At 43.7% G+C, this 129,615-nt stretch overlaps 1 pseudogene; it reads left to right on the top strand.

Moving 5' to 3' along the window:
- The first annotated feature begins 24,072 nt into the window (after window positions 1–24,072).
- On the top strand, window positions 24,073–93,312 carry LOC144506057 (uncharacterized; annotated as a pseudogene).
- The last annotated feature ends 36,303 nt before the right edge of the window (window positions 93,313–129,615 follow it).

The raw sequence follows: 129,615 nt of genomic DNA, 5'->3' as shown, positions 1-129,615 counted from the left end.
GCATGGAATTGGAAATAAATTCTTCCATCCACCAGTCGTTTGTGTTATCGACCCCACCCTAATTTCTGGGATCAGCTTATTTAATTATACTGAGGCAGGTTTCTCCTGCTTTAGTACTGCCTCTGTAGTAGTGAGAGAAACAGGAAGAATTACTAAATTGGCTATGCTAAATTCTCTCTGTGTACTCGAACAGGTGCCGGAGTGTGGTGACGAGGGGATTTTCACAGTACCTTCATTGCAGTGTTAATGTAAGCCTACATGTGACTCATAAAAATAAATAATAATGAATAAAAAGAATTGTATCTCTGTCCAAATTCAAGTTCTGCAGCAGTTTAAAGGGTTAGGTATTGAAGATGGTTGCTCCATTTGGAAAGAAGAATAAGTTCCTCAGAGGGCAGAAAATCCCCCCGCAGTGAGTTATCCCTCATTGATACTGACCACTCAATTAGTAACACATAAACAGCGAGGTCACTAGCAGATCTCTCTATGTTCAAGTTAGCTGCTGTGTTGCTACAGGACAGCAGTGACTACACATCAAATGCACTTGATTGGCTGTAAAGCATTTTGGAAACCTGTGGTCATGAAAGGTGCTATTTAAATGCAAGTCTTTTATTTTCAACTTTCGAATTCTTTGGCTTTGCAACACATAGTAAGAGTTTTAACAACACCAGGTTAAAGTCCAACAGATATATTTGGCAGCAAATGCCATTAGCTTTCGGAGCGCTGCTCCTTCGTCAGATGGAGTGGATATCTGCAGTGGAGTGGCAGATATCCACTCCATCTGACGAAGGGGTAGTGCTCCGAAAGCTAATGGCATTTGCTACCAAATAAACCTGTTGGACTTTAACCTGTTGTTGTTAAAACTCTTACTGTGTTTACCCCAGTCCAATGCCGGCATCTCCACATCATGACTTTGCAACTCATAGGTGTTGACCTCACCCTACAAGCCTGCAGTTAAGTGTGATAGTAACTTGTTCACCTTTGCCTGCTGATATCACAGCACACGCAGCCACAAACATGATTTTAACAGAGTGCAGAATGTCTATGACAAGTTTTTACTCTGAGATGACATTGACAAAGATTAATTGGGCTTTTTGGATGGAAGATATTGGTGAAAAGGTTACGTTGTGCTTCAGGAACTGATTGATGATCTTCAAGGGAAGCTGTCCCCAATGAGGCTGCTTCCAATCTGACAGGCATATCAATTACATTTTACCTTGGGGCTTTATTCTCAGTTGCAGCCATGTAGAGGCAAGTGAGGCTGACGGCATGGGAGTGTAGAGGGGAGTGGGTGTGAGGGGTGCTTGGGAGATGCGGGTGTGGGGGGCACTGAATGTTCAGAATAGTCAGCACTGCAAATTTTTTTATAGATGTTGCTAAATTGCAAGAAATGACAAAGCAGGAAAAATAAGAGAAAAAATAATGAAACTGAGTACATTATTACACGATCTAGCAAACGGAAATCAAGGAGAGCGTGATCTTATCAGCTCGCAGCGCCGGTCAATCAGCATAGCGAGCTGGGAAGATTGCACGTGAGGGGAAAAATCCAATTTGCACTAAGCATGAATCAGTTTGCTATCCTTCCAGCCCTGTTTTGCTGGCAAGAACGACTTCACACCCTGAAAGGACATGTAGCCTATTAACATAATTTAAAAGCACTTGCCTGGTTTGGCATGCTGCTTCTGCCCTCCTGGATGCTTTCATCCCCCCCGGCGATAATCACTACTGTTTTGCAGTAGTGGGCACCAGGCGCCATGCCCACGCCAGGGATGGCTGGGGCATAGCCAGGCAGTGCCAGCCTGGCAGTGCCCATTTGGAACCCTGGTAGTGGGCACCATACAAATGCCAGAGGCAGTGCCAAGGGGTAGGGCCTGACTGGGGTTGGGGTTATGAATAGGAGGGGGTGTTATGCATGCGAATGATTATGCAGGGGGGAGCTCTGCAACAGGGGTGGTCGGCAGGGGAGAATGTGCAGGAAAGGCACTATACAAGGGGCGATGTTTATACAGTAAGGGGGCTCTGGAAGGGTGGGTACATGCAGGGGATAATATGCAGTAGAGGGTCATGTGGGGGAGTTGTGCAGGGGGTGTCATGCAGGGGAAGGTTATGGAAGGAGGGGTAATGTAGGGGAGGCTATGCAAGGGGAGGTCATGTGAGGGGGGGCACCACAGAGAGGGTCATGATGGGGGGTATGTTGGGGTTCCTCCAGGGGACTCATCAGGAGGGCCCAAATGCGACAATGCTGGCGACCTATGTTCGTGTGGGGAGGTGACAAAGCCACCGATGAATGGGAGGTATTGAGAGGAAGTCTCCAGGTTCACTGGGAGATCGGGGCACCCTGCAAAATGGCGATCGAGCGCTTTGCAGCCAGCTTCCCCGACATACTTAAGCTCCACCTTGGCCCCTACCGATGCTGAACTCCCAGCTGTCAGACAGTGTGGGAAGATTGCAGTACTGAACACCCCCCCAAAAAAACAATGTGGAACACTCCCGTTTACACACTTTTTTGATACTTCAGAATTTTGGGGGGAAAACTCTGCCCCAATTCTGCATTGCCAAAATTATCCAGTACAACTGTGTACCTGTTTTATAAAAGTTGGTGATATAAAATTGTAAATATTGCTTAATAGAAGGCACTTTGTTAAAGTTTTTCATCTTGCACTCAACAGGGTAATCACAAGAGTACCAATGTCAGGGGTAAAAAACATCTTTATACTGTATGAGAAGAGAGTGCTGGTTGGTTGGCAGGTAGTCTCTGGTTGTTAGAGACATTGCCATGGAGAATGCACCAGCTGACTATTAAATTTATTAGCATAATTATTATCACACAAAAATTATGCTGATAGCCAATTTAAAATAATCAGTCGGGCTCGCAGTGCAGCACTTTTGCATGTACTGGAAGCTACATATATTAAAACACACAGCCCTGTTCTTTGAAGACAGAAAAAACATGTACACAAATTGCACCTATTTCAGTTGAACAAAATAATTGACAGCCATTCACTGGTTCACTCCATAGGGCAATGCCTTGACCAGAGTCAAGCTGTCTGGCTTAAATTTCAAACAATGCTTGACAGTTAATTATCAGTCACCATCAACTGGTACAATCTCCGTGGCAACGCCTCTACCAATCAAAGTCTCCTTGCCAACCAATCAGCATCATCTTCACAGTATGAAAATGTTGTTTCCCCCAACATTGACATTCCTGCGATGGTCCTGATGAGTGCAAGACAAAAAGTGTCAACAAAATGTCTTTTTTTAACAATACTCAAGTTCTGTATTACAAAATGAAAATTGTGATGTGATGACACTTCATCATTACTCCCTTATTTAGCCGTTGTCAGCACTGCTTCCTCTACAGAAAAAAATAACAGAAGAGTCATTTGGACTTGAAACATTAACATTATTTGTCTCTCCCTATGGATGCTGCCAGGCCTGGACGTGGAGAGGATGTTTCCACTAGTATGAAAAACTAGAACCAGAGGGCACAACCTCAGGCTAAAGGGACGATCCTTTAAAACAGAGATGAGGAGGAATTTCTTCAGCCAGAGAGTGGTGAATCTGTGGAACTCTTTGCTGCAGAAGGCTGCGGAGGCCAGGTCACAGAGACAGATAGGTTCTTGATTAATAAGGAGTTCAGGGGTTATGGGGAAAAGGCAGGAGAATGGGGGTGAGAAAAATATTAGCCATGATTGAATGGCGAGCAGATTCAATGGCCTAATCCTGCTCCTATGTCTTATGATCTTTTCCATCAGTTTCTGTTTTTTTTTCAGATTTCCAGCAATCACAGTATTTTGCTTTTACTTACTCTACCTGCCAGTGTCTTTGGGCAGAAATTGGTGAGGGCACAGCAGTGTATGTCAGTCTGTGACCCTGCCTACCAGAATTCCACTGATCTTTGGGTTAGCAGAGGTGCAGTATCTTATCTTGGCCTTTAAGCTTAATTTGTGCTAACTCCTTCTTCCCCGTATTGTCCTTCTCATAACCATGCTTGCAATAATGAACGACACTCCAATGATTTTTGGTCTGCTGTATATTGATTGGAAAGATTACTTTGTGGAGCTGCTGAGAGAGATAACCTAATGATAAATTTACCCCTTCGCTACCAAGTTAAGGAACAATTTTTTGGCAAAATCTGTCGACCAATCTATCATTTTAAATTTTCTGTGAGTTTATCTGCTGTTTGGTTATACTCCACATTCGTTAAACTGCAGCTCATCCAAATCTCTGCTGATTGTGTCCTACCCCGCACTAATTGTCAATGGCTTTTCTCCCCCAACTTCATCTACATTTCTCATCTTCATGTTTAAATCCCTTATCAGCATCATCTCTGTTATATCACCTTGCCCCAAAGCCCACCCTCAACTCCCTATTTCTCTGACTCTAGCTTCCCACCCTTCACCTCATCATTGACAGCCATAGTCATGGCCGGGCATTTACATTGCTGGGGTGGTCACACACCCAGCCTGGAAGCATGTGAAATCACATAAGAAAGCATCGGGCATGCATCCTGATGTCATCGCACACTCGTGCAATATTTCGATTGGCGGGCACACACAAGTTTTGGTAGCACCCGTCGACAATCAAGCTGGCAGGTTAGCCCATTACAGGGTGAATTGAACACAATTTTACATGGACCATCTGCTTTTCCTGTTGGCAGATAGGCTGAATGGCCAGACGATCTTTACACTTTAGATGCAACCGGGATCCTGATGAACAATCAGGCTGAAATAAAATTAACAAATATGTCTGGAGACAGAGATTGCGCTACCTAGACACTCATGGCATAGTTCTTATTTTAATTGGTCAGCAACTCCCCTCGACCGCTCCATAGAGGTTGTCCCCTGAGGGAGCACATTGGAAACACCAGCCTGCACTTTCACTACTTTTGTTGCCCGTTCTTCCCAGCAGCCTTAGCCTTTCACGGAGCACATTCCATGCTGGATGTCTGTTAATTGGCCAGCCAGCATGAAATCGTGGTTTGGGGCAACAGTGGCCAAGAACAGGCAGCCTGGGAATACTGAGCGTGCGTGCCCAATGAGCAAAAAATTCAGACCCCCATGTCTTTGGACTGCACACTCTGAATTGTACTTTCTCTGCTCACCTTCTCACTCTCATCCTTAAAGACCCTGCTTAAAATTCACCTTTTTGTTCAAGTTTTCGCCACCTGTGTGAATAGCTCTTTCATTGCATCTTAATCCATATGTTTCTTTCTGCATCTGTAAAGTCTCCTAGAATAGTTGTCTGGCAGTATATACATGCAAATCATTGTGGGTGATGCTGATGCAGAAAGTTTTTTGTGATCTCTTAAATAGCAAATATCTCGACTATTTTCACACAATGAATTGCACTACCTTTATGCCAAAGCAGGTGAATTGGGGATGGGGGTGGTGCAATGTCTGGCCCACCCAGTTGCCAGTCAGCTACTCAGGAAATTATGTCTTATAAATATTTTGTGCTATTTTTCCATTGTGCATTTCAGTCTAAATACCCTTTTCACAGTGAGCTAAGTGACAATTGCTGCCAAACAACATCTCTGATGCTGAAAATGAACTTTTACAAGTGTGGGGTCTTATTCCCTCAAAGTTTAATTGTTCCAAAAGAGATGACAAAATGTAAATTAAATTCTTTATTACTTTTTCGACTGATTCTTCCCTCTTTCTTAATCCAACATTTCTTTCCCTTCCTTTATTTTGCTTTCTGAAACAGATTCTTCAGCTTGACTGGGCAATAAGATGTTGCTTACCGCAGCCATGCAGGACCCAGTTTCTCTATCAAGGATACTCACTGTTTCACTCTCCCCGTTGCAGGAGTATGCCCCAGAAAAGCTCTTGGAAGTTAAATGGCAAGCAAAGGTCTAATGAATGGCAGATGCTGTTCATTCACTTACTGTAGTAAACTCTGGTGTATTATTGGTCAGTAATAATTAGAATGCATACTAAATTTAAGTTTCCATTTGCCATCAAAGCATATGTCACACATGCATAAAAAATACAGATTGCACTTACACACCAGTACTAAGAACCTAGAACTTTCTGCTCCAGTTACCACTATGTCCCTCATGGATAGTAACTAAGATAAACTATTCATGAGAAATTCACTGCTGTATTCAGTTTCTGTGTGGAATTCAACCTAAATATGCCAACAAGAAAGCAGTTCACAGTAATGACTATTATTTAAAGGGATAGTAAGTCTCAGAAAAGGAATACATTCGTGGGATTAAATGGATATCCAAAGTATTGTGGGAAGCCACTGTTTCATTTTACTATTATTTTACTATTTTATAACATTTGTATTAACATTTTCACACAAGATAAACCCTACTGAAGCTTCAAGTTTCATATAGGATAAATCCTGCTGAAACTTCAAGTTTCACTTATGCTGGGATCATGTTATAATGTGACATGTGCTACTCTGCTTGTCACATACTCACAGTGTGTGATTTAGCTAACCTTGGCAGAAGACCACTAACCCGTGCACAATGCATGATCAGAAGTTAAAACTAATTAGTGTTGGCCACCCTTTGCAGATATGTTTAATTAACCAATGAATGTAAACGGGCGTTCTCTGGAGTAATGAATTATAATTCTGTGTAAGAACAATAGAAAGGAGAAAGACTGGTGACATCTTGTGAGAAAGAGAGAGGGAGAGGGAGAGATGTAAGTGATACTGAAAAGCTGGTGTACAACTTGTAAGAGAGATAAAGAATGAACTCTTAATAAACTTGTACATTTGTACCCTAGACCTATGAGGTGTCAGTGAATTCTTGAAACTAACAGTATTTTCATATTTTATAATGGAAAAAATCTAAAGAGCTGTTATGAGCTTCCTGGTTATCTTTCAGGCCAGTCAGAAGTCACATCCCTTGTTGTTTTATATGGGACCTCTTCAGAATAGTCCTCCCTCATGACATTGTGAAGTGGTCTAGTAAGGAGAAAGATATGAACTTGTCTTTTCAAACTTTTAATTGAAATTTGGTAGACCAGGTTTGGTTAAGTCTATGTATTTTCAGCATAAAATGGCGCAGGACTTTGAATAAAAAGTTATCCCTCCTAGATTTCCCTTCTGTTTGAACTGTACTTTAATACAGTGTCTTGGATTAGAAAGAATTTTCCTCACAGCAGCTGGGTGTTAACTGCATGAAAAACAGAAACTTTTATTAAGGCTTGGAAATAACAGAAACACTACAGAAGACATATAATATTGACTGAGTCAATCAAATTTGAACAATATTGGCTAAATTCTTTGTAAATTCATCAGGACTAATATATTTATGTGGTTTTATCTGAGTGAAATATAAAGCTTGCTGTGCAACTGGTACAATCTGTTGAAGTCCATGGTAGTCATACTGTGCCTGCCACTAATTAAACTGCCAACAGCACCCCACATAGGAGATCATAGGATGTACAGATCATGTAAACCCCATTGATATTTGCCTCCTGTTGATTGATGAGGGATTGGCAATGTCTGTTGCCAAAGCAACAAATCATCCGCCCCGTGCTAGAATTAGCTCATACTGTGATAAGCTTTGACAAATATATGAACATCTGAGATTTGGGTATGTGTCTGGCACATATAAATCCTTGAATGAACAATGGCACAAATGGCAGGGTTTTTGAAGTTAATCATATATTCCTTCCTTTTTATAAGTAATTAGAACCTGAATTTCCCCTTGACTGTTCTGATTATCTACTTTTTTACCTTCCTGTTATTGGTTCAAACCTTCTCTAGAGAATTAACGGGAATTTGCAATATGGAGGATCATGGCCATTTTGGTAGCTGTAAACAGCGTTAATAACCCCACCACCTTACCTCAATGTCCGCACATCACTATACTTACATAACAAACCAAGTTGGCAGTCAAATCCCAGTCCTCTACTAGTATTTTCTAGTGACTGGACTCCAGGATGTTTACAAGAGCAACCTTGATGACTCTCCATCAGTTTTCCTTCTCTTTCTTTGGGTAAAAGTGTATAGATTCCACTCTGTGTCACTTCATCCTAAGAACCAGCAGCACTTGGGGAATCATGAGTGCAAAACCAGTTTATAGGGGTGACTTCCAGCCACGATCGCTGTCAGAGAGAATGGCGACGTGGGCAGAAACTCCAGAGAGAATTGGGAAATTTTAGGATTATATTCACTGGAGTTTAGAAGAGTGAGGAGGGAACTCATAGAAACTTTTACAATTCTGACAGGGTTAAACAGGGTAGATTCAGAAAGAATGTTGCCAATGGTGAGGGAATCCAGAACTAGGGGTCGTAGTTTGAGGATAAGGGGTAAACGTTTTAGAACTGAGATGGGGAGAAATTTCTTCACCCAGAGGGTGGTGAATATGTGGAATTCACTATCACAGAATGTAGTGGAGACCAAAATGTTGTCTAATTTCAAGAAGAAATCAGATATAGCTCGAGGGGCTAAAGGGATCAAAGAATATGGGGTGGGGGGAGGGGGCGGGGGGGAGGAGGGAGGGGGGGCGGGGAGGAGGGAATCAGGATATTGAATTTGATAATCAGCCATGATCAAAATGAATGGTGGAGCAGGCTCGAAGGGCCGAATGGCCTACTCGTGCTTCTAGTTTCTAAATGCTTCCTGATTTTCTCTGCCCCTCACCGGTAACATCATAGGGTTCCCACCCACAAAGGATGGGAACCTCATTGAAATGGATTTCAATTAATTTAAATATTATTAATGGGCCCTCCCATCATATGACCCACTCGCTAAATATTCATACCTTGCTGACATGATGTTAGGTTGGCAAGGTACATGACTGTTTCTCATCTTGCCAAACCTGTTAAGGGTGTCACTCTGGGGCGCAAAGATAATTACAACCACCAGGGGAAGAGGGACATGCCTGGGAAATGCCCCAGTACTGCCCCCGGCACAAGTTGGTGTTGCCAGGTTGGCACTGCCAGGAAGTCCTACCTTAAGCCAATTGTCGGTTGTTACAGCGTAAAATGGCAGTGGGACTCTTGGGGTTGTTGGGAATATGTCCCCTGCTGACTTTTCTGATGGTGGGGGTGAGTCTCTGCCATCCAAAAACTTCAGGCCATGATTTACCCAATGAAATATTGATATAATTTATGGAATGCCTGTCATTGATCTCATCACATTAAGAGACACTATCTTCATATCTGGCAAACCTACTGTTCAGAAATAAATGATATAATGACTGAATTCATATTAAAATGGGCTGTGTGTGTCTAGCACATATAAATCCATGAATGAAGGTTGCAAAATGCCATTGTGATAGAAATGAGCTACAGCCCCTCTTGGTTTCTCAGGTGCAATTTTGATCTGCAGAACTTTGTTGTGCCATCAGCTGTTTCCAGTGCAGGCCTGTATGTTATGAAACATACCCACCCGGACATTCCCTACTTGCACCAGAAGCAAGTGAAGTAGCTCTATACTGAAGTCTGGCATCCTGTAGGCTGATGCAATGTTGTACTTCCCAGTTTGGATCACACTGTTCCATTTATTACTCTGAAAAACTGCCTGAGCGATTTGCATTATTTAAACCTCTCGACAGTCAACTCAAGAACTTTTGAAGATCTTCTGCTCTTGTGAATTGTCTGGAAGTACAGTGGAGTGCTGTTGGAGAGGTCGTGTCAAATTCCTGGACTGGGCAGGGAGTGTTGCTGCATCCTCACTGTGATGACAGAGGATTTGATGACCTGCCCACAAAATGGCTGCAAAAGGTACGGGTGCAGCAGTGACTTTGGTCTGCAGGGTGACAGTGAGATGGTGCCAAGGCTGAGGGTCCTGTGTAGCACCCATTCCAGGTTCCCATCTGAGTATCCTAGGCAGGATTCATCTACAACCTCACTCATCAGCATGCTGACAAACAAACCATCCCTTAGCGCTGGCATAGCTGCAGCCCATGTATGCTCAATGACTCAATACATGCTGATCCCAACTCTGTATTAGCCTCCAAGGTATGTGTAATGTCAGTGACTGAGCTGGTGGTTGTGTGTGTTTGCGATGAAGGGTAGGATTTGAATTTAGGGACAGAACCTTGACATCAGGTCAGATAGGAATCAGAACCCTGCGCTCTTGGGGAAGAGTCATTGGATTCTGACTCTGTATTAGCTCAGTAGTTTTAAGTTCATTTATTAGTGTCATAAGTAAGCTTACTGTGAAAATCCCCTAGTCGCCACATGCCAGTGCCTGTTTGGGTACACTGAGAGAGAACTTAGCATGGCCAATGCACCTAACCAGCATGTCTTTCTGACTGTGGGAGGAAACCGGAGCACCTGGAGGAAACCCACACAGACACAGGGAGAATGTGCAGGCTCCACACCGACTAACCCAAGCCGGGAATCGAACCCGGGTCCCTGGCGCTGTGAGGCAGCAGTGCTAACCACTGTGCCACTGCGGCCAGAGGGCAGGATTGATGTGAAATTAAGAATGGTGAACAGGCTCTGAGGGTTAATTGGAGTCCCTAGGGCTTGGAAGGAGCATGCTGCAGTTCATGAAAGCGTAAGAGGGAGAGCACCATCATTTTAAGAGGGTCTCTCTCATATTAAACTGTTAAATTTAAAAATGTTTTCAGCAGCATGTCCAATATTGTGTAGTCAGACTGATGGGAAGGGCTTTAAACCTTGCCTGGTGTGCAATGTCCCTGGTCTGCTGTGATAAAGTCACCTTACAGGCAGATGGATTTCTGCCGCAGGCTAACCGGAAAAACCCAGTCGGTCCATGACAATAGACGGTTAATTAATTGACTGCCAGCCATTTGTTGGGTGGGTGATCCTACCGATTCCAATCTCACCGCTGGGAAAGTGGTCCAGGGTAGGGTGGAGCCAGCAAAATGGCACATCAGCCAGTGGCACAAATCTTTCTGCCTGCCTGCATCTGCGCTCACTGCCATTGAGGCCAAACAGTCCTGCCCAAATGATGGTGCCTCTTCAGTGTTTTGTTGCTGCTCTCTCTCTAGCTCCTTAGGTTGCTGTGATTGGCAGGTGGCAGTTTTTGGGTGCCTCAAAGCAAAAACTCTGAAAGGGCAGGTTGGTGTGAGCCAAGGAAGATGAAGGCAGGAAGCATGTGATCCATAGTCACACTATCTGCTTGTTTATCGTGCCAGATAGCAGCAGATGAGTAAGCTGGTAGATGAGAAAGACTTGGATAATGCTCCCAGGTTCTTGTGGTCAGATGCTGGAGATTGACTTCCCAAGGCACTTGCTTCCATTTCCTTTTGAGAATTGTTCTTGAGGGCATACTGGTCAACACGTACAAAGCTCTGACATTCATCCTTCTGCCCACCTCCACCACCAATGCCTCCGGTGTTGCATCCATTAATCTGGAATACACTCTCTGTCCTGGTGTCCCATTTTCCATGTTTTGAACTGCAGCAATGTGACACCCTTTCATGGGAGACAGCTTGCCTTGAAGAACAGAAGGTTGACTGTACCACATATGTGTAGCTCCCAGCTGATACAGAGGCAGTTGGTAGCATGCAGCAGCAGCACAGATAACAGACACTCAGCCCTATGCTACATTCAACCCAACAAATCTCAATGGTGTTCACCTGAAACAGAATCAGAGCAGGCAAGTCGTAAATGATGACTCCCCAAGCATGAACTAGATAAGTCAATTTTTAGACCCTTATTAAAAATATTATGTTTTCCAAACACATTTTTGCAGAGATGATGTTCCTTTAACAAACTATCATAGTAAATAAAACGTGTATAAATTGTGTTCATGCATAAGTACCCTCATAGAATTACACTCCAATTTTGCACATTAAGAAGATTATACCATCAGCCATTTCATGTGTAAGCTATAATTACCACTTAAGTCCCCTCCTTTCAAAGTTCATATGGCTCCTGGTCTGAGTTGGCAGATTACTAATTATCCATACAATCATTGGCCAGTCAAGCATGCATGAACCTTAAGAATGTCAATGCATGTAGAAATCAAAGGAAGGTTCAGGAAAGAAGAATGGCTTCCGACAACGTCCCTGCTGCCATCTCCTTTGTCTTCCACTTCACTGCAGCTGTGATAGTGTTGCACATGATGCACCCGGAACAGGTGTTTGGTATATGCTTCAAGATCCAGTGGCGAATTTCAAAGATTAAATTCAGCTATCTGACGTTGTAGTTGCTAATCTCATTATGTATTTCAAAATCACAAAATTATTCGGAGAAACAGATTTATGCACCAGCTGCTGAAATGCCAGACTTGTTAACTATTGCTGAGTTTCTTCCCATTCAGGGGATCTTGGTAATAAATTTGCAGACATGGCTGGGTGACTTTCACACATTCCATCACCCTCCTTATCCCTGGCGATACATGGGTCCTATAGCTACTAACACAGCGCATTGTTTCCAAACTCATACTAATCAGAAAACTGCTTTCACTCATCATGAGCTGGTTCCATAGCTTGTCCGGGACATTGCAGTACGCAGGTAGTGTACATAATAGCGTGGCTTCTGGAGGAGCAAGGCAATTTGCCAGCAGCTGTCTGATTTACACATTTAATTGAACATTTGTGTATTCCAGAACTTGTTGTTCAATTTACTCCATTATAACGGCGACAGTGATAGTTTCACTGGCATTTCAATCGCAAACTCCAGCCATGGTCTGGAATTTATCAACTTGAGTATTTGTGTTTAGGAGGAGTAGCACTGAATTTACAAAGGCAATATGACCATGGTAATAAATTGCATGGAAAGAACCATCAGGGTTGTGTGCATTTTAGCTAGGTCCAATTTTTTTATTCCATTGCCACTTTTAAGTACCTTGGCTTACAGTGCTTTACTGATGGATGCATGAAATGTAGTGATCTAAAGAAAAAAATGATATAAAATTGCTTCAATCATTGTATAGTAGCACTCATTCAGGAATTGTGAATATGGTGTCACAATAAAGAACTAATTTTACCTTATTGCAAATGTCCGTGTGCAATTTGTTAGGTAATAAAATTGGACAAGAGAAAGCCCAACATGTTATACCATTACCTCGCTGTTAGATGTGGCATTAAAATACATGCAAGGCCATTAATTTGTGCTACCTGCAGATAACTCAGCAGATAATTTTAAGACTTGATAACAGCCAGATATGGCCAACAGTATCTTTCAGTCCAACTGATGGTGCATCCCCTGCTGTGGGTTTCCCAGCGGTGCGGTTGCAGTCAATGGGAAATTCCATTGACAAGCGGTGGGACTGGAGGATGTCACCACCGGCGAACAGCGAGTTTCCTCCTACGACGAGAAACACACTGCCAGGAGGCCAGAGAATCCCACTCAATCTCTCTGGCACTGCAAGTTAACTTTTAAAAGTGTGGAGACTCGGGGCGGAATTTTCTCATCCTGCCCACCACGGGAATCGTAGGGGGTGGGGGGCGGACCATGCAAAGGTCTGTTGATCACGGGCAGGATTTTCTGGTTGTGGGGCAAGTGCGGTCGGAAAATCCCACCCTCGGTCTTTCTGATTTTAATTACTATTGGAGATTTAAAACTAATCCCATCTTTCTTTCATGATCTTTATTTTATTTTCTGAACATGATTTTGTATTGCAAGAAATATTAAAATTTACACTTCCTGGTATTGACTTTGCATCCCTCTGTAAAGATTCTTCAATCTGATTATAGTTGCTTACCCTATTCATACAGGCCCAGATCGATTAATGTAAGGTGCGATGCAAAATCCAACTAACATCTGTCAATAGATCTAAACCTGTCCCTTTGACAAAGGGTCATCTGGACTCGAATAGTCAGCTATTTTCTCTCCTTACAGATGCTGCCAGACCTGCTGAGACTTTCCAACATTTTCTCTTTTGGTTTCAGATTCCAGCATCTGCAGTAATTTGCTTTTAAACCTGTTCCTGTCTACATTAACGGGGACAAAGTAGAAATGGTCAAGAACTTCAAGTTTTTAGGTGTCCAGATCACCAACAACCTGTCCTGGTCCCCCCATGCTGACAGTATAGGTAAGAAAGCCCACCAGCACCTCTACTTTCTCAGAAGATTAAGGAAATTTGGCACGTCAGCTGCGACTCTCACCAATATACCCTCTTACAGATATACTGTAGAAAGCATTCTTTCTGGTTGTATCACAGCTTGATATGGTTCCTGCTTTGCCCAGCACCACAAGAAACTACAAAATGTCGTGAATATAGCCTAATCCATCACGCAAACCAGCCTCTCATCCATTGACTCTGTCTACATTTCCTGCTGCCTCGGAAAAGCAGCCAGCATAATTAAGGACCTCACGCATCCTGACATTCTCTCATCCACCTTCTTCTGTCGGGAAAAAGATACAAAAGTCTGAGGTCACGTACCAACCGACTCAAGAACAGCTTCTTCCCTGCTGCTATCAGACTTTTGAATGGACTTACCTTGCATTAAGTTGATCCTTCTCTACACCCTAGCTATGACTGTAACACTACATTCTGCAGTCTCTCGTTTCCTTCTCTATGAATGATATGCTTTGTCTAAATAGCGCGCGAGAAACAATACTTTTCACTATAATAATACATGTGACAAGAGTAAATCAAATCAAATCAAATCAAATTAAACAATGAAATGTCAGCACCCTTCACTCAATTTCTGATCACAAAATCTGGGTCAATATGTTCAAGCTATGTTTAAACTTGTGTGAAAAATACAGAAACTTTGAATTGACCTTCAGCTGTTTAAATAAGAAAATGTTTTAAAATCCCCAGCTCCAATAATTTGAGTCCAACCAACTCAATTCCCTCTCGGCAGATGATACTGCAACATTTTAAATTATTAAAAATCTAGCTTTTAGCACACATTCTTGATGTTACATCTTTCATCGATGTTACCCTTGAATGTGTGGCCTCAGAGGTATTACACTTCCAAAGTGAAAACATCCAAAGGACAAATAAATTATGATTGGTTTAAATGACTGTTACGTTCTCAGGCAACCATCCAATGCTAACAAAACTACAAGTAGTAAATAATACCAAATGTGAAATAAACATCCATAGTTACCAAAATTACAGGCCTGAGTTTTATGGTGTAGTCACAAGTGAACAATACTCCTGACACAAGGTAAAGTACATTGTCATGACACTGGAATGAGGTCCCAACATAGAAACATAGAAAATAGGAGCAGGAGGAGGCTATTCGGCCAGTCAAGCCTGCTCCACCATTCATTATCATGGCTGATCATCCAATTCAATAGCTTGATCCCGCCTCCCCTCCTCCCCCCCCGCCCCCCCCTCCATATCCTTTGATCCCCTTTGCCTCAAGAACTATATCTAACTGCCTCTTGAAAACAGGTAATGCTTTGGCTTCAACCAATTTTGTGGTAGAAAATTCCATAGACTGACCACTCTCTGGGTGAAGAAATTTCTCCTCATCTCCGTCCTAAATGGTCTAACTTGTATCCTCAGACTGTGACCCCTGGTTCTAGACACCCCCACCATCGGAAACATCCTATTTGCATCTTGACACCTTATCACAATATTTTGAATAGCAGGTGTCCCAAAGGTTGGCAGTTTGCCTGGCATCAATTAAAGAGGTAATTGAAGTAATTAAAAAAGCAATGCACTGTAATTGTAAACAGTCTGTGCTATTTTACAGTTGGTGCATGGGCTCCATGGGCAGGCGGGGACGTCAAAATGAGGACTTTCTCAATCCAGACTGGGACTTTTTCTTTCATTCATGGGATGGAGATGTTGGTGGCTAGGCCAATATTTATTGCTGATCACTAATTGCCATTGAGAAGATGATGGTGAGCTGCCTTCTTGAACCTCTGCAGTCCGTGTGGTGTAGGTACATCCACACTGCAGTTAGTGAGGGCATTCCAGGATTTCGATCCAGTGACAGTGAAGGAACAGCAATATATTTCCAAGTCAGGATGGTGAATGATTTGGAAGGGAAATTCCAGGTGTTGGTGTTCCCATGAATCTGCCACCGTTGTCCTTCTGGATGGTAGTGGTAGTGGGTTTGGAAGGTGCAGTCTAATGAGCCTTGGTGAGTTCCTGCAGTGCATCTTGTACATGGTAGACACTGCTGCCACCATGCGTCAGTGGTGAATGGAGTGAATGTTTGTGGAAGGGGTGCCAATCAAGCAGACTGTTTTGTCCTGGATGGTATCAAGATTCTTCAGTGTTGTTGGAGTTGCATTCATCCAGACAAGTGGAGAGTATTCCATCACACTCCCAATTTGTGCCTTGAAAATGGTGTACAGGCTTCGGGGAGTCAGGAGGTGACAGGATCCCTAGCCTCTGACCTGCAGTTGTAGCCACAGTATTTATGTAGCTAGCCCAGTTCAGTTTCCAGTCAATAGTAACTCTCCAGATATTGCTAATGGGGGATTCAGTGATGGTAATGCGATTGAATGTCAAGGGGTGACAGTCAGTGTTCTGATGACCGCGGTCAATAGATCTACCCATGCGTTTTGCCTTATTGAGCAAGCGGAGGCTCACCCAACAGGAAGCAGATAGCAAGGGTTTTTAAGCTTGTAACTTTACCCAGAGAGGCATTGTAGGTCCCGAGGTGAAGACTAACTAACTGTAAACAGCAAGAGCGGACTCTTCTTTTGATTCACAATAAAGGATGTTGGTGACAGGAGACTAGTTTGGCTGAATTACTACACTTAGATTCTCTCTTATTGGAGATAGTTATTGTCTGCCACTTGTGCAGTGTGAATGTTACTTGCCACTATTGTCCAGGTCTTGCTGCATTTGGAAGTGGACTGCTTCAGTGTCTGAGGAGTTATGAATGTTGCTGAACAATGTGCAATCATCAGTGAACATCCCACTTCTGACCTAATGGTGGAGGGAGAATCATTGATGAAGCAGCCAAGGACAGGTTAGATCTCAGGATAGTGTCCGAGGAATGCCTGCACTGATGTTCTGGAATTGAGATGATAGTCCTCCTACAGCCACAACCGTCTTCCTTTGTGCTAGGCATGACTCAAACCAACAGCGAGTTTCTCCCGATGCCCACTGATCCCAGTTTTGCTAGGGGCTCCTCGATGCCATACTCAGTCAAATGCTGCCTTGATGTCAAGGGCAGTCACTCTCACCTCCTCTCTGGAATTCAGCTCTTTTGTCCATATTTGAGCTGAGTGATCCTGGTGGAACCCAAACTGAGTGTCAGTGAGCTGGTTATTGCTAAGCAAGTGCCACTTGACAGCACTGTTGATGACCCCTTCCATCATTTTACTTATGATCGAGAGTAGACTAATGGGTTCGTAATTGGCCAGGTCGGATTTGTTCTGTTTTTTGGTGTACAGGATGTACCTGGGCAATTTTGCACATTGTTGAGTCGATGCCAGTGTTGTAGCTGTACTGCTGCAGCTTGGCTAGGGACACAGCACAAGTCTTCAGTACTATTACCAGAATATTGTCAGAGCCTACATCCTTATCTGTATTCAGTGCCTTCAGCCATTTCTTGACATCACATGGAGAGAATCGAATTGGCTGATGACGGTTATCTCTGATGAAGGCTGAGATGGATCATCGACTCGGCATTTCTGGCTGAAGATTGTAGTAGATGTTTCAGCCTTAAATTTTGTTCTAATGTGCTGAGCTCCCTGATATTGCAAATAAGGATATTCCTGAAGCCTCCTCTTCCAGTGAGTTATTTAGTTGTCCACCATCATTCATGGCTTCATGTGGTAAGGTTGCAGAGCTTTGATCTGATCCATTGGTTGTAGAATCGTTTCACACTACCACTTGTTGCTTATGTTGTTTAGCACACAAGTAGGCCTGTGTTGTAGTTTCACCAGATTGATGCCTCATCTTTTGGTATGCCTGGCACTGCTCCTGGCATGTCCTCCTACACTCTTCATTGAACCAGGGTTGATCTTTTAGCTTGGTGATAATGGTAGAGTGACGGATATGCCGGGCCATGAGGTTACAGATAATAGTTGAGAATAATTCTGCTGCTGCTCATGGTTCGTAGTCCCAATGGTTACTCAGTCTTGATTTGCTAGATCTGTTCGAAATCTATCCCATTTAGCATGGTGGCAGTGACACACAACACAATGGAGGATATCCTCAATGTGAAGACAGGAATTTGTCTCCATGAGGACTGTGGTCATTCCTATCAATACTATCATGAAGGTTGGTGAGGATGAGGTCAAGCATGCTTTTCCTTCTTGTTGGTTCCCTCACCACCTGCCACAGACACAGTCTACCAGCTATGTCCTTTAGGACCCGACCAGCTCAGTCTGTGATGTAGTTTCACCAGGTTGACACCTCATTTTTAGTATGCCTGGTGCTGCTACTGACATACCAACACCATCACCGAGGCTACAGAAGGAGCAAAGAATGTGGAGGTAGGGGTTAACACAGACAGTTTAAGATTTTACTTTCTGATTTGTTTTCTGAACCATTTTGTTCAATATTTTGCGAGGTAAGATGGCTTCTGCTTTCCAGTGTCACTCACAGACTGGTCCTAACACCTTAACAAATCCAATTGCTTTACTATGAGGATTGTTCTCTTCCTCATGTGAGCAGGTGAGGGAACTGCTGGCCAGAGAGAGCATCAACATGTTTGCACACAAGAGCAAGTAGCATACTCTGAATGTTGAAGGCCAGTGAGGGTTGCAAAGGAGATGGGGTCAGTGGAGGTGCCATTACCCTGCCAGCAGAATCTACCCAGTAAGATCCAACTAGCTGGATATGATGGAGGTGCAGTGCAGAAGAAGGATCTGTCTGAGGTAACTATCCGAGGCAGAAACATCCATCTGTGAAATGGTAGACCCTGAGCTCATATCCAGCTGTGTTAGGGGTTGGGGTGGGGAGGTGGGGGTTAGTGTCCGGTGGGGGGGGGGGGGGGGGGGGGGTGCATAGTGCCCTGTGCCAATGGCACTCAAAATGACTGTTGCCCTATATTTTTATTTACCATGTTAATTCTAGGCTCCTGTAGGGGATCTCTGCAATGTATCACAGTCCCACAGTCTCCTGCACATCACTGCATAAAACTTGTCATGAGAGTGAGTACCTTTACCAATTTTAAAACAGATGATGATAGCCGGGTCGAATCTCCAAGAGGATTTAAAGCTATTGCAGACTTCCCAAAGATTTGGGGTGCCAGTGTCTGCACCCATGTGTCAATCAAAGCACCTGCGGCAGAGTCAGGGGCCTTTGTGAATCGTAAAGGCTTTCACTCGCTCAGCATCCAGCTGGTGTGAAATCATCAGCAGTTAATTCTCCAGGTTTGAGCAAGGTGTCCTGGGGGTTATATTCTTCAGCACTCCCAGCTTCCAAGGCTGGTTGGTGAGGGACATAGGATGTTTTCTGAAAAGGTGACTAATGATACCTATCAGATACACTCAAACTCCTGCTGAAGAGAAGTACAACATAAGCCATGCCTCCATGAGGGTCATGATCGAGAGGGTGATTGGACTGCTCAAGATAGGTCTGGGGGATCACTTCAACATGCATCAATCATGCATGTCTCATTGCTGTTGCGTGCTGTGCTCTGCATAATTGGGCTTATTCTCGGCACGATCAGATGGAGGTGGAAGACTGGGATGGACAGCCACAGGTGTGTGATGTCTCGTCAAATACAGACTCTGAACAGCCATAGGACCATGGTGAGCTTGACGTCCGTGGTAGGGAAGTTGTTGGAGAGGATTCTTAGAGACAGGATGTATGTGCATTTAGAACGGAATAAACTCATTAGTGACAGACAGCATGGTTTTGTAAGAGGGAGGTCGTGCCTTACAAATTTGGTGGAATTTTTTGAGGAAGTGACAAAAACGGTTGACGAAGGAAGGGCCGTGGATGTCGTCTATATGGATTTCAGTAAGGATTTGACTGTACTGGGACCTCTGCTATTTGTGATATATATAAATGATTTGGAAGAAGGTGTAACTGGTGTAATCAGCAAGTTTGCGGATGACACGAAGATGGCTGGACTTGCGGATAGCGACGAGCATTGTCGGGCAATACAGCAGGATATGGATAGGCTGGAAAATTGGGCGGAGAGGTGGCAGATGGAATTTAATGCAGATAAATGCGAAGTGATGCATTTTGGAAGAAATAATATAGGGAGGAGTTATACAATAAATGGCAGAGTCATCAAGAGTATAGAAACACAGAGGGACCTAGGTGTGCAAGTCCACGAATCCTTGAAGGTGGCAACACAGGTGGAGGTGGTGGTGAAGAAGGCATATGGTATGCTTGCCTTTATAGGACGGGGTATAGAGTATAAAAGCTGGAGTCTGATGATGCAGCTGTATAGAATGCTGGTTAGGCCACATTTGGAGTACTGCGTCCAGTTCTGGTCGCCACACTACCAGAAGGACGTGGAGGCGTTAGAGAGAGTGCAGAGAAGGTTTACCAGGATGTTGCCTGGTATGGAGGGTCTTAGCTATGAGGAGAGATTGGGTAAACTGGGGTTGTTCTCCCTGGAAAGACGGAGAATGAGGGGAGATCTAATAGAGGTGTACAAGATTATGAAGGGGATAGATAGGGTGAACGGTGGGAAACTTTTTTCTAGATCAGAAGTGACAATCACGAGGGGTCATGGGCTCAAGGTGAGAGGGGCGAAGTATAACTCAGATATTAGAGGGATTTTTTTTACACAGAGGGTGGTGGGGGCCTGGAATGCGCTGCCAAGTAGGGTGGTGGAGGCAGACACGCTGACATCGTTTAAGACTTACCTGGATAGTCACATGAGCAGCCTGGAGGGATACAAATGATTGGTCTAGTTGGACCAAGGAGCGGCACAGGCTTGGAGGGCCGAAGGGCCTGTTTCCTGTGCTGTACTGTTCTTTGTTCTTTGTGAGGAGCCAGGAAGGCAGCAGTTTTGGGCAATCCAGGAGATCAGGAAAGCTCTCAATCAGAGGTGCTTCCAACAGGAAGCCCAAGTCCTCAGGCCACGTCATTAAAAAGCTATAGTAACATCATTGCTAGGAGCACCGGTAGCCCTTCTGACACCCTATCTGTTTCTCCACCTCATCTAAAAAATAACAGTCATGCTCAACTACCTTTTAGGGTCAAGTTGCAGGACTCTAAACTTCATGCCACTCATAGCACAAGAACAACATGTAATATGAAATATCGATTTAATACAGCGATGTGGAACAACAAAACACAAAGTAGACAACTAAATTTTTCACCTGTGGTTGCTCCTCTGTGTTTACTGTGATTTCTTAAACTGCTTACAAGTGTTTCATTGTAGTACTCCCCCTTTGCTCACAGCTGCATTGGAGGCAGGCTACTGGCTCAGCTGTCTGGTTAGTCTAGATGACCTTGGCAGTTTCCCTCTTGTTACTGGAGGCTGTGAGGGCCTTGATTGGGTGGGAGAGTCCTGTACAGTGACAGCACACTTCGTAGTCATTACAGAATCCTGAGATAGTACTGTAGGAGGCAGGGAAGCGAAGCATGGACCAGGGAACTCTCTGGAAGCTCCAGCAGATTGCCCATTGGACATCCAGCATCTGCCGCCTCATGGACAACTCCAGAGGCTCATCATCTCTGGGACTCAACATCTTCCCGGTCTGCAATGAGCGTGGACCTAAAAGCAGGTTTTGTGCCTGGTGGAACCGGCTTGCAATTGTCCCGATCCCTTTCTGCTGGCACAAACTGGAAAACCGGATGGCGCCCATGAAGATTGACAGGACATCAATCTCATTAATGAGTTCGGCATGCAATCGATCGCTGCTCCTGAATTGTTGCCATCTCTTCAACAGGACATCACACGGGCGTGAATCACTATTGGTTCCTTGAAGTGCGGTTCAGGCGCCACAGTTGTGAGGACGAGCGAGGAAGTGAGTGCCGCATAGCACTAACCTCCAGGGTGCAAAATGGCGAGTCAGCGGCTACCATGGTGTAGGGCGGGGGGCCTTCAAGGTGCAGGGGCTTGGGGGACCCGGGGTGGGCCGGAGGTCACCGCTGGGTTGGAGCTCTTGTTGTGAGTATTCTTTCTCCTGATGAAAGGCCCCCTAGTGATTTCAGATGAGGTCTAGCTCAAATTCCACTAATGTCACACTGGTTACCCTGCCTTCTGTCTTTTATTATTGTCACATGTATTGAAATACAGTGAAAAGTATTGTTTCTTGCACGCTATACAGACAAAGCATACCATTCATAGAGTACATAATGGAGAAGGAAAGGAGAGGGTGCAGAATGCAGAGTTTATAACAGTTACAGTGTACTTTTAAAAGCATAGAATGAGAAAAAATATGTAGAATTAGAGGGTACGCTAGATACAGCTCGCATGAAGTTGCTCTGGCGCCATCTTGAATGCTCTGTTTGAAAGACTCTGTAGATTACTGCAGACGTTCCATCCCAGGCCCCACTAAGAGTTACAAACACCAAATCTGGCTGCTGTAACAATCAAGGGAACTTGGCAGGTATTAACGTAAACCTTCACATTGCATGAATTCTGCAGTGTTCCCTACAACAGGCACCCGTCACATGAAACTCAGGAGGGTGCTTCTCCACCGTCTGTCTGAACTGCACGCCATGTCTGGAAGCGAGTTTGTACTATTTGTCCAGGTGGGTGCATGCAGATTTATGCTGCAGGGTTCCTCAATGAGGACCTGCTCACAGCCACCCTTATGTTTTCTGTGAGCCCCAGAGCGCTGAGCCCAATCTGCCTCACGCTGCTGCCAATAGCCTGTGGTATCAGTGGTCTGTATCTGGAGGTGCGGGTGGCCATCCAGAGGGGCAGCTTTGTGCTTCACACCACCAACCACGCAACTGCACTGGTCGAGTGCAGAAGGCATCGTGCTGCATCATGTGAAGGAAGGGTAAAGGCATCTGGGACGCCATTGGTGACCATGCGGGGGCATGGGTAGTGATGCAATGATGTGGGAATTGAGGCGGCACATGGCACCGGGGATGGTATAGGATTGTCATCTTCCAGAATCATGAGAACACAGGGTTCTGGGAGGGATTGAGGTGCCCTGTTGGATAACTTTACGAACTGTCTCTCCCTCTCTCCAGAGGAACCATGAATGTTGGGATTGAGCCAGCTGAGCTGACAGTTATCCTCATTGTTGCTTTGGTGGCTGACAGATGTTGTCTCCTGCGGCAAGGCTAACACAAGCTGCACCAAAAAAACAGGGGGCCGCTGATCAGGGTCAGGACCCAGCTGCCCATTGGCCCAAGGAGGGGGATAGAAGATGGCGGAGAAAGACTGTACAGGACTCACATATCGAGCTGCCGGACATTGTGTACTGCAAAGACAGTGCGACACCTGTGCCACATCCTCATGGACCTGCCACCTTGTGGGGGAGGAGGATACCTGCTCCCAGTGCCGGTGAAGTTACGGCAGCCCTGAACTTCTACGTCATTCCAGGGCTTGAGGGTGGGGATTTGTGTGGCATCTCCCGGCCATCAGCCTGCAAGTGCATCCAGGAGGTCACGGATATTCTGTATGCCCAGGCATTCCACTGCATCCATTTTGACTTGGGCCAGGCCCAATAAGATGCTGGGCTGCAGGCTTTGTCACCATCACTGGTATTCCTCAGGTGCAGGGGTCTATAGGTGGCATGCATGTTGCTTTGTGAACCCTGTGGCATCAGGGAGTGCCCTTCATCAACCGCAAGGGGTCCACATTGTGTGCGAGCACCTCTTCAATGTCCTGCAGGTGTGTGCACGCTACCTGGGAGTGTGCATGACAGCTATATCCTGGGGCACTTGGATATCCCTGGGGTCTTTGAGGACCAGTCCAGGCTGCCGGGATGGCATGTGGGTAACATGCCAACAACGGGCTACCTGCTGAGGTCATGGCTGCTGACATCAATGTGGAGGCCTGAGACCAAGATGGAGAACCGTCACAATGAGGCCCACACTGTCATTCGATCCGTCGGAGCTCCATGAAACCATTATTGATTGTCAGAAAAATCCATCTGGTTCATTAATGTCCTTTAGGGAAGGAAATCTGCCGTCCTTCCCTGGTCTGGCCTACATGTGACTCCAGAGCCACAGCAATGTTGTTGACTCTCAACTGCCCTCTAAACAAGGGCAATTAGGGATGGGCAATAAATGCTGGCCAGCCAGCAATGCCCATGTCCCACGAATGAATAAAATAAAAATTGACCATGCCTTGGACCCTGCCACCCATGGATACCAATTCTCGCCCCAGACATTTCACTGCGGTCGCCACCCTTGTAGTGTTGGCCTGGATGCCATGCAATGCCAGCACCACCTCCTGCGCCTGAAAGCCGTGGGACTCCTCCAAGCGGCCTTGTAGTTGCCAGAATGTTGCGGACACCCCCTCTTGCAGTCCCCAGCTCTGCCTTTACATCTCCAGGAACTTTGGGAGAACGTTTGCTAGTGACTCGGCATCTGGCTGTGGGCCAGCTGTTTCCTGGGATCCAGCCTGCCGATCCCTTGCATGTTCCCACCTCCACCTGCTATGCATCAGCAGCTGCATGGTGGTCACCGGAAAGTGATCCTGAAGCCTGTCTGGTAATTCCATCCAGCGAGGTGTGCATCTCTGTGCTGGTGGATGGTGCGGGTGATGCCAGGTCGGTGGGGGGGGGGCATTGACCCCTGAGGGCCTGGCCTCATCAGGCGTTGCTCCTGCAAGACAAAACACATGGTTCAGTGCAAGGGACGGTCAAGTGTCTGGGCAACTTGGAACTTACCGGAGGCAGATCATATGGATGAATGTTCTGTGGATCCTCACTTCTGTGGCCCAGGCTGGCCTCATAGGCACTCCACTGAGAGTTCCATCACGTGCTCCTCATAGGTGGTAAGGAGATGCATCGGGAATTGTCCCACTATCTTCTCTTGCTCTCTTCTATTATGAGCTGTCTTCTCCTCTGGGGACAAAAGGGAATGATTGACAGCCTTATGGCTGGCAGCCGGGGCCAGGGTGTGGGGGTGACAGGTGGCAAATGTCAGCACTGTGCCTTGGCAGGTAGGGGTTGTGATGGGGGTGTCAGAGGGATTTGAGGACTATGCTGGGATGTTCAGTGCTGGAAGGCCACGGGGTGTGAGGAAGTGGATTGATGTGAACATACTGGGTGTGACAGACGGGACTGCTGACAGAATGTGACAGATTTACACTCACCCTTATGCTCGAATGAGGTCATTCATTTTCTTCCTTTTTAATTTTAACCCCAAGTAAGTAAATAATTAGCCATAGCCCACAAAAGAGCTCTCACTCTTCAAATGGGAGAGACAATAGGTTATATCTGGCTCAAAGGGCACTGCTGTATAAATGTGGGGCAAGGCAAGGACACAGACCTCCAAAGACTATCACATTCTGTATGGACCCTGCACTTCTTATACTTTCTTTAGGCCTTCTACAATATTGAGCTTTTGGCATCGAGAATCAGCTTTGATTTCTTTTTCCTTATCCTATTCTTTATACTATATTAGGTTGGCACGGTGGTACAGTGGTTAGCACTGCTGCCTCGCAGCACCGGAGACCGAGGATCAACTCCCACTTGGATCATTGTCTGTGCGGAGTCTGCACATTCTTTCCATGTCTGCGTGGGTTTCCTCCGAGCACTCCGGTTTCCTCCCACAATCCAAAAGACATGCTGGTTAGGTGCATTGGCCATGCTAAAATTCTCCCTCAGTGTACCCAAACAAGTGCCAGAGTGTGGCAACTAGGGGATTTTCACAGTAACTGCATTGCAGTGTTAATGTAAGTCTACTTACGACAATAAATAAATAAACACACTCTTTGATATCCATTAGGTTTTGGAGTTGTGGTGTTTGTGGGAGAGATGGGGTGGCGGTGGAGGGGAAGTGTGCTCGGAGGGAACTTTCTGGGAACATACCTGTTAAGAACCCTTTCTATTTCCCAGTGAATGCTGTTGTCATTGATTTACCTTTAACTAACTGTTTCTAGTGCACTTTTGCCAAATCACACCTCAGCAAAGTAACATTGGCCTTTCCCAATTTAAAACTTTAACTCCTGCTCTGTCATTGTCTTTTTTCATAACTTTGTTAAACTTAACTGAATTATTATAATCACTGACAACAAAATGTTCCCCCAATGACATCGCTTCCATCTGGTCACACCAGATACGCCTCCAGCTAGCGGAAAGCTGGTGGATGAGTGTAACAGAGGAAGGAAACTCGGACATAGTGGAAGTGAATGTATAACGCACTTGTGCTGGAGTTTGTTTGCTCTTTTTCACCAAGTATTTGTTTCATATTCGAATTACACATGTCTCTGGGTGCAAATGCACAAGAAGTTTTACCCCTTAGTCTTCAACTCTGTATTATATCGATGTTGTCACGAATAAGGAAATAATGACACATTCAAAATAGATATGAATGGAACTGACATTTCAATTTGTTTCCCACATTCTTAACAATTTTTTTTTAGAAACATGCAGTGACCTGTCAGAGAATAAGGCATGTAGGGCTTTGCAGCACATAAAAATTAGCTTGGTGCTAATTTGGACATCTTAAATCAAAAGCATGTTTTTTTCTAGACTCTCAGTTTGAAACCGTAGGATGACTAATCATCACATGTATTTTGTTATTGTGGGCTAAGGGAGAGAGGACCAATTTGAGACATGAAGCCATCAGTACCATTATCTCTAATTCCTTTCAAGACGCATCTAGTCATGCATGCAAGGGACACCTTGATCCTTGTTAAAGTACCAAATATAATGATGATTTATTGTTTTTGAGTATTAAGCTTTGTTAGGTTACAGTTCAGTATTAAGTCTGCTACACTGCAGTTTTATACCACTCTTATTAGGAGTGGTAAAGAGAATGGCCCCGGAATTCATGATCAGCGGCAAGGCAAAAGTTCTCACGATTAATCTTGCATAAAAGATAAAGTTACCCAATGTATTCCTTTGGGTGAGAATTTCAGCGGTGATTTGGAAGCAGCTTTAGGGTTGACATAAGGCCAGTTAAGTCCTGGATTGTAGTGTAACCCCACTGGCAGAAGCAGAAGACACTCCACAACTAAAAAGTGGTTGAGTGCTGCTTACTGATCTTGTAGACTTCTAAAACCATTTAAGTAGCCGCTGGAAAAATGTGAAAGCTTCGAAATAACTTAACAAACTCATGAAAACTTTAAAGAGACTTGCACAAAAACAGAAAATGCTGGAAAATCTCAGTGGGTCTGACCGTATCTGTGAGGAGAGAATAGAACCAACATTTCAAGAGCTCTGACAAGGCTCATCTAGACTCAAAACGTTGGCTCTATTCTCTCCCCATAGATGCTGTCAGACCTGCTGAGATTTTCCAGCATTTTCTGTTTTTGTTTCAGATTCCAGCATCTGCAGTATTTTGCTTTTAAAAAAACTGAGTCCATTTAAAATAAATGGGAAAGAACATTGAACCGTGTTCAAAAATTGAGCTAAGTAAAATTAGTAGTTTTTTAAAAAGGACGCAGACTAATTAAATGTCCCTGAAAATCATTTATTTTTATTCATTCGTGGGATATGAGTGTCGCTGGCTGGCCAGCATTTATTGTCCATCCCCAGCTACTCTTGTGCAGAGGGCAGTTGAGAGTCAACTACATTTACTCACAGAAAAGAAGATAACAGAGCAAAAAGCAGAAAAGAGAAAGAGGTGTTATAACGCAATCCTCCATGAGGTGGGTGCGAAGGATTAGTAACTCATTGTTGACAATAAGTGCATGGTATCTGGAAAGTTTAGCATGTGTGCATGGCAGTTTGACTGCTAACAGCAACGTTCCAAAGACTGTGGAACAATGTCACAAGAAACTGAATGATCATAGAATCATAGAATCTACAGTGCAAAAGAAGGCCATTCGGCCCATCGAGTTTGCACTGACCACAATCCCACCAAGGCCCTATCCCCATAACCCCATGCATTTACCTTTGCTAGTCCCCCTGATTTATGTGATCTGCCAGGGTTCGTACAGTTGAGGAAGTTTCAATTTGGATTTCTTAAAAATGCCACTGAAGCAAAAATATTGTTTGTGAGTGAAATGTTCAGAGTTAAGTGAAATCAAGTGGTTGTAAAATTCAGTTGCCATTGGAGACAGAGCTCACTAAGTGGTTGCAAAAATCTATCTGTACTCCATAGAACTGAGATGTGAAATTGCTTTCGGAGAATCATATCCTATCCCCAAATCACCCAACAAGTCTTACCCAAACCAACAAGGAAGCACAAAGTAATATTTATTTTTGCATGCCTCTTTGCAGCAAGGTGGCCCATGATGCCCTGGAGTTTTTGTTGACGGGGCTGGTATGGCCTTTGTAAAACAAACTTAATAAGTATGAAGCGAAGGCCCGAAAGCTGTTCAGTTTTCACTAATACTTCAGTGTACAGTGTCCAATCAGACACTGGGATGAGAAAAGGTGTCACCAACTAAATTTTTAAATCATGCGGTATGCCAAATTAACACTCTTCCTTATTGCACTTTGTTTCTTACCGCTGTCTTTGGACACACTGGCTGTACGTGGTGGAGAGTCAACAGCAGCAGAGGGGCATGGAAAAAGAAAGAGAGATATTAATTGAGCTTGCATGAAGAATGGGATTAGCATCCAGATGAGCAGTAAAGTATCCACCCTGAGCAGGAGGGCAGGGGATTTGATGTTGTCATCTCTGTCCTCACATATTGCACCATTTTAACATGACAGAAGTTTGAAAATTAACAAGTTTAACTCAAATTGTATTAAAATGTTTGACTAAGCACATAAAACAATGTCTAGCTCAAAGGTTTGCGATGCGTATTTGCTCAAAATACTTTGTCACTTATTTCACTCCCTCCTTGATTGCTCTTCTGCCTGTTTTCCTGGGGAAAGGAGGGGGATTTTGCCACTTTCATAAATGTCCATCCTGCAGACATGATTGTGCCACAAAAGGACAAAATGGAGAATCCCAATGTGGATGCAGGAGGCCATATGGCAGCTGATGGCTGAGACATCTGGACATTAAGATAACAAAATCTGTGCCGGGGCAATGTCAGGGGCGGACACTAGTGGGAGGCTCATGGCAGGGGAGGTAGTGGGTGGAGGGGGGGGGGGGGCGCGGGGGGAGCAGAGCATTTGAGAGCATGCACTGAAGGAGGAAAGAAATGCTGGTACTAACCTGAAGGGAGGGAGACAGTGACGCCGGAGGGGATAGGAGATTGATATGGGGGGAGGTGAGAAGGCGATGTCAGCAATGACCAGTCAGGGGTGTGGTGGGGGGGGGGAGCGGGGGGAGATGTCGGCAACAGTGGGAAGTGGGAGAGAGATGGAGTAATGATTGGGGTGGGGGGGGGAGGGGGGGGAGGGAGATTCTGTCAATGACTGTGGGAGGTTGGGGGGAGCGGGATGGTGGGGGGGGGGGGGGGGGGGGGCGCCAGGGGGGTGTCTTCTGATACCCACACAGCAATCTCCAGACAATGATAGAGAGATATATTTTCTGGCAGATCCCAATATCCAATCTCCAGAGAGAGAAAGAGCTACTTCTCTCTAAAGACACCAAGTAGCAACTGAGCTTGTTTTCTTCCTGTGAGCTTAGCCCCACCCAATCACATGACTTTTTCTATCAACCAACCTAATCCAGGCCCACTCTGAAAAACCCCAGGGGAAAACACAAAAATAACAACACTGCATTACACTAAAAAAAACTCCAAATTAAAACAAATATTCCAGCAATTAGGACCAATTATGCTTTTGCAGCATCAGCATGTAGGCTGCCGGTTATAGACAACGTAAGAGTTTTAACAACACCAGGTTAAAGTCCAACAAGTTTATTTGGTAGCAAATGCCATTAGCTTTCGGAGCGCTGCTCCTTCATCAGATGGAGTGGATATCTGCTCTCAAACAGGGCACAGAGACACAAAATCAAGTTACAGAATACTGATTAGAATGCGAATCTCTACAACCAACCAGGTCTTAAAGATACAGACAATGTGAGTGGAGGGAGCATTAAGCACAGGTTAAAGAGATGCGTATTGTCTCCAGACAGAACAGCCAGTGAGATTCTGCAAGTCCAGGAGGCAAGCTGTGGGGGTTACTGATAGTGTGACATAAAGCAATGAGAGATTTTTTGCAAAAGCCACTGCAAGGGTGGGATTTTCCAGCCCTTTCCACTGGCAGGATCTTCCAATGCCACCAAAAGTGACCCCCCCACCGTGGGTTCCTCAGAGGCAGGGTGTATGAGGCCGGTTTAGGCCATCCTCATGTGTGCGGAACTTGGCTATCAGTTTCTGCTCAGTGACTCTGCGCTGTCATGTGTCGTGAAGGTCGCTTTGGAGAGCAGCACTTATACATGGCACTAATTGCAAAAAAAGTCCTGCACAAGAAAAATGACACAAATGCATTTCTTAAAGGTACAGTATGGTCACAGTGTAATGTGCATGAGTGAGAACTCTCCTCGATTTTTAGAATTCTTTTCATCTCCCCATATTTCCCAAGACCTGGCTCTCGTGCTAGTGTATACTGGGTGAGGTGTGAGTGGTGTGGGAAATATGAGATGACATGTGGATATGAGAAGATATAGGGGCTGAGTTCAGAGTGAAAGGTGAAGACAAGAGAACCTAACAGCCTTTTACAAAACTGGGTGGTAAAACCAAGACAGGCCTTCTAACCAGCCCGTCTCAGTATGTGCCAGCCTCCAAACTATCTACAGAGGTGACAGCAACCCTGACTTGATTACATGCCCCCCACCACCACTCATAGAATCCCTACAGTGCAAAAGGAGGCCATTCCACCCAACGAGCCTGCACTGACAACAATCCCACCTAGGTCCTATCCCTGTAACCCCCATATATTTACCCCTCTATTCCCTCTTACCTACACATCCTGGGGCAATTTAGAATGGCCAATGCATCTCACCCGCACATCTTTGGACCGTGGGAGGAAACCGGAGCACCCAGAGGAAACCCACGCAAACACGGGGTGAACGTGCTAACTCCACACAGACAGTGACCCAAGCTGGGAATCAAACCCAGGTCCCTGGAGCTGTGAGGCAGCAGTACTCACCACTGTGCCAGTCAACCTCCCCCCACTGCCCAAAATCAAGCAAAAATCATGTTTGCAACATTATTTCCACAGAGACAAGAAATTGGACTTGCAGGGGTTGTTTCCAGGGAGATGGGTCTGTTGAGTCAGGAAATGTCCTAACTCAAGCTTTCCATTTCATGGCAAAAGTTCAACCGTTCATCTCCACCTGATTGAGAAATGTTTTGAACTCTTATTCATTAAAGTTATGAGACCTGTTCTGCTGATATGCCATGCGCACTGTCATCTTCTTTTCTGTATGAGGTTAATAAGTAAATAAGTGCTTTTCAACAGAACTGCTTTACTAAGCTCCTCTTTTTAAAGACTCAATCTCCATTTATTTATTTTTAATTTTTAAATGCTTTTAAAGGATTATAAATTATAACAAAAGATATTAAAGTTTTAAAAAATTGTAAGATCTTTTAAAATTCTACAAAATTCTTTTTAAGTTCTATGAATGTTTCAGAAGTGTTTGAAGTATTTTAAAATCATTATAAAACACACTCTGCCAGTCAGCTGAAGACTGAGCTTAAGTGGAGTGTTTTCACCTCACGACATCGTCAGGGAACATAGGTTTGCCTGGAATGAGCTACTCTGAAGGGATTCGCTGTTCCTTCCATTGGCAGCCAGAAGTTATAAAATCTCACGACCGCCAATGGATTATGTGAGTGCAAATCTTTCAGCAAGGTTAGTGGGGAATTACATTGCTTTGCAGTTGACCATAAATTCAAGGTCATATTAACACTCAGACTTTGCAGTTTGGCATCACAAACAACCATGACATTCAATAAATGAAACCCCTTCTTCTTAATGAATATAACAAGACTACAATCCAGTGTCTTCAATGGGATACGTATTCCAGTAATGACACTTTGGGGCAAACAGCAATCTTGTACACTGCGATTAGATCCCCCTACCTCAGCTGTTTTGGAGACATGTCAAACTCCAAGAAGTCAGAAGCCCTGTGAAAATGGTATCTGTGACCTGGTAAATTCAGGCCCTCGTACAATTCTGTGGTGCTACACGTCACCAGTGTCTGACTGAAATGACGCACCCACCTGTATTAAAATTCAGTGCTTTGGTTATCTTCATTGCCTCTGACGAGGCTGTGCTGGATCTAATACATGGTTTGAGGTCTTCCCATACCATATTGCAGAAGTGGCCGATTAACTCCTTTCTAAAACTGAGTGGAATTTTCATCTGAAGACTTCTGCGAGGGTGATTGAGTTGATGCACTGGACCTGTCAAAGGAAGGATTCCTAATTAAAGGGACCCTAGTATGGGTTACAATGGCCTATTTCTGTTCATATGTCTAATGGTCTTAATAGAGCATGGATTTTCAAAGCTGCAGCAACCACAGGAATAAAGAAAGTGATGCTGGGTTTCTGACCTGAGGTGAACCTAAGGGATTTAAATCCCTCCACGCACCTAAATCCACCTCCACTTTCCTGTCAAAGTTCTCCACATAGTCATGTAGTTCCTTAACTCTCAAAAGACAACCTCTCTTTGTACACTCTCTAGGATGAGTGAAAGTACTTCCTGATCAACCCACAGACATGGTTTACCCCTCTATTGGGCTGTTATTATGCAAAAAACCTATATGAAACTAGGGCCATGAGTGGAAAATGAATGTTTCTCCCTCACAGACTTAATGTTTAGGATGTTGCAGTACTATTAAAACATAGTTTATATAATTTGCTGTCATTTATACAATGCTCTGTGCATGAAAACAGAATTTTAACATGTCATCTAATTTAATCATCTATAAAGTCACATAAACCTTACTTAAAAGTCGTAAACATTTTTTTAAGTCTGATCAATCTTGTTAAAAAGTCAACTACATGAATATGTTTAAAAAGTCAGATAAAGCTTATTAGAAAGTCATGTGTATTAAAACATCTGAAAATCAAATATATTTTGCTAAAATGTCATGTATGTTTAAATGCTTTTTTAAAAATAAGAGCAATCTTGATTTTAAAAGTTAACATTAACAAATTTAAAATGTCGAATAAATCTTGTTAAAAAGTCATATACATTAAAACAGTTAAAAGGCCAGATAAATCGTGCTAAAAAGCACTATTCCTTTAAATTCATTTAAAAGTCATATCAATTTTGTTAACAAGCCATTTACATTAATATTTAAAAAGCCAGATAAATCTTCTTAAATCCAATTGAACATTTAAAATCTCTGATGATAAACTGTGTTAAAAAGTTATAAGCAATTACCATTCAAAAGTAGATGCCATTATTTGTTTATTTACACTGAAACACAAACAAATTACAACCCCAAAATTTGTAAAATTGTACTTCTGGATCTCAATCAGGCAGTATGGTGATTTATCATCCACTATCCAACCATCTTCAGGCAATGACCATCTCCAACAAGAGTGGATCTAACCATTGCCCAAAGCTGAATCCCCCTGTATCAACATCCTGGGGTTACCACTGACCAGAAACTGAACTGGACCAGCCACATAAATACTGTGGTTACCAGAAAGCTAGGAATCGTACAGCAAGTAATTCACCTCATGACTCCCAAAGCCTATCCACCATCTACAAGGCACAAGTCAGGAGTGGATGGAATACCCTCCACTTGCCTGGATGAATGCAGCTCCCACAACATTCAAGAAGCTTGACATCTTCCAGGACAAAGCAGCCCACAAACATTCAGTCCCTCCACCACCGACAAACAGAGGCGCTGTGCACTATCTACAAGATGCACTCACTAAGATTCCTCAGGCATCACCTTCCAAACACTCAACCACTACTATCAAGAATGACAAGAGCAGCAGACACCTTGGAACACCACCACCTGGAGGACCCCCTCCAAGTCACTCACTATCCTGACCTGGAAATATATCACTGTTCCTTCACTGTATCTGGGTTAAAATCCTGGAACTCCTTCCCTAACAGCACTGCGGGTGTCCCTACACATCAGGGATTGCAGCAGTTTGAGAAAGTTGCTCACCACCACCCTATCAAGGGCAACTAGGGATGGGCAATAAATGCTCGCCTAACCAGCGATGCCTAAATTCCATGAATAATAAAAGCTAGAAAATCAGGTATGCTCAGTTAGGGGCATTCCGACACTTGGACTCTGCCCTGGTGTTGCTGCAGTTTCCTGATTTCAGGTCCTTGCCAAACTGCTCACAAAACAAGTGCAGACAAGCACATCAGACCATTAATGTGCTGTGCATCTTGTAAAGGCTAAGGAGCTTTGTGAATTTCATACCTTTCAGCTAATTAGTTTACAATATTCAGATGTGGTCTGATTGAGAGAATAAATATATCTGCTTCTCTGTTTAAAATATCAGGGAAAAGTCTCAGATAAGTCAGATGGTTCTAGAGGAAACTTCCAAACATTGAGGCTAAGCACAGTTCAGACTTCAGCAGCATATTTCTGACAGTAGTAATACTAGGACAAAGGTAATGAAGAACGGAAAGCTACATCAAAGTACATTTTAACATAAGTTTCCATATATCTACCCTTTGAAAATTATTTTTTATATATCCGCTGGCTAATGGTGGCTCATGTTCAGCAGAATATGATAATATAGGTACCTCTCCCTGGACATCACAGGTCAGAAAGTGACACGTGAGACCAACAGATGCAGCTGATTGGTGAGTGTGCCCTGGTGTGTATTTCCAAACCATATTAAATTGAAATTCGTTGTTTAGGCAAGGGTAGGGAATTATTTCTTTTTTTTTTCATTATAAAGTTTGTAAATTTAAAGGGTTTATTCATGGCAGGAGAGCTCAAAGCTGTGGTTTGCTCTTCTTGCTCCATGTGGGAGGCTGGGCACATTTCCAGTGCCTGGGGCCGGCAGATGTGCAGGAAGTGTGTCCAGCTCCAGCTCCTGGAAGCTCGGGTTTCAGAGCTAGAACAGCAGCTGGGGACATTGTGGAGCATCCGCGAGTCTGAGGACATTGCGGTTAGCACATTTAGGGAGGTGGTCACACCACAGCTGAAGGGACTTGAGGGAAGGAAGGGAATGGGTGACCACTGGGCAGTAGGCAGATAGTTCAGAAGTCCCCTGAGATGTCGCTTGCTAATCGGTATTCCATTTTCAAGGCTGATGAGGTTGTTGGTTCCTCCAGGGAGTGCAGGCAGAGCCAAGCTTCTGGCACCACAAGCAGCCTGTCTGTACAGGAAGGGGGGAAGAGAGGCAGGGCAATAGTAATAGGGGATTCTATAGTCAGGGTACAGATAGGCGCTACTGTGGCCGTCAATGTGACTCCAGGATGGTATATTGCCTCCCTGGTGCTAGGGTCCGGGATGTCACTGAACAGCTGCAGGGCATTCTGAAGAGGGAGGGGGATAAGGCAGAGGTCATGGTATATGTTGGTGCCAATGGCATAGATAGAAAGAGGGATGAGGTCTTGCATCAAGAATTCAGGGAGTTAGGCAGTAGACTAAAAAGCAAAACCTCTTGGATTTGTAATCTCAGGATTACTCCCAGTGTCACGTGTTAGCGAGCACAGAAATAGGAGGATAGTGCAGATGAATGCATGGCTTAAGAGTTGGTGCAAGATGGAGGGTTTTAGATCCTGGATCACTGATACCATTTCTGGGGAAGGTGGGACCTGTACAAGTGGGAGATTCTACATCTGAACCAGAATGGGACTAACATTCTTGTCGGACGTTTTGATAGTGCTGTTGGGAGGAGTTTAAACTAATTTGGTAGGGAGAGGGGACACAGACTGTTCGCAGAATAAGGGCCCAGAATCACATAGCAAAATAGACAAGTCAGAGGGAATGCAGCTGTATTAGATTTCAAGGGAGTAAGGCCAGGCTGGATGGCCTCTATTTCAATGCCAGGAGTATTGCAGGTTAAACGGATGGGTTGAGGGCAATGATTGACACGTGGAAGTGTGATATAGTAGCCGTCACAAAGACATGGTTGAAAGGAGGACAGGATTGGCAACTCAACATTCCGGAGTTTAGGGTCTTCAGGCAAGACGGGGAGGAGGTAAAAGAAGAGGAGGCATGGCATTATTAGTTAAGGACTCAGTTACTGCACTAAGGAGAGATGATATCTTGCAGGGGGCATCAAATTAAGCTTTGTGGGTAAAGCTTAGGAATAAAAAAAGGGGCAGCCACATTGTTAGGTGTTTATTACAGACCCCCAGATAGTCAGAGGGATATTGAGGAGCAAATATGTGCTCAGTTTGTGAAGGTGCGTAAAAACAATAAAATAGGGTTATTGTATTCGGTGATTTCAACTTTCCCAACATTAACTGGGATATACATAGTGTTAAGGGCTTAGATGGAGTAGATTTCTTGAAATGTGTACAGGAAAACTTTTAAAATCAATATGTGGGAGGGTCAAACAAGGGAGGGAGCTGTGCTGGATCTGATTCTGAGGAATGAATGATGTGGAGATGCCGGCGTTGGACTGGGGTAAACACAGTAATTCCCACTCACAAACAGAATTCCCACTCGCCTGAAGAAGGGGCTTGGAGCTCCGAAAGCTTGTGTGGCTTTTGCTACCAAATAAACCTGTTGGACTTTAACCTGGTGTTGTTAAACATCTTTCTGAGGAATGCAGCCAGACAAGTGGTTGAGGTGGTGGGGGGAGCATTTTAGTGATAGTGATCACAACATGGTACAATTTAAGCTTGTTATGGACAAGGAAATAGACAAGCTGCAAAAAAAAAGTTTTGGGTTGGGGGAGAGCGGATTTTAGTAAAATAGGGCAGGATCTGGCCAAGGTAGACTGGGAATAGCTACTAATGGCAAAATCTACAAAAGAGCAGTGGAGGGCATTCAAAAAGGAAATGGGGAGGATGTAAGCCCAGCATGCTCCCTCTAGGATGATAGGTAGGAATAAAAAGCCCAGAGAACCATGGGTGGGCAGAGATATTCAGGATACAATGAGAAGGAAAAGAAAAGCTTTTAAAAAGTACAAGGGGACCAAATCAGTGGAGGCATTAGTGAGGTATAGAAAGTGGGCGGCACGGTAGCACAGTGGTTAGCACTGCTGCTTCACAGCTCCAGGGTCCCGGGTTCGATTCCCGGCTCGGGTCACTGTCTGTGTGGAGTTTGCACATTCTCCTCGTGTCTGCGTGGGTTTACTCCGGGTGCTCCGGTTTCCTCCCACAGTCCAAAGATGTGCGGGTTAGGTTGATTGGCCAGGTTAAAAATTGCCCCTTAGAGTCCTGGGATGCGTAGGTTAGAGGGATTAGCGGGTAAATATGTGGGGGTAGGGCCTGGGTGGGATTGTGGTCGGTGCAGACTCGATGGGCCGAATGGCCTCCTTCTGCACTGTAGGGTTTCTATGATTTCGAAGTGCAGGTTGGGGCTTAAGGAAGCAATTAGAAATGCAAAGAGGGGATATGAGAAAGCTCTGGCTGATAAAAGTAGGGAAAATCCCAAGATATTCTATAAGTATATCAACGGGAAGAGGATAACCAGGGAAAGAGTAGGTGCCGTTAGGGACCAAGGGGCAATCTATGGGTGAAGCCAGAGGACATTGGGAGAGTGTTGAATTAATACTTCATATCTGTCTTCACAAAAGAGAATGATATCGATGGTATGGAATTCAGGGAGAGAGACTGTGAGGTTCTTGAGCAAATTGACATTGGGAAGGACAAGGTATTGGAAGTGTTGGCAGTCTTAAAAGTGGATAAATCTCCAGGCCCAGATGAATTGTGCCCCCTGTGGGAGGCAGGGGAGAGATTACAGGGGCTCTGACCCAAATTTTCAATTCCTCTCTGGCCACGGGAGAGATGCCAGATGACTTGAGAATAGTTAATGTGGTTCCATTAAGAAGGGTTGTAGAGATATACCAAGGAATGTGAGGGTAGGATTATTAAGTGAGTCTCACGTCAGTGGTAGGGAAACTATTAGAGAAACTTCTGAATAAGAATATCTATCTCCATTTGATCAGGGATAGTCAGCATGACTTAATCTTGGGGGGGTCATGCTTCAAAAATTTGATTGAATTTTTTGAGGAGGTGACTAGGTATGTAGATGAGGATTTGCAGTCCATGTAGTTTATATGGATTTCAGCAAAGCCTTTGACAAGATCCCACATGGGAGACTTGTAAAGAAGGTAAATTCACATGGGATAGAGGCTAATTTGATAAAGTGGATTCAAAACTGGCTCAGTTGTGGAAGACAAAGGGTGATGACAGAAGGCTGCTTTAGTGACTGGACGCCAATGTCCAGTGGGGTACCACAGGGATCTGTGTTGGGTCCCCTATTATTCATCATTTATATAAACAACATTGATGACTATGTGGGGGTAGGATTATTAAGTTTGTGGATTGGCTGGGTGGTTAACAGTGAAACTGAGTGCGTTGAGCCACAAGAAGATATAGATGGAATGGTCAAATGGGCAGTTAAGTGGCAGATGGAATTTAACCCTGAAAAGTGTGAGGTGAAACACTTTGGAAGGAGTAATTTGACAAGAAAGTACTCAATGAATGGTAGGACACTAGAAAGTTCTGTGGAACAAAGGGACCTTGGCGTGTTTGTCCACAGATCTCTGAAAGCGGGAGGGCATGTTAGTAGGGTTGTGAAAAAGGCATATGGGGCACTTGCCTTTATCAAGCGAGGCATAGATTACAAAAGTAGGGAAGTCATATTGGAGTTGTATGGAGCTTTGATGAGACCACAGCTAGAGTACTGTGTGCAATTCTGGTTGCCACATTATCAGAAGGATGTGATTGCACTGGAGGGGGTGCAGAGGAGATTCACCAGAATGCTGCCTGGGATGGAACATTTAAGTTATGAAGAGGGGTTGTGTAGGCTTGGGTTATTTTCGTTGGAGCAGAGAAGACTGAGGGGTGACCTGATCGAGGTGTATAAGATTATGAGAGACTTGGACAGAGTTCTTTGAGGAGGTAACAAGGAAGTTAAATAAAGGAGAACCAGTGGACCTGATTTATTTAGATTTCCAGAAGGCCTTTGACAAGGTGCCACATGGGAGACTGTTAAATATGTTAAATGCCATGGTGTTAAGGGTAAGATTCTGGCATGGATAGAGGATTGGCTGACTGGCAGAAGGCAGAGAGTGGGGATAAAGGGATCTTTTTCAGGATGGCAGCCGGTGACTAGTGGTGTGCCTCAGGGGTCAGTGCTGGGACCACAACTTTTCACACTATTTGGAAGAGGGAACTGAAGGCACTGTTGCTAAGTTTGCAGATGATACAAAGATATGTAGAAGGACAGGTAGTATTGAGGAAGCAGGGGGGCTGCAGAAGGACTTGGACAGTTTAGGAGTGGGCAAAGAAGTGGCAGATGGAATACAATGTGGAAAAGTGTAAGGTTATGCACTTTGGAAGGAGGAATAGAGGCATAGACTATTTTCTAAATGGGAAAATGCTTAGGAAATCAGAAACACAGAGGGACTTGGAAGTCATTGTTCAAGATTCTCTTCAGGTTAATGTGCAGGTTCAGTCGGCAGTTAGGAAGGTAAATGCAATGTTAGCTTCATGTCGAGAGGGCTAGAATACAAGAGCAGGGATGTACTTCTGAGGCTGTATAAGGGTCTGGTCAGACCCCATTTGGAGTATTGTGAACAGTTTTGGGCCCCATATCTAAGGAAGAATGTGCTGGCCTTGGAAAGGGTTCAGAGGAGGTTCACAAGAATGATCCCTGGAATGAAGAGCTTGTCGTATGAGGAACGGCTGAGGACTCTGGGTCTGTACTCGTCGGAGTTTAGAAGGATGAGGGGGGATCTTATTGAAACTTACAGGATACTGCAAGGCCTGGAGAGAATGGATGTGGAGAGGATGTTTCCACTAGGAGGAAATACTAGAACCAGAGGGCACAACCTCAGGTTGAAGGGATGATCCTTTAAAACAGAGATGAGGAGGAATTTCTTCAGCCAGAGAGTGGTGAATCTGTGGATCTCTGCCGCAGAAGGCTGTGGAGGCCACGTCATTGAGTGTCTTTAAGACAGGGATAGATAGGTTCTTGATTAATAAGGGGATCAGGGGTTATGGGGAAAAGGCAGGAGAATGGGGATGAGAAAAATATCAGCCATGATTGAATGGTGGAGCAGACTCGATGGGCCGAGTGGCCTAATTCTGCCCCTATGTCTTATGCATAGGGAACAGCTGTTCCCCTTAGTTGAAGGGTCCCTCATGAGGGGACATAGGTTCAAGGTGAGGGGTAGGATATTTAGCGGGATGTGAGGAAAAGCTTTTTTACCCAGAGGATGGTGACCATCTGGAATGCATTGCCTGGGAGATTAGTAGAGGTGAGTTGTCTCATATCCTTTAAAAAGTATTTGGATGAGCACTTGGCACATCATAACATTCAGGGCTATGGGCCAAGTGCTGGGAGATGGGATTAGGTGGAGGTTCAGGTGTTTCTAATGTGTCGGTTTAAACTCGATGGGCTGAAGGGCCTCTTCTGCGCTGTATGATTCTATAATTCTATGGACAGTAAATGACTTCCTGCATCCTCTAGTGGATTGACATGGTAACAATTTTTTAATTTTAGTAATCATTTTCCTTCTCTTTCTATGGATAAATTTTGAAATTCAACATTAAATATTTTTGAGCACTTATGGCTTTTCTGTGAATATTAAATTGAAATGCTCTATTCGTGGTAGAATGTTTTAATGCAGGCAGAGCCTCACTTATAATTGATGGCAACAGCAAAGGAGGTCACCATGGAGGTACTGATCAGTTTTCTCAGTTCTAACTCTGCACCATGTGCACCTGAATTTATAGCCCCAAGTGAACACTGAGATAACTATAGAAACCTGAATCATAGAATCCCTACAGTGCAGAAAGAGGCCATTTGACCCATCGAATTTAAACCAACTGTCTGACAGAGCACATTACCCAGATCCTACCCTCATGACCCCACATATTGATCCCACTAATCCCCCTAATTTACGCATCTTGGGACACTAAGGGAATTTAGCATAGTCAATCCACCTAATCTGCACATCTTTGGACTGTGGGAGGAAACCCGAGCACCCGGAGAAACCCACACAGACACGGGGAAAACATACAAACTTAACACAGACTACAAGACTGGAATCAAACCCAGGTCCCAGGCGCTGTGAGGCAGCAGTCCTAACCACTGTGGCACCATGCCGCCAACCTTTCCACAGAGGTTCTCTTGACCTCTTGCTGTGGCTTGGCAGAGGTCTCAGGAAAATGGTACAAATAGGCCTTTTAACTCATTTTGCCAGAGTTCCTGCCAATCTTCAATTAAAGGTACAGTGAAAAATCATGGAATCACTGAAAGCTCTACCCCCTTGAATTTCAACCTAGCTCAGGCTCTTTTGTCAGTAAGACATTTCAAAAAGATCCCAGAAAGGTACCCTGACTCAAAAGACCATAAAAATTAATGTTGTTTTTCGAAAACATGGAGAAACAGAACCACAGGGCAGCTAATTAGGTTTAACAAAAAGAAAAAACTAAACATGAAAAGTTGGTTTATGGCAAAATAATTCTTTGCTCCCCTCCTTAGCCTAACAAATGCACACAGAATTTAAGATTAACATGGATTACAAAGTACATTTTAAGTTACAATATACTCAGTAACACAAATCCCTTTTGAGCACACAGAATGGCTGTGGTCAAATACATTCTCCACTCTGAGCTCATGTGAATGTGCATCGAGGTCTGCTCAAAATCCCCCACAGAAGATTTTTACATGAGTGTTTCCAAACTCCACTCCGCAAAAAACATGCTTTAAAATCATCTTTCAGCAGTTCATTCCAAAATCCAGCCCAGGTTTTCCAAATGACTCTTTTAAAGCATCTAAAAAGTTTCTGCTCTACTTTTCAAAAGGAATCCAGCATTCAAGATTTTCAACTCTCCCTTCAGGATTTCTTTGTATTGACTGTTGTACAAACTGTTCACAATTAGTTTAACTACCGATTCCCAGATTCTAAGGAAATGGCATCAATTTTTTGATTTACCTCTGAAGTCTACTTTTCCACTTCAAATCTAGTTACTGCGACTGTCTCTTTCATTCACAACACTTTTATCCTGAACAATACCTTGGTTTCTGTTCTTTTAGTTTCAGTTAGCTTGAGATATTCTTTCTGTCCCAATTCCCTAGTTTTCTAGACTACTTCCAGTTCTTTGGAAAGTCTGCCTCTTTGCTGCTCCCTTTCCTGCCTAGTCTTTCTGCACATTCTGCACTCTCTCCTCTCCTTCTCGGTGTACGGTATGCTTTGTCTGTATTGCACACAAGAAACATTACTTTTCACTGTATACTAATACATGTGACAATAATAAATCAAATCAAATCAAAATCTTCTCCTGGCAGAGTTCTGAGATGTTCACTCCCTGGTGTCCTTCTTCAACTGCCAACAAATTCAGCCAAAAACTAAACTCAAAATTCTTTCTCCCTTGAAAGGGCCTTTAGTTGCTAAGTGTTGTAGGTAAAAATACCTCGGAGTCTATTCGTCGGTCAAAATACAGTGGTTTATTTGCACAATTGTGGGAGACCGTCCGATGCCCAACATGGCCTCAGACTTCTCAGCAAATACAGGTTAAAAACCTATATTTATAATCCCCTGTCACATCCGCAGTTTCCCAGGCCTCACAGGTTCCCAGGCTGTGGCTCGTCTTCCATCGTGTGAACCTTGCTGCCTTGGCGGTTTCTTCACGGTTGTCTCAAGGACGTGACTGTTGTTCCCTGAACACAGGTGGGGTATCTTACTAATGTACGCGCACAAACAAGTTAACTGGCATACAACAATTTATATATGTTCGTAGGCACTTGTATAATGTATATCGGTACAGGTTATGATGAATATATATGAATGTATCATTATACAATCACAGAAGGCCTACATGTAGGCTTCTACTGTTACACAGCGGTACATATTAAAGAATACAAAATGGCTGGGTTAGCCACATTCCGGAACAGATTAGCCGGAAACAACATACTCTTGTATACCACAGCTGCTACTCTTATCTGTTCTTGGATACATGAGCATGAAAACACCCTAACATAAACATGAGTTCTATAGTGTTTCTCACACAATCTCTAAATATCACGGAGTTCACTTTGACGCTTTGAGTATTAGAATTCATCAACCCATTCCCGTCTTCACTAAGCAAAACCCATATGCTTCTGCTGGCTTATTTACTGTTGAAGTCATAAGCCTCTCTAAGAACAACAGAGGCACAGTTGGAATTGAAACCAACCTCCACGCATACAAACATCTCTGAATCTAGTTATAGTTTTTACCCTGCCTTACACAGAAACATTAAATTAAAGCAATTTAAAACTATACCTTTTTTCTAGTGTTTGCCAATACAAATATGAATCCCTTAAAACTACATTTGTTTCCCTTGCAATTGAAATTATACAATTCTTAGAGGGCTTGACAAGGTAAATACAGAAAAGCTATTTCCTCTGTTTGGTGAGTCCTGAACACGGAACATGGTCGCAGGAAAATGGGTCAATCATTTAGGATCGTGATGGAAAACATTCTTGACTCAGAGGATTGTGAACCTTTGCAAGTCTCTACCTCAGAGTATTGGGGTTTTCAGTCATTGATCATATTTGAGATTCAATGTTTTGGACACGAAAGGAATCAAAGGATAAAGGAGTAGAATGGAAAAGTGGAGTTGAGGAAGATCAGTTATGATCTTACTTAATACTAAAAAAGGTTTAAATAAACTATATGACCCAATCCTATTCCTGTTTCTTATGCTCTACATAAACATTCCAATTAGCCTGCACAAACTATAACTATACTCATTGATGTTACTCCATTAATCATCTTTTTCTAAAAGGGAGATTAATAAAGGAATAAATGATATGTGATATATATACTGTCATCTGTTATTGTTGTATCGGTAAAGTTCCAATGTTTCATCACCTCTTGCAGTGGTGACAGACAGCTAGACAGACACTTTTCTAAACCGCAGTTTCCTGTCTACTTGAGGACTGAAATGTATTTAGTTTTAAATTTCCTTTGCCTATTTTTTTGACTGTCGAGCTCTTTAAAGTATCTTTAATAGGAAAGCTGGACTAGGATAATCAAAACCTTTGCTACGCTCCTGCCATAATGATGGCAGAAATATAAAGGTTATCCTGGGAAATATACTAGGACTTAGATAAGTTGGGTCTCAGTTTTGTTTGCCATTTCTGGGGTACCGTCTCTGGTACAGAACTTTAGTCTAACTTAAATATGGTTCCCCATATCAGAAGAACCAGGTTGAAATCAAGAATCAAAGTTCTGTTACCTAGAAAAATTAGACACTTCGACTAGGTCATATATCTCAAACATTTCACCCAGGTGCCCTTATTTATGAGAAGAACAAAAGGACCAGACTCGGTTCATCGTTCAACCCAATTTTATTCACGAGTTCAGTAAATATTAACAGTCACTTTTCCCAAATGATCTTAACTATATTTGTCTAAGATTCTAATACTGCCCATGTCAATGAACTGGACTGAGCAGTGGGTCCAATTCTGTGAGCCTCTGCCATCTCAGGGTCGTCTGTGAAGGTGACTCTCTTACGCCCTCTTCTATCAGTGTCTGGGTTGCCGCTGAGTCTTGTCTGCAGTCTTCTTCGCTGCGGGTCATGCTGATTCTTTACTGGGGGTGGTGTCCATGTCATAAGAACATAAGAAATAGAAGCAGGAGTAGGCCATCTGGCCCCTCAAGCCTGCTCCGCCATTCAATAAGATCATGGCTGATCTGATAGTGGGTTCAGTTCCACTTACCCGCCCGCTCCCCATAACCCTTAATTCCCTTATTGGCTAAAAACCTATCTATCTGCGACTTAAACACATTTAATGAGGCAGCCTCTACCGCTTCATTACCTCTATCGATTCACTACCCTCTGGGAGAAGAAGTTCCTCCTCAACTCTATTCTAAATTGACTCCCCCGTATTTTGAGGCTATGCCCCCTAGTTCTTGTTTCCATTGTAAGCGGAAACAATCTCGATGTTTCTACCCTGTCTAGCCCCTTCATTATCTTATATGTCTCTATAAGATCTCCCCTCAAACATCTAAACTCCAAAGAGTACAGGTCCAGTCTGCTCAATCTCTCCTCATAAGCCAACCCCCTCATCTCCGGAATCAACCTAGTGAACCTTCTCTGCAGCCCTTCCAAAGCCAATACATCCTTTCTTAAATAAGGCGACCAAAACTGTACACAGTACTCTAGGTGCGGCCTCACCAGCACCTTGTACAGTTGCAGCATGACCTCCCTGCTTTTATACCCCATCCCCTTCGCGATAAAGGCCAACATTCCATTTGCCTTCTTGATTACCTGCTGCACCTGCAAACTGTGTTTTTGTGATTCATGCACAAGGACCCCAAGGTCCCTCTGCACAGTAGCATGTTGTAATTTTTCACTGTTTAAATAATAGTCTCTTTTCCTATTATTCCTTCCAAAGTGGATAACCTCACACTTACCAACGTTATACTCCATCTGCCAGATCCTCGCCCACTCACTTAGCCTATCCAAATCTCTCTGCAGACTCTGTGTCTTCCGCGCAATTTGCTTTCCCACCCATCTTAGTGTCATCCGCAAACTTTGTTACCCTACACTCGGTCCCCTCCTCCAGATCGTCTATGTATATGGTAAATAGTTGAGGTCCCAGCACCGATCCCTGCGGCACGCCACTAGTCACAGATTTCCAACCAGAAAAGCTCCCATTTATACCTACTCTCTGTTTTCTGTTAGATAGCCAATCTTCAATCCACGCTAACACTTTACCCCCAACTCCGTGCACCTTTATCTTTTGCAGTAACCTTTTGTGAGGCACCTTATCAAAAGCCTTCTGGAAATCCAAATACAATACATCCACCGGTTCCCCCGTCAACCGCACTCGTCACCTCCTCAAAAAACTCCAGTAAATTAGTCAAACATGACTTTCCCTTCCTGAATCCATGCTGCATCTGCTTGATTGAACGATTCTTATCCAGGTGTCCTGCTATTTCTTCCTTTATGATAGATTCCAGCATTTTCCCAACTACGGATGTTAAGCTAACCGGCCTGTAGTTACCTGCCTTTTGTCTGCCTCCTTTTTTAAACAGTGGTGTTACATTAGCTGTTTTTCCAATCAGCTGGCATCTCCCCAGAGTCCAGTGAATTTTGATAGATTACAACTAATACATTTGCTATTGCCTCTGCCGTTTCTTTTAGTACCCTGGGATGCATTCCATCCGGACCAGGGGACTTGTCTACCTTTAGTCCCATTAGCCTACCCAGCACTACCTCTTTAGTAATAGTGATCGTTTTAAGGTCCTCACCCCCTACAGTCCCATGACCGTCTATTTTTGGTATGCTATTTGTGTCCTCCACTGTGAAGACCGACACAAAAAAACTTGTTTAAGGCCTCAGCCATTTCCTCGTTTCCCATTATTAAATCCCCCTTCTCATCTTCTAAGGGATGAACATTTACTTTAGCCAATCTTTTCCTTTTTATATATTTGTAAAAACTCTTACTATCAGTTTTTATATTTTGTGCTAGTTTACTTTCATACTCTATCTTTCCTTTCTTTATTGCTTTCTTGGTAGTTCTTTGTTGCTTTTTAAAGCCTTCCCAATCTTTTAGTTCCCCACTAATCTTGGCTACTCTGTATGCATTGGTTATTAATTTGATACTCTTCTTTATCTCCTTAGTTATCCATGGCTGGTTATCCCTTTTCTTACATCCCTTCTTTTACACTGGAATATATGTTTCCTGAGTACTGAGAAAAATCTCCTTAAAAATCCTCCACTGTTCCTCAACTGTCCCACCAATTAGTCTGCTTTCCCAGTCTACATTAGCCAACTCTGCCCTCATCCTATTGTAATCCCCCCTGTTCAAGCAGAGGACACTGGTTTGGGACCCTACTTTCTCACCCTCCATCCGTATTAGAAATTCAACCATATTGTGATCACTCATTCCAAGAGGCTCCCTCACAAGGAGATCATTTATTTTACCTGCCTCATTACACAGGACCAGATCCAGGATAGCTTGCTCCCTCGTAAGTTCTGTAACATACTGTTCAAGGAAACTATCGCGACAGCATTCTAAGAACTCTTCCTCAAGTGCACCACGTCCGACTTGAGTTGACCAATCAATGTGGAGGTTAAAATCCCCCATGATTATTGCTGTTCCTTTTCTACATGCATCTGTTATTTGTTTGTTTATGGCCAGCCCCACCTTGAAGTTATTATTTGGGGGCCTATAGACTACGCCCACCAGTGACTTTTTCCCCTTACTATTCCTTATCTCCACCCACATTGATTCACATTTTTCTCCTTAGAGCCTATATCGTCTCTCACTACTGTCCTGATGCTATCCTTAATTAACAGAGCTACCCCACCTCCTTTTCCTTCCTGTCTATCCTTCCGAATTGTCTGATACCCGTGGATATTTAGTTCCCAGTCCTGGTCACCCTGCAACCACGTTTCTGTAACGGCCACTAGATCATACCCAAATGTATTAATTTGTGCCGTCAACTCATTCACTTTGTTTTGAGTGCTACGTGCATTCAGGTAAAGTGTCTTTGTGTTAGTCTTTCCTACCTGGACTCGATTTGTTAGTGCATTCCTTTGTTTGCCTGCTCTGTCCCTTCCTATCACAGACTGGTTATTCTTCCCCAGACCAACTCCCTGCACTGTGTTGACCACCTCCCTTCTCATACTTGTCACCTTTGTTTACTCTGCCTGAGGTTAGATTCCTGCCATCTTCTATACTCTCTGTTCTATTACGTGGTCTGGAAACTTTACTAACCTCTCCTGAGCTCTCGTCTCCTTTAACTAATTGAAAGTCCTCATCATTAACCTGCACTCCTACCCTCTCCTTTACCTTTGATTTTCTAATTCTCCATACCACTGAACCCTCCCCCCCACTATTTGGTTTAAAGTCCTATCTACAGTCCTAGTTATATGATTCGCCAGGATTCTGGTCCCAGCACGATTCAGATGAAGACCATCCCGTCGGTACAGGTCCCCTCTTCCCCAATACTGGTGCCAATGTCCCATGAATTCAAACCCCTTCCTCCCACACCAATCTTTGAGCCACACATTTACCTCCTTAATCTTCTTAACCCTGCGCCAATTCGCTCGTGGCTCAGGTAGTAATCCAGAGATTATATCCTTTTTTGTTCTGCTTTTCAATTTAGATCCTAGCTTTTCATATTCCCTTAGCAGAACCTCTGTTCCTGTTCTTCCTATATCATTGGCACCTATGTGGACCACGACAACTGGATCTTTATCCTCCCACTCCAAGTTCCTCTGCAGCCCAGATGAGATATCCTGAACCCGAGCACCAGGCAGGCAACACAACCTTCGGGATTCTCGATCCTGGTCACAGAGAACAGTGTCAATGCCCCTAACAATACTATCCCCAAATACGACTACATTTCTTTTTTCTCCCCCCACTTGAACAGCTCCCTGTACCACGGTGCTGTGGTCAGTTTGCTCATCCTCCCTGCAGTCCCTGTTCCCGTCCACACAGGTAGCAAGAATCTCGAACCTGTTGGACAGGTTCACGCACTGAGGCTCCGGTAACACTACTCCCTGGATCCCTCCACCTGCCTCACTCGCAGCCACACCCCCTTGTCTCTTCTTATCCCCCTCTTCGTGCCCTTCCAGAAGGTTCTCTGGCTTCCGGCCAATGAGGTTACCGGACGGGGGTTGCAGCACTCAGTGAAGTTGTAAATTCCTTATTTGGAGGGTGCTAGATACATCCTAGGCGTCCATCGCCAAGAATACATATTCCATGTAGCCCCCTCCAAATAAGGTTGTGGCGGGATCTGTAGGTACCATAGAGTCCAGTCGAAACCAGGGAATAAGGGTTAAGAAGATTAAGGAGGTAAATGCGTGGCTCAAAGATTGGTGTGGGAGGAAGGGGTTTGAATTCATGGGACATTGGCACCAGTATTGGGGAAGATGGGACCTGTACCAACGGGATGCTCTTCCTCTGAATCGTGCTGGGACCAGAGTCCTGGCGAATCATATAACTAGGGCTGTAGATAGGGCTTTAAACTATCTGCCAAATATGATCAGCATCAAATCCTTCCGATCTTTGTTGCTGGGTCATGCCCACGCTTGCCCTGGCCTGTATTGTTTTTGGCCTTGGCCTGTCCAGGTTCCCAGCCATACTTGCAATTTGCTTCAGCAGTTTACTTTAGAGTGTCCAATTGTCCATTGGGTCTACGATGAAGGCCATTATCCATCTTATGCGAAAAGGCAGATTTTTTTATTCATTCATGGGATACAGGCATTGCTAACTGGCCAACATTTATTGCCCATCCCTAGTTGCCCTTGAGAAGGTGGTGGTGAGCTGCCCTCTTGACAACTAAGTCATTTGCTAGGTCATTTCAGAGGGCAGTTGTGTGTCAACCACATTGCTGTAGCTCTGGAGTCACATGTAGGCCAGACCAGGTGAGGATGGCAGATTTCCTTCCCTGAGGGACATTGGTGAACCAGATAGATTTTTACGACAATCGACAATGGCTTCATGGTCATCAGTTGATTCTTAATGCCACATATTTTTTATTGAATTCAAATTCCACCATCTGCCATGGTGGGATTCAAACCCAAGTTCCCAGAACATTAGCTGAGATTTGCTGGATTAATAGTGTAGCCGCTCCCCCCCCCCCCCCCCACCCCCCCCCCCCCCCCCCCCCCCCCCAGTTTCCAGTAGTATGAGAGACCAAGATGAATACAGATCAGTGAGGGTGATAGACATATTCACACATAGAATTGTGACGTTCTCATGCAGGTCTCGTGCTGAAGCACACACAAAGTCAGCGTTCAAGATGAAATTGAATAGGTGGATAAAGAAAAGGTTGGATTTAAGGGACATGGGAACATGGTGGGTAAATATCATTGGAACTATTATCTCACATAGAGTAACCACTGACACAAATTCGGGGTGGCACAGTGGTTAATACTGCTGCCTCACAGTGCCAGGGACCCGGGTTTGATTCCCGGCTTGGGTCACTGTCTGTGCAGAGTCTGCACATTCTCCAATGTTTCCTCCGGGTGCTCCGGTTTCCTCCCACAATCCGAAAAACGTGGCTAGTTGCAATGACCATGCTAAATTCTCCTTCAGCGTACTTGAACAGGCGCCGGAGTGTGGCGACTACGGGATTGTCACAGCAACTTCATTGCAGTGTTAATGTAGGCCTACTTGTGACTAATAAATAAACTTTAAACTTTAGTCGGGATGAATATCCTTTGCGTGTGTTGTAACTTCTGTATTTTTCTGCGCATTTATTTTTATAACGTAACGAAGCAACTGTTCATAGAGTTGTCACATGCCACATGGTGAACTGTAGCCTCTTAAATAAATATAACTTCCTAACCTACTGAACAGATTTCCCTCCATAGTCATCGCCTGGACTTAATGTGGAGGCATTGGCCCCTTCTGATGGCTCGACATTAGGGAGAGCTAGCCTCCTCCAATCCTGGAAGCCACTACTATTCTATATTATGTGATTCAGCCAATTAGTCGCATGCAGTTCAAGAAAGGAAGGAGACTGAAAGCAGGTAACTACAGGCTAGTTTAACATCTGTCATAGGGAAATTGCTGGAATCTGTTAATGAGGAGGTTATAGTGGGTCACTTAGAAAATCTCAATGCAGTTAAACAAAGTCAACATGATTGTGTGAAAGGAAAACCAAGGTTACAATGGAAAATAAAAGCTCATGGCATAGGGAGTAACATATTAGGATGAATAGAGGATTGGTTAACTAACAGGAAATAGACAGTAGGGAGAAATGGTTCTTTTACAGATTGGCAACAGTAGAATGTCACAGGGATCAACTATTTACAATTTATATCAATGACTGTTTGTGAGGCCACATCTGGAGGACTGTTTACTGTTTTTACTTTTTATCTAAGAAAGGATATAAATGCATTAGAAACAGTTCAGAGAAGGTTCACTTGTCTCATACTTTAGATGGGAGTGCTGTCTTACAAGGAAAGTCTCGGCCTGTATCCATTGGCGTTTAGAAGATTTAGAGGTGATTTTACTGAAACTGAGGAAACTTGACGGAGTGGATGCTGAAAGAATACTTCCCCTGTGTGAAAGTCTAAAACTAGGAGACACAGTTTAAAAGTAAGTGGTTTCCACTTAAGTTAGAGATGAGAAGAACGTTTTTCTCCCAGAGGGTCGTACATCTCCAGGTGGAGGTGGGTTAATTAATCATTTTAAGGCAGAGGTAGATAATATCTTCACTAACAACGGGGTCAAAGATTATCAGGTATAGGATGAATCTGGAGTTGAGACCACAATCAGATCAATCATGATCTTATTGAATAGCAGAGTAGGTTGGAGGGGCCAAATGGCCTACTCCTGCTCCTTTATGTTTGTATACTCAACACATCAGATTGGTCAATTCCCATCTTCCTAGGCAGTATCCATATGCCAATACTGCCATGTCATTAATAAACCATTTGGGTGCTTAAGCAACATTTCTGCTACCTGAATAATTGGAAGAATCCTGAAGCACATGATTTATGTGATGTGCTGCATCTTGCACAACTTGACCATCATGAAGGTCCAGATCTTGCCACCAAGTATGTAGCGAACAGCTGAGGAAGAGAAAGGAGAAGATGAAGAAGAACAAAGGGTGGAACACGTATCTTTCTGATTGAGTTTTCTGAAATCTGTTCATCTGGCTACGAAACATGTGAATACAACCCCGATTCCTACATTTTACCATTCCCTGTAATGAACCATCGCAGCATCTCTGAAATATAATTATTTTTAAAATTTCTTTCTCATGGTGTGGGCATTGCTGGTTAGGGGAGCATTTGTTTCCCATCACTAATTGCCATTGAGATGGTGGTGATGAGCCGCTGCCTTGAACCACTGCAGTCCTTGTGGTGTAGGTACACCCACAGTGCTATTAGGGAATGAGTTCCAGGATTTTGACCCTGCAACAGTGAGGGAACAGCGATATAGTTCCAAGTGAGGATGGTGTGTGGTTCAGAGGAACCTTGGTGGATTGCTGCAGTGCATCTTGTATACATACTGCAAAGCTGAAATGAAAGCCACCATAAATCAAGCATTCTGACCAACTGTATCAAATAAATCATCAAATGGTCCAGACAAAAGTCAACTAATTGCCCCTATTCATTCCCTTAGTGCCTGTCTTCCATGTGCTTTTGCTTCGCCTATGCAGTACTACCCCAATGGCTGGGAAAGCTGCTAATTTTCATTCAAGGTCATTCAGAATGACCTTGAGTAGCTCTAGTATTTGGTAATAGTATGAGTAGTCCTAGAATGTCTGAATTTGGACTGCACCACCTAGGCATGGGTGGCAACAGGCTGGGCTTGCCAACGGACAACCAACATACAGCAAGGGCACACGGGGAGTGACGCTGTTGGGAACCCGAATGTAGTCAGCCTGGGAGAGGACAGCAGATTTATTCTCCACGCAGTCAGTGGTCTGCAATGCTAGTACTTTAACGAAGTGCAGATTGCTGGACTTCTGTGAGATTCAACACATCACTTAGAACACAAATATCTGCAATCATAATGGCTGCAAGGCAGTCGGTAAGTGGCATTTGTATGATTTTCAGTCTGAATTTCCACTGCAGCACACTAACATTGGGTAGCTTCTGCTGGTGAGGCAATGGAAGTTGAGTAAGTGGCTTTCAGATGCTGCAGCATGTTTGAGTCTACATGTGTTCTCATGGAGTTGACCACCAGCTCACATTGGAAAAGATGGACTCTAAGCTCTGCACAAAACCCAGTACAAGATTGGTTCCAAACACATCCATGCCCCTGGACAATGACAACAGGTCTGCCTTGCACCAAGTATTTCTGTGTGCTTACCCATCAACATTTTCCTCAATGCTGCCCAATTGAATTAATCATCTGAACACCTTACAGCAGAACTCATGTGTCACCTTGCTTTCTTATGAGCTAACAGCTGCTCTACCCTTGCCCCTGCCCTGGCAACAGCTCATTCATGCCCAGTGTCTCACCACATGCAGATTCCCCTCTCTACGATACTTTCTAAAGTATGCACAGTGTTGCTGTATGAAATAGAATGAGCAATGGTGTTACTTCATCATCAGTCTGTTCCTCTCCTATCACTTCTTACCCTGCTCCATTGCCCAGTCAGGTTGCAACTCTTGAGTATCTGAAAGGAAAATGGGCACAAGACTAGGGTAGTGTTGAAAGTAGGAGGTAAAGTAAGAAATGATTAGGCCATCTGCAGCTTGTTAACGAGAAGAGATGGATGAGGGAACAGTGGGATGTGTCAAGGTAGTTCAGTGGTTTCAGCACCGCCACTAGTTGTGGCTGCTTAAAACATGGTGAATACCTCTCCGCCATCACTGTGAGGACATACAGCCATCTCGCACTGGTTAGTTCCTGTTCCTTCCAGTTGTGCACCGAGGCATGCAAGAGAAAGGGAATTGTGTCACCAAGTGCAGTTCAAATTATCTGGGTGACGTGGTCACCATACATGAAGAGCTGGTTGTGTACGTAAGGTGTGTAGGGAGTGTGGTCTGAGGGTGTGAAGCTTGCAGCAGTGATAAGCTTGATGTGAAGCAAGAAATGTGAAGCCTGAGTTGTAGTTCATGGAGACAGTTGGCAGCGAGTGAAGCGGATGTGGTGCATTGTGTAGAGTGAGGTTAGGGCTTCAGCTGTGAGAGGCATGATATTTGAAAATACCACTGATCTTGACCACTCGTAGGAAATCATTAAATTTCATTTGACACTGCCTACAGATTATCAGAGTTACACTGCAGATATTGACTGTGACAGCTATCTGCTCCCTTTACCTGCTCAGAGTTAGTCTTGAGGGTCTCCTGTGGCTAGATTCCTTCTCTCTTCTTGTCTACCTCCTGAACCAAGGACTCCTGTGCTGCCTCTGAAGCTTGGAACATGCTCTCTGCCATGCTACACCACCAGTCAGTTAGGTGGCCATTCATCCAGCTTTGTATCAGACAATCCAGCTTTCTGTCGATCTGCCTCTGTTCCACTACCAGATGGTCTTATGTCTGGAATTTTGAATGTGGAAATGTCCACTCAGAGACAGCTCCAATAGGATCTTTATTTGTGGGCATTCAGTGAGCAATATAAATAATTTTAAATGACATTGATATTAACCAATTATAGGCTGGGAGGTTCCAAATGTTCAAGCTACCAGTTAGTCGTTCCAGAGAGAAGCTGCCTTTTTACTTTGAGAGTGACAACAAAAGGTTTCATTTTTCCATTAGGGCCATGGCCTAACATTGCTTGCTGAACAGGGCTGTTTTCAGGTTTGTGTTGATGTTATTTCAGTGAGTCATATTGCTGGCCAAAACTTGGGGACAGCTGAACCTGTAAACCACTGGGTCTGGGTATAATAAAACAACCATTTGCTAAGTGGTACCAACCTGAGTACCAGTGCTGCTTTTACCAACACCAGCTGCTTCATATCCCCTGTTGGTGAAAACCTCACTAGTAACGTCACTGTAGTGTTAATGTAAGCATACTTGTGACACTAATAAATAAAACTTCAAAAAAAAACTTCAGTGAATCTTCATTCCCCCTCTTGGTGCTCCATCCATACCCAGGTGCACATCGATTTGTTTTTCATTGAGCAAAACAAGACCTTTTATCCTCTTTTGAATAAAAATCTAATAGTTTAATGATAAAACAGGAGCTGGTTTAAAACCTAAGCTTTAAGCTCCTAATCATCATTGACTGTATTTCGGGGGGGAATGTCCTGTATTCTTAAGTTTCATCAATGACCATCCTATTAGTCAATCTTCCCAAGCTGTTTCTATTGCTCATTCTACACTAAGTGCATCTCCCCTTTTAATAGTGTGAGCTAACTTTTTAAATGGTGCTAGCCTCACAGGAGATTGGGTCTTGAGATGAAGCACTGAATAGCATGTCCAGTGCTGGGCTGCATGTACTGCATCACAGGTAATGGTTGTGGGTGAATTGCAATGCACATTTTTGAGCCATATTCAACATTGCCCCAAAGTACGTTGAGTAAGAGAAACAGAAAAATCTTAATTTCTTGAAGCAGTGTCACAACTGACACATTAATAAAACCAGGAGTATCGAATTGATGATGGCAACTGCAACTCGCAGTCAAGGCAAAACAATGCAACCACTATGTTCGTCTGTAAAAATATATATTTTTAAAATAAGACAATTGGTATTGCGATATCATGTGATATCCCAAATTAATGAGCTCTGCACATTTACCTGAAATTGTGTAAATATGCCATTGTCCTTGTCACTGCCTGTCAGCCAGCATGGCTGCTGCCCATGCCACATTAGTACAATCCCCATCCAGGTCTTCTAGGCCCAGAGCTGTATTAGGACCACCTGTCATCTTCTCCTGTCAAAGTCAGTAACCTTCTATAGGCCAGACTACAGTCTCTGGTGTAGCACCATGTGGGCAAAGTTTGAACCAACAATCTACCACCAGCTCTACTGGCTAACAACCAACGCCCTTGCTGTGGAAGAGCCTCTAAGGCTAAGAACTGCAAACCCTTAGCCAACAATGACATTTCACTTAGGCTCAATCTCTGGCAAGGAAGAATCATCCTCCAAACAATGGAATGCTGATAGTGAGCACTGTGTAGGAGTAATCAGACACCCAGAAGATAGGCACTAAGGGAAGGCACAAAGGTGATTAGCTCAGTCATGCATGGAATATTATCAGGTTGATTTGGAAGGGTTGTTTGCTGTATTCCTGATGGCAAAGTTATTTCTCTCTTAATGACCAGGTTGTGCAGGATACAACAGACCAAGATGCCTCATGACATACATTCTGGAGAGTAACACCTCGCAAACCACCTCCCGGGAGCTGGGAAGATCCTAATTATCAATCCTTGTTAATTGCTGGGAAGATCCTAATTATCAATCCTTGTTAATCTCTCTACAAATGTTGCCTGACCTGCTGGGTATTTTCCAGCATTTTCTGTTCTTACAACATGGAAGATGTTCATTGCCATGAACAATCATAGTGCTGTCTTCATCCTGCTCAAGTCTGCCCATGAGTGCTGGCATATTCCTGAGACCTTGGCTGGGATTTTCTGGTCCTGCCCAAGGCTCTCAGAAGACCACAGGTGGATAAGGCCTCCTCCAGTGAGTGAACCCTTCTCACCTTCCTCCTTCCTCTTCCAGCAGCTTGTCACTCCTCCTTTGTGTCACCTCTGTTAATTCAGGAGGATGTGCAGATGCTGGCGTTGGACTGGGGTAAACACAGTAAGAAGTTTAACAACACCAGGTTCAAGTCCAACAGGTTTATTTGGTAGCAAATGCCACTTTTGCATTTGCATTTGGCAAGTGGCATTTGCTACCAAATAATTTGCAAGTGGCATTTGCTACCAAATAAACCTGTTGGACTTTAACCTGGTGTTGTTAAACTTCTTACTGAATTCAGGAAGAGGCAGTGGTATAGTAGTATTGTCGTTGAATTAGTATCCAGAGACCCAGGGTAATGCTCTGGAGACCTGGGTTCAAATACCACCATGGCAGATAGTGAAATTTGAATTTAATAAAAATCTTGAGGTCTAATGATGACCATGAAACCATTGTCGAATGTCATTAAAAAACCCTTCTGGTTCGCTATGTCCTTTAGGGAAGGAAATCTGTTATCCTCACCTAGTCTGGTCGAAATGTGACGACAGATCCACAGCAATGTCGTTGACGCTGAACTCCCCTCAGGGTTGCGCAATAAATGCAGGCCCGCATTCCATGAATTAGTTTTTTAAAAATCTCCCCATCATTCTGCCGCTAAGAGGGGAATAGTGATGACAGCAAAATGTGACAAATAAGTGTTCTGAGCAGAACCCTTGAAGTCAGAACTCAGGTATTCACAAAACTACTTCAACTTTAAGCAGCAATAGAAAACTCATAGAAAGCACTTCAAGAACTCAGAGAAAACAGTAGAAATCAATTAGCATCTAAACTGAAATATCCCTTTAAATCGTGTTGGCATGGGTCCTTCCTGTTGCTGAATGCATGTTTAGCTGCACAAGGTTATAAAAGGGTATTAGCTGAAGCAGTCAAGATTGGCATTGCTGGCATCAAATCAGTTATACACTGACCAACATTACATTCTGCCTACTCTGTATACCTTCAGAGTGTGCACCTCGTGCCCTCACCAAAATGGCATTCAGTTCAGCCCATTTCAGGGGTGGGAGTTTCCAGCTCTTCCCGGCTGTGGAATCTTCCAGTCCTTCCAGTAGCAGGATATGTGAGCCACACAAAGTGCTATAGATATCAGCGGGACCAGAAGATCCTGCTGCTGGAAAACATGCTGGGGGCGGTGGGGGGGCCATAGGAAACCCCGACCTCTTGTCATAATTTGAACCTAAAATGGCACCCATATCACGAAAAATGCGGGTGCTATTAGCAGCTTTGTTGTCTCATGCACTAGGAAATCACAACAAATTGCTAACTTATTTTATTAACATTTGACTGCACATTTTTCTTTAATTCAGGAGAACATCACCAATTCCATTTTCTCCACCATTGGCAAGTGGTGACAAGCTGACAAGGCCCTCAGCTCTGGAATTCCCTGAACCATTCCAGCTCTCTATCTCTCTTTCATTCTTTAAGGTGCATCATAAAACCTAGTTCTTTGACTAAGTTTTTAGTCATCTTCCCCAATATATCGTCATGTGCTTGGTATTGTACAGTTTGATCACTTTCCTGTGAAACGCCTTGGGAATTTTTACATTGTTATTGAGGTTGTTGTGCAAAGCTGTTGTTCTCACTGTTGACACCATCATCATCATCTACCTTTATGGTCCAGAACTTTTCCAAACATCCATGAGCTCAAATGAAATGCCTTGTTCCTACAAGGGGACCAATATACTTGCAGGGAGATTTGCTAGTGTTATTGGGGAGCGTTTAAACTAGATTTGCAGGGGGGTGGGAACCAGAGTGCCAGAGCAGATAGTGGAGCAGGGGTAAAAAGACAGGTTAGTTCAAGCAAAATCACAAATGGAAGGGTAGAGTGTGGTCGAAATAATTTTTTGAGGTGTGTCTATTTCAATGCCAGGAGTATTGTGGGGAAGGCAGATAAGCTGAAGGCGTGGATAGACACATGGAAATATGACATTATAGCCATTAGTGAAACTTGGCTACAGGAGGGGCAGGACTGGCAGCTCAATGTTCCAGGGTTCCAATGTTTCAGGCGGGATAGAGGCAGAGGGATCAAAGGTGGGGGGGTGGCATTGTTGGTCAGGGAAAATGTTACAGCGGTACTCAGGCAGGATAGATTAGGGAGCTTGTCTACAGAGGCCCTATGGGTGGAGCAGAGAAACAGGAAAGGTATGACCACATTAGTGGGCTTGTATTATAGACCACCCAATAGTCAGCGAGAATTGGAGGAGCAAATCAGCGGAGAGATAGCTGACAACTGCAAGAAACACAAAGTTGTGATAGTAGGGGATTTTAATTTTCCACATATAGATTGGGACTCGCATACTGTTAAAGGTTTAGACGGGGTAGAGTTTGTAAAATGTGTTCAGGAGAATTTTCTACATCAGTATATAGAGGTGCCAACTAGAGAGGATGCGATATTGGATCTCCTATTGGGAAATGAGTTAGGGCAAGTGATGGCTGTGAGTGTGAGGGAACACTTTGGATCCAGTGATCATAATGCCATTAGTTTCAACCTGATCGTGGATAAGGATAGATCTGGTCCTCGGGTTGAAGTTCTGAACTGGAAAAAGGCCAAATTTGATGAAATGAGAAGGGATCTGGGAAGTGTGGATTGGCACAGGCTGTTCTCTGGTAAGGATGTAAATGGAAAGTGGGAAGCCTTCAAAGGAGAAATTTTGAGAGTGCAGAGTTTGTATGTTCCTGTCAGGATTAAAGGCAAAGTAAATAGGAATAAGGAACCTTGGTTCTCGAGGGAGATTGTAACACTGATTAAGAGGAAGAGAGAGTTGTATGAAATGTACAGGCAGCAAGGAACACATCAGATGCTCGAGGAGTATAGAAAGTGCAAGAAGCTACTTAAGAGGGAAATCAGGAGGGCTAAAAGAAGACATGAGGTTGCTTTGGCAGACAGAGTGAAGGAAAATCCAAAGAGCTTCTATAGGTATGTTAGGAACAAAAGGATAGTGAGGGATAAAATTGGTCCTCTTGAAGACCAGAGTGGTAGACTGTGTATGGAACCAAAAGAGATGGGGGAGATACTAAATGGATTTTTTGCATCCGTATTTACTGAGGAAACGGGCATGGAGTCTACGGAAATAGGGCAAATTGGTAGGGAGGCCATGGAACCTTTACAGATTAAAGGGGAGGAGGTGCTCGCTGTCTTGAGGCAAATCAGAGTGGATAAATCCCCAGGACCGGACAGGGTATTCCCACGGACCTTGAGGGAAGCTAGTGTTGAACTTGCAGGGGCCCTGGCAGACATATTTAAAATGTCAGTATTCACGGGGGAGGTGCCGGATGATTGGAGGGTGGCTCATGTTGTTCCGTTGTTTAAAAAAGGTTCCAAAAGAAATCCGGGAAATTATCGGCCAGTAAGTTTGACGTCGGTGGTGGGCAAGTTATTGGAAGGTGTGATAAGGGATAGGATCTACAAATATTTGGATAGACAGGGACTTATTAGGGAGAGTCAACATGGCTTTGTGCCTGGTAGGTCATGTTTGACCAATCTATTACAGTTTTTCGAGGAGGTTACCAGGAAAGTGGATGAAGGGAAGGCAGTGGATGGTGTCTACCTGGATTTCAGCAAGGCCTTTGACAAGGTCCCTCATGGGAGGTTAGTTAGGAAGCTTCAGTCGCTAGGTATACATGGGGAGGTAGTAAATTGGATAAGACACTGGCTCAATGGAAGAACACAGTAAGAAGTTTAACAACACCAGGTTAAAGTCCAACAGGTTTATTTGGTAGCAAAAGCCACACAAGCTTTCGGAGCTGCAAGCCCCTTCTTCAGGTGAGTGGGAATTCTGTTCACAAACAGAGCATATAAAGACACAAACTCAATTTACATGAATAATGGTTGGAATGCGAATACTTACAACTAATCAAGTCTTTAAGAAACAAAACAATGTGAGTGGAGAGAGCATCAAGACAGGCTAAAAAGATGTGTATTGTCTCCAGACAAGACAGCCAGTGAAACTCTGTGGGGGTTACAAATAGTGTGCCATGAACCCAATATCCCGGTTGAGGCCGTCCTCGTGTGTGCGGAACTTGGCTATCAGTTTCTGCTCAGCGACTCTGCGCCGTCGTGTGTCGCGAAGGCCGCCTTGGAGAACGCTTACCCGAATATCAGAGGCCGAATGCCCGTGACCGCTGAAGTGCTCCCCAACAGGAAGAGAACAGTCTTGCCTGGTGATTGTCGAGCGGTGTTCACAGCGACACACGACGGCGCAGAGTCGCTGAGCAGAAACTGATAGCCAAGTTCCGCACACACGAGGACGGCCTCAACCGGGATATTGGGTTCATGGCACACTATTTGTAACCCCCACAGAGTTTCACTGGCTGTCTTGTCTGGAGACAATACACATCTTTTTAGCCTGTCTTGACGCTCTCTCCACTCACATTGTTTTGTTTCTTAAAGACTTAATTAGTTGTAAGTATTCGCATTCCAACCATTATTCATGTAAATTGAGTTTGTGTCTTTATATGCTCTGTTTGTGAACAGAATTCCCACTCACCTGAAGAAGGGGCTTGCAGCTCCGAAAGCTTGTGTGGCTTTTGCTACCAAATAAACCTGTTGGACTTTAACCTGGTGTTGTTAAACTTCTTACTGTGTTTACCCCAGTCCAACGCCGGCATCTCCACATCAATGGAAGAAGCCAGAGAGTGGTTGTGGAGGATTGCTTCTCTGAGTGGAGGCCTGTGACTAGTGGTGTGCCGCAGGGATCGGTGTTGGGTCCATTGTTGTTTGTCATCTATATCAATGATCTGGATGATAAATGTGGTAAATTGGATCAGCAAGTTTGCTGATGATACAAAGATTGGAGGTGTAGTGGACAGTGAGGAAGGTTTTCAAACCTTGCAGAGGGATTTGGACCAACTAGAAAAATGGGCTGAAAAATGGCAAATGGAATTTAACGCAGACAAGTGTGAGATATTGCACTTTGGAAGGACAAACCAAAGTAGAATGTACAGGGTAAATGGTAGGACTCTGAAGAGTGCAGTTGAACAGAGGGATCTGGAAATACAGGTACAGAATTCCCTAAAAGTGACGTCACAGGTGGATAGGGTCGTAAAGAGTGCCTTTGGTACATTGGCCTTTATAAATCGGAGTATCGAGTATAAAAGTTGGAGTGTTATGGTAAGGTTATATAAGGCATTGGTGAGGCCGAATTTGGAGTATTGTGTACAGTTTTGGTCACCTAGTTACAGGAAGGATGTAAATAAGGTTGAAAGAGTGCAGAGAAGGTTCACAAGGATGTTGCCGGGACTTGAGAAGCTGAGTTACAGAGAGCGATTGAATAGGTTGGGACTTTATTCCCTGGAGCGTAGAAGATTGAGGGGAGCTTTGATAGAGGTGTATAAGATTTTGATGGGTATAGATAGAGTGAATGCAAGCAGGCTTTTTCTGCTGAGGCTAGGGGAGAAAAAAACCAGAGGGTTAAGGGTGAAAGGAGAAAAGTTTAAAGGGAATATTTTAGGGGGGGGGCTTCTTCACGCAGAGAGTGGTGGGAGTGTGGAATGAGCTGCCGGATAAAGTGGTAAATGCGGGGTCACTTTTAACATTTAAGAAAAACTTGGACGGGTTCATGGATGAGAGGGGTGTGGAGGGATATGGTCCAAGTGCAGGTCAGTGGGACTAGGCATAAAATGGTTCGGCACAGACAAGAAGGGCCAAAAGGCCTGTTTCTGAGCTGTAATTTTCTATGGTTCTATGGTTCCCATTTTGACCCTCAGGTTTGACCTGCAAAAAGCACCATTGATCACCAGAGAACGTACAATTGACCACAATACTGAGATTATGATCAACTACAATATCCACTCTCATCATAACATGCAAGAGTAAAAAGTTTTGAGTTGGGCTATCTATTTAATCCTTCCACAATTTCTTCTGTTCATTATCACCAAAACATGCACTTTTCATGTATTTTTTCCCCCTGAAACACTGATCCCTCATTCACATGCACAGACTTGCACACATCTGATTTAGTCTTCCAGCATCAGATATAGGCCTCACATTTCTCTGTCCTAACTGTTCACGATTCAAATTTCACCCTTCAAAGATATCTGCTGGCTTCTTTTCTCCATGACTGACTGTACCCTTAACCCGTCTCCCTGACCTCTCAATCCATAACTCAGCCCGCTCTAATCATCCCTAAATAGCCTTACACCATGCCTTTTTCATCCACCATTGGTGGCCATACTTCTAGCTTAATAGCCTGAAATTATTTTGACTCAGCTCAACTGCCTCTCTACCACCTTTTTATTTGATTAATTCGTGGGACATAGGCGTCACTGGCTGGCCAACATTTATTGCCCATCCCTAGAGGGCAGTTGAGAGTCAACCACATTGCCGTAGCTCTGGAGTCACATGTAGACCAGACTGAGCAAGGATGGCAGATTTCCTTCCCTAAAGGACATTACTGAACTAGATGGGTTTTTCCGACAATCAACAATGGTTTCATCACTAGATTCTTAATTCCAGATTTTTAAAAATTGAATTCAAATTCCACCATCTGCCGTGGTGGGGTTCAAACCCGGGTCCCCAGGACATTAGCTGAGTTTCTGGATTAATAGTCTAGTGATAATACCACTAGGCCATCACTTCCCCTTTTAAGATCATCTTCAAACACACCTCTTGGATTAAGCTTTTGGTGATCCCTCTTAATTCCTGTCTATAGCTTGGTGTCTTTTTATATCTGAATACAGCTTTGTGAAGTAATTTGAGATATTTTTCTATTTATTTGTATATACACAGGGCCAAACACCTGTTTCAGGCATGGGCCCTGCACAGTTTTGTTGGCTATACTAATATGCTGGGCAGTGCATTACTGGCTCATAATGAGCACCAGCTTCCTACTGCCACATCAAAGCTTAGGCACTCATCTGCAGCTGAAAAGTATGAATGGCTGCAATGAGTTTCTTTTCCTATATATGTGGCCAGATGCCTTTCAAATCTGAATTTTAAAAACTGTCGATTTGCAATTTCCCTGCCTTCTATTTGGTTTCATCAGTAGATTCTAGCATCTGATCCCAATCTTGCTATGGATTAATTTGAATCGTAACTGGATCTGACCCAAGAACAAGAATGGTCAGATACGAGTCCAGCATGCAGGACTAAAGACTGTCTCAGCAACTTTGCGGCAGTCACCCTCAGTGCTTTAACTTACTCTGCTACAGTTTCCCTAAACAGTTAAGTTTTTACCTCTGAAGGTTGTGGTTTGTCTTTATATCATACGGTACACGCAGTAACTTCCTGGTTCTGTCATTGTTAAGCTGTTTGGAGGCCTGTTGAAATAAATCTTCGCTAGAATCAGTTTTTATATGATGTTTTGGTTAATAGCTGTGATGAAGATATTGAATGCTTCTGCCATTTACTTGCTGTTTGTGTCCGGTAAGTGTTTATCTAATTGTAGAATAAATGATTTAAGCAGCAGCATTATTCAGCGTTAGTAAAAGAAATGCATTACTAGATTAATAGTTCATTTGACATTTTTAATGCAGAAATAAATGTTTTATAACTGTACAGAACTTATAATAAATATGATTATTTCAAGCCCTCATTTAAATAATATAACGTGCAGTTTTAAAAGTTTGTTAGCAAGAGATCCATTGTCTAATTTAAGAAAATTAAACACTTGGTACCTGAAGTGAAAACGAATCACTTTATCATAGTATATTGCATAGTATAATTTATTACGTTTTAAAACAACTTCTTCAAATGAGTTCACAACATTCCATGAGTTTCTGAAATAGTTACCTTAAACTTGGTTATAATTGTCTGTGTCTTTTGATGTCTGGAGTTTGTTATTTTGATTAATCGCCTTTTGGGTCTATTTTCATTTCTCTTTTTCTATTTAGTGTAGAATAGTACAAATGTTTGAATAAATGAAATAAAAATGCTCGTTTTTGTCAATGAATGTGGAGGAGTAAAGTATTAGTGAATTATGGGATCATGAGAACAGCTCTTTAAACCTGTCCCACTTGCTTCCTAACTTCATTCACCTGGCTTGGCTGCATGTGTCTTAAGACCCTTGGCTAGACAGAGTGATCAATCTCAGATTTAAAATTAAAAATTGTAAACATATGAACTGTTGTTGGGAGACGATCCATACTTTTACCACTACTTGTGTGAAGAAATGCTTCCTAGCATTTCCCTTGAATGGCCTGCCTCTCGTTCCCCAGTAAGAAGTCTCACAACGCCAGGTTAAAGTCCAACAGGTTTATTTGGTAGCACGAGCTTTCGGAGTGTCGCTCTTTCTTCAGATGAGTGAAGAGTTGTGTTCACAAACAGGGCATATATAGACACAAACTCGCTTTCCAACCATTATCTTGTAAATTGAGTTTGTGTCTATATATGCCCTGTTTGTAAACACAACTTCTCACTCACCTGAAGAAGGAGTGACACTCCGAAAGTTCGTGCTACCAAATAAACCTGTTGGACTTTAACCTGGTGTTGTGAGACTTCTTACTGTGTTTATCCCAGTCCAACGCCGGCATCTCCACATCATGGCTCTCATTCCCCAGCCAGTGAGAAAAGTTTATCTCGATCTAACCTATCAATTACTTTCAAAGTCCTAAATACCTCAATCAAATCGCTCCTTAACATTTTATAATCCAGGGAATACAAGGCAATTTAATGTATTCCTGATCACTTTATGACTGAATCAATGTTGAACCCTTCCAATATAAGATGTGGTGCCCAGAACTCCGTATGGTATTTCACACTCTGTATGGCAGTAGAAAAACTGTTGGAAGAGAATTTCTGTCTAGATTCAAATTCTATTGTGATGAAATTTGAAAGAATCAGGCTAGTAATTCTTAAACATACTTTGCAAACTCAGATATGGCTATCAAGTGCTTACCATGCTACATTTCCAGCTAAACATTTATCAATTATGAACTATTACAACATGTTACCTTGACAAGTAATCAATATTCACCGAAACAATAAGATCAAATTTCCATAATTAAACTTGTAATTCTAAACCTGACTAACCATAATGGACCACAACAGAATCCAACTTCTGTAGTCACTGTGGTAAGGCATTGAGTTGGTAAAATAATCATGTGTCGAAACAGGTTAAGTGTGCTGCCCCTTTCTTTGGTGATTGAATAGTTAAATCAGTCGTCTACTCAGTATGCTGACAAATAACCATTGCTCAGCTACGTGGTCACTGCATGTATCAATACAAGATCATACTTAGTGAAAGGCACTGGATATAAACCATATGCTAAATTCTGTTGTCAGAACATGTCCTAAGGAATTAAAAAAAGATTAATTCTTGTGTAGGAAAGTTCAGGGATTAGATTTCATGTTAAGTGCCAAAATATACCCACTCAGAAGTTCAACTGCTCACTGCACCAACTTCTTTGGATTGATGTAAAAATTCTTTAATTAACTTGCCACTGGTGGGCATTTACAACACCAAGGCCAGAATTTTATATCAAGTTCCACCATCCTAAAAATTCAGACCCAATGAAACACCTAGCAAACCCATCGGTCAAAGAAGCTGCACTTATGCTTGGTCCATGGGATAAGTGGGATCCTCCACAGAAAGATTACCCTTCAACCCCCTTTGCAAATGAACCACCTCAAAGATTTAAAAAATCCTTGTGAGAAATGTTAAAGGCCAGGCCATAGTGCTCAGTCTGAAGCCCCAAATGGGGTTCCCTTCTGTGTTTTTGCAAACTTGTGATGGTAAGTCAAATAAATGTGAGAAATTAAATGCATTAGTTGTTCCCCTCTTACATGTTAATATTCTTGTAAGGGTTGACAGAATCTTTGCCTCTGATAAGGCCAGGGGCCACATTTGTAGCCTCTCTGGTAGTTACACTTGAGTTACAGTGGGAGGGTGCCAAAAAGGCCATAAATTCCAGTCCCATTGCTTCCTTGTTTTGCATTCATTCAAGTTCCCAATTCCTGGAAATTAAGCAAAGGTTTTTTGATCACTGTGATGAAATACTTTCGCTTTCAGAGCTGTTGAATTAATCAGAGTTGGAGGCTGGAAGGGTTTATCTGACAGTATCCTCACATGGGCGCAGCTTAACCCAATCGACATGAACAAAAATGCCCAGAGAGATGGGCAATGCGCCCTAATTAGACTTTCAAGTTGTTCTTTTGACCACTCGGAAGGTGGCTGAGCCATTGTGATGCCAGCCACTGTCCATATGCCATGGTCGTAGAAATCTTCAGGCTCACCTCCCAGTGGCTTAGCTCCTGCCACATTGCCAACCTTCCAGCCCGAGCCCAATGGACCTGGCAAATTCATCTCAATATCAGGAGAGTGATCTGGTAGCCACTCTAAGGTGTTCCTACAAAATGTTGAATACATTCAAAAGTTTTAGGACACTTAGACACCATTTCCCCAGAGATTTGGGGGCTCAGTCCCAACGGACCAGGAGGAGAGCTCTTGTGGAAAATCATCATATTATGAATAATAACAAGCCACATAGGATGCAGTTGCGCAATTCCTCTCTGAGAGAACACCCATTAGCCCACAGTTAAATAAAGCAGTCCACCAACACTGAGTTCCGAGCTACAGAGGAGCATCTGGATAAAAGCTGATCGACACCAATGGAAGTTCTATACATTGAATCCCAAGTTATTCTTTTTCATTTTTGATCTACAAGGGAGCCAAGAGCCACGGGGGCAGATTGGAAAGTGGAGTCAGAAAGCCACAGTCAGTTCACCCATGTTCTATCGAATGACACAGCAGGTTAATTGGGGTGAATGGAATTGGAATACAGGAAAAATGAAGTCCTGCTACAGTATAGATGTTTCAGTAAGTGTAGGGAAGCTGGTAAAAGAGGTGGAGGAGTAGCATTGTTAATCAAGGATAATTTAACGGCTGCGGAAAGGCACTTCGAGGGGGATCTGCACACTGAGTTAATATGGGCTGAAGTTAGAAATAGGAAAGGAGTGGTCACGTTGTTAGGAGTTTACTATAGGCCCCCAAATAGTAATAGAGACGTGGAGGAAGAAATTGCTAAGCAGATTATGGATAGGTGTGGGGGTCGCAGGATAGTTGTCATGGAGGACTTTGGCTTTCCAAATATTGATTGGAATCTTTGTAGGTCGAATAGTTCAGATGGGGCAGTTTTTGTGCAGTGTGTGCAGGAGGGTTTCCTGACACAATATGTGGATAGGCCGACAAGAGGTGGGGCCACATTGGATTTGGTACTGGGAAATGAACCGGGCCAAGTGATAGATTTGGTTGTGGGAGAGCACTTTGGAGATAGTGACCACAATTCGGTGTCTTTTGTTATTGCAATGGAGAGGGATAGGACCCGTACGGCAGGGCAAGGTTTATAATTGGGGGAGAGGTAATTATGATGCGATTAGGCAAAAATTAGGGGGCATAAGATGGGAACAGAAACCATCAGGGAAAGGCACTAATGAAAAGTGGAACTTTTTCAAGGAACAAATACTGTGTCCTTGATAGGTATGTCCCTGTCAGGCAGGGAGGAAATGGCCGAGTGAGGGAACCATGGTTCACAAAAGAGGTGGAATGTCTTGTAAAAAGGAAGAGGGAAGCTTATGTAGGGATGAGGAAACAAGGTTCAGATGGCTCGATTGAGGGTTACAAGTTAGCAAGGAATGAGCTGAAAAGGGGGCTTAGGAGAGCTAGGAGGGGGCATGAGAAGTCCTTGGCAGGTCGGATCAAGGAAAACCCCAAGGCTTTTTACTCTTATGTGAGGAATAAAAGAATGACCAGGGTGAGGTTAGGGCCGGTCAAGAACAGTAGTGGGAACTTGTGTATGGAGTCAGTAGAGATAGGAGAGGTGACGAATGAATACTTTTCTTCAGTGTTCACCAAGGAGAGGGGCCATGATTTTGAGGAAGAGAAGGTGTTACAGGCTAGTAGACTGGAGGAAGTAGATGTTCGGAGGGAGGATGTCCTGGCAGTTTTGAATAAACTGAAGGTCGATAAGTCCCCTGGGCCTGATGAAATATATCCTAGGATTCTTTGGGAGGCAAGGGATGAGATTGCGGAGCCTTTGGCTTTGATCTTTGGGTCCTCACTGTCCGCGGGGATGGTGCCAGAGGACTGGAGAGTGGCGAATGTTGTTCCTCTGTTTAAGAAAGGGAATACAAATTACCCTGGTAATTATAGGCCGGTTAGTCTTACTTTGGTGGTTTTAAGTTGATGGAAAAGGTCCTCAGGGATGGGATTTACGACCATTTAGAAAGATGCGGATTAATCCAGGATAGTCAGCACGGATTTGTGAAGGGCAAGTCGTGCCTCACAAATTTGATAGAATTTTTTGAGGAGGTAACTAAGTGTGTTGATGAAGGTAGGGCAGTTGATGTCATATACATGGATTTTAGTAAGGCGTTTGATAAGGTCCCCCATGATCGGCTTATGATGAAAGTAAGGAGGTGTGGGATAGAGGGAAAGTTGGCCGATTGGATAGGTAACTGGTTATCTGATCGAAGACAGAGGGTGGTGGTGGATGGAAAATTTTTGGACTGGAGGCAGGTTGCTAGCGGCGAGCCACAGGGATCAGTGCTTGGTCCTCTGCTTTTTGTGATTTTTATTAATGACCTAGAGGAGGGAGATGAAGGGTGGATCAGTAAATTTGCTGATGACACCAAGATTAGTGGAGTAGTGGATGAGGTGGAGGGCTGTTGTAGACTGCAAAAAGACATCGATAGGATGCAAAGCTGGGCTGAAAAATGGCAGATGGAATTTAACCCTGATAAATGTGAGGTGATTCACTTTGGGAGGACAAATTTAAATGTGGATTACAGGGTCAAAGTAGGTTTCTGAAGACTGTGGAGGAACAGAGATCTTGGGGTCCATATCCACAGATCTCTGAAGGTTGCCACTCAAGTGGATAGAGCTGTGAAGAAGGCCTATAGTGTGTTAGCTTTTATTAACAGGGGGTTGGAGTTTAAGAGCCATGGGGTTATGCTGTAACTGTACAGGACCTTGGTGAGACCACATTTGGAATATTGTGTGCAGTTCTGGTCACCTCACTATAAGAAGGATGTGGAAGCGCTGGAAAGAGTGCAAAGGAGATTTACCAGGATGCTGCCTGGTTTGGAGGGTAGGTCTTATGAGGAAAGGTTGAGGGAGCTATGGCTGTTCTCTCTGGAGCGGAGGAGGTTGAGGGGAAACTTAATAGAGGTTTATAAAATGATGAAGGGGGTAGATAGAGTGAACATTCAAAGACTATTTCCTCGGGTGGATGGAGCTATTACAAGGGGGCATAACTATAGGGTTCATGGTGGGAGATATAGGAAGGATATCAGAGGTAGGTTCTTTACGCAGAGAGTGGTTGAGGTGTGGAATGGACTGCCTGCAGTGATAGTGGAGTCAGACACTTTAGGAACATTTAAGCCGTTATTGGATAGGCACATGGAGCACACCAGGATGATAGGGAGTGGGATAGCTTGATCTTGGTTTCAGATAAAGCTCGGCACAACATCGTGGGCCGAAGGGCCTGTTCTGTGCTGTACTGTTCTAAGTCCTATGCTACAATTGTAAATGGTTTTAGTGAAAACGCATCTAGATAATAGGGGCAACTCTGCAACGATCGGTGAAGGGAGCGCAGTGGGTCCATGATTGGTGGGGGGAGGGCGGTGGGTCTCCGATCAGTGGGAGAGGAGGTTCCACGATCAGTCTGGATGGTGGGAGGGGGGGTTGGCGGGGGTGGTATCTCGGGCCGTGGGCCCCCCAGATTGCAGGGGGGGAGGGGGGAGCTGCTTCAGGCAGCCCGCAGTAGCTGGGGCCTGACAGTTCTCTCTTGTCTGTCAGACTCCTGCCACTACTAATGCAAAGTGCAGCATCAGAGGCCTGCCCATGTTCACTACCTCCCTCTACAAGCCTTTGGGTGCATTAAGCCCCGCCCACCAGCTTCCGCAGCACGAATCTGAGGCGCTTTTTCCGGCCGTTCAGACCCGTGGGATTCTCTGTCTCGCTGCAGTGAATGGAGATTCAGCTGAATGCCAAATTCTCCATCCTCGCTGGCAGTGGGGGAGGTGTGTGAACAGCCGGAAATTTCCAGCCAGTATGTTATTTGAATTGTGAGAGGTAGCAGAACTCTTCGGTATGGAAAGATCTGGGTGCCCAGGTACATAGATTACAAAATTTTAGTATGCAAGTACAGCAAATGCTGAGAAACGCAAGAATATCCTGAGGGGACTTGACAGAGTGGATGTTGAGATGATGGTTCCCCTTATGGGAGAGACTAGGACAAGGGGAAACACTTTAAAAAGGGCCATTCCAGTTAAGACTGAGATAGGGAGAAATTATTTTCTTACAGTGAGCTGCTTAGAGTGTGGAATTCTCTTCCCCAGAGAGCAGTGGAGGCAGGGTCATTGCATATTTTCAAGGTTGAGGCTTAGATTCTTTATTGACAAGGGAGTCAATAGGTATAGTGGGCAGACAGGAAAGTAGAGTTGAGGTGACAATGAAATCAACCATGACCTTATCAAATGGCAGAGCAGGTTCGATGGGAAGAATGGCCAACTCCTGCTCCTAATTCGTATCTTTATATGTTTGTATGTATAATGTGATCACAACAAAAGGCGGAATCAGCTATGAGGAGCAAACTTGAAGATTGTCAGCATATTAATAACTTAGTACACAGAACTTAAGACAATTAGAATCATAGAAACCCTACAGTGCTGAAAAAGGCCATTCAGCCCATCGAGTCTGCACCGACCACAATCCCACCCAGGCCCTACCCCCATATCCCTACATATTTTATCCACTAATCCCCCAAAACCTACGCATCTCAGGAAACTAAGGGGCAATTTTATCATGGCCAATCAACCTAACCCGCACATCTTTGGAGTGTGGGAGGAAACCGGAGCACCCGGAGGAAACCCACGCAGACACGGGGAGAACGTGCAAACTCCACACAGACAGTGACCTGAGCCGGGAATCGAACCCAGGTCCCTGGAGCTGTGAAGCAGCAGTGCTAACCACTGTGCCACCGTGCCGCCTATTGGACAATGGAAAGCTCAATAAAGGTGCATGGCTAGACTTCTAAAAAGTGGTTGACATAGTTCCACACAAAAGACAATGGATGGAACTTTCCAGATCCCCCCAACACGTTGGGCTTAATGACGAAAATCGGCTTCCCACACAGCGTAAAAAGACAGCGGGACTTTGCACTCCCACCTGCCATTTCTGTCAGAGACCAGCATGAAACAGGCTTGCATCCCGGAAGGCCCAACAGGAATCTTAACCCGCCATCTATTGGATTGTCTGCACTGCCAGTGGGATATCACGCTGGTCAGGAACACATTCAGACTGTGGCTAACATATGTTGGACTTACCCCAGGCCTTTTGGCAGCTAAGATGTAACTGGGTTCAAACAGTGCACTAAATTCATAATTATTAATGTCGCGCCTCAGTGGTGCTGAGAATCGAATTTCACATTTGTGGAATATCACAACTTTCCATTAAGATAAAAAAAACACATTTTTACTTTATTTTAGAAGTTCATTCTGATATCTCAGCTTTTACCTTAAGTCCATGTGTGTGTCCTAATTATTTATTTCACTTTCTGTAAAATTGCTGATTATAAATGAAGAATTCAGTGGTTTTTACTTCCTTGTGAAAATGTTTCAAATTGCCTGCTTACCGTGCCTAGTGACATCAATGTTACTGGATACATGGAGATCCCCGTTAATTGACATCGTGAGAAGGGGAAATCCTTGCCAGGGTGATCATTAAACCTTTATGGACAATTTCTTCAAAGTTACCGGTGAATGCCATTGCTTTCCTGCTTGCAAAATCTAGGTAATTATATTCAAATTTAAGGTTTTTAGCATCTGACACATTTATTTCATGACTACAAATCAATTGGGCAGGCTGTCAGCAGTAATGATGAAATTAGTATACTGTTAGTTCCCAGTTACACCTCATTCAACAAGGTGTAACTTTTCAATGTTTTTTAAAGTGAAACTTGTAGTACAATATGGCAAGTTCAAGTCTGTTCATTGATTTCTTCTTGATGGCAGTCGGGGGGCAGGTGGGGGAAACCTTCAACAACACATCCTGTGGGAAAGTATTGACAGTAAGAAGTCTCACACACCAGGTTAAAGTCCAACAGGTTTATTTGGTAGCACAATTTGGCTTAAACCTGTTGGACTTTAACCTGATGTTGTGAGACGTTTTACTGTGCTTACCCCAGTCCAACGCTGACATCTCCACATCATTGAGTATTGAGTCAGTGACAGCAATTTCTGCCTTTCTGCATTTAACTGCACATGTGCAGACTCTAGAGCCATTGTCATTTTCAGAGGAGAGCTGAGTAATGAGTGTGCATGCTGACAGTTTTGGTTGCAATACGATCATCAAATTCTGACCATTAGAAAACCAGGAGTGCCAATGGAGTTAGAGGAGGCAGTTCAGCAATTACAGAATGAGTTGAGTTGAATTTGTAAGTGGGGAGAGAATCAGCAGATGAAATAAAATGAAAATAAGGAAAGCAAATAAGAAAAACATGTACTCACTGAATGTTGCGATGTACCCATGGACAAAGCTAAAAGGGACCTTGGAATCTTACTGGATTTATCTCTCAACAGTTCTAATTAATGCAAAATAGTAATCAACAAAATCAATTGAATAAAAAACCAAAGAGCTAAGTAGTTAAGGAAAACATGACCAAATTGTATCATGCTTCTGACAGACCACATATTAGGTACAGCAGCCAATTAGGATTGTTGATGCAAAATGGTGGCCTTCAATCATTAAGAGGCAGTGCAAAATAGAATCATGAGGTTGACCACAATTGTTAAAGAACTGACATAAAAGGAAAGGTCAGATGGACTGGGGCTTTTTGCCTATAAAAGGAGACTTGTAATAAGTGATCTGAAAGACATGGACAATTAAGAAAATTAAAATGGTAAATCCAAGTATCGCTTTAAATAAAATTAAGAGAGTACAGGAGGAGACACATTCAGACGAGCAAAAGTTCAATTTGGAACCGATGTCAAGAAATACTTCTTCATGCAAATAAATGTATCAAATAATAAGAACAATAGAGGGGAAATCTTAGAATCTTTAAGAAATAATTAGAAACCGAAATGGGAGCACTTTCGGATTTCTATGGATGGATGAAATTGATTGGGATAATAGTCTTGCTCATTTGTCATTACGTTGTGCTCTCTCTGTGCTACAGAGAGAATATTAAGATAGGATCTTGAATGATGCACATCCAACAGTAGCTTGGCAACAGGCTATCGAACCTAACCTTTTGGACAATAAGAAATACATTAATGGTCACATGGTGTAGCAACATTGTAAATAAAATTTTCTAGGAATATTAAACAGATACTTTTCTTCCATTTGCCAAAATTGTGAGTGCCAGAAGAGACCCAAAGAGGCTAAGTATTACTCTTTTGAATTTTCTTCTGGGGTGAGGATGAGCAAGAAAGCACCTTTGAACTTCACAAGAAAAGTTCAGTTTGGCTTTCCTAGGCCAATGGATAAACCCTCCCTTGTCCGTGATGAGGGGTGGGAGCCATTCTTTGCTCCATTGCTCCTGCCACATAACATTGCATTGCCCCATTACCAGACTGAAACCTGGCATTAAAATCTCCCAGGCCTCACATTGCCAAGGTTGGAACCGTTTGTCACCTATCTAATTCCTATCACACACATAAAAGTGCTGTTCCCAATTAAAATCAGGGCTTGTATGTAACAATTGAAAATTACTTTGTCTCAGGTTTTACCAGGTGGACTAACAATCTGGACATGACGTCAAAAAAGTTACCAAGACATTTAAGTTAGATAAGGAGATAATTGATACAATAGGCAAACTTAGCAAGGATAAAATCCGGTCTGGACATATATCTATGTGTGGAATTATACATTTTATTGGGAAGGGAATTGTGTCAGAGGGCTAGAGGACAGCTAAAGTTATTTTACATTCAAAAAAGGGGATAGTTAATTATAAGGAATACAAGTTTAATGCCAATGGTAGCAAAAATATTAGAATCTATACTAATAGATGGAATAGAAAAACATCCAGAAATCAAAGTAGTCAGCCCAGATTTCAAAAAGTTAGACCATGCTTGACCAATCTTACTAAACTCTTTGAAGAAGTAACAGACTAAAGGAGTACTACAATGGTTGGAATACACACAGACTTTCAATGAGGGTTTATTGGACACATGACTGAGGGAAGAGCAGCTACAAAACAGAGAACAGAGTCCAGAGTATGAGAAAAAACAGGTCATTTTATGAAAAATAAAGATTCAATAAATATTTGTTAAAGAATGCAGTCAAAACTTGCAAGAATAGATCAAATATTGCATGAAACACGATGGCCTCAAGTTTCAACATGGTGAGTAACCATGAAACTAGTGTAATAATGTTGAGTTTAGACATTTGTTTTCGTACCCAGAGAAGAATGTACTTCATACAGTTTGAGTGTATGCAGTGCATCTATGTTCTAAGGATACATCTGATGATTATTTTTCTTTAGCTTCTACTGTTATCTCTGTAGTCTCTCAAGAATCTATCCTTTCCCCTTCTTAATTAGTTGACTTCACTGTTCCTTTTTTAATAACTTGAACAAACATTAAAGTAGGAAATGTTTTTCAGACCAACCTCTGAGCTGTCTCACTCTCGCTGCTTATTAACTTTCTACATTTAATGGAGCACGTAAGGAAAGCCTGTGTAATGAGAAATCTGAGCAGAATTTTACAGTGCCCACCAACAGGTTTAAAGGCAAGGGCTTTATAGACTGCAACAGGAGGCATGCTCACTCCTGGCCCACCCACCATGACCTGTCTCCCCCGTTATGGCAGTGGTTGAGACACCCATCCTTAGGCCTATTGAGGCCCTTAAGAGGCAAATTAATGGTCACTTAAGTACTGAATCCTGCCCCTGCTGCTAATTTACCTGAAAAGTGGGAGACCCAAGCCAGGGGAAAGTCCACCAGATTTTATTGGTTGTGGGGCTTCCCTGCGACTATTGGAGGCACTCCATCACAAGGCCATACACACCCCCCCCCCCACTTTATTACTCCCCTCCTGGTCTCTCAAACCCAGCCCTCACACCCCATTTCCGTCTCACTCGGGGCCTGCCAACCGCTTTCAGTGTCCTGCCCTATGGCAGTGCCACCATCTTCAGCCTGTGGAGTTGGAGCTGATGTGGTCAGAAGAAGAGGGGATTTGGATAGGCGGGATACTCCTGGAGTCACTTGGATAGATGCCCTGGAGTGTGCACCTGCTGATCCTCCCTGTGGGTGTTCCAGGAGCGCTGACTATCACCTTTGGAGGGAGGGGCAGCTGGAGTGAGCTTGAAAAGCCCCTCTGATATTGACACTGATGGATACCAGCAAGTGCCTGCCTCCACCATGGATTGCAGCTCCTGCGGCAGTGTTCACCTTGGTGCATTGCCTGTTGAGGCAATCACCTCAGACTGAAGTTGGACATACTCCTCCATGGAGCCTTGCAATCTGAAGAGTGTTCCAGACATCCTGCCCTGATCTTCCCTATCTTGCCTTTGGAGCTTCAGAGACCCATCTGATTCGAACTCAGCAGATTTCCAGCCTCCAGCAATCCTCCGAGTGCTGGCATCCTGGGATGTCCCTACCTCCACCTGCTGTGGATCAGACAGTGCGATGGTCTCACCAGATTGTGACTCCTAGGTAGCTCTTAAACTAGGTCCCACTGAGGTGTGTCTCTCTGCACTGGTGGAGGACATGGGTGAGCGCTGTGATGGTTCTGCTATTTTAGGGTCTGTTAATTCATGGTCTATGCTGTTGTCAGAAGTGGAGTTGAGGACCTGGCTTGTGGACCCACACAGCTGCTTCCCAGATGTGTCTGCGACAGGAGAGGTCATTAGTGCATGGGAGGGACCTGAGAAACAGGAGACATCAGTCATAGCATGGCAGTCTGCTGGATGCTGCAATATGGGATCCTCACTGGGTTGAGAACCACCAACCTCAGCATCAGCACAGGAACAGTCCGTGTCCTCTCCAGCCAGCTGGATGGCTCTCTCCTCAATGTCTGTGAGGTCCTTCAGTTCTGATATCGCTCCACAGTCTAGGATCGCTCCCCCTAATTGTGAACCAGCTTGTCCTGCATGAAGACAGATGGAGGGAGGTCAGGCCAGATGATAAGGATCTCTGGCACGTGTGAGTGTTGAACGGTGTATGGATAGGATGTGGACACAACCCGCAAGGGAGATGAAGGTGTGTGTGAGAGAGTGAGTGATGGCGAGCCTTGTGCTGGCAGTGAGTGTGATCCCTGTAGATGTGTGATGGGGCTGTGAGTGTGTGAGTTGAGAGTGATGAGAAGAGTGACTTACCCTGACGGAACAAAGGAGATCATTCATCTTCTTGAGGCACTGGATGGCAGTCCTCTTCTGAATGGCATTCGCACTGACCACTGCCACCATCGCTCCCCAGGTTGGAGTGGCGACCTTGCTGACAGGTTTTCGTCCAGAGTACAAGTACGTCACACACCTCCACTGCAACCAGCAGGCGATCAATGGGGGCATTGGTGAACTTGGGTGAAAAGTTTCCTGAGTCTGGCAGCCATCACTTCCCAGTAAACTCTGTGCCAGCTGTGTGCAGGGGCAGCCTTTAAATGTGGCACCTGGATCATTGAAGTGTTGAGATGGTGGCTGGGTGGGCAAATCATTGGTAATTTTCCAGCAATATGGCATGGAACACAAACCTGCCGACTTGCTTCTCTAAATGCCACACTATACGGCAGATAAAGCCGCCATTGCCATCGGTGGGTTCAACATCGCTTTTCCTGCCCCAAGTTGAACTTTGCTGATAGTATAGACAATTCCACTATGGGAAAACCATCACCTGGAAGTTCCCCTCCAAGCCACTCCCATCATGACTTGGAAATGTATCGCCATTCCTTCACTGTCGCTGGGTCAAATCCTGGAACTCCATCCCTAACAGCACTGTGGGTGTACCTACACCACATGGTCTACAGCCATTCAAGAAGACAGCTCACCACCATCTTCTCAGGGGCAATTAGGGATGGACAATGATACTGGCTTGGCTGGTGACGCCAACATCTCAAGAATTATTATTTTTTAAATAAAGAGCTATTGAGCATAATGTAGTAGAACAACACAGACCTTTCGGTAGCACCTTTATGATAGATTTTTAAAATCAGAAGGTACACAATGGAAGCATAATTCAAAAAAAAAGAAACCAAGCAAAAGGAGATTTTAGGAGCACTAATGAAAAGTTATCAGATGAGTGGTAGAACAAGATGAGCGGTTCCACAATCAGTTTAAGATCCAAACATCTCTCACAATGGTTTGGATTAGATTCTTGTTTGTTACTGTTCAACAGCGAGTAGTAGCACAGATGTATCAAAAAGGGTTATTTTAAAAAAAATCAGGATGTGGCCATTGTTGATATTTATAGATCATCGCTAACTATCCTGAGGAAATGTTTGTTGTGGACCTTCTCTTTAAACTGTTACCACACCCAATCGCCAAGCTGCTCCCAAAACACATTAGGTAACAGATTCAGCAATGTTGATCCATCTTAAATATATTGCTGTTTTTGTTCTTCTCAGAAGTAGAGTTTGAAGGGGAGGAAGGCATTGGCAAAATTTAACCCTAGTGTCAGGGGGATTAGCAGGGTAAATGTGTGGGTTTACGGGAATAGGGCCTGGGTGGGATTGTGGTCAGTGCAGACTCGATGGGCTGAATGGCCTCCTTTTGCACTGTAGGGATTCTATGATTCTAAGTGCATGTTGTAGATAGTACATATTGTGCTGGTGGTGAGGGAGGATAAAGACTGAAAAGTGGCAGGGTGGCTTGACTGAGCGAACTGCTCAGTCCTGGGCCATAGCCTGAGCAAGTTGTCTAACATGTCAAAACAGAAAATGCTTTTGATAGGCTGAAAAAAGACCGATGTGCAAACCATCTGGATTTGTCACTAATTTCCACAATATACATCAATTCAGCAGACAGTCACTGGATGTACACCCAGCCAAATCAATTACCTTGGCGTGCAACATCCACAATCCATAACTGTTTTTCAAATTGACACTGGTTGTTTCTGTCAGATTTCAAGAACTTCCTTTATCACAGGATTTTCTGATTGCCTCCTTGTAGTGAACCATAGATGGTTACCACTATGGGTACTGAACCATAGATGGTTACCACTATGGGTACTTGTACATATGTTACTCTTGTTACTGTTGGGGTTAGGGTTGGGGTGTTCCACCTGTTAGCATTGTTCTGTGGTACACTCCGTTTGGCTCCGCCTTCTTACAGAAGTATAAAGGTCACTGCTACTTCCTAGTAGCCCTTAGTCTGGGATAGTATTGTTAAGCAGTATGCTCTATTCTTGTTGTGAATAAAAACCTTTATTCTCGGGTACGTCCTAGCCTCCCGAGTGAATTAATCGCCCATCAATTTTATTCACAACAAAATACCGAAAAATTTGTTCGAAGAAAAATGGAGCAGATGCTGAAACCCGATCGGCTAACCTTGGATCCGCGTGCCGCTGGAGCGTCGAATACCTTCGACCATTGGTTGAAGTGTTTCCAGGATTATATCGACGCCTCGACAGCAGTCCAGTCCGACGCCGACATATTGTGGGTCCTCCACGCAAGGGTGAGCGACACTGTGTATGCAACAATCCGTTATTCCCAAAATTACAAAGAGGCCATCGAATTACTCAAGAAGCTGTACCATAAACAGCCGAACGAAATTCATGCTCGTCACCTATTAGCCACTCAACGGCGGCAGCCCGGCGAAACTACGGGACAGTACCTGCGCGAACTTCAACAGTTAGCCAGAGCCTGCAATTGCAAGGAGGTGTCGGCTACTCAATATACCAACGATCTGATCCGAGATGCGTTCGTGGCGGGAATCGGCTCATTCTATATTCGCCTGCGGTTGCTAGAGCAGGGTAACTTGGACCTGGCTAAGACGGTAGAATTGGGCGATGAAATGGAAACGGCCTCCAGAAGTCTTGAAACCTATCCCACCGACCACGTGGGAACATTGTGGCAAGTACAGCCACCGCCTCAACTGTACTCGGCGGCTCTTCGGAACTGCGCGATAATGCTCTCAACTTCAGACCTGACGGCTGCGGCAGCTCCTGGAGGCCCACGGTGCTATTTCTGCGGATTGGCGAAGCACCCTCGTCTGAGATGTCCGGCCAGGACGGTGTTTTGCTCCACCTGTGGGAAGAAAAGGCACTATGCAAAAGTGTGCCGAACAAAGACCCCTTCCAAGCCCAGCAGTGCTGCGTGTGACTCCCCGGGATCAATCTCCTCGTCTCCGGCCTCGTCGATGTCTTCAGCCACGTGCGATTCACGGGCGTCGCCATTTCCTATGATGACGATGCAAGCCACGTGCGACCTGCGGGTGCCGCCGTTTTCAACATCATCGACCACATGCGATTCGTGGGCGCAGCTATTTTGGTCGACACCGGCCGCAGATGATGAGCAGGGGTCCTCATCGTCGGCTATCTCAGCTGCCTGCAGTTACACTCGGGATCCAACAGTGGCGTCAATCATCCTGGACCAGGTCAAGCCTCACAGCCTCGACAAGTCCATGATGGACATAGAGGTAAACGGGCGCCTGATGCATTGCCTGTTTGACAGCGGGAGCACGGAGAGCTTTATCCATCCAGATACAGTGAAACGGTGCGCTCTCCGTGTGCAAACTGTCAGGCAGACAATCTCCATGGCGTCGAGGTCCCGATCTGTTATCATTCTTGGGAGCTGTGTGGTAACAACGGTACGGGGCACAGTTTACGAGAACTTCAGGCTCCTCGTGTTACCTCACCTTTGCGCTCCGGTACTCCTGGGGTTAGACTTTATGGTCCACCTGAAGAGTGTGACCCTGCAGTACGATGGGCCACTACCTCCACTTTCAGTGGGAGAACAGCAGCCTCCAAATTGTCCAGCGCGCTCCACATGCAGTCTCTCGACACTCAAAATTACCCCGCCTTCCCTGGTCGAAAATCTCGTGCCAGGCTGCAAGCCCATCGCGACTAAGAGCAGGCGTTACAGCACTGAGGATCGGATCTTTATTAGATCTGAGGTTCAGCGGCTCCTCAGGGAAGGGATCATTCAACTTAGCACTAGCCCATGGAGAGCACAAGTCGTGGTGGTCAAGACTGGAGACAAGCCTCGGATGGTCATAGACTATAGTCAGACCATTAACAGATACACGCAGCTGGACGCGTACCCTCTCCCGCGCATATCTGACATGGTCAATCAGATTGCGCAGTACCGGGTGTTCTCCACCATCGACTTGAAGTCAGCCTACCACCAGCTCCCCATTCGCCCAGAGGACCGCAAATACACGGCCTTTGAGGCGGATGGCCATCTCTACCACTTTTTAAGAGTCCCTTTCGGCGTCACAAATGGGGTCTCAGTCTTCCAGCGTGAGATGGACCGAATGGTGGACCAAAACGGGCTACGGGCTACCTTCCCGTACCTGGACAACGTCACTATCTGCGGCCATGACCAGCAGGACCACGACGCCAACCTCCAGAAGTTTTTACGCACCGCGACTCTCCTGAACCTGACCTATAACAAGGAGAAGTCCGTATTCAGCAAGCACCGCCTAGCAATCCTCGGATACGTGGTGGAAAACGGGGTCATCGGCCCCGATCCAGACCGTATGTGTCCCCTCCTTGAACTTCCCCTACCCACTAGCATCAAAGCACTGAGAAGATGCTTAGGCTTCTTCGCGTACTATGCACAGTGGGTTCCCAATTACGTGGACAAAGCCCGTCCGCTCATAAAATCTACCTCTTTTCCCCTGACAGCAGAGGCTCGCCTAGCCTTTGAAGGGATAAAAGCCGACATCGCGAAAGCCACGATGCACGCTGTCGATGAGTCCATCCTCTTTCAGGTGGAGAGTGATGCATCTGATTTCGCCCTGGCCGCCACACTTAACCAGGCGGGCAGGCCCGTCGCCTTTTTCTCTCGCACCTTCCAAGGCCCTGAAATTCGGCACTCCTCTGTGGAAAAAGAGGCTCAGGCCATTGTGGAGGCCGTACGGCATTGGCGCCATTATTTGGCTGACAAACGGTTTACCCTGCTCACGGACCAGTGGTCCGTGGCCTTCATGTTCAACAACACGTTAAGGGGAAAAATTAAGAATGATAAAATCTTGAGGTGGAGAATCGAACTCTCCACCTACAACTATGATATCATGTACTGTCCGGGGAAGCTCAATGAGCCCTCAGATGCCCTGTCGCGTGGAACATGTGCCAGTGTGCAGGAGGACCGGCTACAGGCCCTCCACAATGATCTCTGCCATCCGGGGATCACTCGGCTCTTCCATTTTGTAAAGGCTCGGAATCTGCCCTACTCCATAGAGGATGTCAGGTCGATAACTCGAAGCTGTCAGGTATGTGCAGAGTGCAAGCCGCACTTCTACCGGCCTGACAGGGCACACCTCATTAAGGCCACTCGCCCTTTTGAACGACTGAGTGTCGACTTCAAGGGCCCCCTTCCTTCGACAGATCGGAATGTGTATTTCCTCAATGTGGTTGATGAATACTCCCGATTCCCCTTTGCCATCCCCTGTTCTGACATGTCCTCTGCCACGGTCATCAAAGCCCTGCGGAGTCTTTTTACCCTGTTCGGCTACCCCAGTTATATCCACAGTGATAGGGGTTTGTCGTTTATGAGCGACGACTTGAGGCAATACCTGCTCTCTAAAGGAATTGCCTCAAGTAGGACTATGAGTTACAACCCCAGGGATAACGGACAGGTCGAGAGAGAAAACGCTACAGTCTGGAAGGCTGTTTTACTGGCGTTAAGGTCTAGGGGTCTTCCAGTCTCCCGTTGGCAAGAGGTACTTTCTGATGCGCTCCATTCAATCCGGTCCATCCTGTGTACGGCAACCAACGCTACCCCACATGAGCGGATGTTTACCTTCCCTAGGAAGTCTTCCTCTGGGACCTCACTGCCGTCTTGGTTGACGTACTCAGGACCTGTCCTCCTGCGGCGGCATGTTAGGGCCCGCAAGTCCGACCCTTTGTTTGAACAGGTCCACCTCCTCCACGCCAACCCTCAATATGCCTATGTGGCATATCCTGACGGGCGAGAGATCTGGCGCCTGCAGGGGACCTGGAAAACCCCGTCACTCCCGCACCCCTGGTTAGGATTCCTTTGCTCATTCTCTCCCCTCCTGACACGGCGCGGGCAGCATCGGGACCTCAACTTAATCCTCTTACTCCCATGTACAGCTTGCCTGAGTCCAGGAGATTGTCACCACCTCGAGATCCACAGGCGTGTGAGGAACTGGAGGAGTCACTGGACACCACCTCGGAGAGAGGGTCGTCACCACGGTCACCAGAACCGGCACTGGAGCCAGTGCTGCGGAGGTCGCACAGACGGTGCGGCCCTCCGATACGGCTGAACTTGTGAACATATGGACAGTTCGTATTGTCTCCTTACCCCACCGGCCTTTGTTTTTAAAGGAGGGGTGAATGTGGTGAACCATAGATGGTTACCACTATGGGTACTTGTACATATGTTACTCTTGTTACTGTTGGGGTTAGGGTTGGGGTGTTCCGCCTGTTAGCATTGTTCTGTGGTACACTCCGTTTGGCTCCGCCTTCTTACAGAAGTATAAAGGTCACTGCTACTTCCTAGTAGCCCTTAGTCTGGGATAGTATTGTTAAGCAGTGTGCTCTATTCTTGTTGTGAATAAAAGCCTTTATTCTCGGGTACGTCCTAGCCTCCCGAGTGAATTAATCGCGCATCACTCCTTCCTTCAAACTTATTTGTCTCTTTTTACATGGAAAATAGGCACCAGAATATGCTAACTTATCCTATATTTAAAATGTTGTTTCCAAAAAATGCAAACTAATCATACCAGCATTGATTAAGTTTCAGTTACATTTTTCACAACTTTTCTCAACCTTGAAGGCTTTATTTGAAAATAGGCTTGGTACAAGGTTTCCACTTCAAGTACAGTACTGAGAGTTGGAAGCACTGTCATAAAGCCATAGAGTTTCACAATGCAGAAAGCAGCCTTTCGGCCCATCATGTCAATGCCGACCATCAGGCACCTATCTATCCTTATCCCATTTTCCAGCACTTGGTCTATAGTCTCGTACGTTGTGGCATTTCAAGTGCTCATCTAAATGTTTCTTAAATGTTGTGAGGGTTTCTGCCTCCACCATCCTTTCAGGCAGCGAGTTCCAGATTCCAACCACCCTCTGGGTGAGAAAGTCTTTGCTTCCTGCCCCTTACCTTAAATTTATTCCAATTCTCTTTGTGGAAATTTTCAGTTTGAAATTGTTGCATCTACATAGGCCATAAACTTCCTCAGAGCTGGAGCTGTTCCACTCTCATGACTTTGCCAAAAGAAAGCCATGTCCACAAAGGGAATTAATAATATCTTAATTCTCTTTCTCTACCTAGGTGTCCAAACAACAAAACCTAAAACTAAAGGGAATGTGACGGCTGTAGAGGGTGATTCAGTTACCTTACGATGTGACTCTTCTGAAAAAAATGCCAAGATAATATTGGTTGAATGGAATAAATCCAGGAACAAAACCAAACTTGCTGTTTACCATTCGAACAGTACACATCATTTCAATCAGCGAATAAGAATGGAAGTCAAAGATCAACATTCCACAATCACAATCCAAGAAGCTCTCAAATCAGACAAAGGCTGGTATTCCTGCATATTCCAAACCTTTCCAAATGGAAAACAGGAGGGCCAAATATATTTGGATGTAAAAGGTAAAGATAGAGTCTTGGAAAATATTCTACATTTATAAATTGCTCTGAATGGCAAAAACTAACACAATAGAAGAATCATAGAATTCTTACAGTACAGAAAGAGGCCATTCAGCCCCGCCACCCTACACCGACAGCAATCCCACCCAAGCCCTATCCCCTTAACCTCATGTATTTACCCTGCTAATCTCCCTGACATGAAGGGACAATTTAGCATGGCCAATCAACCTATTCACCCATCTTTGCACTGTGGGAGGAAACCGGAGCACCTGGAGGAAACCCACGCAGACACGAGGAGAAGGTTCAAACTCCACACAGACAGTCACCCAAGGCCAGAATTGAATCAATGGTTAACACGGTGAGGCAGCAGTGATAGCCACTGTGCTGCCCAGTAAATACTCTAACTTATAGTTTTCCTTTTAATGTAATGAACAAAAAGATGCTCTCACTCCTGCCCACAAAGCCCCAGGAGTAACTCAACTCTCTCACCCCTGTCTAGAGTTCCAGGAGTATCTCTACTCTCTAATTCCCAGTGCCAGAAGTATCTCTACTCTCTCACTCCTGTCCGCAAAGCCCCAGGAGTATCTCTAGTCTCTCACCCTTGTCCACAGAGTCCCAGGAGTATCTCTACTCTCTCACTCCTGTCTACAGTCCCAGGAGTATCTCTACTCTCTCACTCCTGTCCACAAAGCCCCAGAGGTATCTCTACTCTCTCACTCCTGTCTACAGTCCCAGGAGTATCTCTGCTCTCTCACTCCTAACGACAAGTCTCAGGATTATCTCTACTGTCTGACACATGACTGCAAGTCCCAGGCCAAAGACTTTGACTTTCACAAAGATCCCCATTGGCCTTATGACTGAAGACTGCATATTTTCCCTTCCCAACTACCCCTTATGAGTTTCTGTGTACCCATATCCCTTGTACCCACGAACACAACCTGTCCTTTGCTATTCCGGAGTCTGCGTGTGCCCACTCCCATTCATGCATGTGGTCACCCATTCACTCCTTGCTTGTCAGCATTCCAGTTTCCTTTATCGGACATCAGCTTCCCACCACTTGGTGACCCTTCCGTCTGCCATTGTTCCACACCACCCCCAAACCCCCCTTAACCCTCTTGCAAATGCTTTCTGCCCTTCTGCCTTCCATCACGCCCCCTCCCCCCAAATCCATTTCAAAATCTTCCTGTCCTTCAGCTCCCGTGTGTCCCTCCTCCCCAACCTCCTGGAAAGCTTTCCTACCCCTTTGCCTTCCATGTGCTTGTTAACCTTCTCTTCCACCACCACCTCGTCGAAATTCTGATTTCTGAATGTGCAAACTTGCCTGACTATCTGAATACTGATGCACTGTGCTGTCCTTCAGCACAAATGTAGCACCCCTATGGAGCGGACCACCCATACACCCACCCCAAGTGACAATACTGGTCTCTGTCTAACAGTTGAGCCCTGTCTGAATGCAACTGCATAGTGGTGTCCTTGGGACTAAGGTGGCAGCCAACGGGAGAAGACCAACCTACAGCTCCAACAGTGTAGCATTCCACTGGCATCACAACAAGAACTAGTACAGCGATGTGGCAGATAGACTATCTGCATGATGCACTCAAAGTTGCAAGCGAAGTGAGGTCGAACCAATGATTCGGATCAATATGGTTTCCCACTGATTGGAAGGCAGCACATGATTCTGGCAGGGAGCTAATTTAACAAGCAGTCATGAGATGGTAATGAATGCATAGGTCATACACGTCACTACTCAGCGAGATAGCCGATTTACCATTAATCCGCTATCAGGAAAATTACAAACTATTTTTACACCAGCAGGTTTCTGACTTTTTTGCTCCCATTAGATTCTCTGCTCTCATCCGCCACGGGCAGGATGGGAAAATTCCACCCATGGTCGGGAATTTAAAATAGCAGATTAGAATCTTCATTTTTTGTTATAATCGTTGATGATTAATAAGTGATTACAGTGGAAAGGGGAGATGGTGGGGCATAGTGCTATAGGCACCAGTAATCCCAGGATATTCCTCCAGGAGCCTGGGTTTTAATCCCACCATGGCAGATGGTGAAATTTGAATTCAATAAAAAAATTTGGAATTAAACGTCGAATGAAAATCGTGACACTTGTCAATTGTAAAAATCCACCTGGTTCACTAATATCCTTTAGGGAAGGAAATCTGCCATCCTTACCTGGTCTGGCCGACATGTGACTCCAGATCCATAATAATGGGATTGACTCTGAAATGGCCAAACAAACCATTCAGTTCAAGGGCAATCAGGGATGGGCAATAAATGCTGGTCCGGCCAACGATATCCATTTCTTGTGAATGAATAGGAGAAAGTTTAAATAAGTAATTGTTTTGTCATTAACAGATGTTAACATAGCAAGGACTAAACAACTTTACATGAAATACTTCTCAATCTACATTTCAGGTGAGAAAGCTAACCAAATCCTCTTCCTGTATAATTTGTTTGTTACCTTTTAAATTTTCATAAATAATCGTTAATTGTCCCTTATGCCAAATTATTGTTTTAAAATGGGAAGAATATGATATAGAAAACTTAAATGTATTTTGCAAATGTAAAAGAGAACATGAATATATTGATTATTTGTGAATTTAATTCTTCAGATCCTATATTAGTTATGTGTGTGTGGGAGGACTTGTGGCTCAGTTGTAGTATCCCTACCCCTAGGCCAGATGCTCTGGGTTCAATCCCTCCCAGGACATGTTGGCCGTGGAAGGAGCATTCATAACATGGTTCAAATGATGTGGAGATGCCGGCATTGGACTGGCACAGTAAGAAGTCTCACAACACCAGGTTAAAGTCCAACAGGTTTATTTGGTATCATGAGCTTTCGGAGCGCTGTTCCTTCATCAGCTGAGTGACCTGATGAAGGAGCAGTGCTCCGAAAGCTCGTGATATCAAATAAACCTGTTGGACTTTAAGCTGGTGTTGTGAGACTTCTTACCATGGTTCAAATGAGCAGATAATCAGCTTGGGAATCCTTCTGCCATTGCCTCGCTATTCACCAAAGGGGATTAAAGTGCATGTGAAGGTATGCAACAAAGAAGTTATTTCTTATGTTTATCATAAAGGTCTTCATTAATCTAAATTTGTAAGATTTTATTTTCTGTTCGTTAAGTAGTATTTATAATTCATTTAATGACCCTATCATGGGTGCATCACCATCTACTGTTAGGTGGTAGTTGTTTTCAATCTGACTATTTGAACAGCCATTTTGATTCCTTTTGCTCTTAATGCAGCTGTTGAGTGAGAACTCAATGGTAGCTGTACTCAGGGTAAGGACTATCAGCAGTTGAGCATTCCCCCCTGAAATATTGAAAGGGAAATGAACACTTTTCAAGCAATAAACAAATAATTAACAGCAGCATCATTTTGCAAAGAGCTTGGATCACATTTTTAACAACTTTTTCAAACAGTATCGATTGTGGGAGCAGCAGTTATGATTTTGATAGTTGCACTGGTGATATGGAAAATGAACAGAAAACCAAGAACTTTAAGTGAGTAAACTGCTGTCATGTGACAATGACAAATTCATTTCTATTTAATTTTAGAATCATAGAATCGCTACAGTGCAGAAGGAGGCCATTTGGCCCATCGAATCGGCACCAACAATCACCCCACCCAGGCCCTTTCCGCGTAATCCCATTTATTTACCCTGCTGGTCCCCCTGACACTAAGGGGCAATTTAGCATGGCCAATCAACCTAACCCACATATCTTTGGACTGTGGGAGCAAAGTGGAGCACCCGGAGGAAACCCACGCAGACATGGGGAGAATGTGCAAACTCCACACAGACAGTGAACCAAGGCTGGTATCAAACCTGGGTCCCTGGCACTGTGAGGCAGCAATGCTAACCACTGTTCCACCATGACAACTTTTATTTAACTTCTTAAAAGGCATTAATAACTCACAATGCATATATTTGCAACATATCACTACCTGCATCAAACCTCACTGGCAAGATAGTTTGTGAGATCTTGGAAATTGCCCCTATAGACCTGACTCTTCCAATAGCCACAACAAACGAGTGTTGAGATATTCGCCACTCTTAGGAAGTCCCAACCTGGACACCTGTATGTATTAATTTGTGAGGTTTAAACTTCCGATGGGCAGAATTACACTGCCCTGGCCCCTCGGAGAATGTCTCTGATACTGACCTGTGATACCCAGAGCAAACATTGAAATTTACCAGGAAACTCCTGCTGTAAATGACAGGCGTAAAACCTGGGTTGACAGCAGTTACTATATTGAGAAAGCTTAAAAATTTAACTGAAACTTGAATAATTAAAATCCAAAGTCCATTCTATTTCATGGAAGATGAGATTTGATCATTCTGTACCAGGATATTGTGAGATTGTATCATCTTATGCCAGAGAAAGGTGGGATTGGATCATTTTAAACCAGGGAAAAGTAGGTATAGGTCCATTTTGTACATGAAGTGTTCAGAGAATTAAATTGTATCATGGGAAGGCTGGACAGACCATAATATATGTGGTGCCAATCAAGTGGGCTGCTTTGTCCTGGATGGCGTCAAGCATCTTGAGTGTTGTTAGAGCTGCACCCATCCAGGCAAGAAGGGAGTATTCCATCATACTCCTGACTTGTACCTTGTAGATAGTGGACAGGCTTTGGGGAGTCAGGAGGTGAGTAACTCGCCGCAGAATCATAAGTTTTGCATCTTGAATTTGGCTAGGATAAGCATGAGATGTTTCACTTGGGGTATGATTCAAGTGACCCACTAGGGAACTTTTATCAAAGTTTATTTAAGAATATAGTTAACATGTATAGTAAGAAAATTAGCAAAACCTTTTATTAATTACAAAACAACAAACAAACAATCATGATAATGTATAACCCTTAACAAAGACATCTACAATGTTGCAATCAAACCAATCCCATTCACAGGTTTAACACAACACAGCCTAATGCTCACGTGATACTGGAAATTGAGAGCTTTGGTTGGAGAATTGAAAACTTTCAGTCTTAATTCACTCAGAATGGGTTAAAGACAAGACAGCTTCCCAAAACCACAGAGAGACACTGGTCCAGCCCCCAACAACAGCAGATTTTTATCCTTCAGAAAAGCAACAGCATTTCCACAAAATAAAAACAGGGAGAGAGAGACTCCTGTTTCAGATTGATGCTTCTAACCTCCAACTCCCAAAACTGAAACTGAAAATGAACTCCTGTCACCTGACCTGCCCACAGCTTTTTCTTCCTCCCAACAATGACATCACCTAAGGCTGTGAGCATGAATTTAACAAAAAAACTCTTAAAGGTACACTAACATCACAATATTAACATCTGAAAGTTATTATGGGCCCAGAAAACAGAGAAAAAAGAACAGAAACAAAGCAGCACAGTAACATTCAGTATAAAATTATTCCGTTTTGCCTATTATAGATTTACATATAACAATACATCCTATAATCATGGGATCCGCATTTTAGAGCACATTGTAAAATTATAATTATTTCATGAACTCATGTTGGTTTCAGCCAAGCTTTCCATATTCCCTGGTGACAAAAGACTCAGTGAAACTCATCTTCCCCACCACAAACACACACAGCCTTTTCCCCAATATCCAGTCATGCACACAGCAGCCCCTCATCCTAATCCCCCCACCCCCCTCATTCACTCACTCAACAGCTCCACTTGCCAACCTCCCTCTCCTTCACTCACTCACTCCTTTAAGCAATCTCTCCATTCAAGCTTTTTCCCCCATTCTCTCACTCAGCAGCCCCCATCCGAAATCCCCTTTCTACCCACACTCACTCACCAATCTCCCCCCCACACACACTCACTCACAAACCCTTCTCCCCTACCCCACTTTTGGCCTGGTATCAGTGAAGCAGTGTCGCTAACCTAAGGTGAGGAGCCTGTGCAGCAGGCAGACAGGTGCAGAAACAGTTTGAAGCAGTTAAGTTTGAAGTCACCACCCACCTTCCTAGCTCAGCTGCCTAACCTCATGGCTTTTCCTGCATTTAGTGACTGAGTTAAACTTGGGGGTCTCTAGCTTTGCTAAGTTGGCAGACAAACATCCCAGGTCCACTCAGCACTTGAATTACAAGTGTTTTCTGAGGTTGAAGTGCATTTTTGGCTCATTTTCCATTTCCTATTGTTTGGCAGAATTGAAATTTGGGCCCAGTGCCATCCTGCCAGTCGCCTCTCCACAGTCACCATTGCTGCTCAGAGGAGGGGCAGCTCACAACCTCAAATGTGACCTTTGCAATCCCATTGGGATTGTGGCTCACAGTTTGGGAACACCTGGGGTAGAGAATTGCTTTAATGAGGAATGCGAGGAGCTGCTAATGCTTCTTTCCAGTGAAGAATATTTAAGTTTGCTTTGATAAAGTATCGCAGCCTGGTTATGCAGTCTTGTTTACAATTTACAATGGAATATAGATCATAATCTCTTCCCTTTTTTAAAATATATGAGTGGCACTTTGTGCGAAGTTAAACCGCTAATGGTTTGATTGCTTCCCCTTTCATTTTGAAAAAGCATGTTTTGGTTCTTCACACCCAGCTTTCTGATGTCTGTTGAGACGGATGTTCCACGGTCAAAATAACTTTGTAATTTGAAAACAAAAGAGCAAGCAGTCAACAGGATCATTTCTATTAATTGATAAAAAAACATATGGGGTAGAATTTTCCCATCCTGCCTGCCACGGGAATTGTAGCGGGTGGGGGCAGACCATGCAAAAGTTCATTGACCTCGTGCAGGATTTTCCATTCTTGGGACGAGCGCGGCTGGACCATTTTCTTGATGAAATCAACAGGGTTCTAGTCCGTCAAACCTGCCAACACCACCACGGTGGTGACCAGTTCACATACTCCCCCAATGTCCATCATCGCTCATATAATCTCCTGCGAGAGACAAACACAGAGAAAAAAAAACAAAAGCCAATTGGGAAAGAAAGAAATCTGGGAAATTGTTCTGTTCCTATTGGTAATTGAACTCGATCCAAGCGACAACATAAATCATCGATATGCCAACCTTTTATAAGATGTGATTTTCTTCCCACTCTGAAATTGGTCCAGCACTCATCAGAGGACAGGTAGGAAATCTGCATTCGCCATATGAGCTGGTGACTTATTCCATAACATCTAGCTTAGTCCTTTCCTTACCTAAGTAATACATTCATATCTGGCCTTTCCAAATGAATCAAATGGAAACAGCTTCTAAAAGCAAACACAATCAACCTGATAACAATTTTATGTACACCGATCAAATCACTCCAAAATCAATGTCGTTCGAAGTGGAATAGGCCCAGCCTTTCAGGATAATATTGTCTTTTAAGCTCAGGTTGATTCTTATGGCACTCCTTTGGATTTTTACCAAAGTTTCTACACCACCCACCTTGAGAGTGAACCAATATTAATTCAGTCCCAGGACATCACTGCAGGTGTTCCTAATGTTCTAGGCCCAACCATATTGCTTCATCAATAATCTTCCGTCCATCAAAAGGCCAGAGATGGATGTCCACTGATGATTGCACAACATTCAGCACAATTTGTGACACCTCAGATGCTGAAGGAGTCCATGTCCATATGCAACAAAACCTGGACAATATGCAGGCTTGGGCTGATAAGCAACATGTAACATTCACACCACACAAGTGCCAGATAATGATCATCCCCAATAAGAGAGAATCTAACCATCTCCCCTTTACACTCAATGGCATTACCATTGCTGATTCCCCTCTATCAACATCCTCAGGATCATCATTAACCAGAAACTGAACTGGATCAGCCATAGAGATATTATGACTACAAGAGCAGGTCAGATGCTTGGAATTAAGCAAAACGTAATTAAGACCAATGCCCATAGATACTCTGTATTTTATGAGAATAGTAGAGTGATAATGCCCATTGCTAGCTGCTGTAAGAAGTAAGATTCTGCTACCGTTATGTTTGGAATTTCTCATGGTAAGCACATCATTATTTGGATGCTTGACAAAATCCATTCCTTCATCAATAGATTACCACTGTCATTATATTGATTTTATTTTCTCTACAGAACATGATCGAAAACTACACAAGAAAATGCCATTTTATGAAAATGTGGATTATGGACCAAACACCCGTATGTATTATGGTCTACAGCTGAATACAATTAGATGTGTTGTAATAGATTCATTCAACAGGAAGTAGTGTATTTTAGTTGTTATCTCATACAAATCACATGGGTCATTACGTATTAATGAACAACTTAGTTGTTAATGCCTTAGTAACCAACAATCCGGTCTGATTCCACCAAAGCACACTGCAGCTAAATGAGGATGATGTTGTTGAACTACAAATATTAGGGCAGAATCATGTCAGTGATACCGAGGTGACTTCCATGGCAGGGCCCGAAAGAAGGTAAGATGGAAGGGTAGGTTGACAAGTTCCTGCTTCCAGTTGATCTTGCTGGAGGTGGGGTGGGAGTGGCAATGTTACTCACTTGACAGCAGTTAGAAGCCACTTTGAATATGTAAGTGCACAGTTCTGGCTAGCCAAAGGACCTGCAAAACCTCCTATACTTCACCTGCACAGGAACTGCAGGGATCAGCAGGACACAGCCGTAAGCCATTCCGGTGCGGGGTTTACACCCCACATTGATGATCTAGCAGCTATAGTTGCAGTTTAATTTAAGAAAATGGCAACATCTACATCCTCATCCTGCTGCAGAAGTGCCCACTTCTCCTGGCGGGAGCTGCCAACCTTCCGAGGATAATTGGGCCAGCAATCTCAGAAACCTCCCATCATCCTTTGACAGTGGGTTTGGAGGAGGCCAGTTAGGAGGCTGCCTCCCAGAAGACCGCACTAATGACTGCGCAACACATGTGAGGGATGGGACCTGGAAATGGTCTCAATCAGGAATTATTTTTGAAGCAGGTAACATTCCATCCTTCATGAGCTGGAGCAGTACAAATGTATAGAGGAAACAAGATGCATTCTTAAATATTAAAAAAATCTGACGGAGGCTGAAACTCCGTTGCAAACCATAAACAGTAGTAACATTAGTATATGTGGAGTCCAGTACCTACCAACTGCTCTTTCTCCATTGGCATAGGCATCCCTGGCAATGTCAATGTATATCCACCAAGATTCTCAGTATAACCTGGGAATATAGAATTATATGAAATTACTGCACAAAGGAAGAAGCAGTTTTTAGACTTCTCTGATTTCAAAGGTGGAATGACCTTTAGCTATATTATTGTATGATGCTTAGCATGTTGACATTTCTCTGGCTGCAGTTTGAATGGAAAAAACAGTTTTATTATTATCTGGAATGTATTGTTCTGTTGATGCTGTCAAAGAGAACATCTTAAACAGGGTATAAAAATCATGGAAACATGGATTGTAGGAACAGACAAGTGGAACTGCATTTTATGCTCTTGTGTGGAGCTGACTGCCTCTTCAGATCTGGAGTTTGAAGTCTATTCTATTCTTGCTAATAACTGATGTCAACTCCGAATCTCTTCACAGACAGGAAGTGCTTTAATACAGACAGTACGAGCACAGTGACAAAAGAATCTCAAACACAAACACATAAACAAACTGAAAACAGTTAAGTAACATGGCAGAAGCAGTGCACTCACAAACATTTCAACAATCCACAACATGTAACACTGCAGCTCATCATTAGTAAGTTCTCTGCTTTCACCACTGGACTCTCACTGTTGATCAATTGTATTGCTTTCTCAACAGAATGTGATCAAAACTCAGACACAGGTATATCAATATACGAAAATGTGGAAGCCTGTACAACCATCAGTAAGTAACCATAGAACATAACAGTGCAGTAGAGGCCCTTCGGCCCTCGATGTTGCACCAACCAGTGAAACCAATCTAAAGCCCATCTAAGCTACACTATTCCAATATCATCCATATGTTTATCCAATGACCATTTAAATGCCCTTAATGTTGGCGAGTCCACTACTGCTGCAGGCAGGGCATTCCATGCCCTTACTACTCTCTGAGTGAAGAACCTACCTCTGACATCTGTCCTATCTCTCTCACCCCTCAATTTAAAGGTATGTCCCCTCATGCTAGCTATCACCATCCGAGGAAAAAGGCTCTCACTATCCACCCTATCTAATCCTCTGATTATCTTGTATACCTCTATAAAGTCACCTCTTAACCTTCTTCTCTCTAACGAAAACAATCTCAAGTCCCTCAGCCTTTCCTCATAAGACCTTCCCACCATACCAGGCAACATCCTAGTAAATCTCTTCTGCACCCTTTCCAACGCTTCCACATCCTTCCTATAATGCGGTGACCAGAACTGTACACAATACTCCAAGTGCGGCCGCACCAGAGTTTTGTACAGCTGCAACATGACCTCCTGGCTCCGAAACTCAATCCCTCTACCAATAAAAGCTAACACTCCGTACGCCTTCTTAACAACCCTATCAACCTGGGTGCCAACTTTCAGGGATCTATGCACATGGACACCGAGATCTCTCTGTTCATCCACACTACCAAGTATCTTACCATTAGCCCAGTACTCTGTAATCCTGTTACTCCTTCCAAAGTGAATCACCTCACACTTTTCCGCATTGAACTCCATTTGCCACCTCTCAGCCCAGCTCTGCAGCTTATCTATGTCCCTCTGCAACCTGCAACAACCTTCCGCACTGTCCACAACTCCACCGATTTAGTGTAATCCACAAATTTACTAACCCATCCTTCTACGCCCTCATCCAGGTCATTTATAAAAATGACAAACAGCAGTGGCCCTAAAACAAATCCTTGCAGTACACCACTAGTAACTGAACTCCAGGATGAACATTTCCCATCAACCACCACCCTCTGTCTTCTTACAGCTAGCCAATTCCTGATTCAAACCGATGAATCACCTTCAATCCCATGCCTCCGTATCTTCTGCAATAGCTTACCGTGGGGAACCTTATCAAACGCTTTACTGAAATCCATATACACTACATCAACCGCTTTACCTTCATCCACCTCTTTTTTCACCTTCTCAAAGAACTCAATAAGGTTTGTGAGGCACGACCTACCTTCACAAAACTGTGTTGACTATCCCTAATCAAATTATTCCTTTCTAGATGATTATAAATCCTATCTCTTATAATCCTTTCCAAAACTTTGCCCACAACAGAAGTAAGGCTCACCGGTCTATAATTACCAGGGCTGTCTCTACTCCCCTTCTTGAACAAGGGAACAACATTTGCTATCCTCCAGTCTTCTGGCACTATTCCTGTAGACAATGACGACATAAAGATCAAAGCCAAAGGCTCTGCAATCTCCTCCCTAGCCTCCCAGAGAATCCTGGGATAAATCCCATCCGGCCCAGGGGACTTATGTATTTTCACACTTTCCAGAATTGCTAACACCTCCTCCTTATTAACCTCAATCCCGTCTAGTCCAATAGCCTGTATCTCAGTATTCTCCTCGACAACATTGTCTTTTTCCTGCGTGAATACTGACGAGAAATATTCATTTAGCGCCTCTCCTATCTCTTCAGGCTCCACGCACAACTTCCCACTGCTGTCCTTGACTGGCCCTAATCTTACCCTAGTCATTCTTTTATTCCTGACATACCTATAGAAAGCTTTAGGGTTTTCCTCGATCCTACCTGCCAAAGACTTCTCATGTCCCCTCCTGGCTCTTCTTAACTCTCTCTTGAGGTCCTTCCTGGCTAACTTGTAACTCTCAAGCGCCCGAACTGAGCCTTCATGTCTCATCTTTACATAAGTCTCCTTCTTCCTCTTCACAAGAGATTCAACTTCTTTAGTAAACTACAGTTCCCTCACTCGGCCACTTTCTCCCTGCCTGACAGGTACATACATACTTATCGAGGACACCCAGTAGCTGTTCCTTGAACAAGCTCCACATTTCAATTGTGCCCATCCCCTGCAGTTTCCTTCTCCAACCTATGCATCCTAAATCTTGCCTAATCGCATCACAATTTCCTTTCCCCCAGCTATAACTCTTGCCCTTTGGTATATACCTATTTCTTTCCATCGCTAAAGTAAATGTAACCGAATTGTGGTCACTATCACCAAAGTGCTCCCCTATCTCCAAATCTAACACCTGGTCTGGTTCATTACCCAGTACCAAATCCAACGTGGCCTCGCCTCTTGTTGGCCTATCTCCTACTGTGTCAGGAAACCATCCTGCACACATTGGACAAAACCTAACCCATCTAAAATACTCGAACTATTGCTTTTCCAGTCAATATTTGCAAAGTTAAAGTCCCCCATAACAACTACCCTGTTACTTTCGCTCCTATCCAGAATCATCTTTGCAATCCTATCCTCTACATCTCTGGAACTTTTCGGAGGCCTATAGAAAACTCCCAACAGGGTGACCTCTCCTTTCCTGTTTCTAACCTCAGCCCATACTACCTCAGTAGACGAGTCCTCATCAAACGTCCTTTCTGCCACTGTAATACTGTCCTTGACTAACAATGCCACACCTCCACCTCTTTTACCACCTTCCCTGCTCTTACTGAAACATCTAAACCCTGGAACCTGCAACAACCATTCCTGTCCCTGCTCTATCCATGTCTCTGAGATGGCCACAACATCGAAGTCCCAGGTACCAACCCATGCTGCAAGTTCACCTACCTTATTCCAGATGCTCCTGGCATTGAAGTATACACACTTCAAACCACCTTCCTGCCTGCCAGTACACTCCTGCGACGCTGAAACCTTATCCATGACCTCACTACTCTCAAGCTCCTGTACACTGGATCTACAATTCAGGTTCCCATCCCCCTGCTGAATTAGTTTAAACCCTCCCGAAGAGCGTTAGCAAATTTCCCCCCCAGGATATTGCTACCCCTCTGGTTCAGATGTAGACAATCCCGTTTGTAGAGGTCCCACCAGAATGAGCCCCAATTGTCCAGGTATCTGAATCCCTCCCTCCTGCACCATCCCTGTAGCCACGTGTTCAACTGCTCTCTCTCCCTATTCCTCTCCTCACTATCACGTGGCACGGGTAACAAACCAGAGATAACAACTCTGTTTGTTCGAGCCCTAAGCTTCCACCCTAACTCCTTGAATTTCTGCCTTACATCCCCATCCCTTTTCCTACCTATGTCTTGAGTGCCTATGTGAACCACAACTTGGGGCTGGTCCCCCTCCCCCTTAAGGATCCCAAAAACACGATCCGAGACATCACGGACCCTGGCACCTGGGAGGCAACACACCAACCATGTGTCTCTCTCGTTCCCACAGAATCTCCTATCTGTCCCCCTAACTATGGAGTCCCCAATAACTAATGCTCTACTCCTCTCCCCCCTTCCTTTCTGAGCAACAAAGACAGACTCTGTACCTGTACCCCATGGCTTACGCCTGTTAAGTTCCCCCCCCCCAACAGTATCCAAAATGGAATGGTTGTTATACAGAGGAACAGGGGATCCAGGGGATCACTGCTCTGACTGCTTCATACCCCTTCTAGCCGTCACCCACGTATCATTATTTCTAGGAGTAGCTACCTCCCTGTAGCTTCTATCTATAGCTGCCTCTGCCTCCCGAATGATCCCGAGTTCATCCAGTTCCAGCTCCAGATCCCTAACACGGTCTTCAAGGAGCTGGAATTGGGTGCACTTCCTGCAGGTGTACTCAGCCGGGACACTGGTGTCCCTCACCTCAAACATCCCACAAGAGGAACATTGCACTGGCTGCACTGACATCCCTGCTACTTCCCTTACTAAGAAATGAAAGAGAGAGAAAAAAAAGCTTACCTGCTCTCACTCCGAGTCTTTTTTATAGGTTAGAGGAGGGGGGAGGATGGGGGACTCTACAGGTGTAGAGTCACGGGTTACCTCCCCGTTCAAATTTATTAGGCAAAAAAAAACCTTCCCAGGCTTCCCCGCGGCCTACTTCCGGTTTCCTGTTTAACCGAAAAAAATCTCAGCTAAAAAGGTAAAAATAAATCACACTTACCCTCAGCCACTACTGACACGAATCGCTCCCTCTCTACTTTGCTCCGGTGGAACAATAACCAGTCATTTGTTAGCAAAATAGAAGCCCAATGGAAATACAGGACAGTGTGGATTTGCAATTGGTTATGGGGCAGATAGAAGCAAATAGTGATGAATGGTTGTTTTTCAAATTGGAGGCAAGTAGACAGTGCTGTTCCTCAAGAGTCAGTATGCAAATCACTACAATTTCTGATTTGTACATCGAGGTGTGTGTACTCAGGGCATCATTTCAAAGTTTGCAGATGACACAAAACTTGGAAATGTATAATCAGTGAGGGATATTATAACAGACTTTGGGAGAATTTAGACAGATTGCAAATTGTGGAGGTAAATGAAACTTAATACAGAGAAGTGTGAAGTCATTCTGTTTGATAGGAAGAATGAGGAGAGGCAATATAAAACAACGGTACAATTTTAAAGGGGGTGAAAGAATAAATAGGCCGAGGAAGGCAAATCATTAGATTTTGGCCTTTAGGCTAAGATGAAGCGTCAGGTCAAGTCCAGGATGGGGTGCAATGCCTCATCTTGTCAGTTTGGATCTTGTTTTTCTCTCTTGTGGGGACCGTGAATTTGATTTTCAATTGGAATTTGAATTTGTTCTTTTTGGATGGAATAAAAATTTGAAAAACAAACAAATCTTCAATGATGGTGGAATAAGTTGAGAAGCTCTTAAAAAGGCACACATAGACCTTGGCTTTGTAAAAAGCACAAAGGCAAAGAAGTTATGGTAAAGCATTGGTTAAGATGTGAAGGCCTAGGAGAAGTGCAGAGGAAATTTACTCAAATTGTACCAGAGTTGAGGTACTTCAGTTATGTGGGCAGACTGGAGAAGAGCTCATTTCTCTTTGAGTGAAGAAAGTTAAGAGAAAATTTAACAGAGGTTACCAAAAGCATGAAGAGTTTTGATAGAGTAAATGAGGAAAAGCTGGTTTTGATGGGAAAGGATTAGTGACTGGAAGTTACAGTAATTAACAAGAGAATCTGAAACAATATGAAAAAGTATTGTATTTTGTAGTGAGGCACTATATTTATGCATTTCATGAAAACGAGGGAGAAACAGATTAAATAATAACTTATAAAAGAGCATTGTATTGATTTTTGAAAGTATTTGCAGGGCTATGGAGAAACAGCAGAGTAGTAAGAATGATTGAAAAGCTCTTTTAAAGAGCTAGCACAAATTTAATGGGCTGAATGGCCTCCTTCTCTGTTGTATCATTCTACGGATGGAATTTAATTCTCCAACTGTCTGGAAACCAGCTGGGAAGCAGGGGGCATGTATAATTGAGGAGGAAAGCATGTCATTGACAGTCTGTTGCCAGCCCAACTGTTCACCCACCACCCTACCGCCACTTGACTAAGTCAGAGGCAGGAGAAGTTAAGAACATCCTTCTGCCCGAATGCCAATCTTGTCCTTTACATGGCTAATGAAAGGCTATTGGGAGGGAGAGGTGACACATCAGGTGGAAAGTATTATCCTGGTGGTTACCCTGTGGGTTGGGGGTCTCCTGATTGTGCAGCCTGTGCCCCAAGTAGTGCCCCTTCCTCCACTCCCAGTCACAAGGTGCTGCTGCTGAAAAAGACCCCCCCACCCACCCCCACCCCGCCCAGCTGGCAGCTGTTTGACTGGACCCAGCAAACTCTCCCCCGCTCACCTTTCCTCTGGGGCCTCCGACAATGCGGCTGCTTGGGGCCTCCTGAAATAGCAGTAGTAGTAACAAGTCCTGGCACCACTGCTGAGGCTGAAGAACTGCTGATCCTCTGATTGGCCAGCAGCACTCTCCATCAGTGGACGGAGCCACTACCGCAACCATTAAATTCAGCCAATTGTTTCTGTGATTGCAGTTGTTATAAAATTACTGTATTGTTCAAAATGAATATCTATATAATTCTATTGGCATGAAAATCATAGCGCAGCAAACAGAAGGGTAACAAGAAAACAACAAGTAGCAATTACATTCAGTGGAGTGCATACCTCCATCATGCTTTGTTAACTCAGCATTGTTACAATTATACATCCTTGAGGCTTTTCCTTGCTTGGTTGATGCTCTGTAACTACAAAGATGGAAAAAATAATAATTCTAACAGCTTCCATCTCACTGAGGTGGCTTCAGGCCAATCTACATCCAACAACCTGCCATGAAAACACTGCTCACAGCTGTGACAAATTACAACACAGCAGCTGAGGCAATCCACAACCTTTTAAAACAATCAACAGTGTTCTAAATTAAACCACCCACAGCATTCTAAGACAAAGCATCAATTGTGCCCTCTGTCCTCGTCAACACACACACACACCTCCCAATGTTGACAGATAGATCCTTAAGAAAAAATTAGGATCTGGATCCTATCCTCATCTTTTCCGAAAGTGAGTCAGTTATTTCTTGAACAAAATACAATCTGATTATCAAGTTTTATTGAAACTTGTCCATTAGTTTTTGAGATATTGTTTACAAATAGACTAAAGGGCAAAAGCATTATTTATCCCCACCTTCAGTGGCAGAGTTAATAAAATAGCCCACCATGAATGCCCTTTAGGAAAGGAAATCTGCCATCCTTACCCAGTCTAGCCTCCATGTGACTCTAGACCCATAACAATTTGGTTGACTTCGAAATGGCCTCGCAAACCATTACAATCAAGAGCAATTAGGGATGGGCAATAAATGTTGGCCCAGCCAATGATGCCCACATCCCCGAATCAATAAATAAAAACAAATCTGATTCTGATGCCAGGATCTTCATCAATGGAGATTATGGCAGAGAAAAGCATGCTGTAGAGCATTGTTGCTAGCACACAGCCCTGTTAAACTCCATTAGTGACTGGGAACAGGTTGGGAGATTCATCACCAGCCAGGACATGCACAAGCATATCAACATTGTTGTGATGAATTTCTCAGGGCAGCTGGGTTTCTCCAATACCTTCCAAAGGCCCTCATGGTTGAATGTGTCAAAAGCCTTGATCAGGTCAACAAAAGCGTGTCGAAGCTCATTATCGCTTTTGGCATTTCTCCTGGAATTCTCCAGCTGCAAACATCAGATCAGACATTTTCTGAAAACACACTGATTCTAGCAGCAGATCAAGGTCACCAAGGACATATTTTGCAATTTTCTGTTTGCTGATGACTGTATTAGCTGCCAGTTCACAGCCGGTCATCCAATGTGTCATGGACTCATTCTACAGTGCATGCAACAACTTTGGCCTTACCATCAACACAAAGAAAACGGACGTTATGTACCAGGCTGCTCCAGGAAAGCTCTATCTCAAGTGCAAAGTCGTACTTCATGAGCAGAACCTGCCAGCAATGGATAAGTTCACATATCTCAGGTGTGCTCTATCTCGAGTTGTCTATATTGATGACAAGACAAATGCAAGAATTCTCAAAGAAAGCAAATGCTAATTACTGTGGAAGCTGGAATCTGAAACAAAAACAGAAAATGGAAAATCTCAGCAGGTCTGACAGCATCAGTGGAGAGAGAATAGAGCCAACATTTTGAGTCTGGATGACCCTACATCAGAGCTGTTGCCTTTGGCAGGCTTTGAACATCAGTCTCAGAACAGAGAGGAGTAAGTTTAACTATTAAACTAAAAGTCTATAGAGCAGTCTGCCCAGTCTGCTCTATGCATGCGAGACTTGAACTATGTACTAACTTCCTGACAAGAAACACAATCACTTTCACTGGCTTCAAAAGCTTCTGAAGATTTGAGACTGTCACAATTGAGTAAGGCTGATCATTTAGCCAGAATGCCTGACATTCATTTACCAAAGCGAATCTTCTGTGGAGATCTCCACAGATGAAACTCAAGCTCGAGTCTCAGATGCACTCTCATGGCAGTCAAAGGAAAAACTATAAGAACACTCTGAAGTTTTGACTTAGGGCTTTTGATTCTGACTTTGAGTCCTGGGAGAATCTTGCCCAGGATTGTTGCACCAAATTAAAAGAAGTGCAGCCTCCTTCAAAAGTAAATAGATATTAGGAGTAGAGAGAAAGTACAAGGAGAGGCAATCCTGAACTGGCAATGTGTGCAAACCTCAATCAGCTGCAGTATCCTATGCCATTTGGAGCTGAACCTTTCGGGAATGGATCGACCTTCGCAGTCACCTCTATACCCACCAGAATTCAGAAAACATCCCAGAGGAGGAAGATGGTCACCTTCATCTTGAAGGATAAATAAGGTGGAGGTAAATACAAGAAGCTAATTTCGTGAATGAGCAGGTTGAAGTGAGCCTCAATTCTCTGATATGCATGGTTGCCAAGGGATACTATCCACTGGTAAAATTAGCCCTCAGAAATCAGATTGTTAATGTTTCAAATTAGTAGAAAAAGTGGAACATCACACTCTTGTGACAATGTGCTAAAGACGCACTCTGTTCTTGAGAAAATGCTTGGTTTAATCTTCTTTCATTTATAAATATCTGATGCTAGGAGGTGTAACACATCACTCTCATCAATTGTATATGATACGATTATGACAAAAGTAGCACATTGTTCTTATCCATTCTCAAGTAAGAAAGGTTTGTTAGTTGTACTTTATCAAGTTAATGGGGCTGATAATGTGGCCCTGACACATTGACCCCAGGACCATGGCACATTGGACCTCAAGAGGCTCATGTGATCCAATAATCTGAGGTCAGCTCATTGAGATAATTTGCTGACATTCCAATGTGTTTCTTACTTGAGATACATGGAATGCACTCAAGTCACAGTGGGCCAAGACTCCTTTTTAAACAGCATAAGGTAGAATGACTAACTCCTCTGCAATGAACGATGGGTCAGTTTTGAGGAGAGGGATATTCAGCAATAAGGAATACAGCCAGAACTGGGTGGAAATGATGGAGCACATCAGTGTAGTATAAGTTCACAAAGCACCTGCAGATAAAGATGATGATTTTTGGTTCATGTCAAAATAAGCATGCAAACACGTGACTAAAGCTTACCAAACACTTTTATTGCTCTTCATTGTAAATACGTTACAGCATTAGAGAAAAAAAATGACAATTTGACAATCGTCTCTCTTTGTAAATGCATAGGCTTGCTCATTTTCCTTGCTTGTACTGTGCCATGCAGCCAGATCAAGGTTCACCAGATTGATTCGGGGAATGAAGGGGTTGACGTATGAGGAGAGATTAAACAGTTTGAGCTTGTACTCACTGGGGTTTAGAAGGATGAGAGGGGATCTGATTGAGGTACATAAAATTTTAAAAAGTAAACGTAGACCAAATGTTTCCTCTTACGGGGCAATCTAGAACAAGAGGTCACAGGTATAGGTTGCGGGGCCATAGATTTAAAACTGAGATCAGGAGGAACTACTTCTTGCAAAGGGTGGGGAATTTGTGGGACTCGCTGCCCCATAGCACGGTTGGAGTCTGAATTGTTTCGAGACGGAGATAGACATATTTCTAATAAAAAAGGGAAAGAGGTATATGGGGAACAGGTGGGGAGGTGGATTTGAGACCAGGGAGAGATCCACTGTGATCTGATTGAATGGTGGAGCAGGCTCAAAGGGCTGAATTTGCCTACTTCTGCTCCTAATTCCTATGCTCCTATCATAAACTGTTAATTTGACTATCAAATTACTTAAATATGAAGTAACAATTTCTGTATCAGCAGAAGGTTTCTTACTACTGCAAGTTTAAAAACTCAAGTAATTTTAGCACTTAGCACTTTGGTAGATGAAGACCTCCCAAAGTTCATCACTGATATAATTTGTGTTACATTATTTAACTCTTAAGTGACTTATTCATTCCCTCATAGGCAGATTCGTACTGCAATAATTGTGCTACTCTGTCAGAGTAACACATAACAATTTCCCACTGTGTACAACTTTATTATAAGGACTGTTAATAGATTGGACAGATAGACATTGAATAAAATATGAAAGCTGAGAAATATGAGATCATATATTTTGGAAGGAAGAATAAAGAGCGGAAATACATACAAAATGGTAAATCTTTAAAAGAAATAGAAGAATATAGAGACTTGGAAGTTCCAATGAACATTTGTCTAAACAAAGAACAAGTTGATGAAGCTTTAAAAAAAAAAATTAGGTTCAACATTTTATTAAAGACAGCATTGTATCTAACAATAAAGAGATCTCTAACGAACCTCCATATTCATGGAATTATCCTTCAACTTTACCGCCACCTTCAGTGTGATGCCACCTCAAATACATCTTCCCCTGTCTTCCTCTTCCAGCATGCTGATGGGACCATTCCCTGCTGCAACACCCACTCCACTTTTCAGTCACCCACAACAACACCTCCCTTTCCTGTGGCACCTCTTCATGCAAGCGCAGGAGATGCAACACCCGTCCTTTTACCTCCTCCCATCTCACCATTCAAGGCCCCAAGTGAAACTCCTTCCAAGTGAAACAGCAATTTATTTGCACTTTTTAAAAATTTACTGGATCCACAACTCACAATGTGATCTCCTCTACACTGGGGCGACCAAACTCAGCCTCAGTGTTGCTGAACACCCCTATTTGGTCCACAAACCTGACCCTGAGCTTTCTGTAGTTTGTAATTTAAAGTCTCCCCTTCTCCCACTCTGACCTTTAGGTCCTTGGCCTGCTGCAGTAATCCAGTTAAGCTCAGTACAAGCTTGGGGAACAGCACCTCATCTTTCAACTTAGAATCTACAGCCTTCTGGACTCATCGGGGGGAATTTTACCATTTTGAGCCGAAGTGCCGAATCTGGGCGACAAATAGATCCGCACCTGGAATCCTCTTTGCAGCACGCCCATACGCGTTTGTCCGGCTCCGGCCCGATCCGTGCCGTGACTGGGGCTTAGCGCTGCCGGACCAATCGGAGCTCTGAACTGCGCATGCGCAGTTCAAAAAAAATCTGACAGAGCGCGCCCAAGCTCTGGTCGGGGGGAGGTCGGCTGCCAGTCTGTGGCCGATGCCTCCTGCCGGAGTGGACGTGCGGCCATGCCATCCCACGAAACCTTCAGGATGAAGCGATTCCTTGCTAAGATGATGAAGCAGAACCGGCCGATTCCACAGTGTAAAGGGATACACCATCACTGGTACACTACCAGCCACAGCCATCTCTCCCGCTCTCTTGCCCCTGCAGGGAAGAGTAATCTGTGGCTGGTAGTGTACCAGTGATGGTGCCAGGAGGGATCGGCCGCAGACTGGCAGCCAACCCCACCCCGACCAGAGGATGAGACGTCACACCCACTCTCCTCCCCCTCCCCCCCCGCCCCCCCAAGGGGATGATACGTCTTGCCGCCCCCACCCCCCCCAGGGGATGAGACATCACTCCCCCTCCCAACCCCCGCCCCAGGGGATGAGACATCACACCCCCTCCCCTCCCACCCCCCCCCCCCCCCCCCCAGGGGATGATCGGTCTCACACCCCCTCCCCCCACCCTCCAAGGGATGAGACGTCACACTCCCTCTCCTCCTCCCACCCCCCTCCCGCCCCGACCAGAGGATGACCTGGGTCAGAGAGCCGTTGCAGTCTCTGACCCCACTCTTCGGAGGCTGCAGCGGCGACTTCGGACTTTTATTCTGCAGGTCGGTAACAGCGCGGACGCGGATCGGGCCAGAAGATGGTAAAGTGGGGTTTCGCGGTAGAGTTGGGCACGCGGTTTATTAAGTCGATTTAAATGCATGCAAATGCATTTAAATCGTCGGGCCGCCCAATTCGGGCGTGGGCCGGACCCGCGCCCGAATCGGGTGTCGGTAAAGGCGCGATCTGCTCGGATTCGGGTGCAGATCGCATTAAAGGCCCGACGCCCAACTTAACCGCGATTTCGCCCCTGGAAAAATTGTCCATTTTTCCAACAATCGACAATGGTTTCCTGTTCAACAGTCGATTCTTAATTCCAGATTTTTTTTGTTGAACCCAAATTCCACCATCTGTCGTGGCAGGATTCGAACCCGGGTCCCCAGAACATTAGCTGAGTTCCTGGATTAATAGCCTAGCGATAATACCACTGGGCCATTATTTTCCCACGAGAGTGAAATCAGCTAAAAGTAATGTCAGGTCAAGATTGTGGTGAACCATCGTTGGTTCCCACTGTGGGGTTGTTCTAATGTTGTTGTTGGGCTAGGGTGTTCACACTGTGGGATTGTTCTAATGTTGTTGTTGGGCTAGGGTGTTCACACTGTGGGATTGTTCTAATGTTGTTGTTGGGCTAGGGTGTTTACACTGTGGGATTAATACACCTGTGGTTGTTGCTGTTGTGGCACATCCCAGTCGGGCCCCGCCTCCTGGGAGAGGTATAAGACCCCCTGCTCGGGCGGGACCTCGTCAGTCTGGGGTGGTGTACTTATGTTCTAATAGTTCCATTGTTAGGCAATAAAAGCCTTCAGTTACCGAAGCCTTGTGTCTTGTGCTCGATTGATGTGCATCAAAGATCTTGATATTATCCCATCCACTACTGGCTTTCTCAGGGATGGGATTGAAGGTGAGCGGGAAACCCCTTGAATCTATTGGATAGGTAATTAAGGGACCTGGGAGTCAGTTAAGGACTGTTTTAACCCTGAATTCAGGATTTCCCAGCCAAGGCACCTGCTTCCCAACCTGTCAGCAACTCATCAGGGTGAGTATACAATGAGAGGAGCTTCTTCACTGAACCTGGCAAGTTACGAATGCTTTGATCAGTGAGAGTTCTAGCCATGGCCCGATGAATTTGATTTGATTTGATCTATTATTGTCACATGTATTAGTACACAGTGAAAAGTATTGCTTCTTGCGTGCTATACAAAGCATACCGTACATAGAGAAGGAAAGGAGAGAGTGGAGAATGTAGTGTTACAGTCATAGCTAGGGTGTAGAGAAAGATGAACTTACATTGTTAGAGAATTTAAAAGAGTTAGAATAAAGTTTTAGAAACATAGAACGAGAGTAAAAGATAGAATTAGAAAGTATGCTGGGCACAGCTTGCAAGAAGTTGCCACGCAACCACACCCTATTCAAAGCACTTTTTATCTCTACTTGACATGTGATGGTCAACTTATTAAATGACACTTCACCTGTTTAACCTCGTTATTAACCTCCAACTGCACTTCTTGCTGTCAGCCTTCACCACGCCGTGTGAGCAGGGTATGCAGCTCCACCTCCATCTCATGGAGCACAAAGGAATAAGCACCATCAAAACCACAGCAACAGCAGGAGCATCACCCACAGTAATACGAGCTGTCTTTTCTTTAGCCGCATGCCACTCCACACGTCACAGTGGATAGACACAGAGGTCCAAAACCAGTGAAGCCAGACCCCAGCACAGGGCCTCCAAGCAGAGGATCGGTTCTCTTGATGTACGCTGCCTCCAGACAGTCAGGTTCTCGTGGCATGTTGCTGCTGACATCTGTACCAAATCCTCCTTCTCGGGGAGCAGGTTGGCATGCATTGCCAGTGACCAATAATGTGGCAGTTACTAGAGCCACAGTACCCCCCAAGTCACCCATCCAATACCCCTCCCCCCACCCCTTCGCCAGCTCTCTGCCTTTCTCCGAGGTTGTGTACTCTCATCTCCAACAAGAAAAGAAAATAGAGAATTATGAATGTCTGTCATGGAAAATTGGACGGAGAGGTGGCAGATGGAGTTTAATCCGGATAAATGCGAAGTGATGCATTTTGGAAGAAATAATGTAGGGAGGAGTTATACAATAAATGGCAGAGTCATCAGGAGTATAGAAACACAGAGGGACCTCGGTGTGCAAGTCCACAAATCCTTGAAGGTGGCAACACAGGTGGAGAAGGTGGTGAAGAAGGCATATGGTATGCTTGCCTTTATAGGACGGGGTATAGAGTATAAAAGCTGGAGTCTGATGATGCAGCTGTACAGAACGCTGGTTAGGCCACATTTGGAGTACTGTGTCCAGTTCTGGTCGCCGCACTACCAGAAGGACGTGGAGGCATTGGAGAGAGTGCAGAGAAGGTTTACCAGGATGTTGCCTGGTATGGAGGGTCTTAGCTATGAGGAGAGATTGGGTAGACTGGGGTTGTTCTCCTTGGAAAGACGGAGAATGAGGGGAGATCTAATAGAGGTATACAAGATTATGAAGGGTATAGATAGGGTGAACAGTGGGAAGCTTTTTCCCAGGTCGGAGGTGACGATCACGAGGGGTCACGGGCTCAAGCTGAGAGGGGCGAAGTATAACTCAGACATCAGAGGGACGTTTTTTACACAGAGGGTGGTGGGGGCCTGGAATGCGCTGCCAAGTAGGGTGGTGGAGGCAGGCACGCTGACATCGTTTAAGACTTACCTGGATAGTCACATGAGCAGCCTGGGAATGGAGGGATACAAACGATTGGTCTAGTTGGACCAAGGAGCGGCACAGGCTTGGAGGGCCGAAGGGCCTGTTTCCTGTGCTGTTCTGTTCTTTGTTCTTTGAAGTCGGAGATGCAGTTTAAAAAAAAAAATGTTGTGTATATGGCTTGTGTGGATAGAAGGGAAGGAAATTTATGGGGAGTAATATGGGTGTGAGAGGACAATTGACTCAGGGTGTTGGCTGCTCAGATGGGGATATAAGGAGGTGCTCAGAGAGAGGGGGTCAGTGCAGCTGCAAGGAGTGCTGTGGAAGAGAATGCTGGCACAAAGTTTTGGGCTTTCCAGCTGAAAATGTATGCTCCCCATCTGTCCTCATCCCTTGATGCCGTGCATCTTTTTGGGACATGGTCTCCAAGATGAAGGGAGCACGCTCCTGCTGCTGACTTCTTGGCCACTTCTGGCCATGCCTGCTTGGTTGGAGAAGATAGCCACTTTCTCCCAATCTTGGGAAAGCTCACCTCACTACAGCTCCTCTGATCCTATAGCAAGACTCCCAGGTAAGAGCATGAGACTAGAGGAGTAGACTTTCCATGTTTCTTCTCCGTTCCTGTGGTTGCTGCAGTTTGAAATGTCCATGTCCTGCTAAACCATTGTAACCCACGTCTTTGTTTCTTTAATTAGAATTTATTTATTAGTCACAAGTAGGCTTACATTAACACTGCAATTAAGTTACTTTGAAAATCCCCTCGTCGCCACACTCCGGCGCCTGTTCGGGTACACTGAGGGAGAATTTAGCATGGCCAATTCAGCTAACCTGCACGTCTTTTGGACTGTGGGAGGAAGCCGGAGCACCCGGAGGAAACCCATGCAGACATAGGGAGAACGTGCAAACTCTACACAGACAGTGACCCAAGCTGGGAATCGAACCCGGGTCCCTGGCCATGTGAGGCAGCAGTGCTAACCACTCTGCCACCAAATCCTTCCTCTGAAAGAATGGACATGCCATTCTGTATCCTACGGCTCTAATTGGCTGGGATCTTAATGCCGTGGCTCAGAGCAAGAGCCTCGGCTAAGCCTGTTAATTTCTAAATCGGGTTCCAGGCCTCCTGAATGGTCCTGTTGTTCCAACTCCAATTATCCCCCAAGTGTGCTGTAATATCCCTTGCAACCATTTATATAATGGAAGAATATGGAATATGACACTTTTATTGTTTAATCAGAGGATAAAGAATGTGAACCTGGAGAATATTATTTGCAATATTTCTACCTGAATGCTTCGTATAATTGTGTTTTTCGGTTCACCATCTTTTCCTAACTGGATTAATGCTCCTGTTAAATAGTGAACAGAGAAATCTCTCACAAATGCATTAGTTCTTCTATACTAATTCCCTGGTCAGATATTCATGCTGTTCAAATGTTTTGTTGATTCCTATTTTGAAATTTGGAATGTGATGCAAATTGTAAAGACTAAAAAGGGTCAAATTTCCAGGGAACAGTAAAATGCAATATCTCTTTTCATTCAAAATCAAATCAACATAGCTTCCCATTCACCCAGTACTCCGCTGCACATTGTGTTTTTTTAATATTGTATTTATGGCTTTAATAATGTGCTAAAAGCAGCTCGTAGGTAGTATTAAGTTAGAATGTTATTTTAGCACTTCTACCCAATCCCAGCATTGTAGCTTTTAACATTGGTGTTAACAGGGAGGTGAAAAATAATTAACACTGCAGCAGACAGCAAGAACTTTGCTCAGTGAGTCTGCCGCTGAGATCATCAACAATCTTAGGGATTGTGATCATTCATCATCTGTTTCTTGTACAATTCTGATAAAAGGGGTTGGAGTCATTGGCCATTTGCAATACTCTAAACATTCATTCTATTTATGCTCATATGTTTTGACCAATTTTGAGTTCATTAATAAAGTTGTTGTGCAGTTTTTGTTTTCAAGTACCTTACATACTGTCCTTTCAACATAAACACACTAATAATGAAATGTTGTTGACTGTAATTGGCATACGTATCAAGCAAAATATAACAAAATATTTTTTTTAACTAATCAATTCCCAGATTTAAAAAAAAGTCATACAAATAAATTGCCTATGCTTTTCTCCCAGTACATGGTCACCGGTGGTGAGCTTTCACTATTTTAGTCAAGAGTCAGGGTTTCAAGGTGAGAAATGGTAGATTTTTTGGGCTTCAAGCACAGCCCACACTCTGCAAGGCCCCAAGTACCTGCAAAGAGAACAAACGTGTTAAGGTTTCAGAGGAACAATTCCAATGATGGCTGGAATTCTCCAACCTCGCCTGCGTTTGGGATTCTCCGGTCCTGAACTGAATGGAGTTTTGGCTGTGCGCCAAATTCACCATTCATGCTGGTGGCTGGGGGGAACGAGAATGGAGAATTTCAACTGAAGAGGCTGCACCCAAAATGGACCTGCAGTATTTTTCCAACATTTTCTACTTTGTAATTAGATTTATTAACTGTCCTGAAGGACATAATCCTTCAGTTAATAAATTCTGATTTAAAATGACCTCAGTTCTCCCTTCACATTGTGGCATGACTAAACTTGACATCATTCTGAACACAGCAGTTTTGAAATATGCTCACCATGCATACATTGTTTGCTCCTGTATGTGGAAGTACAAAGGAAACATTGACTGAAATTACATCATAGGATACTGTCAGAAGTGTATTTAATATATTCATCTCAAATGGGTTTTTTTCTGCTATTTTAACGGGAGTGCGAACTTATTTATTTCATTGCACCATGTAAGGATCATTGACTGTCTTAGCATTCTGAAATATATGATATTAGAGATAAAAGAAATTGGGAAATATTAGAAATTTGTAATCTGCACAAGACTCAGCACAATTAATGTAATTGCACAAACAGCTTTCATCGTTCACCCTCATGTATAGATATTTTTCTTGGCCTGTCAGGGAAGATTTCTAGCTTCCGTGCACCTGATCCACAATGGCACCAACTAAAGGGGCATCTGTGACCAAGGCAGGCAAAGAGAGGGCCTTCAACCAATCAGACTGAAAAATCCTTATGGACTGCAATGCAGGAAGTAAAAAAAGAGGAAATATAAATTGTACTTAAATAATTTTTACAGGAAGCATGGGACAATCACATAGGATTAATGAGGATGGCTTTGAAGGGGAAACAAACAAATTGTTTAAAAAATATTTTTTAAATTTTCAACATTAATTTTCTTCTGAGGAGATGAAACTTTTGATTTGATTTATTATTGTCACATGTATTAACATATAGTGAAAAGTACTGTTTCTTGCGCGCTATACAGACAAAACATACCGTTCACAGAGAAGGAAACGAGAGAGTGCAGAATGTACTGCTACAGTCATAGCTAGGGTGTAGAGAAAGATCAACTTAATGCAAGTCCATTCAAAAGTCTGACAGCAGCAGGGAAGAAGCTGTTCTTGAGTCAGTTTGGTATGTGACCTCAGACTTTTGTATCTTTTTCCTGAAGGAAGAAGGTGGAAGAGAGAATATCCGGGGTGCATGGGGTCCTTAATTATGCTGACTGCTTTGCCAAGGCAGCGGGAAGTGTAGACAGAGTCAATGGATGGGAGGCTGGTTTGCCTTTTATAGATCCTTGCGGTCTTGGGCAGAGCAGGAGCCATACCAAGCTGTGATACAACCAGAAAGAATGCTTTCTATGGTGCCTCTGTAAAAGTGGTGAGAGTTGGTGAGAAACTGAAAACCTCTGAAACATATTTTTAAAGCCCGGGCCATTGTTCACCTATAATTATCAATTACTAAATTGTTAAGAACCCAGATACTCCTGACAGTACAATTGAGCAAGAATACTGAGAATTAGTTTACGTTTACGCTATTGTTGGTGAAGACTGCAACAGCATAATCTTTGGAGGAGCAGGGCATCACCAACAGTAACATTCAAATGTTTGTGTTAAACTGCATGTGTTCGGAGTCAGAAGTTGCTGTCAGATTTATCCAGTAATAACGGTGAGTGCTGGCAGCCTCGCCATTATTAGTAAAGTCCAGACTATTATGTGTAACTTAATTGTTCAGTTTGAATGCTTATGATGCAAAGAAGTGCACACCATATAAATGTACACAATTAATATTTTTCTTTGTTTTACAGAAACGGAGATTAGACATGCCCGATGAGATACGGCTGGTGATTTAAGAATGATATGCTGGACACCGAAACAAACAGAACTACTGCTATAATGGCTGAACCTTCGGCTGTGGGCTCAGTGCTGTTTAGCTTCTTTCCTCCATTCCTGCTCCTCAGGCTTGTCACTACTCATAGTTTCCAGTTAACAGACATTTTCAGAAAGACCAGCAGAGTTTCCAAATATAGGATTGTGTCTGGGTTAATACTGACCCAAATAATTTAATTTTCTTCTCTCTTTTCAATGTGTTCTTTCTTTCTCTCCAGTTGTCTACTTCTCTCCAGGGGCAGCACGGTGACACAGTGGTTAGCACTGCTGCCTCACAGCTCCAGGGACACAAGTTCAATGCCGGCCTTGGATGACTGTCTGTGTGGAGTTTGCACATTCTCCCCGTGTCTGCGTGGGTTTCCTCCGGGCGTCCCCACAGTCCAAAGATGTGTGGGTTAGGTTGATTGGCCTTGATAAATTGCCCTTTAGTGTCAGGGGATTAAGACTTAAATATGTGGGGTTATGGAGATGGGGCCTGGGTGGGTTGTGGTTGGTGCAGTCTCGATGGGCCAAATGGCCTCCTTCTGCACTGTAGATTCTATGATTCGATGATTCTCTCTTTTTCCAGGTGTGATGCTTTATGCACAAGCTTACATAGTAAATGCCAGTGGGCTAGTCAAAGATCAGGCACCACATTTGGCCATGATCTCGTATCACCCAGCATCCCCATTAGAGAACTCGCCAACAGGTAGAACCAGAAAGCAGCAATCAGAAATGAGAACTTTGACACTTTTCTTCTCTCTACCTCAGGGGACCATGCGTAAGCACCTCTACCATGGAAACAGCTGAGTTCAGCTAACTCAGAGATTGAATCTGTGACAGTGTAGGAACGTAGGTTTACCTGAATTCTCGATTTCCTTGTTTAATCATCTGAAAAGTTGGAGTCATTTCAATGATCATAGGCCAAATCTTTCTGTCAGATTAAAAGTGAGATTAATAGTACCCCACATTATTTATAAAAAAATGCTACAGAAACTTCAGGTAAATGAGTAGATGCTCAGTTAATATCCAAAAGTTACTGCCTGAACACCAACACTCCACCCTTAGCTTCACAAAAATTACATCTTACTGCTTGCCTCATGTTGAGATGTATTGGATGCCGAGAAGATGCTGGCCGGAATTTTACTGGCACGCCCTCCCGTGGCCAACGGAGAATGCCGTTCTGCGAGCCTCGCCCACCCTAATTTTGGGGCAGGTGAGCCGGTAAAATCAGGGCCACTATGTTTGCATGGTGGATACAAAGTAAACTGGTCACCCAAAGTTAGGTTTTGTGAATTCAAACCCAAGTGTCCTTTTAACATGTTGATATATGTTAATTATCACAAAACAATCTCCCTGGCACTGAAAATCAATGACTAGAATTGTGGGGTTTCATCAATTACTAATTTTTTAAAAATCCACCCTGTCTCTTTTCTCTTTCTCTCTCATAATCTATTTTCTCTTTCCCTCACATTCTCTACCTGACACATACACTGATACACATGCACAACATAACGTGGTAACCATTACAAAAGAAGAGGAGGTCAAAGAGGCTATAAAACATATCAGATAGAAAAACAGTTAGGGGGAAATTGTTGATGAACGAATTAAATGGAGAATAAAACCCTTGGTCTGGGTGGATTGAGTCATGCATATTAAAAAAAGTTAGGGAAAAGATAGCATCAGCACTATACTCATTTAAAGCCAATCAAGTCCAGAGAACTATAGACCATTTAGTGAGAAAAGGTAACTGAATCTTTATTCAAAGATGCCATAAAGAAACATTTAGAAACTGAAAGTAATGAGAAGTCAGAATACATTTCAAAAGAGAAGGTCATGCTTGATCAACCTTACTGAACGCTTTGGAGAAGTAACAGGAAAAAAATGGACAAAGGTAATGAAATGGATATAATGACTCAAATGTTCTGCTCAGAGACAGAATCCCTATTTTAGACCCTGGTCAGACATAAAGTTCCCACTTACCTTCCTCTGATTATTCTGGCCAATTGTCCAATGAGAATCCAGCAGAATGCAGTCAGCGTAGGAAACCTCGGACATATCAGCAAAGGAATCTGTGCAGAAACCAGATCCCCTTTTTTGCAGCACCAGCTGTCATATTCAATGTCGCAAAGATTTTCAGTGTGTTAGTGAATACTTAGTAGAATTACCATTCGGACTTTGAAATGTATCGCTGTTCCTTCACTGTCATTGTGCTAAAACCCTGGAAATCCCTTCCTAATAGCACTGTGGGTGTACCTACACCACATGGAATGCAGAGGTTCACAAAGGCACCTCACCACCACCTTCTCAAGGACAATTGGGGATCAGCAATAAATGCTGGCCTAGCCAGTGCATCACACATCCCATAAATACATTTGAAAATACATTTGGGTAAGTGTTCACCAATACATTGAAAACATTTGGGAAATTTAAACAGTTTTTCAGTGTGTTAGTGAGGAGTGTTGTAGAGTGGGTGAGCTAAGTGTGTAAGGGGGTAGAGTGAGTGAGCTAAGTGTATAGAGAGGGTAAGGTAAATGGATAGGGGAGTAGAGTGGGTGAGGTAAGTGTGTAAGGGAGCATGTAGAGTGGGTGAGCTAAGTGTGTAAGGGAGTAGAGTGAACGAGGTAAGTGTGTAGGGGAATAGAGAGGGTAAGGTAATTGGATAAGGCAGTAGAGTGGGTGAGGTAAGTGTGTAAAGGAGCATGTAGAGTGGGTGAGCTAAGTGTGTAAGGGAGTAGAGTGAACGAGGTAAGTGTGTAGGGGAATAGAGAGGGTAAGGTAATTGGATAAGGCAGTAGAGTGGGTGAGCTAAGTGTGTAAAGGAGCATGTAGAGTGGGTGAGCTAAGTGTGTAAGGCAGTAGAGTGGGTAAGGTAAGTGTATGCAGTAAGTAAGAAAGGGGGTAAAGTGGCAGCTGCATAGTATTGTAACTGGGTGGGTAGCAGCTGGATATGTAATTTGAGAAAAGGGCGAAGGAAGCTCATTTACAACATAAACACTAGCATATTGGGCCAAATGGCTTACTCCCATGCTGCAAATATAAATGAATGTATACTCTTATCTGACTTCAAATTTGTGATACTCTAGTTTATATTAGAGTACATGCATACATTAGCATTTGCAGCACAGAAGTAGGCCATTGTAATTCTTTAATTTATACCTGCCTCGCAGTCCTTCTGTGGAGATGCCGGCGTTGGACTGGGGTAAACACAGTAAGAAGTTTAACAACACCAGGTTAAAGTCCAACAGGTTTATTTGGTAGCAAAAGCCACACGCTTGTGTGGCTTTTGCTACCAAATAAACCTGTTGGACTTTAACCTGGTGTTGTTAAACTTCTTTCTCAGTCCTTCCACAGTTTATCTAACAACCTTTCAACCTGATTGGAGATGCAAAATTGGCTACATTGCCCATTCAGGTCCAACATGTCCAGTTTCCCATATTATGATGCTATCAGCTCACACTTTCAACAACTTAGTGTGCAAAATTATTATGAGCAGAAGGATGTGGCGTCAAATCTAACCAATGACAGGCACTGTTAAAGGCCCTGTTACAGAAAAATCTGCCCCTATATTCTATTGTGAAGATTGTATTCCATGGAAAACCCAAACAATGCAACCTTGAGTAGAAGCATCGTGTAATACAATTGTCTCAACAAATTTAATTTTTGAATCGCAAATGTGTCCAGTGCTCGATCTGATTTCAGCAACAAAGAGGAAAAGGTGATACCTGCCCTAGTTACAGCCAATTGTACAATATATTACACTATAATGAATAATCTAGAATTAAAATGATTTACTTCAGTACTATAAAGGAGTGTCATGCAACATTTTATTTTAAGAACTAGACTTTGAACCGAACAAATGGCAATTTTTTTTTACAAATTAGTTATCTAATTACTAGGGTCACTAGGCGATCATAAAAGGATGCACATACGCATGTTCAAACTGTTAGCTAACAACATTTATACTATCATCTAACACATTACTAGTATTATTGCTAGACTATTAATCCAGAAACTCAGTTAGTGTTCTGAGGACCGGGGTTCGGATCCCGCCATGGCAGATGGTGGAATTTGAATTCAATAAAAAAATCTGGAATTAAGAGTCTGCTGATGACCATGAAACCATTGTCAATTGTTGGAAACACTCATTTAGTTCACTAATGTCCTTTAGGGAAGGAAATCTGTTGTCCTTACCTGGTCTGACCTACATGTGACTCCAGAGCCACACAGCAACGTGGTTGACTCTCAATTGCCCTCGAGCAACTAGGGATGGACAACAAATGCTGGCCAGCCAGGGATGCCAATGTCCCATGAATTAATTTTTTCAAAAAATCTGGACCTCAGAGCTGAAGATAATTGATAGAAACGAGTGAATCGCCACTGGTTGGCCACAGAAAGTTGGGAATATGTACTTTCAGAAGGTTCATCGGTTTCTTTCATATTTTCTTCAGTAGGCTGCCAAATATTCACAAGTAAAGGATATGCAGGAAAGAGCTCAAACACATTTACTATGTCGTTTACCAGTTATTGATATAAATTAAGGGCAAAGAAAGTGAAATATGTGGATTCAAACTCTTACAATCAGGAGTGAAACATTTGTTGGGATCTTCAGGTTTTGCAAACAATGTTTTAGATGGAATTTGTAAGACTTTTTCCCAAGCACACTGCACAAAAGTAAGGAAGACATATGTTTGCCATTTTAATGGAGACGCTGAGCCTTGGGTCACACACTAAAAGAGTACTTGTGGAGCAACAACAGGAAATGTAAAAGTTCCTGTCAGAATCTCCAGAGGCAGTGCGTGGCAGGGAATGGTGGTGTCCTTCTTTAGAATGAATACCATGGTGTCTCAGACATTTGCGCAGATGATCATTGAAAGAGTGGCCAACCTCATGGAGAGTCAAACCAGCAGGCCACTGTTGTACCTGTGAATTCTCAGATACTTTCAACCAGTTTACTTACTCCAAGGTTTTACCCCGGTGCCCTTATTTGCAAGGTGGACAAAGGACAAACACAAGTAAAGATTCAACAAGTTTATTAAATAACACTATTAACCCTTAAATTACCCACATAAAACAAGAGGATACCCCAGCAGATTCAAGTATACTACCCGTAAAGATGGCTTGGTTAAACTGCAGGCCCGATTCTCTGAGTCCCTCTGGTCTGTTGTCACGAAGGTGAGTCTTGATGGCCGCTTCTTCCTTCCTTCCCTGTCTGGTCAGTCTTCCGAATGGTCACGGCTGTCTCCCCTGTCGAGTCTTCGCGCCTGTGTGCCTCTGAGTGTGTCCCTTTATCCCCAGCCTGCTTGCCTTTCCAGAAACTTCTCTGGCTTCTGGCCAATGAGGTCCCAGGAGGGGGTTCCAATACCCAGTGGGTCTCTTGATGTCTGCCTGACAGGACACCAGGGTCCGCCCCCCAGGTGTCCATCTCCATGTTGTTAAACTTGTTATCAGGTAAGGTTTCTACAGGATCTCTTGGTGACAGAAAGTCTGGCCCGATCTGGGCTTCTAACAATAGACCGATGCATTTCAATGAGGTGCCATGATCTCCTGCTAAGTCTCAAGTAGAGTGTAACGACCTTTGATGGGTGGTTGATGGGTCAGGCCCAGACACATTTGTGTATTGTACAATTGGCCTGCCTGCGGTTTGACTGTGTTTGATTTCCATGTGCCTAATTCTTTAATTTAGGATATCCAATTTTATCAGCCTTAAAACTAGGCCCTGTTTATATCACCACACCACTAAGTGCATGCTTGCCCACAACAATAGCCTACACACTATGAAGGCCAGGTTACCCAATATCAATCAGATGGATTTTTGTGACAACTAATGATAGTTGCACAGTCACCATTACTGAGACTAGCTTTACATTCCAGATTTATTAATCGAATTCAAATTCCACCAGGATTTGAACCTATATCTCCAGATTACTAGCACATAATGTTACCACCACGCCACCATCTCCCCCTCCTCCTCAAAGGATATTGAGATCTATCCACTTTTCTCTGCAACTCCATGTTGGGAAGGACCACTACAATCCACGAAATTCTTGCTGGGGCTGATTGAACGGCATCTCCAGATCTGTCAAGGTAGTAGAACTTCATTTTCAGGAAGTCAGTGGCTTGCTCTATTGTCATCCTGGTATTGACCAGGCTCCTGTTATTCCTCTCATATACCTCTGAGGTTGGATTGATTACTGGGATCGTCAACCAGGACTGAATTGGGTCTCTCTTGTTCCCCAGAAGCCAACTGTTGCAGCTGCCTGTGGCAACTAATCTGGAGCATATTGCATCTCAGCCTCAGAGGTCCAAGTAACAACAGATTATGTAGCGCTCATAGAATCCCTACAGTGAAGAAGGAGGCCATTCGGCTCATCGAGTCTGCACCGACTCTCTGACAGGGTATCTTATCCAAGTCCTTTCCCCAACCCTATCCCCGTAATCCCCACACATTTCCTATAGGAAATCTCCATCTTTACCTGGTCTGGCCTACATGTGACTTCAGATGCGGTTGACTCTTAATAGCTTTCTGCAATAATGTGGCAAGCCATATGGTTCATGGGTAACTAGGCATGGACACCCATGCTGGCCTTGTCGGCAATGCCCACATCCCATGAAAAACTAAATAAATATAGTGCTGATGGAATACTTTATTGCTGGAGGTGTTTGGATAAGATGTTAAACTGAGGCACTGTTGGCCTGTTCAGGTGGAATTATTCAAATGAGGGAGCTCTCCAGGTCGTTGCCAACATTTATCTTTCAATCACTGTATAACAGGTTATCTGGCTATCTCAGTATCTATAAAACACTGACTACACTTTACAGGCAATAAAATGCTTGATGTCCGCTACATGTCATATAAAATATATATAGAAAGAATTTGCATTTATATTTCCGTAAAAAATGATCCAGCACTCCCATAATGTGACAAAGACAACCGAAAGTAAAGAATGAAGAGGAGGAAGAAATTATTTTTGAGATCAAGATGCTCAATAAAATACCAGTGAAATAAGATTGAATTCGGTAATGTTAAAATAGCTTAAAGGTCTTTGGTATGAAGTAAAATGATACAGATTTAGCACATGGGAAATGTAGTCAACCAGGGGGCTGCAGCCTGTCAGACCCTTGTTTCAGAACACAACTTATAACAACAGAGAAGATCAAAGGAGATAACCGGGATGATTAGAAAAAGGGTTAAATCACTAGTTACATCTGAAACTAAGTCCAACTTAGACTCCTCTATTCAATGTTCAGAAGTCACTACATCCAAAAGGCTGTTTTGGGTTACTTTAAAGGCTGCTTTGTAAGGATGATCATATAAATTTGGTGTCATTTTTACTGAACACTGAAGTAATATCTGAGAAGAAATTAATTTTAAACAAACTTCACAAAGGGTGAGTTCCTCAGATCTCCAGGGCCAGAATTTTACAGCCCCTCCCACCGAGCAGGATATTATGATCCTGCTGAAGTAAACAGTAGTTTAAATGGCCCACCTGGGGGGGAGAGAGATATGCAGTTCCAGGGAATTCTCAGCAATAGTGTGAGATTGTCTTCAGTGATATCTAAGGCATATTATATTACTTGCACAAAGTTTCTGTCTCCAATGAGATCAGGGATTTTAAGCTAAAAAAAATTGCTTCAGTCTGCAGACTAGATGGGCCAAATGGCCTCTTTCTGCACTGTAGGGATTCTATGGATTATCCTGACTTGGAAATATATCATTGTTCCTTACTGCATCAAAATGCTGGAGCTCCCTCCGTAACTGCACTGTTATACATAGATTGCAGTAGTTCAAGAAGATGGCTCATCAACATTTGCTGTAAAGGTAATTAGGTATGTACAATAAATGCTGGCCTTGTCAGTGATGCACAAATCCTATGAATGAATAAAAAAAATGTGTCCACTAAACAGTAAGAGGTTAATTCTCACTTATTCTGAATCATTTTCATTGTCAAAATCTTATGGAGTGGGAAGGAGGCAATCACAATAGAATATCTCAGTCTTCCAATAACAAAATTAAGAAAGCAGTGCTTTAGAAACCTTTGAATCCATTTAAAACCAGAACACATGTCTTTAATTTAAACTGTACAATGCAATAATAATTGGCTCTAATCCAATTGTAGACATTCAAATTGATTTGCAACCAGGCACCATTTAGCAAACAAAAACAGAAAAATGCTGGAAAATCTCAGCAGGTCTGACAGCATCTGTGAAGAGAGAATAGAGCCAATGTTTCGAGTCTAGTTGATCTTTCGTCACATCCAGACTTGAAACATTGGCTCTATTCTCTCTCCACAGGTGCCGTCAGACCTGCTGACATTTTCCACTATTTTTCTGTTTTTGTTTCAGGGGATTCCAGCATCTGCAGTATTTTGCATTTACCATTCACAAATGTAACTTGTAAACTTTCAAAGCTGCATCTTGCTTTTCTTTTAATAAACTTCTAAAATAAATCCACTCAAGCATCTTGAACCTAAAATTAACACTACCATGCATCCTCTACAGGGTTCTGAACCACAAGTCCAAAATTTTATGTCAGATCATAAGCCCAAGAAACATTCATAAAGTTCAAATCAGTTGAAAACTAATAACAATGGAATCAAAATATCTTTATATTGCTAAGGTCAGAAGTGGTGATGTTCACTGATGATTGCGTAGTGTTCAATATGGGTCGCAACTCTTCAAATACTGAAGAGGTCTGTGCCAATATTCAGGCTTAGGCTGATATTCACACCACATCCAAGTGCCAGGCAATGGCGATCAATAAAAAGTGAGAATCTAACAATCTACCCTCAACATTCAGTGCACCACCATCACTAAATCCTCCACTATCAAGATCTTGTGGAATTACCATTGACCCATAACTTAACTGGACTAGCCAGATGTGTCTCTAAGAGTAGGTCAGAGTCTGGGAATTCTGCGGCAATTAATTCGCCTTCTGATCCCCCAAAGCCAGTCCACTATCTGCAAGGCACAAGTCACGTGTATGATGGAATACCCTCCACTTGCCTAGATGAGTGCAGCTCCAACAATACTCAAGAAGCTCGATACAAGTTGCACTGCAGCATCTCACCAAGTCTCCTTCAATCAAATCTTCCCAACCATGATCTTTGCTACATAGGAAGATAAGAGCAGCAGATACATGGGAACACCACTATCTACGAGATTTCCTCCAAGCCACACAACAGCTTGCATGGTACCAAGTTGCTGTCCCTTCACTGTCAGTGAATCAAAATTCTGGAACTCAATTCCTACAAGTCTATTTACACAACATGGGACTGCAGCAGTGCAAGAATTCAGCTCATCATCACCTTCTCAAAATAAATTAGGGATGGACAATTAATTCTGGCCTTGCAGAGATGCCCACTCTCAATGGAAGAATAAAAAGTAAAATACTTGCCATCCCAATCACTGGATTTTCAATACTTGCCCTTCACCCCTACAGGATGCCATGCCCCATTGCCTCAGATGATGCTGACAGCTGTATTTGGTTTCCCAAGATTCTGAGGGTCTCATTCTGCAGAGGGGCTCTTGCACTGGACTCAGTGACAGAGAGCTGAAGAGTGACTGCTGGCCTATGGAGTGCCCCAAGAGGAAGTCCCTGAAGAGGTCAAATGGCTCTACTCCACCACTTCATTGTGCATGGCACCTTCCTGAGTACAGGAGGAAGAGAGATATCCAGATGGAGGTTCCCTCCTGCCTGCTCACAACTGCATACTGCCCATGATGCAAACAACAGCATATAGGTCCGAGCACATATCTGGCAGCCGTTCTACTGAACCCAGCCCTCCAGAAAAGTCATCAGCCTTTCCATAGAGGATACCAAATGCTCGCCCATGGCAGAACACATTGGCTGTATGGACTTCTCCATCACTCTTGCATGTTTAATTAGTTAAATAGGGTTAATTGGTAATCTCACAGTTAAAGATCCACTGGGAAATAGTAATACCATTGAATTCCATATTAAGTTTGAGAGTGACATACACAAGAACCAACCAAGAATCTTAAACTTAGACAAATACAATTACATAGGTGGGGGGAGAGGTGGCTCAGATTGATGGAGTAAAGAGACAACACATATAGCCTCTGACCTGCTTTTGCAGCCACAGTATTTATATGACTGGTCCAGTTCAGTTTCTGGTCAATAGTAATCCCCAGAACATTGATAGAGAGTGATTCAGTGATGGAGTCATGAACGGTACTGAATGCTGTACCATCATCAACAAATATTCTGACCTTATGATAGAAGGAAGATCGTTGATGAAGCAGCTGAAGGTAGTTGGGCTGAAGACACTACACTGAGGAATAACTGCAGTAATGTCCCAGGATATCAGGGTGAGTAACCTCCAACAATCCCAACCATATCCTTTCGTGTTAGGTATGACTCTACCCAATGGTGAGATTTCCCCAATTTGAACTGACTCCTTGATGCCACATTCAGTCAAATGCTGCCTTGATGTCAAGGACAGTCATTCTCACCTCTTGAGTTCAGATCTTTTGTCTATGGTTGAACCAAAGATGAGGTCAGGAACTCACTGAATCCTGTGGAACCCAAATTGAAAGTGAATGCGGGAGTTATTGTTGGTTAAGTGTTGTTTGATGGCATTGTCAATGACCCCTTGCATCACTCTGCTTATGATCGAGAGTAGACTGCTGGGGTGGTAATTGGCTGCATTAGATTTGTCCTGCTTTCTTGGGGGCAATTTTCCATAGATGGCAGCTGTACTGGAATAGCCTGGCCAAGGGCACAACTAGTTCTGGAGCACAAATCTTCCATACTGTTGGTTGAATATTGTCAGGGCCCATTGCCTTTGCAGCATCCTGTGCTTCAGACATTTCTTGATATCATGTGGGGTGAATCAAATTGGCTGAAGACTGTCATTTGTGATGCTGTGGACCTCAGGAGGAGGCCAAGCTGGTTCATCCACTCAGCACTTCTGGGAGAAGATGGTTGCAAATGTTTCTGCTTGTCTTTCGCACTGATGTGCTGGACTCCCTCATCATTGAGGATGCAATGTGGAATTTTCTCCTTCTGTTGATTGTTTAATTGCCCACCACCATTTATGAATGGGCGTGGCAGAATTGCAGAGCTTAGCTCTGAGCCTTTGGTTGTGGGATCACTTAGCTCTATATATTGCTTGCTACTTCCACTGTTTGACACGCAAGTAGTCCTGTGTGATGGCGTTGACACCTCATTTTTAGATGTACCTGCTACTGCTCCCAGCATGCCCTGCTGCATTCTTAATTGAACCAAGATAGACAGGGCACACAGAGATTGTTGCCTCCAGCTGGGGAATGGAATGTGGGAGCATAATCTCAGGATAAGTGGATAATTATTTAGGACGGAGGGTGAATCTTTGAAACATTCTATCCCAGAGGGTCATAGGTGCTCCATTGTTGATTATATTTAAGGCAGAGATAGACGGGGTTTTGATTCTCTTGGGGAGCAGGCGGGGAAGTAGACTTGTAGCTGAAGGTCAGCCATGACTGCGCCGAATGACAGAACAGGTTTGACGGGCTGTAATGTCTTTTCCTGCTTTTAACTTATGTTTTTATAGCCATAAACCTGGTTAAGATTAGTAAACAACCATCTGGCTTAAATTTGAGTGCAAATATATCAGGAAGAAGTGTCATTCGCCTTGGTCCCCAGACCTTCAGTACGTCAAGAAATACATATTCAACTGGCTCCCTTAAAGGAAGGGATTATGAGGCATAAATTGTTAAAGATGTCCTGTGGAACATTTTTGAAACATAGACAATATACTGAGAAATAGCATCACGTAATTCTTTTAAGCTTTGCAATGGGCTGTTATTATACCAAAGTAGCAATTATGTACAATTGTCAGTACAGAAAATAGCTGGTAGATAAAATTTAAAAAATATAAAGAGAAAACAATTCACATGTTCACTGGAACAATATGCCTCTCCTGTTGCTATAGAAACTTATGTTGAGTGGTGGACACTTTCCAATTTGTGGAACCTGTAACAGTATCTTCTTGGGAGCTGTTGAATCCTTTACAACTGATGAAAAGCAAAATTTCAGCACCAGGAGAAATCCTTTTTAGCCATTTTAATTCTCTTTTTGTGTAAATAATTGCTATAATCATAATTACAAATATACATTTGAATCCAGTTGACTGGATTATGCTAGATTCTGATGACAATAACAGATATGACTCCATGTTGTGAACTCACCAGCAACCGCCTCATTTAATTTTTTTTACACTATTTCATGAGCTGCAATTCTTCAATGGAGCAGCTGGTGGTGTCACTAATGTTACTAAGTGCAGTATCTGTTGAGAATTAATTCCAGTGTTTACATATTTAAGGTGAATATTTAAACGTTATTTTCTAGTCGGTGTATATTTCCTGTTTTTAAACATGTGCAAACATTCAATGGTGGCTTTTCTCAGTGTACCTACTTGATGTAGAGCAAAACAATTTGTCACATCTGTCGCGCAGGCAAATATTTTAATGCTCTACAGTTAACTCTTCTCTGTACACTTACAGAGAAAGTAAGGTTCAGAGGAGTAGTTTCTTCTCAGACTGCTCACTCAATGTCCATGGAAAATGTAAGATTTTTCAACACACGTTCTACGTGAATTGTACCTCTGTCAGCGTACTTTCTTCCTGAACAACTTCAATTGACGGTTTTTGCTATCCACAGGAAGGAAATCATTATTTCTGGATGCTCAGTTAAAAATGAACAGAGACAGCAAGCATCTGATCAGAAGAACAGGAAACTTGTTTACCAAGAATTTAAAAACAGCAGATGCAGAAAACAGCTAATACCAGAAACAGAGAGAAAAACTCAAAAGTAGAAACTGAGCAGCAGAACCAGGGAAATAGAATGAGGTGTTAAATTTATATATATATTTTTTAAGTCTTAAGAGCACGGTACCATTTTGGTAAACAAATAGACCTAAGGAGCTAAATAATCTAAATAGATTTAGTGGAACCAAATAAACTAAGTGGCGAAAACCAACATTAAGTTTATCCAATTTGCATTAAGGATTGGCGATATATAAATAAATCAAATTAATTATGAACTAATTTAAAATCAAACTAATCCATTAGTTAATTAATATTAATCCTCAAGCAATCTTATTAGTTCTAGAAATAAATTATTGCTAATTAATAAATAAGTAAACACTAGCGATGGCAGCATAGTGTTAGACTTCATCTCATTGACACATTTGTGTAATTAATGAGGCTTAAGTTATCAAATCGCATTGTACATAAGCTTAGTAATTAAAAGTCTTAATTTGTATGCAGCATTGGAATGTTGTCAAGAATGTCTTTAAATTGGCACCTCTCTAAGTGCCTAAATGCTGCAATGAAACTTTACGAAAGGACATGTAGATGAACAGCTAGGACACATGTTTCACATCTAGCATTATCAGTAAACAGATGGCAAGACAACAATATTGAATAGCTTGAAGAATGGTCTCAAGATGGTCTCCAGTCAAAACGGTACAAGTTAAGATTGTTGTGGGGAAGCCAGGAGCCATCGGTCAAGAACTGCAAATATTTGGTTAGAAGTTGTTCGTTATGTTGACACAGGTTCACATACTTGAACTGAATGTTGCAAAAGCTACCCAGAAACAAAAAAGTACAAAAAAGGGAAGCACCATTGAGCTTTATTCACTTGCCAGTGATAACATTCATTTCAGGACATTTGCCATTTACTTGCTAGGAAATGAATATTTGTGTGGGATGTTGCCAGTCAAGGGGTAACTGTCATTGGTTGGTGCTGCCATAAGAACCCAAAAGTCAATAAAGTAATTGCAACAAGTTGGGGATTGCCATAAGACTCCAGATCAGTGTTAGAATCCAGCATTGGGACTAAAGTTAACTGTCTTTGCTCCACCAGAGAAAGAAAGAGAGAGAGAGAGAGAGAGAAGGATTGACTAGAGTCTGGAAGCTGCGAGGGATGTGTATGCATGTTAGAGTTAAGTTGATTAAGTTAAAATCATCATGAGTCAAGAGACCTGGTTCTAGGAATAAAGTAGAGAAGACCTAGAAGTCCCAGGATCTACAGGAAGACGGACTGGCACACATGTATTTTACATCAGTGATTGTCCTTTTTGCCAATGAGATAATCCTTCAACAAGAATTTTCTTACTCTGGGGCTTAGTATAAATTCTAAATCCTAACAACCAACAATATGCTGAGACTCTGATATGCACAGTAAGATGTCTCACAACACCAGGCTAAAGTCCAACAAGTTTATTTGGTAGCACAAGCACTAGCTTTCGGAGCGCTGCTCCTTCACCTGATGAAGGGGCAGCGCTCCGAAAGCTAGTGCTTGTGCTACCAAATAAACCTGTTGGACTTTAGCCTGGTGTTGTGAGACTTCTTATTGTGTTTACCCCAGTCCAACGCCGGCATCTCCACCTCTGATATGCGGCAGTTTGAACACTGAAACTGCCCTCAATTTTCACATCTGCAGGAAATGCCTCTGCTTTGTATCATTTCAGTTCAGACTTATTGAGCTTCAGTATGAGTTAGAGAGGGGGCTAGGCTTGGGGGGTTGAAATCTCCTGGTGCGTTTCCCCACAATGCAATCACATCGTAGAGGAAGACATAGGTGCAGCAAGGGGAGAGTGTGGTTGTCAGTCACTGGGGTGTGATGGGAAAACAAGGGGAGATAAAGTGGGAGATCCTAGTCCAATCTAACAGGTGCAGTACACTTGCTACCCGCGAGGATAAGGATAAAGGTTTCAGGGAGGATGGTCAGAACTCTCACAGAGAGACAGACAAAGGGGTGGAGGGGAGGAGCAGAATGGAAAGGTTGTAATCATAGAGGATTTGAAAATTAAGGGAAAGATAGTGCTCATGTTGGTCACAACCAAAAGTGCAGAAGGGTGCGAACGAGTAGAGAATATTTCATAACAACTGGTGAGGAACTTGGAATGGAAGAAAAAGTTCGAGATCCACTTTGAGACCAATGACAGAGAAGCCAAGGGTGAAAACCTTGCTTAAAAACTGGAAACTAAATTATAGACAATAATAATCATGAAGTGAGCAATGTGGATGAGTCAGGGGTAGATGACAGGAAGGAAAACCACAATACCATGGTGCCCGAGTCTACTCTGGGAAAAGAGACGAAGACTGGCAGGCAGATTAGAAAGGTGGTAGTAGTGGGTGACTCAATAGTTTGAGGGATAGACAATGTCGTTTGTAACCGAGACTGTGAATTCTGTATGGTCTGTTGCCTCCCTGGAGCAAGGGTTCGGGACATAGCAGATCGGCTGGACAAACTTCTGGAAAGAGAGGGTAAACAACCAGAGGTTGTGGTTCATGTGGGAACCAATAACACAGCTTGGTGGTCTTTCAGGACCAGTTCAGGGGTTACAGAGTAGATTGAAACGCAGGATCTCCAGGATAATAATCTCAGAAATACTACCAATGTCACAAGCTTCACCATTTGGGCAAAGCAGGGAGGTAAATGCACGGCTTGGCAGATGGTATAGAAGAGAGGAGTTTAGATTTTTGGGACTTTGGATCACTTTAGGGAAAGGAGAAAGCTGTTCAGAAGAGATGGTCTTCACCTGAGCCAAAGTGGAACCAATCTCCTTGCTGAAAGAGTAAATAGTGGGGGTGGATTGCAAGGCAAGGGGGGTGGATTGACTAATGGGCCTAGTTTTAGAAGTACCAGTGAGGGCAAAATAGAGAATATGGGGAACAGAGAAAAGGAAGTGAGGGAAGGCTTCAGTGTTGACAGTGAACAAAGAAAGGGTCACCTGCCAAAGGGCAAGGAAGAGATAAGGGCAGTGTTAAATTGTATGTATGTAAATGCACAGAGTACAGTGAACAACATTGGGGAACTGGAAGCAGAAATTGCTCTTGGGGGTGTGACTTAATAGCATTGACAGAAACGTGGTTCAAGCCAGAGCAGGACTGGATACTTAACATCCCGGGTTATAAGATTTTTTAGTAGAAACAGGGCAAGCAAAAAGGGAAGAAGTGTAGCAGTCTTTGTCAAAGGTAGTATCATAGTTCTTGAACAAGACACAGTTCCTGAATTATACTTTATATGGTTGGGAAACAGGAAGGGCACGGTAAACTTGTTTGATATCTATTTTAAACCTCCAAATGGTGGGAAGTAGAAGAGAGCATTTGTAAACAGATTATGACAACCTGCAGGAAAAGTAGGGTTGTGATAGTTGGCTATTTCAATTACTCTAAGGTAGACTGGGAAAAGGGTGATGTGTGGGACATGGAAGGGGAAAAATTCCTGCATTGTGTGTGCAGGAGAACTTTCTGGAACAGTACATTTCCAGTCCTACAGGGAGGAAGCTGTGCTGGATCTGATCCTAGGAAATGAAGCAGGCCAGGTGAAGAACGTTAGAGTGGAGAAACCGTTGGGAAATAGCGATCATAATATAATAAGGTTTAATAGTAAGTTGGAAAAGAATAAAAATCAGTCACAGATTAAGATCCCAGACTGAAAAAGGGCAAATTTTAGGGGTCTTAAAGTTGAACTGGAGCAGGTTGATTAGAAACACATTTTGGTGGATAAAACAGTGGATGGAAAATGGGAGACTTTCAAAAGAGAGATGAGTAGGGTGCAAGCTAGGTACATATTCATGAGAAATAAATGAGGGGTATCCAAAGCTAGAGTACCCTGGGTAATAAAGGATATTGATGAAAAAGTAAGGGAGAAAAAAAAAGAGGCATATGACGCATGCCACAATAATAATAGCAATAGAAATCAGCAAAAGGATCTCAAATGCAGCGGCAAGGCTAAGGCTGGAATAAGGAAGACTAAGAGGAAGTATGAGAAACGGATGGCAGGCTGCGCTAAAACAAAGAGTAAAATGTTTTTCAAACATATTTCATGGTAAAAAAAATTAATGAAAGATAGAGTGAGGCCCATAAGGGTCAAGCAGGGTAAACTCCTCACTGAAACGGAGGGTATGGCAGAAGCACTGAGTGCTTTACTTTTGTCTTTATCAAATTAGAAGATCGTGACAATGGCCCAGTTGAAAATGTGGGTGTTGAACAACTGATCAATAGAGTGATAGATAAAGCATAGGTGTTAAAAAGGCTGGCAGCACTCCATGCAGAAAGGTCAGCAGGCCCGAATGGGATGCATCCTAGATTGTGGAGAGGGGGAGCAAATTGGGGAGCCATTAACTGAAATTCTACAGCCTCTCTGAACACAGGATTAGTCCCAGGGGACTGGAGGACTGCAAATGTGATGCCATTGTTTAAGAAAGGGGCAAGGATAGACTAGGAAACTACAGACCGGTGGGAAGACTGATGGAGGCCATACGGGATAAAATAAACATATGCTTGGATAAAAATAAGTTAATACTAGACAGTCAACATGACTTTGTCAAGGGCAGGTCATGTCTGACAAATTTAATTGAGTTCTTTGATAAGGTGACCCAGGCAGTGGGTAAAGGTATGCCTTGGATGTTATATATTTGAACTTTAAGAAAACATTTGATACAGTGCCACACAGCAAATTAGAAACTTGGAACTGATGGGTCTTTGACTGCATGGACTAGAAGTTGGCTAAGAGATTGGAAACAAAGGGTAGATGTAAATGGACATTACTCAGACTGGAGACAAGTTGAAAGCAGTGTGCCTCAGGGAATAATGTTGGGACCTTTGCTTTTTCTTATTTATATAAATGATTTGGAGATGGGTGTTGAGGGCAAAATCTATAAATTTGCAGATGATATCAAGCTAGGGAAATGAGTGAATTGTGAGAA

Source organism: Mustelus asterias, chromosome 17 (assembly GCF_964213995.1).
Source record: "Mustelus asterias chromosome 17, sMusAst1.hap1.1, whole genome shotgun sequence".
NCBI lineage: Eukaryota > Metazoa > Chordata > Chondrichthyes > Carcharhiniformes > Triakidae > Mustelus > Mustelus asterias.
Note: the sequence above shows the minus strand (reverse complement) of the source record. Positions and strands in the feature narration are given on the sequence as shown.